General features: G+C 40.3%; 3 protein-coding genes and 1 long non-coding RNA gene across 7 annotated transcripts; 2 read left to right on the top strand and 2 right to left on the bottom strand.

Annotated features, from left to right (window-relative positions):
• Nucleotides 1-16,179: 16,179 nt before the first annotated feature.
• Nucleotides 16,180-74,262, top strand: NECAB1 (N-terminal EF-hand calcium binding protein 1). 2 transcript variants are annotated; one of them, XM_032128996.1, is made up of 13 exons: nucleotides 16,180-16,594; nucleotides 19,873-19,897; nucleotides 28,890-28,998; nucleotides 41,701-41,726; nucleotides 44,046-44,143; nucleotides 56,721-56,803; nucleotides 58,693-58,805; nucleotides 62,141-62,217; nucleotides 66,385-66,438; nucleotides 67,858-67,970; nucleotides 69,776-69,853; nucleotides 70,915-71,006; nucleotides 73,894-74,262. In XM_032128996.1, the coding sequence occupies exons 1-13, from the start codon at nucleotides 16,385-16,387 to the stop codon at nucleotides 73,920-73,922; spliced, it is 1,107 nt and encodes a 368-aa protein (XP_031984887.1). In that variant the 5' UTR covers nucleotides 16,180-16,384; the 3' UTR covers nucleotides 73,923-74,262. The 2 variants fall into 2 exon arrangements, with proteins under 2 accessions (XP_031984887.1, XP_031984878.1); XM_032128987.1 differs by having other exon boundaries at nucleotides 16,181-16,594; nucleotides 56,667-56,803.
• A 4,395-nt stretch (nucleotides 74,263-78,657) lies between these two features.
• C1H8orf88 (chromosome 1 C8orf88 homolog) lies at nucleotides 78,658-88,944 on the bottom strand. 2 transcript variants are annotated; one of them, XM_032129010.1, is made up of 6 exons: nucleotides 88,869-88,944; nucleotides 86,745-86,850; nucleotides 85,858-85,934; nucleotides 84,153-84,237; nucleotides 80,594-80,700; nucleotides 78,658-78,933 (listed from the first exon to the last, which is right to left on the bottom strand). In XM_032129010.1, exons 2-6 carry the CDS (start codon nucleotides 86,830-86,832, stop codon nucleotides 78,895-78,897), a joined length of 396 nt encoding a protein of 131 aa, XP_031984901.1. In that variant the 5' UTR covers nucleotides 86,833-86,850; nucleotides 88,869-88,944; the 3' UTR covers nucleotides 78,658-78,894. The 2 variants fall into 2 exon arrangements, with proteins under 2 accessions (XP_031984901.1, XP_031984912.1); XM_032129021.1 differs by lacking the exon at nucleotides 88,869-88,944 and having other exon boundaries at nucleotides 86,745-88,758.
• Nucleotides 88,945-103,633: 14,689 nt separating this feature from the next.
• Nucleotides 103,634-127,793, bottom strand: PIP4P2 (phosphatidylinositol-4,5-bisphosphate 4-phosphatase 2). Of its 2 annotated transcripts, none has more exons than XM_032129034.1 (7): nucleotides 127,575-127,793; nucleotides 121,550-121,698; nucleotides 120,042-120,148; nucleotides 118,203-118,326; nucleotides 112,358-112,410; nucleotides 106,361-106,451; nucleotides 103,634-105,234 (listed from the first exon to the last, which is right to left on the bottom strand). In XM_032129034.1, exons 1-7 carry the CDS (start codon nucleotides 127,678-127,680, stop codon nucleotides 105,091-105,093), a joined length of 774 nt encoding a protein of 257 aa, XP_031984925.1. In that variant the 5' UTR covers nucleotides 127,681-127,793; the 3' UTR covers nucleotides 103,634-105,090. The 2 variants fall into 2 exon arrangements, with proteins under 2 accessions (XP_031984925.1, XP_031984933.1); XM_032129042.1 differs by lacking the exon at nucleotides 127,575-127,793 and adding an exon at nucleotides 124,842-124,987.
• Nucleotides 127,794-127,948: 155 nt separating this feature from the next.
• LOC116453512 lies at nucleotides 127,949-133,014 on the top strand. Its single transcript, XR_004243842.1, has 3 exons — nucleotides 127,949-128,170; nucleotides 128,417-128,572; nucleotides 130,846-133,014. It is a non-coding gene; the product is annotated as an uncharacterized LOC116453512 (long non-coding RNA).
• Nucleotides 133,015-144,179: the final 11,165 nt, after the last annotated feature.

Genomic DNA, 144,179 nt, shown 5'->3' on the forward strand with positions numbered 1-144,179 from the left:
AAATTCAGCACAGATTTTCCTCTAGTGCATGCCACCTCCCAGGCAGACTCCTGTTTTCCATTTCTGTCTGCTGAGCAGATAGGCAGGATAGCCACAACCAGGATGGACCATCCAATGCTTTGCAAAGTGCAAATCTAGAAGGTTTGTGGGAAGGAAGCTGGCATGGCAATAACATGACTGCAGAGGCAACTGAAGGGAGAGACTCCTGTGGACCAAGACCCTGGGGCTACGAGGATCTTGTCTGTTATAGATAAAAGAGACATCAGCTGGGCTCCTGTGAGTATTTACAAGAATAATAATAGAAGGGGAAAAATACATCTGCTACATATCTTTGTAAACTTTTTTATCTCTACAAAGGTTTCAGACATTAAAACCTCGCTCAGTCAAGAAACTGGAATTGCCTAAGAATAATCATATTGCCAAATCAAAGATCTGAGAAAAGACAAATGGGGAGATTATTAAATCTGCCATATTTGTAATTTTTTATGCATGGTATCCATCACAGGATTTCATCTTATATTCATCAAAATTAAAGCTCCCTCCTTGTAATCGCTTCTGAAAATAAATCACTTTCAACCTGAAAAAATGAAATCAGGAGCTAACTGTTGGGGAAGATGAAACAGGAAAGCCTTATAAATATGATTGCCTGACAAAAGATTTTGGGAATATGAAAACTACAGGTGACATTGAAATGAAAGCCACTTTTGAAATACCAAGTCTTAGTTATTGAACAACTGGAAAACAATGGTATGGCCGACTGAAGGTAATCCCCTCTTGATTGAACAATACCCTCTGCTTGCAGGCAGGTCCAAGGGTCAGAGCAGACCCTACTAGCTCAGCAGAAGGGGTCCAAAGAGTAGTTTTTAGAAGTTAAGATGTAACACTCTATGGTAATATAAGAACTCTTATAGGCTGTATGTAAATGCTATAGGATTTGTATCTTGTATTAGATTGGTTAGTGACAATTAGAATATTCAGTACAGAAGATGATTTATTGTATTGTAACCAGGACTTCACCATTCCATTCTATTCTCATCACTTCTTCTTCACTCTCTTTGCTCTCGCTCTCTCTTTCTCTTACCTGCTTGCTCTCTTGCTCTCTTGGGCCTGCTCAGAGCTGCCAGCTGCAGCTCTGAGCAGTGCCCCTATACCCACGCCCTTTGCAATAAACCGCATGTTCCAAGATCTGACTATAGAGATCTCCGTCCGTCCCGACCGTCCGTCCGAACCACCACAAAGCTCTTACAGCTAACAGCTTTGAGTTATTAAAGATGCTGCAGTTAAACACAGAGTGCTATTCAGCAGACAGGAGTGTTCAACAGACTGTGCCAGCTTCTGCAAACACTGACCATGTCTCTCTCTCTCTCTCTCTGTAAGCACTTTTCCCGCTTTAATTTGTGGTTTGTAGAAATTGATAGCCCATTAGTAGGTATCTTAAGTCATCATCCTGTTAATAGCTTCCACGGTTTAATCAAATATACAGCAAACACTACTAACCCTTGTTAATTCCCAAATTCTTATCCATGAGAAAGGCTTAGTGTGGGCAATGCTCTTTGTGCAGATGGAGTTTGTACATGTTTGCGTTTTATTTCTGCCGCGCTCATTTAACCTGTTCACGCCCTTTGAATTGTAGGAATTGAAATACAAAATGGAGGGAAAGAAAATAAGATGAACCTGATGTGGCTGGTAAACGTCTTTCCATGCACCACAGCTTTCTAAAGACTAAACAAAATTGCTGAATGTCATCAGAGGGAAATAGGAGACTAGCTTTGCACAGCTTTAAATTTCTTGTTTTAATGACTTGTTAGGCAAGATTCAGAATTTCTGATGTGTTCCATGTCAGAAACTCAGCGGCAACTTCAAAGCAAATAAAACAAAAAAGTTATGTTATTCAAACCACCTTCATGCTGTTTCATCATATGACAATTTTTATTTTTATTTAAATATGATAAGTTCAAAATGAGTTAAAATTAATATAAGCATCATGTTTATTCTCCAAAATATAAATAATAGATGTATAAACTCTGTTTTCTAAAAAAGTAACATACATTTTCTGTCCCTTTTACATGTTAAAGTAGAGTATTTGTCAATGTCATCTTAATGTTTTACAACTTTTGTCAAGTCATTATTCACAAACATATTTGATGGTTTACTTGTTTAGTTCTGAGCAAACACTTTTATGTGGGAAGTTGGAAAGATTATTCAAACATTATTATTCTATTCAACTAATTCTGGTTGAGAGCCAGCAGAAGGCACATTTGCTGAAAATATACTGTTCTAGCACTTTAATTCAGAGAGGCTGGAGAAAATTACCTAGAGCTTTGGCTAGATAGTATTAGGCCATAATGTGAAAAATAAAATCTAAAATAAAGGAGGAGTATTTGTCTCATGGCAGCTTTTTGTTCAAAGGGGAGACCAGAGCATGCCTGCAGCCTGGGTCATTTGGCTAAAAGGTGAAAACCTTTTGGATTTTGTATTCTTTTTACAGCAAAATTGCACCAGATGAGAAGTGAAAAATAGCAGATCCATGAAAGTTAAGACAAAAGTCAGCTACTGAAAATAAAAACCTTAGAGCCATGTGCTATTCAGAGACTCCATAGAAGGGCCCACTGCAGGCAGAGCACTTGCCCCTATGGCCGGAGGGCAGCCCGTGGCTGTGCCCAAGCTGCCCAGCTGGGCAGGGGAGAGCCCTAGTTCTAGACCCTCTGCATGAGCTATTCCTGTCCTGACTTCTCCAGAGCAGCAGCATTTCCTAAGGCTGTAGCTTGTGCTGTACCTGATCTGTAGATTAATGGAGTTCAGCAACCTCAGCTGTTAATCTCCCGCTTTTCAGGAACATGATATGTATACTTATTTACACTTGCATTGCCACTCATGAATGCATAAGCAACTGTGAAGGGAACAAAAATAAAAATAAAAAATGAGACTCATGGGAACTCTGATTTCTAATTAGAAACACTGCATATCTCTTATAATTTTGGCTCACAGAAGTTAATAGAAAATGAGATCAAAGGCAGCATATGTTTACCAATGGTAGATCATGCCAGACCAAGCTTCTTTGATGTGCTGAGAGATTTGAATGGGAAATGCAGATCTCATCCATCTGAACTTCAGGAAAACATTTAATGTGCCGTCACTTGGGACCATATCTGCTAGATAAATGGTAAAGGAACTCATAAGAGAAATGGAAAAATGCATGAAGTTTGGAACAAGACAGATGACAAACTGATTCTGTTGAAAAGAAAATTGCTATACTGGAAGGAAATTAGTAGTAGAGATTCTTGTGGGTTTGTGGTGGGTTAGTCATCTTCTGTAACAGCACTTACACTGTTCCTTCCCCTTCAATTCCATAGATTCCTGAGGGATTTTCTGACCAGGTGCTCCAGGGCTGCACAGCAAATGAATGCAATACTGCCTTGGACTCTGAGCTGTGTTACCCAGCCCGTGGGAGGGCTGTGTTACCCAGCCAGTGCTGCAGGGCAGTTCCCTTCCTCCTGAGGAAATCCTCCCCTGGCCTGCAACTGTATGCTCCAGGGAGGGCTTCAGTACCTAGAAAGTGCAGGGAAGGGGGTGACTCCTACTTTCCTTGAGCATGGACACTTTCAGAAGAATTTTCAGGGCTGCACTAACACCACAAAACCTTCCGGACTCAAGTCCAATTGACAGCACTGCCAGGTCATCTTTCAACTCATTAAGAAAATAGGTTACTGTGCTGGGCAGAAACAATCAACACAGAGCTTTCATCCCTACTTTAAAATGTTATTTTTAATTGATATTGGCATGATGTGACAAAGCAGAAGGCTGTGGTATCATTCAGGAGGATCTAGGGAACTTTAGGGCATGGAGTCAAAGCAGTGTAATGATCTTTCATCAAATATGTTGTAAGATCCTTCCCCTTGGACTTGCAATGAGATTTGTGTTACAGACTGAGAGTGCATCATCTGGGGAGATGATAAACCAGGGATTTATTTTCAAAGAAACAAAAGCACCTAGAAAGTATTGTCTGAGCTCCTGGAGCAGGTCCAGCGGAGGATGAAGATGATGAGGGGATGGGAGCACCTCACTTAGGAGGAAAGGCCTGTTCAGCCTTGAGAAGAGACAACTGAGAGGGGACCTCATCAATGTCTATCAGTCTCTGAAGGGAGGCTGTCAAGAGGATGGAGCCAGGCTCTTCTCAGTGGTGCCAAGCAATTGGACAAGAAGCAAAAGGCAGAAACTGATGCACAGGAAATTCCACTGGAGTATGAAGAAGAAATTCTTTACTGTGCAGGTGACCTTTCACCGGAATAGATTGTCCAGGGAGGTTGTGAATCTCCCTAATGGAGATATTCAAGAACCATCTGGACACAATCTGGTGCCATGTGCTTGAGCAGGGAGGTTGGACCAGGTGACCTGTTACAGTGGAGATTCTGTAACATGATGTATCAAACAAGGAGACCCGTGGAAAAGAAATAGATATGGACGGATTCTTGATAGATGTTTCAGAGATGTTTATTTCTCCAGCCACATGGCCGGGGTCTGCCGAGGAACTGCTCAATCACGGGACCCGAGGGTCCTTGCCCACGCAGGGGAACACAAAACAACCAATGGGGAACGAGGCTGACCAGGGGCAGGGAAACCCCGTGTCTCCCCCCAGGGCCCCTCTCCCAGGGCTACATGGCAGGGGGGAAGGGACCCTGACATTTCACCCATTTATTTTTAACAAAAGAGATTTAAAACTTAACATTGAAAACAACTGGATAAACATAACAAGAACAGTTTCAAAACAAAACAAGCCACCCTCCTGAGCCTTTAAATGTCCAAACAGATTCTCTGGAACATCTTAAGGCTGACAGAAGGGAGACAGGACTCTCCGGGCATGCTTTGTGGCGAAACTGATGCAGGAGAGGGTTTAATTTCTTCCCTCCCCCTTTTCATCCCCCCCTCAGCATCGGAGAGGAGTTGTAGGGAAAGGGAATTGTATAGGGAAGCCATGGGGTGAAAAACGGATTAGGAATAAACTGGGGGTAATAGGACACAGTGCAAAAGGGAAAGGTGGGACCAGGAAAGGGAGACTGTAGGGGGGGCCTACAGTGGAGACTTTGTCTAACATGACTACGATTTTTAGCATATATACTGCCTTTTACAGAAACACCACCAGGCCCAGTGACCTCCGCTGCCTGCAACCCTTTTCTACCTTGTACAATTTTGAATTCCACCACCTCTCCATCTCCCAAGCTTGGGATGCATTTTTCAGGGTTATTCTTTTTAATAGCAGTTCTATGAACGAATATGTCTTCCTGGTTGTCACATCTTGTTATAAAACCATAATTTTATTTAACATTATACCATTTTACTATTCCTAAAACCTTAGCTACGGTGATCTTTCCCTTTTTCCGAATGGCTGCTGTTTTCTGTCTCGCTCTGCTTTTGCTTTCTCTTTCGCTTTCGGTCGCTCCCGTGTTGGAATTGTCGGGGCTGCTCGTGGCTGCGTGCTCTTCCCGGGATCGCATTCGGGGCCACGTGGGCCAGGCCGGGCTGCTCAGCTCTCTGCGCTCCACTGCTTCTGCTCTCAGCTGCGCTGCCACTTCTCTCGGCTGGGCGTTCACGGGGCTCTCTCCACCATGCGCTGCGCGGGGCCGGGCGGGCACCGCCGGGTCCCGCCACGCCTCGCTCTGCTGCCGACACTGCAGCTCGTGTGGCTCTGCCCGTGCATGGGAACTGCCTCACTGCTTCTCGCAGAGCACCCGGTGCATGTGGCTGAGGCTGCACAGTCCCTGAGGCAGGCTTCCCTTCGCCAAGACACAGCTGACATTGCTCAACAGTCTCGGTAATTAAATAATATTCACGAAAATATTCTTCCATCGGCATGTATTTTGACTCAGAAATTAACTGTGTCCAAACAGTGTTCCAAAAGTCTTTGGTAAGAATCAAATCCCAAGAAATGTAGAAAAAGTTCTTAAACAACCATGCCAGGAAGTGTTTCAGTTTCTTTTGAGCTTGAATTAAGCTAAAATTTACAAATTGTTGTTCGAGAATCTTTTCAAGTTTAAGATAAATGTCCATATGCGGCTCTGAGAGCCAAGAGTCTTTCCAAGGTTCCTCCATAGTTTAGATATGGAATAGCAAAACAAAAACAAGAAGAGGAATCCAAAGTTTCTAGGGTTTACTCACACATCAGTTGCTTAGGGATCGGGGATCATTCTGCTCACAAGTCCACCATTTGTTACAGTGGGGATTCTGTAACATGATGTATCAAACCAGGAGTCCCATGGAAAAGAAATAGATATGGACTGATTCTTGATAGATGTTTCAGAGATGTTTATTTCTCCAGCTGCATGGCCGGGATCTGCTGAGGAACTGCTCAATCACGGGACCCGAGGGTCCTTGCCCACGCAGGGGAACACAAAACAACCAGTGGGGAACGAGGCTGACCAGGGGCAGGGAAACCCCGTGTGTCCCCTCAGAGCCCCTCTCCCAGGGCTACATGGCAGGGGGGAAGGGACCCCGACAGCGACCCACTGTAGTACCTTCCCACCTGACACATTCTGTGATTCTGCACTAATTTTAGAAAAGAGGACGGATATGTAATGATGTTTTCCTTGTGAGCCCTTTCTGAAAGGTGGCATAAAACCCTTGTTCCTTGCTTTGAAAAAGAGGAGCAAATGAGTATCAGTGCACAGAAGCAGACATGATGAGGGAACTAACTGACACCTTCTTTTAATGAGAGAAACACTAAAAAGTTTAACTTAATTAGCTCAGCAGAATCAAAGCTGAAGGAAGAAACAATTATTCTCTGTAAAGCTATCAAGACAAAACCTCTGGGAAGGAAAAGGACTTTTAGCTGACACAGCAAGACATGAAAATAACCTGGCCATGAATATGTTTGGGCTGGAAAACGGGGGGAAATAACTACCAGGAAGCAGGGTTGTCTCCCAGTAAAGGCAAGAAAAAGCATATGGAATTTTAGGACAGCAGCTACTAAGAATGTGGAAGGACCACCTTGAACACCACCATTCTGCAGCATGAAAAACAAAACGTGTAGTCAAAAGGCATTTCTAGTTTGCAGCTGGACATATAGAAGCCAAAGGGATACAAAACTGCATGGCAGTTAAGCAAAACCACTTCTTCTCTCAATGGGATACACTGCTTTCAAAGCAGTATGTTAATGCTGGGATTAAAAGGGCAGTCCTACATCAGAACAAGCAATTCCTTGGCTCTGGGGTTATAAGTGAACTTGGAATCATACCTATCTGGCCCTTTTTGGATCCATCTGCTCCTGCTCCTAAAAGCAAAGAACAAAAAGAATGGCAAGAAGAGCACCAAGCCCACAATGAGGAACTTCAGCCAACATTCAAATTCACAGGTGAATCTGATTGCAATGGCGGAGGGTTGGTTATAAATTCTCTGTGTTGGAAAAAATGCAGGACCTTAGAGAAAAGCTTACATATAGTTTTGCTATGAATTATTGAAACTCCAGGTAGGAAATGATTGCAATTTGAAGACAAAAAGATCACTGGACATTAACACAATGGCATCCTGACATGCTTTGCTCTCTGTGCCTGCCGAACCAGTAGCCTGCAGACTTGAAGCTTTGCTTTGGGCATGTGTCTGTCTGTGAGACATCCTCTCCTTAACAGAGCAATTGGACCACTGCTTAGGGGGGTGCCACTTGAGCCATCCCCCCTTGGCTGTGGCTGATGACAAGCTGTTGCACTTCTGATTAATTTCCAAAATAGAAAATATTACAAGTTTTGTGCAGACCACAAGATGGCACAGATGTAGTAGCTATATAGGACGGCATAAGGCAGCCCAGCATGAGCAGATTAGAAATAAAAATCAACGTAGAGTATAAAATCAATTTGGCATTGGAGGGGAGTGAAAAATAACTTATTTTGGTGAAAAAACTCTAATTTCTACTTGAAGGACAGTGTTCTCTGAGCCTATAAACAACAACAATGCCGAAATCTTTTATTTACAGTTAACAACTGCTTATATATTTAGAATGAAATAACTGAAAGCAGAAATTACTTTTGAACAAGGTAATCAGTTTTTTCTGAGATCTAACAGAGTCCTGTGATTTTAGATTCTTTTCAGTCAAATGGTACAATCATTATGGAACAGCTTTCTAGTGCATATTTTTTTTAAGCTGGAAAATTCTTTAATTCCAACAAACACTGTCTATCCTACAGACAATTCCATTTGCAACAATTTTCAATCTTTGAAGAGCAAAAGAGTTTGAGAACTATCCCTAATTAGATGTCAGATACCAATGACCTTTTGAAAATAGCCTTTTTATGAACCAACCACAAGGCAATGAATGCACTCCATGATACAAAAAAGTTAGTGATATGGATTTATAGGTTTCAGATTCACTGAAAGCATGTCACAAGGGACTGGATGGTGCAGCTATACTGTCTCCAGGATATTTGCTTTTATTATCCCTTAACTACTGAGGACATTATTTGAGGTAAAGAGAAGCAGTCATATATCAAGAACTATGCAGGGAGAAGGAATTTCATTATATCTCTATTATGTATTTTTTAAACAGAAATTAGAAGATTTATATAATTCACCAGTGAGTTTTGCCATTTGTCTTGCAGCTGTTAAGCATCTAGCAAAACAGACTGATATTCCATGATTAATATTTCTAGGAATGTCTGCAATAAAAATATTTACTTTCTATCTACTTATGTGCTGCCATGTTTGTCAATAATTGTCACAGATGTCAGGGATTTGGGGAGGCCACTTAATGGCAGAATAATCAAAATATAAACATAAAGTCATCTAAATACTGATGTATGTCCACCAGAAATATCTAGATCTAGTCATCTAATCTATATCCAAAAAGAAGGAAAATAATAACTTCATTATTCAGGTCTGTAGAAAATCAAAATTATTCCTGATTAACATTCAAATGAAAAACTGACTTTTCCAAATTTGCTACACTTCATCTAGGAAAACTGTTCTCTGACTTGGACAGTGAGGAGACTCATAGAACTGTATTTTTTTAAATGAGATCTGAAACTTTAATTAACAATTTTTTATTTGAGTTGACAGCCTTCCTTATGTAAGTAACTAGGAAATGCCTGTGACTGTCCTTGCTATGCCTGGGGTAATATTTATAAGGACTATCCTAGTAAGTAAGAATTTAAGTCACTGACATTCACTAATAATCATGGATACAATTTTCAAAGCAGCCTGAGGGATTTGAATACATAATGTTCTTCCTCCTCTAATTCTTTCCATACTTCTCTCATTATCACCCACTGTAGTATAGTACCTGCTTCAGGACTCAATTCTTCAAATGTAGAATGCAGTTTCAGGAAGCCTGTAATCATGGGGGGACTCATTCTTCAGATTAAAATCTTTCCCAGAGAAGGAGTCCACACTTAGAGCTCTGTAGGAAAAAGAAGAAAAGGAAGTGGAAGAGGACAAGGAAATGGAAAAAGGAAAAGAAAAATGAAAAGAAACTGAAAAAGAAATGGGAAAGGGAAAGGGAAAAAAAGGAGAGAAGAAATGGTGATTCATTCCCACGCTCTCATGGTAACTGAAATGAAAAGAGTAAACTTCTTATCTCATACTGTTAGATCCTGTACTCACACCAAGTAGCATTGCTCCAGAGCTCAACAGACTGGCACCAAAGAATACAATCATTCTTTTGCTTTTATTGATATAACTCAGCATGGAAACAGATCAAGAAAATGTATAAACTGTCTGTTTATTTTTTAAATTGAGGGTAATAAAGAGTCTTTAAATTTTCTGAGAGTATACATACCCCATGTAGAAAACTCAATCTTGCAATTCCCATTGATTTTAAAGTGATTTGTACAATCAGTCTCTGAAGGCAAAACCTCTCACAGTAAAATACATAAAATGTCCCTTTGTTTTATTGCATCCTTTGATGATTGTGTTTCGGCTTTTGTAGAGCATACACATCCTAAAATCTTGTTTTCAGTTCCCTGTTTGTGTTGCAGTGAGTGACCATATTCAGAAATCATATGCATATCTGTAGAATTTCGTTTTCCTGTCCCTATCTTTATAGGAAAATGCACTGATGAGCCTTCTCTTCTCCAGGCTGGACAGTCACAGCTCTTTCAGCCTCTCCAGGCCAGCTGGAGGCCAGTCACTAAGTGGTGCAGCACAGGGACTGATACTGGGACCAGTACTGCATAACGTCTTCATTAATGACAAGGATGATGGGACAGGGTGCACTCAGCAAGTTTGCAGATAATTTGTGGATCCAGGGGCTTCTAGGCATACCAGTGCTACTAAGTTCTTTGTCTAGGACCCTACAGAGTATGGCCAGGAATTTAACCTGATTGTCTTCAGGTTGGAGTAGCACTGGGGCATTGAACCAGCCCCCACAGGTCTGGCACCAGGATAACAGCAGCATTAGTGGGATATATCCGTCCAAATCACTTACTGCTAGTCTTAATCTCAAATCCCATCTGTAAGCAGAAGTTCTCTGGGAGTATTTTAGGCAGAATTTCTCCAAAGAAGCACAATGTTCAGAAGCAGGCCAAAACTTTGACATTCGTTCCCAGAAATTATTTTAGTTTCTCGTACAGGGTTGGATAGAAATTTGGATAGAAATTTCTCCAAAGCTATGCTCTGTTTGGATTGAGGCTTTTAGTTCTGTCAATTAGCAGAAATGATTCTTTATTTCAAGTAGGCATCTATTAATTCTTATATTAAATATTGAATTATTAATTGTATTAATTATTGTTAAAATCAATAACAGATAAAATCACATCTGTCCCTCCTTTTTTTACATTCCTTTGCATTATTCTCCTTAGCCTAGGGCTGGACATGATAACAGCTGGAGAGCAGACAGTGCTTGGCACTGAATTCTCTGGCCATATAAAATTGCTACAGACTTTTTTTAAAATAGATGGTGCCCTAATTTGCTCTTTCTGCAAGAATTCAGTTCCCCCCAAAGATCTGCAGAAAGCAAAACAGAGTCTCATCTACAGTTGTAGCAACATGATGAAAACATCAGCCAAAAAGGCCTTGAAGAGCCCTTGACTTTCCTTGAGGTAAGAAGTACCAGGAGATGTTCCACGAGGCTGTGAGCATTGCCCAACTGGGGAGAGGGTTTTGTCTGCAGATTCTGAGCCGTCAACAAGGCTGCAAGAGATGAAATCACTGAATTGGTGTAAACCAGGAGGTCGTTTCAGACAGCAGAATTTCAACAACTGCCAAGGACTTTCAAACTGAAAAGCAAAGAAAAGAGCTGGAATAATCCCATGAGGTACTGTTTCATGGGAGATGTATATCTGAGAATCAGCCTGGGAAAGGTGGAGAGAAAATTCTTCATTTCACTAACCCATTGGAATAACACAATTTTTCTTTCAAAAAAATTCTCAAATCCAGCTACAGAAATGAGTTTGAGATACTCTTCCCAGTTCCATGATCTTTTTATTGGATTCATGTAATTAAATCCCAGATGAGTAGAAAGGACAATGGCCTACACCTAGAAAAATATTTGGCCACCTAAAGCAGAGCCAAGGCGCTGAAGCTTTGCCAAAGTCAAACCCCTGACTCCATGTCACAGGTCTCAGACACTGTCCCAGATTGTACTGTCTATTATATGTGTCTGTGTGCTCATTTCTGGCCCAGGTGTGAGGCACAAGGCCTTTGGCCTTTTTCTTAGTGGCAGTCACAGTAACAAAATATGTTATGTATAGGTTGCCATTGGCAGCAGGGCACATAGTCATGGAAGAAACTGTAGTTATTTACACACTCCAACAAGCCTCAAGCCTTTGAATAAATAAACCAAACTCCTAAAAGTACTCTGCGGCTAATAGCCCCTTCTGAGCCCTTATAGACAGAGCCCTTAATTCCCTTAAGACTGGAATTAACTCTTTGGGGGAGAGTCTTCCCCATCTTCAGCTGTGTGGGAAACTCTTCTCCCAGGTTTGATAAACAGTTGGTGACTAAAGCTTTGCAGTACAAATGATCCCCCCTCTTAGGGGGAACGGAGCAGGGGTATATGGACTGCTCAGGACCATTGCTTGTATCTGAGCCTCACAGGTACTGTGAACTGAAACTCTCTGGGTTTAATCCAAATTAAATATATGTCATGGTTTAGGAATGGTACTTTGCAGTTTAGTGACCCCTCCGAGACTCTCCAAAACTCCACACCTGTTCCCCTTTCCCCTTCCCGATTCAGTGGGATGACATTGAGAATTGGAGGCACAAAAGGCAAAAATCACGGGTTAAGAAGTTGTTACTGGAAAAAGAAATAAGAAAAATGAACGGTAACAGCAACAATACTAATGACAGAGGGTATAAGAAAAGAAGTGATTCACATGGGGAAAAAAACCCCAATAATAGAAAACACCATGTTTTCTCGGAAGGAATCCCGTCTCCCTGGATGAGTGTCCCTTTCTCCTGCCCCCAGCAATGACATGAGGTGGTTTAGAATAACTTCCGTGCCCTAGCCATGTCCCCCTCCCAGCGACTGCAAAAAATTAACCCTGTCCTGGCCAGAACAAGGACATTATGAAATCATTTTAGCTGTAGACAAACAATAGCAGTTTTCTTCTACCTTTTTTCCTGGGAATGTTGCAAATACAAAGACTAAAAGTACAAAATTTTCACTGTGCTTTCGCATTGTTTTGCTTCTGACCCTTATGCTTTGATCTTTTCCTTTATTCTTTTTCTTAGACCTTATAAATAGATATCTGCCTTATCCATCCAGTCTCACAGCAGGCTTTCTCTCAACATGAGCCATAGTCTCTGCTGGATGCCCCTTTACACTCCCTCCTCCCCCTCGGCCAGGGGGTGCAAACCCAGCCTCAATAAAGCACCCTGCTGCCTCCACAAATGGCCAATTGTTTTGAGTCATTAACCACTAACATTTCAGTCTCTCACAACTGCTTTGCACTTATTTTCCTAGTGATTTAGGAAAAATGTCCAACACATGCAGACTGCATTCAGGCTCACCTTGTCAAATTTCCCGCGCTTTCACGTGTCGGAGGAAATCACTTTCAGGGATGGGACTATGCAACTACACGAATTTATTGTTTAAAATAACAAACGCATCAGTCGAGGCGTGAGATTTCACAACACCTCTGAGTAATGGCGACTAGTCACAAGATTTAGGGTTACATCATAATTTATAACTTTCTAATCCAATAGGCACTTAAAACGACACTTTGTTTTAGATTAATGACCTATCACCTGTGGCACTTCCCACTGCAATGCAGCCGTGTCTTGACCAATAACTTCTCATGTCATGTACACACAGATGTCTCTCTTATACCATCTACATTCTTAACTTAAACTATATAAAATCACACTACTATAATTTAAAACCCTCCACCAGAACACCCAGTGTACAATTTTACTTATAATTATAGGAACACAACCTTGTAATCCTTTTGCTTAAGATCTATAAATCTCTGTCAATTAAGCCAGACCTAGTCTCTTCCAGGGTTGTAAATCAAAGCCTCCTTTAATTGCAGGAGTTTCTACTCCTCTGTCTCCCACACACCTGCTGATGTTCATCCCTGCTGTCTACACTGGCTTGCCATTGAACTGCCCTGTGGCTCCAGTATGGCCTGTGTCTTGCTTTCCTTTCCACCACCAAGTGGATATGGGACCAGAGGGAAAGGAGGAGGGCAGGAAAGGCATGGGAGCAGACTCAGGCCTTGTCCCAGGAGGGATCACAATGAGGGTAAAGTGAACTCCCAGAGCTGGGAACCTTGAGGTGATTTTCATCTGATGAACTATACGTAGCCACACACTCTGGTACAGGTGGATGGCCTAATGGTTTTCCAGGAACATCAACATTCCTTTTGGGATTTTTACATCTACCCTTGCTGCCACTGGCACAGTTACCATATGGTTATAGAGGAGGACTCACTTTTTCATCATCAGAGTCCAATTCCTAGAAACACAAAGCTGTAAAGATACTGGGTCGTCACTTGGGTCAGATTAGTCCATGTGTGAGACACAAGTGATGGGAAAATAAAGGTGGCCTCTTGCTTCCTCTGTTACTGCTCATATTACAAGCCATGGCCACAAACATACTAAATCTGAATTTTCTCTGTTTTTACTTTATGACCAAGAAAAGTTATGAGGGAGCTACTACAGGGGCAGCATTTGAGTACCCAAACCAGGGGCTGGTTTGGGGTTGGCCTGCAGAGCTCCAGACCAGATGCTCAAACCATGACAAAACAACAGGTTTTGAAAGCTTCATGGAGGGGACTGTATAATGCTAACTCAGCCCTTTGGATACGTACCAGTCAGCTCCTGCAGTGAAGAAAAAAAAGACCATAAAGCAGATCCATTCCCTTAGCCAAGTGCAAATAGTACTGCTCTTCTGCTGGAAAGGTTATATTGTGGCATAAGCACTACAAAGTGTTTTTCCTGTCAGTTAGAGGCCACACACATAGAGTGTGGAATCATGGAGTGGTTTAGTAACTTGATTAGACAGCTTGCATTTCCTTGGTAAAAAGGAACTTTTGCTGTTTATCTATCTCTGCATTGATGGCTCTTGTAGCACATCACAGTCCATTGCACAGTAAGTGGAAGGTAGCTCTTGCTGCCAGCTTTCATTTGTTTTTCCTAGATCAAAGGGCAAAGTCATTACACACTGGCCTTCCACTTCACTTCACATGAGCCAAGATGCTGGTAAAGTTGCTGATTTCTAAATAAAAGTTTAAAGATTTGACACACGGAAGGAAAAAAGCAGGCTCTTTTAGGTTTTATCCTCAGACACACACAGAACAACTTTTATTTCTTGTGATAGATGGTGAGCAGCACAGGTCTGTGGCTGCAGAGGGGAGCATGTCACTGAGTGCTGACCTTTGCTAACCTCACCTGGGCGGGTCACAAAGCCATCATCCTCCCATTGAGGCAGAACCTGTACTCCCACACCACAGGGCACTCCTCCCCTCACACACAGCTGCATTCCCCTCTCCTCACATCTTCTTGCTCAGAGACAGAGGGAGATCATTGGATGAATATGGGACTAGTAAGATTCAGAGCTCTGGTCCTGCTTGTGGTGTTAAAATTGAGATATTACTTCAGGTAGTATTAAAGTGGTATAAAAATGATCATCAGTAAGTTTCACATATACTCTACTCACAATTCCTCATATAATAAATGTTCTATGAGACATTTTTGATTCTTATGTTTAATTTTTACCCTAAAAATACCAAGATGGCACAATTTTTTTTCTTACAATTTTGAAGGAAGATTTCTCTAGCCAAACAAAATATTCTTAGTGAATGTTAAGGCCAATCAAAAGGGAAAGGTACTGGTTCTTCATCAAAAGTCGTTTTATTCCAAGATAGAAATTAGTCAAAAAAGATCAACATGTAAATGATTCATGTTGTTGTTATAAAAGTTAACAAAAATAAGCCCCTCTATAGTCTAAAGAAACTTTTTCTTATTTCCACTCACCCTCCTGGCTCTTGAGACAATCTTTGAAATTTTTTCTTCTTTTGTCTCTCTGTAAAAAAATATATTCCCATAGTTCCATCATAAAAATCAGATTAAATAAAAGCCGTTCAGCATTATTAAAAAGCAAAAATAGCCTGAGATGATCTTTCCATCTCTTTTTCAAGCCATCTTTATGACTTGACATAAAAATTGCTCACCCTGTGAAATGCCTTGTCTTTGCAATTGGGCAATTCTCTTCCCCCTCTCTCAGGTTTCCCTCTGAAATGTGGAAAGGGAGGTGAGAGAAGCAGGAACTCCCAAGTCACACCACGGCTGAGGCTTTTCATCCATGAAGGTGTTTTAAAACAAAAACTTCACTCTAATATTTGTTAAGAAGCATAGTATCATACACAGTAGTCAATAAATGTAGTATGTAATATATAACACCATTGTATTATATGATGCATAGTTGCAATGCCACCTGCTTGGAGTGTGTGGTGGGAGCACAGAGTAAAAGCCCCCGTTACCCCATGTCCGTGCAATAACTTCTTGGCACGGGTCTGAAATAACATGGAGTGGGTTCCCCCCCAGAACTGCTTTCCCTCTCCCTCACCCCAAAACCCTCTTCCTCTCCTGCCCTCACCCCGCCGAGCCCGGTCCTGCCCCATCCCACAGCTTGCTCCCTTGCAGGAACACCAGTTCTGCCCTCGATTTTTGGCCGGGCCACTTGGAGGGATATGTTATATTCAAGCATCTTACTCTCCAGCCCGATGGCTTTTGCAGAGCGCAGCTGCCGGCGGTCCCCGCACCGCAGCGTGGAAGCGCAGAGCCGCCCCATCAGCCCTTCGCTCTGGGGTCGTGTGGCTTTCTTGAGAAAGACCTCCCCAAACGTGACCGTGCCGAAGGGGAAGGCAGACAAACCGGCGGTGCAAACGTGGCCTGACAGCCTGCGAGACCCAAGTTTCTTTCACGGAGAGAAAGCGAGTGTCGCCACGAGCACGCTTTAGGGATGCAACAGGGTGTGTGTCCCTGCCGCCCCCGCGCAGGGAGCAGCAGCCGCGGCCGCCCCTGCTCCTGCCCTTCCTGGGGCGGGTTCCCGGGGGCAGGCGGGGCGGCTCGGCCCCCGGAGGAGCCCCGGCCCCGGGCAGGCGCTGCGGGCGGTGCTTCAGGCGGGCGGATGGCGGCGGAACGGGGAGCGGGGCTGCGCATCTTCCGCGATGTGAGTACGCGGCACCCCGGCACGGAACGCGTGCTTCCGCACAGGGCACCTGCGAGCGTCCGGGGAGGGGGCACCTGGTTTGTTATGTTTTGCCTTTTTCTCTTGTCTTTTTTTCTCTCCATCCTTCTTTTTTTCCCCTTTTATTTCCTCTTTTCTTCTTCCTTTATTTTTTTTCTTGAGCTGTTATCTCCTCCCTCTGTGGAAGGGGCTGAAGCCCAGTGAGACTGTGGATCTTTCCCCTTTCCCCGTCCTTATCCCTTCCTTTTCCCCTTTCCCTTTTCCTTTCCCCTTCCCCTTTTGCTTCTAATGGCTGCTTGTTTGAGGGAAGCAGGTTAGTGTTTGGGGGTGGCTAGGAGAAGTTCTGGGTGAAAAGTCACCTTTCCAAATAAGTTGCTTCAAATTGTATCGTTTTAATTGGGATGGGGGAGGGGAGGCGCTTTTCACTGCAATTTCTCACCCTATAAAAGTTGTGGGGTTTTTTCACAAGCCGTGCAGGTTCTTCCGATCCCATTAGACCCTGATGAATTTGAGGTGCCCGAGATCAATGTGCAGAGAATCCTGAGCCCCTCGGCCCTTTGAGGGTGAGCCCAGGGATGTGCCTTGATGTGCATCTGGTCATGCAACTCCCCAGAGGTGCTGTGCTGGACTCTCACCAAGGGCTCAGCATCTCGCAGGATGCAGCTGTAAAGTTTTTTTGTCTAAACTCGCACAGCACAGAGCATTTCTTTATTCCAAGGCAAATCCTGGTAAAAGCCAAACTCCCACCCAAAGATTTTCAAAGAATCCCCTGACCTTGGTGAGACCTACAAATCTTGAGACCAGCTCTACTACCAACTCTGATCTGCTTCAGAGCAGCTCCTGTATTGGCGTTATTCCACAATATCAGCTGGAAATGGTATATTCTGTGTTAAAGGACTCTTTATCTAGATGTTTTCTCTAATGTACCCACTTTAACTTCCCCAACCTTGCCCCAAATTATTTCGAGCAACCCTCATCTGCTCATCTCCTGATTGCTCTAGCTTCCATAAGAAATCATTTAAATAAGAATTTTTGTTGAATTCTATTCTATTTCAATTCAAGTGTATACTGAAAATGCAGATTTTTTTTTTTTTTTGTCTCAGAGATACCACTTATAAGAGAAACAGGAGAATTGCAGTCATAGATCACAAAAACAGAAGAGAACTCTAAGTTGCCAGGAAAGAGCTAAAAAACATTAAATGGAGCCAACTCCCCAGTTTAACTCAGCACACTGGGTTAGGAAACTGCACATGGTCAGATTATCTGATAAACTGAAAATTTTTTATTTTACTAGAGTAAAAAAAAAATTCAAAATAAAATTGTTTCATTTTCAGCATTTTCTTAAACCAGCATCAGGTTCATATTTATAGGAACAAACCTGTGAATAGGAGGGAGGGAGGCTGTTTCTGTGTTTCTCCTCTTATATCTGGAGGAAAACCTTAGATTCAAACCATGTCTGCCTGCTTCAAAGCAGGGACTGGACCCTGGGGCCCTGCCTGCAGTGAGTACGTTCATCTCACAGATATTTTAGATATTTGGGGGTTGTAGGTGTGTGATTACCCCTCAGTGAAGTACCCCCACCTATATAAAAACTTCCCTTTAAATTACCAGGCAGCAAGAGGTTTGTTGTAAGGCTGCACAGAAAGGGCAGGCACTGAGGTCCTGATCCCACTGGGGAATAGAATTTTAGAATAATAAAATGGCTTGGGTTGGACAGGACCTTAAAGATCATCTAGTTCAAACACCCTGCCATGGGCAGGGACACCTTCCACCAGAACATGTTGCTCAGAGCTTCCTCCAACCTGGCCTTGAACACTGCCATCCACAGCCTCCCTGGGCCACCTGTACCAGTGCCTCAGCACCCATACAGTAAAGATTTTTTTCCTAACATCTAATCTAAACCTACTCTCTTTCAGTTTGAAGCCATTCCCCATTGTCCTGTCACTACATGCTCTTACAAATAATCTCTCTCCAGAGAGGGAGACCTAATGAGAGTGATATATGATTGCTAAAGCAACCTCCTCCCTGGTCTTTTGTCAGAGTCCCTCTCAAGTGTCTAAAGGATTTTAATATTTCCTGGTTTGGGGGTTGGTGATGGTGTAATGAATTAAAACAAAGTAATACAAACTTTAAATAATAAATAATAAAAATAATAAATACATAAAATAATTTTAAAATCAAAATTTTAAAACTACTTATGCAGAAACTTTTGCCACTCTTGACCCATATTTATGGGACATTTCAATTTGATTGAAACTCCACTGCCACAGCCCTTCAAAAATCCAATCCTTATACTGAAAATTTGGAGTATGATTTATTTAAATAGGGAGGGAAATTGTCATCTTGTTAAGTATATTTCATGCTTCATGTGCTGTAAACTTGGTCCAATGCAAAGTTCTGCTTAGAGACCATCTGTGAAGTCCTGGATGTGGGTCACAACTCTGTTGGTTCCCTGCCAACCCCACCCTACAGAAAACAGTCATGAAGATGCTCCAACAGAGCTTGGCACTTGGATCCATCTTATCTGGTTTCACCCCTAGGAGCAGAGCAGTTGTGGCATGTGCTGGAGAAGCTGTTTAAATGCTACTAACATTTTAATAAACCAGAGAATGTTTCCATTGCTGTCAGATCTCAAAAATATATGTGCCCATTTCGAAACACTTTACTGGATATTCACAGCAGCAATAGAAACTGTATTTGGAAGATTTGCTTTCTTCCCTTTCCTACATTTGTTGCAGCATTGCCTGGATGACTCCCCATTGCTGAAGCAGCCTGTGACACCAAGTCTGATCCCTTCATGCCACCCAGCTCTTCTCCTGACTTACCCTTTGCTTCCTCCACCTACATAAACCACGAGTCTTTCTCACCATCTCAGATGCTCAGCACATCCTCCCAGCCATCACTCTTGCTCTGCTTCTCTAGGCCACTTCTCTCAACCCTGAATCCAGTACCATAGAAGCCATACAGCCTCAGGCTTTGGGCCTGAACATCATCCTTATAATCCATAAAAAAATCTAGAAAATAAAGCTGGTTCTTGTTATGGTCTTGGGTTTTAGTGCACACAGCAAAGGAGGAGCTCAAAAAAGCTCTGAGGGAAGGATGGAGACACATTAAGAACTTTAAAATTTTATGCAGCTTTGTGAAAATGTGATGTAAAGCTCAAACTATAAATGTGCACTATAAAGAGCATTGTTTGTTTTTAACCCATACAAGAAAAAATAAAAATTGATTATGCTCTCTCTGTCTCTCTTTTTATTTAGATATTAAGAAGAGCAGACAAGAATGGTAAGATTGCTCTCATGTCTTGTCCCCTCCCTTTGGAAAAAAGAATGCATCATTGATTCAGAATTTTAAGTCATGCTTTAAACATCCTGACAGAAAAACCAGCCATCCCTCATTTAATGTTTTCTGCAGGTTCAGTGCCATGTATTATGTTGTGCTCTGATCCTCCCTTCTTTAAGTACAGATCTTATGCTTTCAAAATTTGACATGTGTGTTTGATTTGCACTTTGGGTGCCTGTGGGTGTTTTCTTAGTGACACTGACTCAAGAAGGTTTGAAATACTTGTTAGTAGCTCCATCTTACTACTTTTTAAAAACACTTTAGACTACATCCAGAAATCAGACTTGTTTTTGTATTTGTTCAGTGTCAATGGGAATAATTAACCCTTGAATTCAACTCATATATTTATAGCACAGAAGTCATAAGTTTTTTATTAACAAGAGAAGCATTGAACAGGGTCAAACACCCAGATCAGACAGGTTTAACCCTGACAAGTGATTCCCAGTCCAGTAAATCCTCAGAAAATAGATATCGTGTGCATTCAATAAAGAGAAGGCAAATGGATACCATTGAGAAAATCAGCGATAATAGCTTACAAGAGAAGAACTCTTGGACAGCAAGTGGTTACTGCACAGTTTGGGGGTGTAACTGAGCACGTTGAATAACTGTTTACTGTGGCTAAGAGAGAAATCTCACCTCCACAGTCCACTTCTGGTTGCTACTGCTGCCCCAGCTCACGTGCAGCAACTGGCACTTCCCACAAGACCATGGTAGGCTCCTTCTGAGAGCTCAGCAGCCACAGAATCCATCACTGTGAAAGTGTTCTGTTAGTGTTTTCTTTGTTATCTCACTCAGTCAGCTTGCCAGTGGTTTGTATGGGCAGTGATGGTGCAAGCTGAATTCCAAGGTGGCATGGGGAGGAGAAGGACCTCCCCTTCAGTGGTGCATCTCTAGCTTAGTTAGCTGCCAACCACAGCCAAGCTCTGCTGGCATCCCTCTCAGAGCTTCTCATGGTGTTTGGGATAATGTGTGTATCTGCCCTGAAGACTGATGAGGGTCAGGGTGCAGGGTACCAAGCAGGACTCACCATCCCCCTGGAGTCTAAAAGGGACTCTACAGCTCTGTGTCCCTGCCCTGGACTTTGGGCTCAGGCTGTCCCTGGCCTGGTGGATCCACAGCACTTCAGTGGTTAGGAACACTTCCAGTCCTCATTTGGGTTTTCCCACAGCTCATGACTACACTGCTATGAAAATAGGGGGAACAGCTCACACAATCAGTGACAAACTTGCTTGTTCCAGAACAATCCAAAACCATATCTGCCCCAGAGACTTTGGTCACTGGTATTCTTACCTGTATATGGTTTCTTTACAACATATTATTGGCAGAAAAGTGGCTAAGTTCAGTCACTTCAGTTCTATTAATTTAAGTCCATGAACTTGAATTATTTCAGCTCTTAGGCCTTAATTGTGTTTGCTCAACCATCAATTGCCTATGGGACTTCTACTTTGCTAATCTAGCACTGCACATGCTTGTGCCACATTGATAGGGAGATTTGTTTCAAGGCTGTAAAGTTAAGCACATTTTCAGAAAGGTTATTGGATATGTGAACACTTACTGAACATGTTTACACTGTTGTCAACATAGATTATTAGCTTTGGTTAATGACTGGTCTACTTACACTTTCAGTGTCACCTTTCTGTGCTACAGGAAACCAAGTATTGGCTTTCAATAACAAATAGTACACTACTGTCCATGACATAGCCCTGTTAAATTCTCAAATATACTTTTAATAGAACTTTCTCTGCTGTGTTCATTCCTTTTGTGAGATTAAAATACCTTCACAGAAAACGTCATGAAAAACTTTACCAGATTCTTGCTAGACAGCAAGGAAAAATTATATTAAAAAAAATGGATCAAGCAGATAAATAGGAGTATTGTATAAGGTAGCATTTTTACTATGAATTAGTGGACTGTGGGACTTCAGGTAAGCCTCCCACAGCAGCGGAAGACCACTATTCTTGCAAAGGTAATATAAAATGAGAGATCAAAAGAGCCAAGAAAAGCCACTGAACTGCTTGTACTAAAAGATGCTACAATAATTTATGACATCTGTGTTTAATTAAGACAGTTCTTTAGCAAACAGTCATGTGACAGAAGTCATACAAATGGCTTCTTTCTTTGCCAGCCCAGGTATACAATTTGCCAGCCCACATACATCATTCTCTTACTGTCCTGTTTCTGGAAATATCAGCTGTGCAGAGATTCCATGAGAGGATCTGCTTCATAAACTCTAATTCTTATTTCATGGCTGTGCAGCTCTGCTTTTGGTGGAGCAGATCCATACTCCTCCCATAACTGAAAAGGTCATTTGATTTTTTTAAAGGGAGAACAAGGCATAGGGAAGGATTTTTAAGAACTATATGGTTCATAATATTGAAAAAAACGAAAGAAAATCCTGAGGGGAAAAAAGCAATTTCATAAAGGTGAGATGCTGCACATTGGCATTTTTGGAAAGGAGAAGTTTCAGGTCTGTATGCCAAAATGAAATTTTGGTCAGGTTTATTTTATAAAGCTCCATGTTCTCAAAGGAAAGCATGTGGATTTCACACAGAAGTAATTTGGAAAAGCTCCAGCTAAAAAGAAAAATCATTTGTTTAATTTCTGTTGCTATTTAAAACAAAATGAAATTCATTAAATTCCTCTTGAAAAGTAAAATCTTGTGCCCAGCCTGCAAGGGAGGGAGTGAAGAAAAATGGGAAACTGGAACTGCCAAATGAAGTCTTTCCTAACCAAAAAAAATTGTTACTTCCCTCATCTCACAGGCAACAGTGGTTGCCTCACATATGTGCGAATGCAGCACCTGTATGTGCTTGTCTGCATGAGGTGTATCTTTTATCTCCTGATATGCCAGGAGGGACGTGGGGCACCCCATTAGCCTTGCAGTGGCCTGCAGTCAGGTGAAATGACATCAGCTGTTGGTGAATATCACCCAGGGGCCTCTTCTGACCATGCAGCTGTGACATGTGCCCAGTTAGAATTGCCTCCTGCCAGAATCCCCTCCTCTTAGCACAGAAATGGAATTTCAAATACAAACTGCATTGCAGAAACCCAATCACAAAGAGTCTGTCAAAATGGATGGGAAAAAAAAGTAATAATCTGAGAATGCAGCTGTTGATCTTGCAAGAGTAACAGTCTTCCTTCAGCAGGGTGCCTCAACACCGATGGTTCAACACAGACAAAGACAAGGAGCACCACAATATAACTAGAGAACAGTGCCCTGCCTTTGCTGGCATTATGGTAGGGATCATTTCTCTTCCCGTCCCTCTGGGGAAGACCACTGCCTTTGCCTTTTACCAGAGTCTGTCTATCATCTCCAGCTCTGGAAACATGGCATTTGAGACTCCCCTTGGCACTTTTCAGTGTGGAAACATCCATCCAGTCAGACCCGGAGGGAGTGACTCCTAGCCCTGTCCCCCAGGAGGAGGACCTCTCAGCTGTCTCTCTCCTCCACAGAATTCAAACTGGTATTTGATTATGGCCCTGTTCCAAACTTAACAGCTCCTGCCCCCAAGATCTTGGATACCTCTAAGCCCTGAGGAAGGCAACTCTAATATGACAGGTTTAGAAAAGATGGTTTGTATATAGATGCTGTCATTGATTTGCAAATACAAGTCAGCTGTTGTGATAAAGCACTGATTATAACATATGTCTTAAACATTCTTAAAGCTCCTAAGAGAAAGATATTTGAAAACATCATTGGTAATATCTGCTACAGAAGCAGACATTTTCAAAAAAACCTGAAAAGCCTGAACTGTAAGGAACACTGTAAACAGTATGCTGCAGGCAGTCAGGAATGACTGCAAACAAATGAGGGAAAATTTTAAAAACTGACTAAACAAAAGAAGACTAAAGCTCCATAGATTGACAAACCTGACTATCAAACAAGCAGCTGACTTGCAACAGAATCTTATTAATGTCAGAATCACTGCATTTATGTCTGGTTTAATTTTTTTTCTCTGGCATTTCAAACAAGCTCTCAGTGAAATCTTCCCCCCCCCCCCCGCCACCCCCTCCCCATATATCTTTTTTTAAATGTATTTGAACAAGAATCTGTAAAATGAAAAATAGTCAGATGAGACTAATTTTGCATTCTGTCATATGCCTTCATGTACTACCCCTGATGTCCATGATACAGAGCAGGGACACCAGACTTTTAAATGTAGAATTCTGAAACTGTATAAAATACTGTGAAAATACATGCAGTATGTTGATTACAATAATCTGAGGATTTCAGCCCAGCTCTAAAACCGTGCTAACATTGGCCTAACAAAAAACTGTGGGTCATAAATAAAGGATTCTTTAAAATAAGGCAAGTGCAGCAGTAGCGCCCTGTCCCTTTAACTGGTGTCAGTGACCAAAGGGATTGATTCACAGATCATATGCTTTTGAGTGGCCCGACAAGATTTCCACAGAATAACCAAAAAAGCCACTAAACTGCACCTATATGGTCATCAGGAGGAAATCTTGCAATTCCTACTCCAGAGTCAGTTTTGCAGAGATCAGAACAGGTGTTTTCCTATTCATTATTTATTGTCAGTGCCATTGCAGGATAAACACTGACTTTGCAGGCAAGTCTTCTACCATCTGTGTCAGCTCCTGAGTCTGTAGGTGAGCTCTGGAAGGTTGACAGCTGCTTCACTGCAGCAGTCCTCAGACTGTGACTTCTTAGTGGCTCTAGCTTGGATACCAGAGTGCTAGTTCATACCATGCCAGAGGACTAAGGGAATATGCCTCTGAGATGCAGGGAAAGCACCTTGGGAAAGGGACCTCTTGAATCTTCCCTAAAGAGAACCATCAGAGTTGGCCTGCAGGCTCTCAAGATTGCCACGTAGTGATTAAATTTTTTTTCCATGAAAGATTCTGGAGTTGTACCAAAGCAAGGAATGCCAAGTCCCTGATTTCAGCATTTTTTATCTAGGCCAGTATCTCCTAACCTGGGGCTATAACATCCTGACATCTCATGAGGTCTTCATCTAGCCCAGAGACTGCCCCAGAAGCTCCACTCAGTGGCAGCTGCATCAATGCACGGGCTCTCCCCTCCATAGGGACTGGCCAGACAGGTCACAGCATGACAGGGTGACTTGGCTCTTGGGTGGCCTTCTGGAGAAAAACAGCAATGTGCAGGAATCCCTTGGAGAAGCTCTATGCACTGTGATACCCAGGTCTGAGTGGTCCAAAGTGAGCATGTTTGAGCTGTAGATTTACTGAATGTCTTTGCATAACATATTTTCTGAACAGAAGCCAGAGGACAGAAATTCTCTGAACTGTAGCATCCCTGATTTAAGCTCCCAAGTTCCTCAATAAATGGATTAGTAAGGCAAAACCCTTGCAGTGCATCCCATGAACTCTTACCACACTGCTGTTTGCTTCCTGACCATCTGGATCCACTGCAGACACCACCCTGACTCCTGTTTCAGAGCCCAGGCTCTGCCTGGGGTGGGATTCCCCATCCCACCCCCCTGGGTCCTTCAAGCACTGCAGTGCTGGACCCTGTACTCCAGATCCCCAAAAATATTTCTATAGAGATAACATAAACCCTTTCCCTGTTAGCCTTGGAATCACTTGGTTACTCGTGTGAAGCTTTTCCAGCATAACAGATGGAATAATGGCTCAAAATCCTTATTTCTGATTATATCAACATGCAGTACATATCAGAGTCAATAAAAGCTTAGTGCATTTGCCCGCACTCTAAATCTTCACCTATGTCTGTACTTTTTCTAATGCAGCCCCTTACGACTGGGACCTAGAGGATATTATTAGCATGCTTGCTTTGGCACACTGAAATTTGTTATTTTGGCAGATCTTTCTTGATCTGATTCCAGCCTATGTGCCATGTGCCAATAAGTCATGTGGGTTTCATTTTTTTGCATCTGGTTCAGTCCACCTATGTCTGTTGTGATGTGTCTATCCATTTTCTCTGTGTATGTGGCAGTATCTTACAGCACTCAAGTAATCTGATCCAAACCTTTTACAGCAAGGGTGGACTGTCAGTTCCTTCCAAAGGACAAGTCCCACAGCAGGCCTCCAGGAGCTGGTGGGCTGGGAGGAGGACCCACGTTTGCACTGCCTTCCCACTGTCTTTGCTTCAGCCACACAGGCGGCTGTGGCTCAAGTGAGGCACTTGAAGGCTTTAAGATATTCAAAGGCAGATGGTTCTCAAAAAGCCATAAAGGGCTGTCACAACACCCATGAGAGATTTAGAAACTGAGCTCCCATCAAGAGTTGTGAGGGCCTGGATGGGTCTGTGTTTTGGCCCTTGGCTTTCCCATGGCTGTGGGCTTGGCTTTCCAAATAACATCCTTCTAAGGTGAAGCTCAGGATGAGCTTTAGCCAAGTGTGGTTTTCTCCTCTGATTGCCATAAACTCTTGCATGTGGCTCTTCCAAGTGCCCTAGGGCTGCCATATGAGCTCCATCTGCTGTGGCTCCTGCTATGAAAAGACTGCTTTTTAACTGCTAAGAATGGCTCACAATCCTAACAGGATTCCCAAAATAGGGGTCAGTGGAAGTTGTCCTCTAGCATTTGCTGGGATCTCTGTGAGACATTCTTCTTCTCTGCATCACTCTGACTTCCTTCACTGGCTGTAGTCTCACCATTTGCCATTGTCTTTGTGCATGCAGACTCCAAGTACGTCTGTGCCCTTGTCCATTATTCTCTTGATACCTTTTGAAACCACCTTTCAACTCAGAGAGTGTGGGCTACTTTCCTCTGTCTGATGTGCTGTTCTCTACTGAAGTAATCAGCTATCCAAAGCATGTCCTGGAGATTACTAGCACTTCTGCAGCAGTCTGGCTGGGAGATATCACTTGGGCATTTTTTACACAGAAAAACATCTATTCAATAGACAGGTGAATTTTACTGAAATAAATGTGAGAATGCAATTGTAAACTGAAAGAAGACTCCTGTAAACCACTGTGTGAATCTATTTCTAAATTTGCAAGTGCAACGTGGGGAGATTCATTTTATTGTTTATATTTTTGTCTGCCAGCTGGGAGACAAAGGAAAACAGCGCCTGTTTATGAAGCAACCCTTCTTTTGAAAAATGTCAGAGAAAATAGACAAAAGCAAGCAAGTCTTGCAAAACAGCTTCTTAAATAAAATTGCCAAGGCAGATACAGCTGAAGGCTGATTTCTCTGATGGATGCATAGCTTCAGAGAAGTTTGCCTTTCATGACTCATCCTTCCCCTGTCACTTTGCCAGTGGAAGGATCTCTAATAGAGGTTTCTGCTCAGCTACTCTGTAGCACTTAAGCCAGATAGTGTTTATCTGGGCACTCCAAGGGCCTGAAAGTGTGCCCAGGGCAGTGGTGTAGAGGATACATGACACATCCTTTAAAATTCTATTCTTGACACTTGGGAAAAAAAGAACTGGCTAGGCAAATGTGTCTTCAAGCTAACAGCACCGGGAGCACTTGTTCAGTGTTGGGTCTGAGCTTCATCTGAGCACTGAGGAAGCACAAGGGTGGCCACCAGCGGCTGAGCCCTCGCCAGCTGCTGTGGCAAAACAGTTACACTCACACAAAATCAGATAAATGCCTTGGATAATCAGAGGTTTTCTTAGTAAAGGTAACTGTATGAAGTCTGTAAGTACCAAATGGATTCAAAAGTCCTTGTGTCTTGCCAGCAACAAGCTCAGTGATTCGTCACTCAATGTCAATAACATTCAGAATGTTACTGAGAATAAATAGCAATGAACTAAAAGGCAGTGTCTTCTCTTGGATAATAAAAATCTAAAGAAAATAGCTAAAGTACCCAATCTGTTGTTGGATCAGGGATTTTCTGGATTGAGGGAAAGCCAATGATCCTGAAGGACCAAAAAAGACTTGTTTCAGATTTTGTGTCATATTCCAGGCTGTTCTGTGGGTAAACTCATATATTTATCTCAGGAAAGTTGCCAAAAGTCACTAGTTTCTTTAGTATGTGTATAACTTGCATGCAAGTCACCCTTCCCAGCAAATGATAAAGCTGCAGAGGTGGTTTGATTAAGCAATTGATTGTATCTGTAAGAGGCAAAGGAAGCATAGCTGTGAGAACACACACCTCAACACACTCAGTATTTGATATTCCTTCTCTGTAACCACAGCCAAATGGCAAATGTATTTTGACCCTCAGCTAGGTAATCATTGCAGTTTTGTGCCATCTTGGTTTCTGGCTCTTGTAGATCTTGACATTTTATTTTGATTGTAATGATTATCATCTCCAGCTACAATCTGTCTTTTCATATTAAACATTTCAAATTTGTTTTGTTGAAGCAGACATTTAATTTGTACAATTTTGAAACCTCTTCAAGATATCTGAGCCATATATTCAAATCAAAAAATTATGAAATAGTAACAAATAAAAGAAGAAGGAAACTTCTCAGCTCTACTCTTCAAATCTGCCTGCTGTAGTACAGCATGTAGTCACAGGATTTAGATACTGTGTTTATAATAGATTCTTCACCACTTTGAAATTAAGCCATAATACACTGTAGATTAGTCTGATGCTTAGGACATATTAGTCTTATCCTCTACAGTTGTTTAGTGCCCTATGAGGCATTCAGTACGTTACTGACGGAAGAGAAAGGAACATGTGAACTGAAATTAGTGCTACCCAAAAAAGAGTTATGAAGTGTTAGGCTATAAAAATATTCTTTATGCTTCATGCAAAGGCTCAATCAATTTAGATAAATTATACTTAAATGCACTTAAATATACTTAAATATACTTAAATACACTTAAATATACTTAAATACAATTTAATCTTTCAAATTTCTTCTAAATAACAGGAAAATGTGAATATTTGAATTTTGTTTCCTGATTATCACCCTTGCATTTAAAATGTAAAGTTTCTACATTTAAGCTGAAGACCTAGAGGTTTTTAATACTTTCCTCTGCTACTGCATGAAGTAAACAAGAAAAAACATGAATGACATTAAGGCAATTTCACTGTTTCAGATGATGGAAAACTGTCCTTTGATGAATTCAAAGCTTACTTTGCTGACGGAGTTCTGAGTGGAGAAGAACTGCATGACCTTTTTCACACCATTGATACACACAATACTGAGTAAGTGCCCCCTTCTAACAGCTCCAGTGCCTCTCTCTGTATCTGAGAATGGAAAACAGACATCAGGCTGATTTTAGGAAACAAGTTTATGTAGGAAGCTGCTCGAGGGAAGCCAGGCTGTGTCATATGGCTATAAACTGTACAAGTGAAGTGTTTTGAAAGCTCATTGAAATATTTGCATGTTCCAATAAACGTGATTTGGGTACTGAGAACAAGGGGTGGAAATTGGATGCCTTCTGTATTCCCCCACCATGGAAAGAAAAGGAGCTGGGGCCTCCTTCAGGCTTAAAGATGAATTTCTCAATTCTCAATCCCACCGAGTCATACTGAGATGAATACTTGGAGCAGATGTTGAAAAGGAAATAAAATAAATGAAGCAACTATATATAGTAAAGAGCTGAAAAAGCCATCCTCTCTGGTGGCACGGTACTTGTGCTGGGTGCTGTCCCTTGGGATATTCCTGTTATGGTTGGGTTTAACAATGCCACGGGGAAAATAAGCTGACATGATGTTCAGCAAGGAGAAGTGCAGAGTCCTGCTTCTGGGGAGGAGCAACCCCAAACTTTTGTGGAAAATGGAATCAAGTTAAATGTAGTTTCATAGTAGAATTCACAAGATTTTAGAGTTTGTGCCAAAATAATGTCCTGAAGTAAGCAGAAGAAATGGTACTTAATCTATTGGACTTGTGGGGAATGAAAAATATTACAGTCTTCATAAGACGATCACAGGATGGGGTGATGGAGATGAGGAGGTGGTGGAGTCACCACCCTGGAGGTATTTGGGGGATTTGGTAGTTTCGGATTAACAGTTGGACTTGATGGTTTTAGAGGTCTTTTCTAGCCCAAAAAATTGCATGATTCTATGGTTCCATGCACTAATATATCCTGGGGCCCACCCAGCTAGAAAGCAGCTTGGCAGAAAAAGATATTGGGTGAACACCAACTTGAACATGAGCTAACAATGTGCCCCAGTCGCCACAAAGGTCAATGAATGGTATGAATGACCCAGAGTAAAAAACCTCATTTGAGCCAGACTCATTTGAACAGCTTTGGACTTCCTCCTATGTACCACATATCTGCATAAGTGGTTTTATTTTACCATAATTCCATTTGGTCTGCAAGCATCCTGAGAAAGGCAGAAATTCTTGATAATAAGCAAGATTTCTAAGAAAAAAGTCAGATGGTCTACATCTATTTTTCCTTTCTTTTTATTTGTAAAGCTTTTTAATTTGTAAAATATTTTGCTTTTTATTATTAGTATTTGTACACCATTTTCTCTTGAACAGAGACTATATAGATCTGAAAAATATGTAGAAAAGTGAAGATAACATTATGTTTTTCCTCCTGGTAGAAAGGCACACCTGAAGAATTGGTGTAATTGTTGAAGGCTTCTGCTATTAACTGCAAATAGGCAATTAAACTGTCCTAGCAGACATCTGAGAGATCATTCTCACTGTCCAGAAAAAGCCTGGCAAAAACCTGGGCACAAAACGTGCAGAATACATACCAAAGGGTCCAGTTTTCATGTATTTCAAGGAATGGAGCAAGTGGAAAATTAAGACAAGCTACTAAATGACCTTTTTCAACCAGAAGAAAGGGTGTTGATGGATTAGCATTTATTACAGGAGGAGGACCTAGATACAGACAAGAAAATGTACTTGAAACTTGGATTTAAAACAGCAAGAAAAAGCTTTTTGAGTGTTTTTTCATGAAGTCTTTAACTGATAAAATGCTTTAGGGTGACTTCGCAGCTGAAAAGTATTCTACAAGGCTTGATCTTTAGCAGAGACAAATACATTTTAAAGGCTTTCCCTTAGCCCCTCTGTAAGCTTTTGAGGAACCTGTCAGCAAGATGTCACATGCCAAATATCAGATGGATATAGCAAAGAAAGACAGCTTGGACAGTATAATATGATTTCCTTGTTAGCATAGCTTTCAGAAAAAAATCACATGGAGCAGATATAATGAGGCAAAACCTTTACTCACTGGCATTCCCTGAAAAGGGCAGGTTATGTAAAATGTCTCAAATTAATGAGCTAGCTAAGAAAAATAGCAAAATGTTCATTGAACCTTGGGAAGTGTTTTAATGTAAGCATTAGGAGAATCATGTATGTATCAAACAACCCCCGAACCATCTATTCTGAGATTTTTCACTTCCAAATTATCCGAGGGAATTAATGAAAATTATGCAAGTCAGAAGTAGTTTATGGCTGGTTTTTAGGAGGGGAGGGTGAAGAATTCTGCTCACTTTTGTAGCTAGTAGGAGGAGACTTGCACAGGTTGTCTCTCTTATCCAATTAAAATGTAGACACTGTCAAACTCTGGGCAAATCTTTTATCTTCTCTCTGCTTCACTTCAATATTTACAAATTGCAGACTGTAATTCCCTATCCCAGAAATATTTTGTAAGCATTGAGATTATGCAGTGATTTACACCACACGTAAATGCCTAGGACAGATGTCTAGAGAAGCATGTCATGATGCCTTAGTTCATTTCTTGGAGTATCTCAAGATTTCATAACCAGCTTGTCACAAGAGCAGACTTTGGGTTGTTTCCACCTGCATTAAATCTCTGCCAGCATTCAAAACCTCACTGTCTGTGTGCACAAGTCTTTGTACTTTAAAGCCTGAAGATAAAAAAGGAGATGTGGCCTTGGGGTGATAGCCATGGACCACAAACTCAGGAGATTTGAATTCCCTTCTCAGCTATGCTGCAGCAATCTTTCAATAAAATATTAAAAGCATGAAAGACTTACTCTGGTTTAACACTTTTAAGGGAACTAAATTAAACAGGTATTAAACTCTGCTATTACACAGGCCCTAATGTCAGTCATGTTGAAGAGAGATTTACATTATTAACTTTTAAAAGACCAATCCAAGCTAACGCAACGTGCTTGTCACAAAGCAGACAGGCTGTGGAAGGTTGCTAAAATGAGTAATTACCATTTCCAATGTGATAACAGGGAAAATAACAGAGGGTTTCACTTCCCAGTAATTCAGGTTGTGTCTGCCTGACTACGATCTGCACCCTGGTATTTGAAGCAGTCAGGTGTTCTCTTTTTACGAAGTAAAAGAAGAGTCCATTAGTGCATAATCAGCAGGAAAAACAGATGAGTAAGAATCAGTTACTGCCACATAAAGTTTCCAAAACATAGGTTGAAGAGTTTGTTATGGCAGGATGTATTTAAATGCACAACTTGTCTAGACCCTAAAGAACATGTTATTCATTCAGAGCAGATCATTGCTTTTACTGAAAATTTGCATTGCTAAGGGTATTTCCTCAGGACATAATTTGGACATATATTTTGCAGTTCATGAAGGTACTTACATGTATACTATTTTTTCATTCTATTTTAAAAAAATCTACATTTCCTTTTTGTATCATTTGAAATATTTATATTAGATATTAATTTTCTCTGTTTCTGAATTTTGAGTTCTTTTACTCAGAGTTTGGATTACAATGCAGGAGACACCAGGCTTTTCTTTACTGATGTTTGTTATTTCTCATCTTTAGCACAGCTGCACAGGGTGTGCTTTCTAGTTGGCAGGGTGGAAAATGGCCCAAGTTCTAATGTCCAAGGCCATTTAAAGTCCAAATCAAGCAATCATGAAATACCAAGTAATACGTTTTTACTTATAATCCAATAACTAACCTTTCATGATCTGCACTGTGGGTTTTTTTGACCCAATACGAGAACACTCAGATTTGTGAAGAAGAAGGAGAAAAGATGAAGTACAAATCCACACTCAAAATCCTCCATATTGTTACACTTATATATATAATTATATCCCAGAAACCTAAATTCTCTAAACCCAGGGTTCCAACAATTAAATAAATACCACTAAAGACACAGTGTACAAATTGATTGCCTAAATTTTTTAACTTATTTTCCCTTTTCCTTTGGGTACAGCCAGAAACAAATGCATAAGACAACCAAATTAGGTGAAGTAGTGTATCCATGCAAAAAGTAATTTATTTTTCCATCTTTTAGTAGTGCTGTGATGTTTTACCTTTCTCGAAGGTAAGCTTTGATTAGGCCATACAATGAGCATTCCTGACATGTTATTAGTATAAGGTGACTGCTTCAGGGGGGTAGCAGTTAACCATTCTTCTCTAAGTGAAGTTTCCAGTATCATCATTACTTCAGAGTGAAACTGAAAGCCAATTAGGCATTTGACTGCCACTGAGAGTCGCTTCTATTTGTGCTTTCCAGGATCTTGTGAAAAATTTGAGCAATCCTTATTCAAACACATACCATTAAATGGTATAAAGAAGTAGTTGTGGGGGGCCCACACTCAGATGCCCTCACTCTGCCAGTGTAAGGAAAGGCTTTGTGTTGATGGAGCAATAATCAGGTCTGGGCTGTTAGAGCCACATCTCCAGGTTCTTGTTTCCTAGCATACATTTGCTTCTATTGCAAAGCAGTGTGTTGCATTTAAAGACTCTTAAACCCCAACCAAACAAGTGTAAGCAAGAAATCAAGAGCAGTGACTTAAGCTTCAACCTGGAGTTTGTACAGTGATTCTCCTCCCCTTATTCATAATGGTTTAAATGTTTTGCAGATAGCCCCAATGTAAACACACTATAAGCATCTGAGAAACATCTTAAGCTCTTTTTAAGTTATCAGGAGGCCAAGGTAGATGCCCACAGTTTCTTGAGTAGGAGCCAGGCCTCCAGAGTTAGAGTTAGACCAACGTACGTGCATGTCTGTGAGCAGGAGAGGGGCAAGGGGAAGAGCTTATCTTTGTGGGCTGATTTGACATGTGTTTGACATGACATCCATGTTATACTTCTGTACTGTCAGTTTGGACCTGGTCAGTACTTGTTCTAACACTTCAAAAACTCTCAAAGCACTCTATTTGAAATCTGAGTTAACCTTTTTGGAGGTTTGTGAGGGTGAAGGAAAGCTAGTGTGGTTCCTCACCCCTCTCTCCTCCCCCAGTCTCAGCTCCAAGCTATACAGTGCTCAGTGAAGCTCTGCAGGGCTGATGGGCACAATGGGAAGGGTGTTGGAGCAAATGTGAGTGCTGCAAAGGCACCAGAAGTCTTTCTTTGTGCTGACAAGGAGAATCATGGAGGACATGGTCTGCAGGTTGCAGTAATTTTGGAGCTGAAGTAATTTTAGAGCTGAAGACCCACATACTCTGCTGTCTCAGAGCATTCTCTTCATTAACTGATAGCAAAACATCTCGCATGCAAAACAGTGTTGAAGCACAGTTGAGGTAGCTCTGCAGAAATACAGCCGTTTTGTTTACATGTGTTACTGCCTGAATAATTGTAATGAAAGTAGAGAAAGGTATAAGAAGCACAGCTCTTTTTATACATGAAGAGAAATGTGCAGGAAAAGTTTGAAATTAGTGGTTTAACAGGTGATGGCTGTTGCAACTCATTTCTTTGGTAAATTGTCTCCTATTTAATTTTAATGTCAACTCTGATGAGCTCGTGTTTCAGCAGAGCAAGAATCCTTGGCATGGTTAATGGTTTAGTGAATAAGTCTTAGCAAAAGTCATTGCAAATATAATAAACCTCCTTTTTACTCTTATCCTTTACCCTTCCCTCCCCCCAGTCATGACTTCCATAGAAATTGTTTTAGCATAATGGCATCCTCCGGGAAAAGGTGTCAGAAGATAATGAGAATATTTGGCAAAGTTACAACTAGGAGATATACAGAAGGTCTCAAGGGGATTTAGTCTGCAGCACTGCTGGAGAGTCTGCGATAAATGCTTCACTGATTACTGACTCACAGGAGTCTGTGGGGAATCAGACTTGTTTTTCTCACTTTACTCATTGGCAAAATGAAGTCCTCAGTCAGGACCCTTATTACAAGGTAGGAGGGGTGCTAGAACTATTGAGGACCTGGGGCACAAGCAACCTCCCAAAGGTAGGGAGATCCCATTCAACCTTTGTGTGTGGCATAAGTTAAACTGAGCACAAGCCAGAGATGAGCTTGGTGAGGAGCTGAGAGCCTCAGCCACCTGCAGCACTGAGCTTATGCTGGGCATTTGGGAGAGTGTGTCATGCTGCATGTATAGCAGATGTAGGGGTGGGATGTGACACTATGGAGACACATCTACACTTGCAAATGTGTGTGTCAGCAGGGTGTCTAAGGCTCCCTCGTGGCCAGGGAAGTCACTGGCACCTAAGACATGATACTGTTCGCATGGGCTTCAGCTCAGTTGCCCAGGAATTAGGCATTTAAGATGCTCACACTTGAAAATCAGCCCAAGGTGGAAAGGAGAAGTAGTTGGGACATGGGTAGTGGAAGAAATGCTAGAGCATTTGAACCAACACTCGATGCCTGTGTTATATCAAATTCCTTCTCAGTCTCCTAGCTGGTCCATTAAACCCTCTGAGTTCCACTGAATACACTGGGACTCCTTTGCCTGGCATGGGAGGTTGGACACCCGGCGCACACATGGACATCTACATTTAGGACTCACCCCAAAGCAAATAAACCTTCCTCCCACCTGCCCAGGTCTTCATTAGCAGAGCCCTAGTTCCTCCCGTGGGTGAAAAGAGAAGTGGTGAGATCATCTGCCCTAGCAGCAAACTCCAAAAGGTGACAGTTGGATGTTGAGAGTAAGAGGCTGGTTAGCAATCCTTGCAGTTGTGAGAACCCTTGAGCCTGGAGCCCAGTACAGCGCACTGAAACTAAAATGAAAGGCATGTTTATATGGACCACAATGCTTCCTTCAAGGTTCTGCTTGTAAACATAATAATAAGTCCTCAGTAGTTTAAGGGTACTCTAAATGTACTAATTATCTCTGCCTTGGATGGTTTCCTTTTGTTTTAGTTGGAAGGCATATTTCAGCCTCATGCTATTGCTGATCTTTCACAGTTCAATACAAGTACACAGAAAAAACTAATTAACTTCTAAGTACAACAAGAAAAATAAAAAAATATTAAGAACAATATGAGATACAGACAGGATCTTTAGTTAGGTGAACTGCAGGTGAGTAAATTTTTTTTTTAAAAGGAATTTTTGAATGCAAAAATTGCAAGAGTAAAATAATATATTGGGGTTTGACCATTTTAAAAAAACTGGTTCTTTTAGATAAAATGAGAAGTTCAGGCACATGGTGCAGCATTGGCATCAGAAAGGTGTTCTTGCTAATATTTAAACATGCAATTGCAGCTATTGGCTTTAACTCTCAGATTTTTCAAGACCATAGCTATGGAAATCAGCTTGGAAATGAAGCACAGAGACAAAGGCAAGATACTGGTCAGAGTGAGATGATTACACATTTTAGTATTTCACGACTGATCAAAACGAATTCACAAAGAATGATTTACAAAATCCTGATGCTATCAGATCCTCTGGTCAGACAGACAAGCTGAAAATAGAATTTTTCTTGGAAATTTTCCATATGAGTGGTTCTTTTTAATGGGAAATTCAGCTTTTTGCAGAAAAAAATGACAATCCCTCTCAGCAAAAAGATCAAACGGTAATGACTATTTTCATTTACACTTAACTAAATGGAGCTGATTTAAAGTGCTTCATTTCAGTTCTGCCGTAGATAACATCAGCTCCCCTGCGGTAAGCTCGTTGCTTAATGGTAAGTGTAGTTTGGAGGTCTAGTCACTTCCATAAGGTGAGTTTCCCAGAGAACCACAAGAGTTTTAGTACCACTCAAAAACCATCTAGAGAGGTTTTACCATGACATCAGATAGCTCTGAGGGTTCTCAGATGAATCCCATCAGGCCCCACAGATTTGTAGGGATCCAGCTGAAGCAGCAGATCATGCACAATTTCAGGGTCGACCGGGAGTCAAATGTTCTTGCAGCCATGGTCCTCCAGCTCAGGACACTGGGACCTTCTTAGTCCATCATCCATGTTGAAGACAGAGGCAAAGAAAGCCTTAAATACCTCTGCCTTGTCCATGTCCCTGTCTGTGAAGTGCCCATCCTCATCCTGTAACAGGCTGTTTTTATTTCTGTGCTGCCTTTTGCCAATAATACATTTAAAGTACCTTTTAATTTTTCCACACATTTCTGGGCAGCTTCAACTCCAGTTAATCTTTGGCTGCATGAGTTCTCTCCCTACACTGGCAAGCTGCATCTCTCTATTCTTCCCATGTCCCTTGACCTTGCTAACACTAGGCATACATCTTCCTTTTCCAAAAGAAGATGCCTGCTCAGCAAAGCCAACCTTCTCCCTCATTTGCTTGATTTCTGACATTTTGGAATTGCCTGCTCCTGTGCATTTCCAAGGAGTGTAAGAAACCAAAGTAAACATTTTATTTTGTCTAAGAATAAATAATTTAATATCAGGTTTAAAAAAACCCCAACATTTTGTGACAAAACCAGAAATTGAAACATTATTGTCTCCTACGTGGTGAAAACTCTGAAATTTGCTCCCTGTGGCAGAAGAGCCACCATGATGCTGCATCTCATCACCTCATTTGGGTTTATGTCATTCAGACTCTGCGAAAAATCATAGCTCCGCAGCCCTTGTATATTGCTCTACAAATTTTAGCGTACACAACAAGTTTTAATAGAATTATTAAGCCTCTTTTAGAAACACAAAGGCTGTTATAGCTGGGATGATTAAAGTGACTTGTCAGCTATGTAGTCATCGCATCCCTGTGAATCACTGCTGAATGCAAAGGACTAGAGAGTTGTTTTTTCAGATGAGTTCTTAGTCAGGAAAAAAAAACCTTTTAGTCTCTCCTTCAGTCCTGCCACAGGCAGAGCAGTAAGTTATGATTCTGAAGTTATCATTTAGCCTGGAACTAACTAGATAATTATTTAGTGAAGCAAAATATGGGATATTAAAAGATCTGTAACCCCGCTGCCCAAGTCAGAGCCCAGAGAGCCAAGCTGGCTGCTGCCTTTGAGAGCCTAGAGGGTGCACAGTCTAGGTGGATCTGGGATTGAAGAGCAGCAGTGTCCTTGGGGCAGCAGGAAGTTTGCCTCCCCAGGGACAGAAGCTTTGTCCCACTTCTTCCGCCTCTTCCTCCTCTCCCTGTTCTGTGACAAGAGGCCAACGCCTGGGCCTCTTGCAGCACTGCATCCTAGTGGAAGAAGTTTTGCCTCCACTGGTAAGCAACCTTGAACAAACCTAAACAAAAAGGTGTTGTTTGCTGTTGCAAAGGAGCTGTGAGGCAGAAAATCCTTGAAATGGAAGCGTGCACATAGGACTCCTTTGCAAAACAGCCTCTGTACTGTTGGAGCACTTATCTTATTTTGGTGACTTACAGTGAGATGGTACACAGGCTTTCTTGTTGCAAAGAGCTTACAGCTTTTTGGCTGAGATTGTCCATGCATGCCTATTCAGTTACTCTTGCATAGTTTAAGTAACACCTAATTCCTTTTACTCACAAATTATATGCTTCTACTTAACAGTAGGCGATATTAGCTTCAGACTTCCACCCCTAAAACCAATTTTAGCAAAAAGACATGCAAATGGGACTGAAAAGAGAGTTAGATCAAGCTTCTAAAATAAATCCTTCTCATATCTGAGAATGAAGAAAGATCTGAAGAAGAAAATGTTATCCTTGTCCAGCTGTAAGTCACGGCAATGATTTTCCTAAATTCAGTTAGTTCATAAAGTCTTTCTTATAGTATTGGATTCTTCAATAAAGTAACTGCTTTATATTCCAGATTTCATACTCTGTAAGATCTCATTTCCTCTTCTTATGGTCCAGGGAAAATACATAGATCATCTGCTGGTTCCTTTGCCTAGAGGTGCCTTTTGTACTGTGGAACAGTATGTGCCAGTCAGTGGATGGATCCATGGATCCACAGCAGTGGATGAGTGGAATGGCTTTAACCTTCCCTCCTCCCTGGCTGCCCCCAGCCCACGGCTAACTGTAGTGGGCAGAACAAGAGCACAGCTGCTTTGTAATTCTACATTTTGGACCACTTCCAGAGGTACCACAAATAAGCACTTTTGCCACAGTTCATTCAAGTGAATGTGCTTATTTTCCTGTCACTGACCAATGCTTATGATCAACTTTTCAGTGATCAGGACTGCTCAGTGTAATAATCCTTTAAAAATAGCTCATGTTTTTAGGTAGAGAACATTTTAGACAAAGACAGGTAGAAGAACTGCATCTAGCAGTCAGAAAGCAAATTGAGAATTATCACGCTGACATGATGTGAATGCATTTGCCTCACCCTATGCTTTGGTTGCTTATAGTTAGTGGAGGGCTGGTGCCTGGATGTGAGTCATCCAGCAAATATTGTTAATAACATGTTCAGTGTTGCCAGATTATGGGTCTAAGCAGAAGCATCCTTGGCATATGTACCCACTGAAATGGTGAACAGGTGCCTGCTGTAAACCTGAGTACTGAGTTACGGATACAGCCCTCTGGTGTGCACCTCACTCCTGTACCAATAAATTCTTGCCAAACTTCTTTAATTATTTCTGTAGCATCTTGCAGGGAGCTCAGAATTGTTTGTATGCAGCAAAAGAATTCCTAGGTTTATTCACAACTGTGTTTGAAGCCGCATGTCATTATTTCCGGGAGAATGAAATAATCACTGACACAAAATTATAGCTTCCCTGCCTAGAACAGCATCCCCTTCAAACAGGATGCCAAGAACAATGAGACCTCCAAGGGTATTTATAACAGAAGGAAATACTGAGTATGCTACACAGAAATCCATGTTCTTTATGTCTTTATGTTCTTTATGTCTTTTCTGTGTTTTTTCACAGGCTTGCTGCACAAAATGTTTTGGATAATATTTTCTGGTTATTCAGGTGTCCAATTCTAACTGAAAATGAATTCAGCAGCTGAATACTTTTCCATTTTCACTGGTAGTCCATTTTCAGCTGTGTCACTCCTGTCAATAGGACAAACAGCATGCTGAAAACAGGGATGCTGAAAGCCTCTGAGCCCCTCCCTACGTCACTAACATGGTGTTTAGGATGTTGCAAAAGAACAGGGACCAGAAGGGATTGAAATATAAAATTTGAAAAGAGAGCATGAATTTGACTGGTTAACAGTGTGAAAGGCTGTTTTAAGCACAGTTATCAAGCTGTGCATTAAATAATGCAGAAATGTATTTTACATTAAGTCATTAGGGCAGATGATGTGAAGGAGCAGAAAATGTAGGGATGATGAAAAAAGAGTAGGCATTATAACAGCAAACTCCTGTCATTTAACCTCTTCGTATTCTGTCAAGGCTCTTTGACTCAGGCAATTTTCCAGCTTTCAGGGTTTCAGATTGCATTTAAGAGATGAACATCTGGACTGTTCCAAAATTGACTGCTGAACGGCAGAAGTGTTGGTCAGACACACTTGACCATAGATGCCATAGTGATCTGTGGTAAACAGCCTTAAGGAGCTGCAGACACTTTTTCCCACCACACACTTTGTTTACCTAAGAGTTAAGTTTCACAGCTTCAGCACCAGTTCATACAGACTCTGAATTCCTTTATACCTGCCACCAAGGTCATTGGAAAAGTCAGGTGCAAGTCTCATTTGCAGCCATCTAACTTGGCCTGTTTGAATGCAGGTAAGATCACCTTCAATTAATAAATGTTGTGTGAAAATCTCATTTACATTATCAATTAAAAGTGTTCAGAAGTTCTTATAGCCCTGAGTATGCAAGTCTGTGATACTCCAAGATCCTGCAATTTCTATCAGGTTCTCTCCCTTGTGAAATAAAAGCCAGATGTGTGGAAGTTAGCAGTGAAGAAAGTGATTTTAAGATAGTACTGTGTCATCATTTTATTAAAAGGTCAATTAAAAAATCCCTTTAAAAAGATAAGTGAAAAAATACTCAGTGCAATCAGCCGTTCAATATTCACCCCTCAGCAAGATTCAAAGAGGACATTCATGCTTTTAAGTTTCTTTAATAATCTGTTTCTTTTCCTTCTCAGAAGAAAGGCAGTATGCTAACTTTCAGTAATGAGCTGTAGGTCAAATTTTTTCCTCTTTTAACTATTAAGGCCTTACTTATGAGAGAAAATATCACTCCAAAGTTGATCAAGATGAAATCTGCTTCCAGTGAACAGGTTTGACTGAATAGAGTACTTCCCTGCATTTATGAATTTATATAATGTTGACATGGGAATATGACAGTACATCTATACTTTTCACATCACTAATTTTGCCAAAGTTAGTAGTGGCGAAATGGTCTTACATGGCCAGAAAGTCTTAGGAATTATGTGTGCTGACAGGCTATGTCTGGTTCTATCCTCCTTCTGTGTTCTTTCCCATAGAACACTATGGCACAGCAAAGATTGCAGACAGGAGAAAGTTATTGGGTTTCTTCTTCTTTAGCAAGGAAGGTCAAGATCTCTGAGCCTTGCTGTCCAGCATGACAGCCACAGAAGAGGAATACAGGCAGAAAGGTGGAGAAAAAAACCCCAAACCAAACATTTCTGGTGTTTAGATGGATTCCTGCCAGAACTGGGGCCAAATGTGTAAGGCCTGAGGAACAGTGACTGCATCATGATGCACAAAGGCTGAATTTCAAAGTGGGTTTGCAGTGAGTAGGAAGGTGCCAGTGGCAACGTGACCAGGAAGGGAGGCTGCACCTGCAGCCAGCTTTGGAAAGGCTGCAGCCTTCTGCCCCAAGGCAGCATAGCAAGGCCAGCAAGAGCCAGGCACTTGCATCTCCTGCTGCAGCCCAGGCAGGGGGGCTTCATATCCCAGTCAGGCTAATATTTGAGTTGCACTATTTACCAATGCAACAACAACAAAAAAACCATTACTAACCTCACTAACCTTCTATACTCTTATCTTTCCAGCAATCTTGACACAGAAGAGCTCTGTGGTAAGTTCTTTTTTGGGAAAGAACATAATCTATGCCTGCAGCAGCCCTGTACAAATAAACATGCCATGTGATTATTTTTTTCTGTTTAATCTTTGTAGCTCAAACAGAAAATAATTTCCACTCAGAGAACTCCTGGGAAAATGCAGATGGCTCATAATCTTTTCAGACTCTGTCATCCCCTATGTGCAGAATTTATTTCAAAAATATTTTTCCTAGTCAGTATTTCACACTCTCTGAGATTCAAGATCTGTTCTGACATAAAGATAGATAGATAGATAGATAGATGCTTGTATTTTATTTCCCTTTTGTGTGAGATATTTTTTCTAGTTAGTTTCTCCCTTTAACGCTTGTCATATACCCCACTAAAAGAAAATTCATTACTTTCCTCCTACTTGAGCCAGGGAGAACAGCAAGTTTGACAAGTTCTATGATCCTTTGTCACAATAAAACTCCTGCAAGGCCTAGATTTTGTCCCAATTACCTATTTCTGGACCTCATTCCAGGCTGTGAGTCATTTCCCCGACACCCTGTTTGCTCTCCAGCTTATCTTACAGCACCTGATTTAGGAGTGCTTCTTGCACCAGAAAACAATTTACAGAGAAAGGTTTCTGCAGGTTCTCACAAAAATGTCAGAAAAAAAAATCATACTTGTCAGCACCAGCCAGTTTCTGAGGGAAAGATGGTAGACTGATAAGTTTTCCAGTGGTCAACACTGTTGAAGAACTTTAAAAGCTGAAAATACCGTCAAGTTGAATACCTGCTCAATTTCTCACCCACAGGGTGACATGGCCAAGAACCCACTAAAATACACCTCACCCTGTGGCTTATAAATATATGACAAGAGACTCATCTGAAGTGAACTGGGCTGTGACAACTTCTGCTGGTTGAGCATCTGGCCAAAATTGTATAAACCTGGCTGAGGAAGAGAGGTGGTTTTGTTCCACAAGGGATTTACTGCAGTTGATGTTGCACTGGAGGCATACAGGCGTGCTGGGCTGAGGGGGGTGTCCATCTGTTTACTGACTCTGTTTACTGCCTGTTTTGATTGAATACAGGCTGTTTCAAGTGCCTTTTAAATCTTTTAAATGTTGCCACTAGGGTGTTTCTCATCTGTGAATCTGATACTGAGTCTACTCAACGTATGTTTAAGCTTGTGATTATACAGCTCTTTCTGAGTTATATCAGTTCATCTCAGAAATTAAGCTACAAACCATCCAGGGTACTAATTCACAATACGTTTTAATTCTAAATAATTTCATTCAACCTCTCAGCAATATCAGGTCATGTTGCAGTGTTCCTGGTAACTTACATTTTCATGATTCCCCTGAGAAGCTCATGCTGACCTTTTAAAAGCCCCAAAGTGTTGCTATTCATTATTTCAAAAAGCTCCTATGTAATCTTGTTCTTCCTGTCTGCCGTTTAGATGTTGATTTTCGTGCTCTTCCAGGTGATCTGATGTCTAAATGCCTTGTTTAACACAGTGGCTAAGCTTTACCATAATTTTATTTAGTTATTTTTCACACTTTTTCCTTCCTGTGCTTCCCTCTACTGTACTTCACCACATCAACCAAATGGGAACTCGGGTCATGATTTCCCAGGTTTGCTTCCTCCTCTTGCTGTAATCCCTTGGCCTTTACATCAGTTCTTTCTGTTAAAAAGTCCTCTGCTTTGAGAAGCTACACAAGGACATTCTGCAATTTGTTATCTCCACGATTTTCATTAAAATTTCATTTGCATGCATCATATTTGTTGAAAATATCACAGCTCCTGGGACTAGAAGCTTATCTGGCCAACTCATGGTCTCTTCATTTTTCAGAAACAACTGGCCTCAACCAACCCCACCTCACAACAGCCCCCACTTGCTATTATCTCCTCTAAGGGCTTTACCAGAATTATTAATTTTCGTATCAATATAATCAAATTCACCACACACGTATGAAAACTTCATTTCCTGATTATAATTGTAGACTATTAGACTGAAAATTTAGTTTACAAAGAAGATGTAGATATTTTGGAAATAAGTTTGCATCAGCTGTCAAATTGATATTTCACATTTTTTGTGAATTTGGCAGCTCATTTATTGAAAGAAAATGTTTTGAAATACTGATTTTGGTGTTTTAAGTATGCCAGGAATTATTTTGCGGAGAACGAATACAAAATTTAAAAAGAAAATGATCCTTTTCATTGTAACTCCTTTTCATTTTGTATTTAGATACCTAATAATGCCGTAACTTAGTTCAGACTTGATAAAGCTGATATTTGATGAAATATTGATTTTCAGGTCATTTGTAGGTGATGTGGGGTTTTGTCTTCTTTTAGATTATTTTTCAAAGCACCTAGGAGAATATGAAAATGTTCTAGCTGTCTTGGAAGACTTAAACATAACCATACTGAAGGCAATGGACAAAACAAAGAAAGTAAGTAAAAACTGTGAAATCTTCTTTACATTGTATATTTTGTTTGTTTGGAGTATTTCCAGTAGTTTTCTTATCTGAATTTACTAATTCATATTTAAGTTCTTCCAAATATACATGTTTGTAGCAAAATCCAGTAAGAAAAAGCTTGTCAAAATGATTGTATATGAAATCCTTAAAGACCTATCTGCAAACTATTACAGTTTGGATATAGCCAAATTTGTCTTTGTGAATGGTCTGAAGAATGTTCTTTGCATTGTTGTACGAAGAGGGTTCTACGTCCCCTGCCAAGTCTGGGTAAGTATTAGCACCAGCATTTGGAAATAGACCAAATTTGAAAAATTAATGTTGTGGGTTGAGTGAAACCTCCTGACCAAAGAAGAAGATTTCATTTCCCATTGAGGCATTTTAAACAAAAGCAATGGTCACACAGCCTGCCAAGAGGAAGGGTTGGGGCTGTTTTCCACCAGCACAGCTAGGGGACCTTTACCTGGAGGGAAAGATGATCAGTTTCTCCATCACATACCTGACTGGGAATGTGGCCATGCTGCAGGACATGCTAGGCAGCCAATCCACCTGGCTCTCCATTCATTGTGGTCATAGCTGCTCCCGTGGTCAGACCACACCCCAGCTACCTGTCTGACTAAAAGTGTATCAATACATTGGGTGATCCGCTCCTCTTCCTTGGGTGAACAGTTAAATATCCCGTGCAAGGTGGAACAGCTTCAAAAGGTGAGGGAAAGTACAAACCAGGGAAGTGAACCCACATCCTCCAAACCCAGCCACAGATCCACACCAGGCTAGTCATCAAGAACAGAAATTTCAGCCAAAATTATTCTGTGAGATCCCGTGGGGTCAAAAAACCCTGGGTGGTTTTTTCAGTCGATCAATGGAGAGATCAATGTGGAGAAAGCTGTGCTTCTTTAGTGAAGCTGTTATCTTTGGTATTTGTGTGTTTGCAGGAGTAAAGCACTCATACATCTTACATAAACTGCCAAAATAAAAACTCAAAAGTGTAGCTTATTTATTTAGAGCTTGAGCCAGGAAGCTGAATGTCTCTTCATTCATGCTGTGCATCTTCCACTCCTAATGAAGTGAATGGGCACCGACTCACTGTCTTCTTGAGCTGGATATTAAAAAGCAACAGATTGGTTAATTTTAGCTATGCATAATTTTAAAAAATAGCCATGTGTATAAAATACTGCTGGTAAAGGGCAGGTCATCTCATAACAACTGGAAGTAAATAAACCTCATAACAACTGGAAGTAAATAAAAGACAGCATTTAAGAATTACTTCAGAAGTTAATTACAAGGAGGAGTCCCAGCAGACTAATGAGATTATAAAATGTGTATTCTGGCCTGCCACAATTTCTTTGAATTTTGTTTTCTTAACTGAAGATTCAAGCCTAAAGGGTTTTCTGTCTTTCAGGGATACTTTAGCTGACTATTTGTTAGAGATGGCAGAAATAGAGCAAGGCTAACACTGGAAAAACTCTTTTAATTCCATTTGGTAGAAACTGTGTGTGAACACAGTCAAACAAAAAAATGTGTAATCAAATATTCTAAAATAGAGCTTTCTGCCAAGGATATGCTCAACCACTACATCTTTGTATGGAATCTAAATTTTCAATTCAAAATTTGGATTATGTTCAACAGGAATTCAGTTCTCAGGAAATAGATAGGTTATGTGAACTCACTACCTGATAAATCATTGCAGTGTAAATCTTAAAATTTCTATGTTAAATAGTTCAAGTTTACTGAAGTTCTTGTCTAAAATCTGGGCTGCAGCCATCTAAAATCAGAGCTGGAGGTGCAGCAAAAGTTAGTTAGCACATTGAGATAGCATAGATAACTGATGTTCATCACCAGTGACACACAAGATGTGAGGCAGCTCCAAGCTCGAGTTGACTCACGCAGACAGGTGCTCAGAAACGGTTGGTCTGGTTTTAAATGGCCATTGACATGCATCCCAGGCAAGACTTGGGTTTCCTCTCCTAGTGCAGCATAAAACTTTGTCACCATTCTGCCACTGCAGCCACTGAGTCCCTTGAACAGTCACTGAGTAGTAACAGCATTTATTACTCTCTTCTAAGTGATGACCTAGTTGGAAAATTCACATATAGGAAAAGGGTCTGGAATTGAAGACCTACACTGTGAGACCCACCAGGAAATGGTGTATCTGCAGTGGCTGAGTCAGTTTCCAATGACCTGGACCACATTTCCAAGGACTAAATTGTCCTATTAAAAACCAAGAGTAGACTGCTGAGATTGAATCTGAACTCCACCCTGCAAAGCATGGGACTGATTACAGTCCCAGTCCTCAGAGTTGCCATGAGATTTCCATCCCCTCTGACTTTATGGATTGAAGAAAACTTGGCACCTCTATCAGTCTCTGCTAAACCTTTCCAGAGTGTGTGCCGCTTCAGATGGAGAGATCGTTCATTCTTAAATATTTAGTGGGGAAAGGAGCAACTTGGTACTTTATTGATTTATTGACATTAGAATCAGACAAAAAAACACCACTCGGTCCTTCCTATAGAAACTTCCTATCAGTTAAGGCTGCCCATACTCAGTAGTACTTTGCTCAAAAGGCAGCTGCAGAACTGGAGGCCTAGAAAAATTCTTCAGGTCCAGTTTCCAAGGAAACCCTTGAGAAGGAAGATGTGTCGGTCTTCAATGAAAAGCATGGATTGGTATGTCTGAAAAATATAAATCCCTAATCTAATCCCAGGATGCAATCCTTCAGGAATAGGCTACTTCAGCGTGGGTCCACTTCAGGGTCATAAGTCCTGCCAGCAAACCTGCTCCAGCATGGGCTGCTCTCTCCAGGGGGCCACAGGTCTGCCCTGTGCAGACTTCCCACAGGATCACAGCATCCTTTGGGCATCCCCCTGCTCTGGTGTGAGTCTCCTCTAGGGGCTGCAGGTGAATCTCTGCTCCATTGTGGACCTCCATGGACTGCAGGGGCACAGCTGCCTCACCATGCTCTGCACCAGGGGTTTCAGGGGAATTCAGCTCCAGTGCCTGGAGCACCCTTGCCCCTCCTTCTGCACTGACCCTGGTGTCTGCATAGTTCTTTCTCTCACATATTCACACTCCTCTCTTCTCTGGCTGCAATTCACTTCTCTGCAGTAACTTTTTCCCTCTTCTTATATCTGTTATCCCAGAGGCAATACCAGCAGCCCTGATGGGCTCAGCCTTGGTCAGTGGCAGGTCCGACTTGGAACTGGCTGGCATTGTCTCTATCAATCATGGGGGAAGCTTCTGGCAGCTCCTCACAGAAAACATCCCTGTAGTCACTCCCTTCCCCCCTCCCCAAACCTTGCCAAACAAACTGAATACAATATCCCACCAAGAGCGACTGGAACTTGGCTTGGCTACGGACTCCTGGATATCAATCAAGATCAACCAAATTGTCCCCATCACTGCGAATGATTTCCATATGTAGATATTTTTCTCCAACAGATTAGCAGGAGCCTTGCCCCTGCAAGGCAATTTCAGCATGATTTCTCTGTACTTCATTGCCCTCTGTAGTTTGAAAGAGCTGTCAGCACAGCTTTCTTGAATTGAGGTTTTCTCCAGTCTTCCAGTCCTCTGCTATCTGAAAGTAAAACCATCATCATCTGTGGCAGAAAACGTTCCAGTGTGTTAGCAGGTTCAAGAAGCTTTGAGTTCCTTTCACTGGTCTGGGGCCAGATCCCTCCCACCAAAGCAAATTAAACAGCACCTGGGAAGAAAGACAGGAAGCCCTCGGGAGCGTAGGAACTGTTCATGATCCATTGCTTGATGGGAGGGTGCTCAGCTAAAAATGCAGAGAAATGGATTTCTGCAGGAACATCTTTCAGCAGGGAAAAGACTGAGTTGTATTTGCAAGCAGTATATTTCAATACAAACCCCATCTAACCACAAGATGGTAGGGGAGCTACAGTCTTTCTGGTTTTGTACGGCTCCCTGTATTTTATCCTTACAGCAGGAAGGAAAAACATCTGAGGAGTTTTAGAGGGATTTGTGGCATTTGATATTTGATCATTTCTCCCCTTAGGCTGGAGAGTCTGCCTGAGTTGCTTATACTGGAGTGGTGAGGACAGATTGATCTGTGGTGCCCCTTGGTTTTCTTGCACTTGCCAAGTTAATATTTTCTGGATCAAAGTACTATCTGGATAGTTCTGTTTATTGCATTTCTTCTTCATCTTACATACAGGAAGCATTAAAAATTAAACACTCAGCAAAACTTTACAAATGCATTCTTTAGGCCTTTTTTTCTGACATTTTTATAAAGCATATTTAGTTAAATACTTAATCTTTTTTATTACCCACATGAACATAACACGTTCAGCAAGCTGCATTTTTATTACATTCTCTAGCTTGCAGTCACATATAAATACAATTAAGAAATATTTTGCAACCCACAGCTCTGAAAATAAAATCTGTCACTGAGTAATAATGTAGACAGGCAAAAATAGACCATTTGTTTAATGTGCTCAACAGCTCAGTTCTATTGCCTTGTGAATATTGAAAATCAGAAATTTAGAGATTAAAGAACATGTCTTCCCTAAGTTACCAAGCTGTAAGATTGTTGTTGTTTGTCAGCTATTTGGTAAGAACAAGTTTTGCTCTATCATTTTGATTTCTGGTATTGCTATAGTTTGTTGCAAATGCAACCTTCTGCTGGTGGTGAGCTATTCTGTACTCAATAACCTCAATAACCTCTCATTTAATCACCAAAAATCTGATTTCCATATGAAATTAAAATGGCAATATAAAAGTATTCAGGGATTTAAACAGTTATCTAAAGATATTTTAGAAGATCTGGGATAGTCAAGAATGTCCGAGGTGTCTCCACAGGCCTGACAAATAGCACTCAGGACTCTAGGAGAGCCAGGGGCAAGATGGGACCTCCTCCTGGGGCAGCAGCTGGAAACCAGGTGGGTCTCCATAGGGCACCAACTCCAGTTTAGATACTTGAATAGCTCTGAGGTCTCTGAAGGGCTTTTTTCCCAGAGGAACTGTCTCTCTGGGGAAGGGCTAGCTGGTGATGCTTACCTTGATCCGACAGTATCTTTTATCACTCATCACACCCATTTGAAGTTCAGTTTTTCATTGGCTGAAGAGAACCCCCCTCTCTTCCTGACTCCTGCCTTCAATTTCAGTGTTGGTAAAAGTCTAACCATAGCCGGCTGGTGGCCAAGTGACTGTGCCAGGGGGATTTCAGGATGGGACACACTTCCTGCTCCATGATTTCTGTGCCTGTTGGCTTTAGCCTAACCTACTAGTCTGTTGTGGAATTGACAATGGTCTTGACATAGTATCAGCTCTTAACTTACTGGAGCAACGACTGGAATTGAGACTGTTTGCAGTGGCACAATGGCAAAGTGGTGGGGACTGGGAATCATCGAGAGTAACTGTGGTAGAGCTGCTTCCTCAGGAGAGCAGCACTAAGTGCCCTTGCACTTCTTTTCCTTGCAAGTGCAGGGTCTGTTTAGCACTCACACTCACTCAGCCTGTGAGCTGTCTCAAAAGTTCCTTAAGGCCACCACAGCTGTTGTAAATGTGATCCAGTCTCCAGCAACAAAAAGCTTCATATCTGAGCTGCTACTTAGATTATATTGGTTATACTTATTGGATAGTGTATTCTCATTTCAAAAGGAAATAGTGCTATAGATTCTAAGAAAAGAAACCAAACAAACCTGAAACTGGTTTTTACAGTTAACAGTGCTAATAAAAGTGAAACTTTGATCCAGTAAGAGTGTAGCTTGACCTGATATAAAGTTGTATCTGAAGTGCAAATCCAGTGACTACAATGCAGCAACAATCTCCTGGATAGACTTGGGCAGGACTTTTGAACAGCCAATGGAAAACATTTCTTTCTTCCACAGATGAAAGCCAGAAAGTGCTTTGGCTACAGCAGTTAACACACACTTTTTCAAAGTGATGACCTCTGAGTGCACACTACTCCTGTAAATACTGAGGTACAGTTCTTCTTTTGGAGACAAAAGCACTGCAGGCTTCCATGGAAAGAAATGGCAGACAACGCAGGAAAAGAGGGATGGGACACTGCAAATTTTCTCCTTTTCAGACTCCGTAGAAGTCTGATTGTTTGCTTTGGAGGGACTTTCTTCCCTCCTTTGCAGCTCTTTTATGAAAGACACCTAATGATCTATCTGTGACAGCAGGGGACCAGACTCAGTGAACTAGCAAAATGCATTTAAGCAGTAGTTATCAAAACTGGTTTATTTAAGACAGGTTTCCACCCAGGATTTACATACACAAAACAGAAACATTAATTTTAGGATGACAACAAGACAATTTTTCAGTGGAGCTACTAAGTTCTTGAAAAGCCTCCAAGTATTTTGGGGGGAAAAAAACCCTAACTGCTTTTTACATGTTGTTTGCAAAAACATAGAAAGGAAGGTGTGTGGTGTGCAACAGCAAGATGCTGGATTCAGTGACCAACACAGTATGGCTAATTATCTGCTTCTGTGAAATAATTAATCTTTCTGCTTTGCTCAAAAAACCCGAAAGCTAAGCAAAGTCAGTGCAGCCTTATTATTACTGGAAAATTTCTTGAATAGTCTAAAAATAGGAGCCAGTAAAGTAAAAGAGAAGATTATAGGAGCTGAGAGAGTAACACAAGGCTTGAAATTTAGTTACTGATGGTGCATTTATGGTAATTATGTAAATCACTGAACTCTTGAGGGTTGATACCTATTATAAACCAGAATACTTAGATTTTTTTTTTAATTGCGTATTTGAGTAACAGTAACAGTAGCATTTATGTAAATTATATCTCAAAACAAATTAACTGGGAAGAAAGGTAAGGATATGTTGACAATAATGTTCCACAACTAACATTCTGTTTGAGCAAAAATGAAGTTTCAAATTGTTTTTTTGTTTTCACAAAAACTGTGTTAAATTAGCTGGCACCTATTTTTACGTTCGGTCAGAATTTATTAACATTTTTCACAGAATCTAGTCTTGTTCTCTATGAAATCACACTTTTTACAAGTGCACCTTTCACAGAATTAATGCAATGAATAGCTGCTGCACAAGAATAACAAGTATTTCTCAGTTTATCCTGAGTACTAATTTTCATGCACTGGCTTTGAAAATAGTTCATTTGTTCCTTTAGATTTATCGCTAATTTTTTTTTCATGTCAATCAAAAATCACAGAATCATTAAGGTTTAGAATCATTCAAATTGGAAAAAATCCTTAAATTCATCAAGTCCAACCATTAACCTCCTGACACTGCCAAATCCACTACTAAACCATGTCCCCAGGTGCCACATCTACATATCTTTTAAGTACCTCCAAGGATGATGACTCCACCACTTCCCTGAGAAGCCTGTTCCAGTCAGTAACTGAATTGACTGTCTCTCAGCTGAAGAGAGGAATGCTGGTGATAATGCTAAATATATCACCAGTTCCACCAGTTCTGCTACAAGGCAGAGAGGAACCTACAAATAAAAGCTATTTTCATCTGGGGACATTCTTAAATTATGTTTTGGAATTTTTATTTTCATTTAATTTTAAGATTGTGACTATTAGTGCAAGTCAAAACAAACTAAGATAAATTCAAAAAGCTGCAAGCAATTAATTCTGAGCAGTCATGCAAGGACTTTCCAGAGATTCACACTTTTCCTCTTCTAGCTCCTTATCAGAGTAATGAAAACTCTTGGGAACTTCTTTGATCTTTTTTGTGGAAGATTTATACCTATTGGGTCAGGAAGAGACAATGCTTAAATTTTTGCCAGTAGCAGAGAAGATGTGTTTAGTCAGAAATAAAGATAAAACAAAACGAAAACCCCCTTAATTTAGTATTCATACCTCTAAATAGAAATTACTTCCCAGCAGAAAAATAAACATTTAACTAGCCATTCTCCTCTTGATACCTATCAAAACCACCAGCAGCTTTGATGTTTTATATGTATTGTTGCAACCTTCTCCCTGGAGCAATGGCATTACACATTTCCCTGCTACCTGCTAAAATCAAACACATCCAAAACAGTTTATTGTCTCTAAGCTATGTGATGCACCTAATAGCAGTTAAATAGGAGTTATTTTTTATCCATGCACGGATTCTGTGCATACTATTATTGCAATGCCAGTGTATTACTCCTTCAGTGGTCCCAGTACAGGAGAGTGATAGACTGTTCTGACACTATTACAAATGTGTGATGGTATTCTTTCTAATCAGCCATGGCTGCCTATTTTATTTCATTGCTGTTACATCAGCACTGCAGACAGTTAGTAGAAATTGTCACTGTTCCAATTCTCTAGGTAGAATTTAAACACATAATTTATGCTAAATGTAATACTTGGATAAAACTGTAAAACTTGTTCCATATTCGAAGTTGAATCTAATAATTGGTCACATCCTGCCTTTGATCGCTCTTAAGGTGAGGATTTTGTAAAGGTTAAATTTGTGTGGAGTCAGTACACTGAGCATGTCTCCATATGGCTTCTGGTGAAATTATGATTTTATTCTGATGCTGTTTTGATTTCTTCCAAAGTCTAAAGAATTAGATCTTAGGGATTTCATTTTAGTGACGTTATTCTGACTAATTTTATATCCTCAATTTAAAGTTGTAACACAGGGCATTGTCCCACTAATTTGGGATCTGAACATACAGGGCAGGAGACATTCCATGATAAAGGGAAATTTAAATCGATTATTCCTTACTGAGTTCTACTCAGTGATAAATGTTTTTCAGTTGACTTGAAGGTATTTTCTGTAAAAATAAGCATAAATATTTTTATGAAATTATGTTTAATATGACATATAAATAGGAAACAGAAAATTGCTAAGTAATACATCAGTAAGAAGTGTCCCACTCCTTCTGCATCTCAAGGAGCTGCTATTCTGATAAATGCAGCAGCATGGTCAAGCCACCCAGGGAAGAGGGCTGAGGCTGGCACCAGAGACTGAGAGGATCAAGAGTTGCTGAACCTGTGGTAACCTTGTGATGGAGACTGCACTAGGAGATTCCTAAACCCTGCCTCCTCTGCCTTTATTAAAGGAGAACCTCTTCTGCACTTTTTAAGATAGCCTTTAGCCACCTTTAAAGACCACAGTGACCTTTTCCACAGCGAAATCACTAATTATGTGTATTTTCAGTTGTATTAAACGAAATGCAAATCTTTGCTGCTCACAAAGGTCACAGTTGCCTCTTGATGAGGAAGATGTGGAAAATTACCCTCATTTATTCACAATCAGTAAAACTAACAAGCAGAACAATATGTTAACACAGACTTATTTCATCTGGACTGCCCAAACTGTGGTGCAGTGTAATGTGTACGCTAATGAACAGTAACTTACAGCTGATGAAATTCAAGAAATGGGCCATTTTTCTAGTTTATGTACAGACACCATCCATGGGTCCCATTACTGATTGATGGCACGATACACTGACAATACAAATGCTGGGCATGCCAGTCAAGCTGATTCTGTCATAATATAAAGTTAATAAATTGATACAGAAGTGTTTTACCAGTGTGCCTTTAGTAAAATGCAAAATAAGGTACTTTTCGAAGGAAATACCATGGTGAAACAATACCAAAGCATGGCTACTAATTCCTCAGTGCTGAGAGCTGGGCTTGAGGTATAAATTGAATTGTAATGCACAATCTTTTTCCCTCCATGACTTAAATTATAATTATTCAGATCATTTGTATATGCTGAATACCTTCTTCCGTGATCTTTGAAGAACTTTAGAAGGACAGGTAGGATTAGTTATCTTTCACTAGGCAGGAGTTGAAGCTGCTCAACATTGCTGTGAGCTCAGAATTGCTGGACTCAGCAATTTTTTAAAGGAAAGAGTAATAATTCGTAATTATTTGCTCAACTACGTGCATTAAGAGAGTTAAGTAATTGCACCTAGAATAGTTGTAAGCACTAATATTTGGGTAAAATATCCATAAGGAAAGATCTCTGATAACTCTAGACTCCCACAGATTATGTTAGCATCCTGCCTACCTTTCCCATCTTTACAAAAGTAGCTCTGTATATTCTGATAATGTAACTCCAAGACATATCTAAATAACACAAGGATCTTTTCTGTAGGGAAGCCTTTAAATATAGAAGTTATGGGACAGAAATATAAAGAAAAAAAGACTAAATCCCAGTGCAATGCACAAACTTGGAGTAGTTCTAATGAAAAAATCTTACTTTCAGATGCAGGAAAGCTTTTCTAGGTAACTTCTTTTCTGAAGGAGTTGGAAAGCAGCAGCCTCAGACAGCAGCAAGTATTACACAGCTAATGTTTATATGATCCCCCTATCTGTGAGAGCCCACCTGAAGAGTTTTCAAAATGAAACAATGTTGATGTACATTTAAGTTGTAATTCAGCATGCCTGTATCAGATTTACCATGAGTATCAGCAGGAAGCAATATGGAGATATCTGCAATATTTTCTTTCTGGATGCTCAGAATTTTAAAACACAATTCAAAAACTTACAAGAAATGGTCAGTTCTGCAATGATTTGTTTACTTATTTCCAAGAGCAATGTCAAAATCTGAAAAAAAAAAGAAAATATACCATGATTTTTTACTGAAGGGTTTCATTTACCTGTCCATGCTGCACAGATTCATACATGTTGTTCTAACATGCTAGAGAATAAAAATTTTTGGTAGTGAAATGATCTCTGTCAGGTCCACTGAAGTTTTAAATAAATTACACTGGAGACAGTTTAGAAGAAGAATAAAAAATCAGCTTTCCTATTGACAAAAAGATTAAATAATCATAAAAAGGTTGCCATAAACATTATTTATAGACTGGTGTGAGTCCCTCAGGTACGCAGACAATCTCTCATGAGCATCTATTTTTAAATTGTATCAATGAAAAATTATTTGTTGGAAAGTGACTCACAGCTGATTAATCTGAAGATAGAAGAAGTAAATGTAGAAGACACGAAGCTTCTGGCTACATAAGTAACTTCTGATGATTCATGAGTGGTTTAACACCTGAAATTTCTGTAGCAGAAGTCTTCTAACAAGACTCAACAACATATATTGTGAAAAGATTGCGCTTATTTAAGAGCAAAATGCTTTTAAAGCTATTATCTGACAATCTTTCATTTTACATTCAAATTTCGAAACATCTTGTATTTGTGCTCTGATTGCAAACACATACATGGAGAAATTCTAAGAGAAGTCTAGAAATCAGAAAGGCATTTCAGCGGCAATTCACATTGGAAAGAACATGGAAGAGCTTAAAAATGCCAAAACTGCTCACATGGGTTCTCGGATAGTGTAGGAGGCAATGCCATTGAAGTGACAGGTCTTTTTTAAAGCTTGGACATAGGGGACTATCATCCCTCTTCAGGTGTGGAGATTAAAGAAATCTTTCATTGAAGGCACCTTATATTTATGAAACTATTTCAGATGGAATTGTACCCAAACGTTTTCAAGATCAGCTGAGTGAGGAGCCAACAAATTCATTGTTTAAGAGATGTAAATCTGTTTTCTTTCTCTGTTCCTGATGTGACCTCAACACAGTAAGCAGAGGCTCTAGGGGTCTGCTCTATCCTCCCTATTACATTTATTAATGAGAAAACAAGAAAGAAGGTGTTTATATTATTGTAAAGGTCACCCCCTCACAAAGCATTACCTACTGCAGAACCACTGAATCACAGAATCAATAATGGGTGTGGAAGGGACCACGGTGGGTATTTTGCAGATCTGGACTTGCCAGAAACATCAAATTTTACTCCAGCCATGGAAATATGATTTATTTGGCCAGGGAGACAGCAGGCATAAAAATTTATTCCTGAAATTATCTACACAAAAAAAGCATAGATATTTTTGGATACATACAATACATTGGGAATGTCATTATTCAAAGAACCACTACAGATTGCTAAGTATAGGTGCAAACTTTTATAATAACCAAACTTCTAGCTCAAATAACATTTAGATGTATTTCATGAAATTGTGAAATAGACAGAAATATGGTTTCAAAAATAATTAAACAAATTAAAGGAACAAAAATCAGTAAGAGATCAGTAAGACTGTTAAATTCAGAAGGCAACCTCTCTTGCACAAACATCCCTTCAGCCAACTGCTAGTGGGGTTTTTCAGGGAAGTATCCTGAGCATGTGCCCTGCTCAAAGACTATTCCCATAATCACTGTCTGAGACAGGCCAGTGGGCTTGATAAACATTTTTCACAAGAGTGCATCTGAATTAAAACTTTAAATTCAATTCTGCAGCTGTCAATCTTATTTTGGCTTTTCCACACTTCAGAAGTAATGTGGTGCTGCCATCAACTGGACTTAAAGATGTAAAGAAAAGGGTCTTTTTGAGTAGAAACTGTGTTGTGTCAGTGTGTACTTGGGAGTTGTGTCTACACCTGGAAATTCAGAGGTCTTTTTGTCCATAAACAAAGGTTTCTTGTGTGGTTTACATGTGTAAACATGGAGACATCCAACCTGCTTCCTTTCTGAATGAAGTCTGAACCTCCCCTTGCGTGTTTCTAACCTAGTAAGCAAAGCCTGATATTTTCGGGGTTTTTTTCATGTAATTCTTAGGACTATCAGGAAGCTTCCAATTTGGAGCAGTTTGTGACTCGCTTTCTTTTGAAGGAGACGCTGAACCAGTTGCAATCCCTCCAGAGCTCCCTGGAATGTGCCATGGAAACCACAGAGGAGCAGACCCGGCAGGAGAGGTGAGCAAACCCCTCTTCAGATGCAGGGAAGGGAGTGAGGAGTGAGGTCACTGAGAACCTCCAAGACCACTTTACATTTCACCCAGAAATCTGATATAGGGAATAACAGGAGAAATAAGGGTACACTTTTTATTCCATATAGGAACCCACTAATAGGAATTTTCCTGAAATTTAATGCATATGATCCTGTGGTGGGCTGCATGTAGGACAATCATTTTGGTACACACTAGGCTCTGCTGACTTCCTTTTAAATCCCTGGAGAGTTTAATATCAAATGTAGAAACCAGACCACTGCAATATAAAGAGCTCTGAAATTACTATAATGACTGTCTGTTTTGTTTGGTTTTTCCAGCTTTATGGTTTTGTTTTCATTCCTGGTGCACAATGGTCTTCATGTTAAAAGAAGAAATAGCCAGGCTTTTGTTTGTCACAGCTTCTTCCTAGAATATTGGGCCATAGTCTTGGTTAACAGCTAGCTCTATAAACTCTCAGTCACCTGGGTAGCTTTTATCCATCCAAGGGGTTTAGCTGAATTTAGTACAATGATCTCAGTGATGAGGATTTGTAGATTCAAGGATCAAAATATTTTTGAAAAGTAACTTGTCTATATGTATTTTTTTCCTCAGTATGCTATTGTTAAAGATTATAGGGAAAGCAAAATACAAACTGTTGTGTTTCATGGACAAAGAAGATCTTAAGACCTTTCTGTTGGAAATGCCATTTTCTTGTTTTTCTGTTGGAAATGTCATTTTCTTGTTTGTTTTGCTGTTGGGTTTGAGATCTCTGAAGTACAGGAGTAATACCCTGTGGTTTTGTGCCAGCATCTTGACTGTAGGAATCAAGCAGGTTTTGAAAGTCTGAGGGTGCACCGACCACGCACAGTATTTTTGTACCTCTTGACAGTTCCTTTGCAGTCATGCTACGAAACTCCTGTGAATGAAGAATGATTACTTAGGTCAGATCACAACCATATCATGGACACTGATCTTGAGATTTGTCTCCCTAAAAGATTTACGTTTTTGCCAGCTTAAGCCTCTTCTTTTTTAATATTAACTTCTTTAATGACCTAACCAAATGTTCTGGTTTGGTCAAATTTAGAAATATATCCTCTGAGAGAAGGCACAACCACCGCCCACCCCCTTTACCCCCCACCAGGTTTGGGAAAAATAAATTTTCCTCGAAGGAAATTGAAAGAGATAAAAACTATTTATTTAACAAACACACGGGAAAAGAATAATAATGCTAAATAATAAAATCTCTCTCTGTGGAGAAAAAGCCTGGAAAAGTGTTAGAGTCCTCCCTTTGGTCTCCTCAGAGCTGGGGCTTGGCCCAGAGCCCGGCCCTCTGTGCCCAGTGGAAAGTTCTCCTGATGTGCTCTGATATTGAAGCAGTCCAGTAGAAAAGGGAGAAAATCCGAAATTCCCATGAAGGAAAAAATTTCAACTCTCAGTCTATCTCTGGAGAAAAAGAAACTGAAAAACTGCCCAAAATCTGACTGGAAAAAAAACCTGCAAGCTGGGTGCTTCCTCACTCCCCTGCTGCAGCTGGAAAAAAAAGTCGCTATCTCTGTGTGACCTTGAACAAGCTGCAAACTGCCTTGAATAAGTTTTGCTCAGTTTTTCCTTCCTCCTCCCAGACTCAGTTTAAAGGCATAGAAAGGCACCAGAATTAATTTCTGGGCATAGGGCAGCGATATGGGATACACATCATAAGGTCACCCCAAGACACCAAATAAGAGTGAAAATCCAGAAAATAATTCAGTGCTCTCAATAGGTATTTCTTTTTTATTGAATTCAAAAGGGAACATAGAAGCACATTTTTTTGAGAACAGAGAGAGAAGAGCTCTCCTACATATTTTTCCTTAAGAAGTCTCCTGTGTTTCTGTGCAGAAAAGATCCAACAAAACCAGAAGTGTTCTCAATTCAGTGGCCAGGAAAACGCTTAGCTCGAAGGCTTCAGAGGAACAACAGCCTGTCATCAAATAATCCTCATTCTAGCACAGGTATGGTATTTCACATTTTAAAGATATTTAAAATGTGCTTACATTCATGCACAGAAAAAGATGCACATGTCTTACTCACAAAAATTTAATTTTAACATCTAACTAAATCAGATACTTTACTGGCAGAAGACAATTTCAATTTAATACAGAAGATATTAACTCAAAACTGAGGAAACTGAGGAAAATCAATGCATACCCATAGATCTGAAATTATAAAATATAAAAACATAATTGTAGGCCAAACTGTGTATTTTGTATTGCTCCAACACTTTTTAGGCAATCTTTATTGCCTGTAGATTTGAATGAAAAGGTGAAGGCTATAACTTATATACAACCCTGAGTCTCTGCCATGACTCACATCCCAGCTGAGGGGAATAAATAAGAAACAGAAAGAGAAAATACAAAACCTGAAAGAAAAGAATATTTCATTTAAGATAACACAAAAAAAGTCTGAAGCAGAATTGTGCTTTGGAAAATGATAGAAAATTATTTGCTTTGGTAAATGGGATTCTTTGGAAGGAGTGACATTAAGCATGAGGCTGCAGTGAAGACATCTCCATGCTTAGTGCTGTGTCCCAGAATCAAGGCATGAAGATGACTGAAATAACAAAACGTGATGAGTCTAGCTTACTTCTTGACTAGTCACTGCTTGCAGCCACGTGCTGACCTCTTCCTTTTAAACCCTCTCCTGAGGACCTTTCTGTCACTCACATTCATGACTCACTCCCTTTCATTCACCAAATGATGCTGCTCATTGAGAGCAGTGATGCAGGATGATGGTCAGTCTCTTGAGTTGATGTTGTTCCTAACAAGGAAGGTCACAGAGCCTTGTAGCTGCACTCCTAATTCAGAAGGAACCCAAGCAAATGCAAGCTCTACCAAATCCATTCACTGCATTTGTGTAATCTCAAAGACCTAACATTTACTTCCACAGCTCTACTAATAGCTGACAGCTGTCCACTTTCCTGCACAAGATTTGTGTTTGTCTTGGCACTTGGTCTTCCTGCTTACCCCCTGCTGCCCGCATGCATAGTAACACTGTGGTGTGTGTATGCACTCGAGGCTCAGGCCAGCATTTCTTCAGCCTGTGTACTTGTTCAGGTATAACCACACCCTGCCTCCTCTAGAGATCACAGCTGTGGAATGTTCTCAGCATTAGGATTTCTTTGTTTGGTCAAAACACATGCAAGTGCCACAAGAACTCTCAGCTGGAAAATGAGCAGGTTAATGAATGTGCATAACAAGAGCATTTATTGAAAAATCTCCAGTTTCTGATAAACAACCCTTCTCTCTCCTTTGAGCTATCACTTATGTACACATTTACATGGTGGGTGATGTCAGGAACTGCTTTATTAGTGCACGTTTTTTTCCTAGAGTATTGTGCTTTTCATTTGGCAGACAATTTTCAGGAGACTTTAGCAAAGCAAAACTTCCCAGAGACTTTAGAGGGACTCACAGAATCACAGAACATCCTGAGTTGGAAGGCACTCATAAGGATCATCAAAGTCCAGCTCCTGGCCCTGTACAGCACCGTTCCCAAGACTTACACCATGTGCCTGAGAGCATTGTCCAAATGCTTCTTGAAATCCTGGTGCTGTGACCACTTCCCTGGGGAGCCTGTTTCAGTGCCCAACCATCCTCCGGGTGAAGAATTTTTTCCTAATATCCAACTTAATCCTCCCCTGACACAGCTTGATGCCATTCCCTTGGGTCCTGTCACTCGTCACTCTCACTGGAGAGAAGAGACGGATTCCTGTCCCTCCTCTTCCCCTTGATGCCTTAAGAGGCCTCCTAGACACAGAGACTAGACAGGAGTAAGGGAATAAAAGTAGGTATTTATTTGAAAGGCCTTCAAAGGTACCCCCTGGGGGCCAGAGGCTATTGCCAAGATAGATAACAGGTCAGGAGTTCTTCACACTTTTATAGGTTTGGTTCATTTGCATATCAGGGTTAATTCTCCAATTAAAGCTTTAGTTTAATGGTGTAATTCCCCTCAGCTTGCCCCCCTTTAGAGGCTCTTTGGTTTATACTTTTTGGGCCTAGGACGGTTTGGGTGTCCTTGAAGAGCAGGACCAGAGAGGCTTTATTATGTCTACCTAGCATGAGAGAGCAGAAGTTAACAGGCTACGGGAAACTTCAGAATTACACACTAAGAAGTACAGGATTTGAAAAATATAAAAGTTAAAACCTAAGGCATCACCCTCATGAGGAAGTTGCAGACTACAATGAGGTCTCCCCTCAGTTTCCTCTTCTCCAGGCTGAACAAACCAAGTGACCTCAGCCCCTCCTCATACGGCTTCCCCTCAAGGCCCTTCACCATCTTCATAGCCCAGATGCTTGTGCCTTTCTAGTGATGTCTTATCCTTGGTCCTAAAATTAAGAGCCAGACGTGGTTAAGGGATAAAGGGTTTTTACCTTGGGATTTAATAAGAATCCTTATGGTGCAACAATTCGTCAAGATGGAATGCACACACACAGTGGATCGCGTGTACAATTTTATAGACCTTGTGAATTAGCATATTTAACAGAGATGCCCCCCAGTGAGAGGCTTGAATGGAGTGACATCTCACTATGCTAAATTATTCCCCCCCAGATGGGCCTAATTCTAGTTTACAGGATATGTTCTAGAGGGGCCTTAGTTTCTTAAGATAGAGTAAGGCTTTCCGGCCTCCAACTGTGAGGCCTTTAGGATGTTTGGTCTTCTGCTCTAGAAGAATACTGGGACTATGCTAAGATGTCAGACCTAAAGAATTACAAGTATGCATGCTAAGGGTACTGAGAATACATAAAAGGTATATAAAAAGAAAAGGCAAAAAATCATCATGGCATCACTGGAACACGATCTTCTAGCTCCACCCTTGCTATATGACATCAGATCGGGTTGGATGGGGCCTGAGCAATCTGATCTAGTGGAAGGTTCCCTGCCCATGGCAGGGGATTTGAAACTAGATAATCTTTATGGTCCCTTCCAACCCAAACCATTCTAAGATTCTATGATCTGGTCACTACACAGGCAGGAATATACCTGCAGTAGAGATGAAGATTTTTCTTCGGTTATCAGTATGATTTCAAAAGCACTGGCATTAATCTAGAATGTAGTTTTCATTCTGTATGAATTTCTATTGTATTTTAAACAGAAGGAAAATCATTCATAGAGTCAGATCATGCTTTCCTTTAGTTTCACCTAAATGAACATTGAACTAGTTGCAGCACAATCTTTGAGAAGCAAAATAAATTGCATGCTAAACCTTTTTTTAATATAAAATACAGGATTACACTATGGATGAGCAATTTAGTAACATTTTATAAATGTTTATCATTTATCTTTTCCAAAGGTTGGATTGAGGAAGACAGCCAATGGGTGATCCAGATAAACAGTCTCCAGAAGCTAATTGATAGACTGGAAAAGAAGGTGTGTGGGCTTTTTCACCTGTTTCTTCTTTCACTTTCAGTAAAGCAATCCTTAAAACACAAATGTTTTCAATGCCCCAGCTGCAACATTACCTAAGAGAGCTAACACTCATTAAATTACTACATTTTTCTTCCACCTTCCTTTTTCCTATTCATGACATGGCTTTTCCATGCTTCCTTTCCCTCTCCCATCACCACAGATTAAACTTTTCATAAAGATATGAAAAGTTGCATTGTTCTATGACTGGAGGATGTTAATGTATTTAATTATGCTTGTTCAGGGGAACATGCTACAACCTTCCCCTTTTAGCATCTGATATTTTCCTCTTCCTCTCCAAACATTCCCGTGAAAGCTTGACAGAAAGTTTTGTTTCCTCCTTTCCCATCAGAGAATACTCATTTATAAAGATTAAACCACTTTCCTTGTCAGTACAGTTCAACCAAAATCTGATGCAAATCCTGCCTGGGAGCTGGCTGTACCACCTCCCAGAACCCAGAAACCACCCGTGGTTTCCACACCAAAGCAGAGCCCTCCAGGAGTCTGACATATGACCCATCTGATGCAACAATGCCAGGGCTTCCCAGTACTTGTAAAATCCTGAGCCACATCTGTCAGTACAGAAAATATCTATTCCTCTTAATTGTTATTGAGACCTGATTGCTACCCTGGTGTTCAAAAGTTGTCTTATAATCTGTGTGTGATGACTTCATTTTTTTTGGAGAAGAAAGAACAGGAGGGGAAAAAGCAAGGTTATAAATTCCTGGGCTGTTCTCTGCATTAAGTTTCCCTATTGAAGGACAGACAGACAATTTCAGGTAGGCGCTAAGGGAGTGGCTGAATTCAGTGGATTTTGTGACCCAGGGTATTTCTTCCTCCTTGTCTACTAGAGGTGAGGTTTTAGGCTGAAGTGCTCTCAGACTCAGGAGTAGCTCCCATCCCAGTGCAGCTGATGTTGTTCCTCCCCACAGGTCAGTGCTCACCAGCAGCGAGACGGTACCTGTACTCCAAAGACACTGGCATGGGTCTCTTCACCAGCACTCACAGGGACATGAAACAGCCTGTTCCCGTTCTTTCTTTCTAGCTGATTGGGATATTCCCCCATGAATATTATCATCTAGTATTTGTGGCTGGACCCATACCCTTTACCCAGGCACTGGCTCAAACCTTGGCTCATGGCAGAAAATTGTCTTCTGTTACTCCACCACTAGTCCAACTTGAGTTCAGTAGCAAGTTACACATATAGAAAATAGTCAAGTAAGAGATTTAACAAAAAAAAAAAAAACAAAAACAATAAATGGTGGTGACTTGGCACAGCGGTCAGCAAGAGAAGCATACTGACCTTTCCCTGCTGTTGCTCCCTCCCAAATGAAAAAACTGCCTGTTTGGCAGTTTTTACTTTTCCCGTTTGGTCTCAGTTTGGTATTTCTGTTATCTCAGCTTTATTACTGATTAGCTGCGTATGGTCATGTGACCCCAGCACGATTGGCTTTGCTCCAAAAGGAGCCCAGTATTCCCTTAGGTTATCCCTGCAGCCTGACAGTCTCTTGCATCACTTCTCCTTCACCAGCTGTGAAATTCAGCCATTCCTTGTGGCACTGTCCATGACTTCTGTCAGCTTCTTACTCTGTTCCTTGCCATGCTCTGCAGCTCTTCATGCTCTGCTCGGTCCAGCAAGCTCTGGCCAGGGAATACCCATGAGCCTCTATCCAGCTGCTTCCTCCCAGAGGTCATTTCTTCATGGGAAAGGCAATTACACAGCAGTTGCCACATTAATGACATTTTAGTAGCAGCTTGATTTTTTCTAAATAGATATAAATTGGATTTTGAAATGTCAAAGTCTATCACAAATGATTAGTCTGGCTTTACTCCCCACCCTGCTTTGGAAACAGCAGCTCACTGTCCTGCCACAGTTGCCACCTGACATGGACTGATGTCAAAAGAAAACATTTAAAAGAATGTTACTTAAAAAAGAAATATACCTGGCATACAGCAATAATGCAGTGTAAATGTTACAGAAAGCAGCCAAACATTTTGTGGTAAATAAACTAACAACAAGGATGTTATAAAATGATCAAATCTTCTACAGATAAACAACAGAGAACCTCAGCCTGAAAAGTGCCAAAGGGATACAGTGGCAGGGCATATACCTCCCATAATTACCTCCTTGTCAATATAAAACTTGATTAATAAACCATAGCAATTAGATAAGTCCAATTTTTCCAGTAGACAACCTATTTATATCCACCTTTGCCTAACTTTGCAGCTGCTTGATTTTGTATCTCACAGCCACATCTGACTGTGAGAGGCATTAAATACCAGCTGCCTTTCAGCAGCTACGAACAGCCCCTCTTTCTGACTTTGCCCTGAAACAGATTAGAAAGGATTGCATAATCATGCTAAAGGGAAATTTCCAGAATCCACCCCTTCTCAGCTAAGGTGGGGTAGGATTGCAGAGGCATTTTAAAGCCCCAGCTCTGAGCTGCATAAGTTTTTATTTCCAGGCTGCACGGTACTGGGCTGGCAGGACATCTGTTCTGCACACCAGGCTACTTCCATCAGGCTCAAAAGCCAAGCCACCCAGTGCAGGAGCCCTCTTTCCTCAGAGATGGGGACCATGTGCCAGTGCTCACATGCTCCAAGGCCACACAGGCTGGCTGTGAAGACTCACCCCATCTGTGCAGGCATGCTCTGCCTAATGACATAACACTACTGAAGAACTACTAGAGATTATTTTTAACTCCTAGAGGGGGCTAGCAAGTTATGAGTCAGTGTTCCTACTGGAATACTACCTGGTGAAGGGTAGATTTAGCGTTGTCTAAGTCTTCTGCTCTGTTCTGTCAAAGGGGAATTTGACCATGAATCAGTCCTGTAATTTGTCTATTTTCACTCAAATTCTAAATTTACATATACTGGCAAAGAAAAGAATTATTCTCTTGTTACCTGTAGAGAAACTTTGCAGTACAACTTGAGTCATTACTTTCCTCTCTTTTTCCATATGTTTCCCAAGAAAAAAATAGCAGGGAAAGTATAGAACTACAGGAATACACATTTTTCCCTCAGTTTTTTTATCTGAAGTGTCTGCACTGACCATAAAGCTGGCTGCCTTTCCCTTCATACACACCTTTCATGCCTTTCTATCCACATTCTGCAGAAGATGTACAGCTACACAGCAGTTTCTGAATACTTCACTCCTGCCTTGCTCTGCCACCTGCTGCTGGTGGAGGTCCTCTGTTCATTTGAACTCTACCTGCACATCTCTTGCTGGCTTTTCAGTGAGTACAGCATCTGTGCTGGCAGAACAGCTGCTACCTGAGGTTAATCAATCCTTACCCATGCTGGGAGCGGAAGAAAATTTTTCTCTTTGCTACACAAGAGCTGTGTTCAGTGAGAAGCGAAGCACCACTAACAAAGAGTGTGTTTTGCTTCAGCTGCTTGTTGCAAATCAATCTGCTTTTCTTTTCAGGCATATGGGTGTTTTTCAGAATATCATAATGACACTGGGTTAGGAAGTACTGCATGTGCCTGGAGAGTAAAGAATAATTTTTTGCGCTCTGCTGGTTGGTGTTTGAGTGAATCACTGATTCCTGATGTGCACATCCAGTTTGTGTACCAGGTGTACTCACAGACACATCTCTTTGCTGCTGCCCAGCCTGTCCTCACAGCAAGGGCAGCAGTTCAGAAACCTGACTTGGACCATCATGCACATCTCTTTCAGTGCTAGAAAACAGCCCCCTGCAACCATAGAGTCCCTGTAGGGGAATTTCTTCTGTGTAAAGTTTTATGATTGCACAATAGTGGCTGATAGCTCATTTCAAATTACCCTTCTTGCTCTCCACAGTCTGTGTGACAATTTGAGAGGATGTCTGTCTTTTCTCAATTAAATCCAACATACATTTGGGAACAAGCAGATTTGTTAAAATGAAAAATCACCTGCCAAGCACTATAAATAAAACTTTACAAGTCAGCCTGGGCTGGAATTAACCACTGAGGCATGCAAGATCTTGTAAGCAACATTTCTGTTTGACTTAGAACTAATAAAGAAGGGATTTAACTTCTTGAGGTAGAGCAGAATCTAGTTATTGGAATAGTTTGTTAAAAATGTAAGAGCAGAACACAGCTGTAGTATTGACTCCTACAATTTCTATTTTCTTTTTAATTGCCTCACAGGATCTAAAGCTTGAGCCACTTGAAGAGGAAGTTTTGGAAGAAAATGCAAGATCTGTAAGTACTTTTCAAGATAATGATTTTGACATTGGATTTGAAACACTAGGCATTGAGACCGCACCTGGTCTCTTCTGTTAAAAAATAATTTTAAAAATCTTTATCCTCACTTTTTCCAGTAATCACAGTTAGCAGAATACACTGTGCAAAAGGCAACAGAACAAAACTTAGAATATGTGGGCAAAACTTTTATACTAATTTTTTGCATTGCTTTCAAAGGATAGAGCGAGCCAAAACTTTAACACACATAAGGAGAAAAATGTGTCATTAATAAGATTTATCCAATGTTTATGGGGTGGTGGCTTCTCTGCTCCAAATGCTGCATGCATACTTTAAACCCTTGTTTTACAGCCTCCTTCCCTCCAAAAACTGCTGTAGGAAATCTTATGAGGAAAAATGAAAGAGTATCTAGTGCTAACCAGTAATCAACATTACAACCTACAAAACCAAAACTGTGATCAGAAATAAACTTACTGTTAAACAAGTTTATGTCCCAAGATTGATACACTAGCATTCCTAAATTCACAGCTTTGAACCTAAAAAATGCAAATCAAATGCAAGTGAAAAGATTATTTCATAACAGGAGTTGCATTAGATTTTTTTTTAAATGAGATTATGCATTATTGCTACACAGACTGCTTATAATCCATGATATAACAATATTCATAATCAAAGCAGAAACAAGTCAAAAACCTGTATAAGACATTAAGTTGTACTCATTAAGAAGAACATAGTGTTCCTTTAAATATTCCATTAGTGAAGTTGACAAGCTTCAGTAGATGAATCAATAAATTAACTATTTGAAAGAGCTAAATGATAATTATATTAATTCAGGATAAATAGGTCTTCTGTACTACTGACTGTTTCCATAGTCCTGTTTATAAAGACTTTTCATTTCCTGCAGAATTGTGGAGGGAAGACCCCCTCTCTATCCATCACTTAACATGGGCTATCTTAGGCCTCTCACTCACCTGAGGTTCAGGGCTCTAAAAGGTAAAAAACTATGAAAGCACCTCAATTAAAGCAACAATGCATCCAGTGCAGATTGTGGGGATATGCTCTTATCCCAAACCTCACACCTGTTGGCATACATTCATCCAAGGAAACTCACTGACTTTATTACTGAACATCTTAAAGACCAGCCTTTGTTTTGCTCTCTTCTGAAAAGACTCTCATCCCGAGTTTGGACAACTCTTCTTCTCTGAAGTGGACGCTCATGCCTAGACATAAAAACCATGCTTTCTAACAATGCATTTCTAATTCTCCACTCCAGACAGGGACTTCAAACTTCAAGGGAACTTTTGTGCATTTTCTTTGATGATTGTGGTTTGTATTGTTTCATGATAGACTTTTCTGAGTTTAAAGTACAAGGAATTCAGAGGAAGATATGGCAGTAATAGTGTAATGGTTTTGTATCAGCACATAATGATCGTTCAGCATCAAATGTCTGTGATAGAAGAAAAAGTGGAGGAATTCCGTCTTGCCCTGAAGCAGTATGTGGAATCTGCTTCTGCTCAAGGTGGGTGCTTGCAGTAAGTACAATGTTATTGTCCCTGGGCTGAAGGAAGGAATGCAGTCTTTTTTCTTTAATAAGATAATAATAATAATTCTTGGATTATTTATGAAGAGAACCTATAACTCCTTTCTTGGTGGGTTATGTGTGTGTGTAAGAGCTTTTCAAAGACAGCTAGAACTAGAAAGAGATGTCAGAATGTGCAGATTTTAGGTACTATCACAAAATGACAGTACAGGCTATCCCAAAGATGCTAAACAATCTTTTCAGGCTTGTTAGCTCTGCAGGTCATCAAGTCATGACTTCTGGAAGCTCCTAGGCTGAGACTCTTTGTTGGAAAACTCATTTGCCATCCTTCATTTGTGCTCACCTGGCAATGGAGCAACTTATCAACTTGTTTGCCAGTTCTCTGCTTGGAAGCTTTCAGAATCTTCCCTTTAGGCTGTCATTGTAGCATTTTAATTCATAAGAAAGAATTGGAAAAATTAAAAAGCAAATTTGTCAATGAAACTGTGTTTCTACTTTGCTCCTTTTAGAATTAAATAAAACATCAGAGCTGGGTTAAGAATAAATTTTAGCGGCTTACCACTGTACTTAATTTCTGAATTTAACATAGTGGAGAGATCTACTATCATACATCCTACAGACCATTATGAAAAACATATTTTTGTAATGTGTACACCATACTGCATCTTTCTTTATATTCAAGGGCTTCAAAGACTGCCTATCACATCTCTAATTTATGAGTCTTGTTACTATGAGATTATCACATTTAGGATTTTATCAGTAGTGTTCACATAGACCAGAAAAAGTAAGTTAAGCTGGAAGAAGAGTGATCTTTCTGCAGTGGTAAAGGCAGACTGATGAAGAAAATAAAATTTTCTTGTTGGCCAAGAGATGGGAAAAAAACCCCATGAGAAGCCCTCCCAGCCCCCTCCCAGAAATGAACATCCAGCAAAACACTGTAGTGACTGCAGACTTGTCAGGGAAGAGAGATTACATGACTTCAGAATGCAACTCAACAAATGGTGGCACAAAGTTCCTTTCTCGCCCAAGTTTACAGGCGTTTGGTAAGTCTGTAATGCCACCTAACGGATGGGTTTTGCTGTAGCTATAATTGACAGTGACTTGTTTATTCCAACAGCTTTTGATATTTTTGCTATTTTACCATGCACTTTCACATACAGCAGGAGAAAACCAATAAATCATAAAACATTGCTGACCACATTATGAAGCATAAGCTGAGACCAGTTTTCAAGCACATCCTTAGTGAGATCAGCAATCTCACATGTGGGCACACTGACAAATCTGTATATATACTTTCTGTGCCATTTATTGAAACACCAATTTGAGTACCCAAGTGCATAAGTGCCCTACATGCTATAAAGCTTTTATGCTCAGGATAATAAGCAGGATGATTCTGTGTAGAGGATCAAGAGATATTCTGTGGGTCATTTTTCACCCTTGAGAAACTGTTCCTTGAATAACTTATGAAAAGTAACTAGTACCCAAAATATTATTTTAAAGGTGTATCTGCAGCAGATATCAGCCTATCTGGCAATACTAACTAATAAAAATAAATACACAAGGATTTATTTTCTAAAAGCTCACATAATTTGCAGTATATGGTCACTATGATAATATAACTTTGTTAAGTTTATTACTTGGGTTGTTTTTTGGGTTTGGTTTTGTTGTTTTGTTCTGTGGGGGTTTTTTTCAAAAATCACTGCATTTATTCCTAATCATAAGCAGTTAGGAATAAAATGTATATGTCAAATAACTTTATTGCGTTTCATTAAATTAGTTCTACTGTGAAATTTTTAGTGTTTCCATACAGAAGTTTCCAACTAATTTCTGCTTCATTGTTTATGAGTTCTGGGAAAACAGCAATGCCTGGAATAGGTAAGTTTTGGTGGCATTTTCAGGGTTTTGGTGGCGAGTATTTTTTTTTGGGTTGGTTTTTTTTTTTTTTTTTTTTGGTAATACATAAAGTTTTGAAGTTTAGAAATCAATTGTGTAGAAAGACTGAGTACAAATTACTTTAAATACTGCTAACTGATCTTTTGATAAATATATCACAATTAATACTTCAGAACAATACTTCAGTTGCTAAAGACTTGAATATACTGAAACATAAATAAAAATGCCAGAAAGAAAAAGGTGATTCAAAACAGAAAAAGTCTGAAAGTGAGTAGATAAAGATATAGCATCAGACAGATGTTAGTTCATCGCCGACAGAAAACCAGGAAGACAGCAATATTAACAGAGCTTCACAGTAAAGAAGAAAAAAAAGACCCAATTATTGAAACAGGAGATGTGCCACCCCACAGCACACTTCGGCATGCAAGTAGTTATGGGGAACTCTCCCAAAACTTCCCAATCCACATCACAGGAACTCATCTGACAGAGTCCCAGTGTCTCTTTTTGGGCCCAAAATAGAAGTTATAGTGACTAAATATCCTACCAGATGAATTTTAGTCTCTGGCAGGCAGATGACTAAGAAATTGAGACAAAAAGATAATCTACATTTAGTTAAAAAAAACTCAGACAAACCAACCCTATGATCCTAAATCTGTAGACAGAACTCGTTCTTAGGGAGATGGAGAAGTCTCTTGAAGCTTTGTTGCTTTCCTTTCAAACCAAAGCCCAGTTTTACTGGGTTTCCTATCACAAAGACTCAAGAACACTGGTAACACACGTCAGCATCGTACTGGGTCACAACCAAGAGATGAGCATCAGAGTGACAGTGAGCTGCACAGAAAAAAACTGTGTTTAATATAACATGCAAGAACTTCATAGCTTATCTGGTCTCCTCTCCCACAATAACGTAGGTTTTGAAGCACAGAATCTCTGTTACAGCATTAACTGTAATTAATTAACTTAGCAGTAACTTCTAATGCTCGTTTAAAAAATTGAGCTCCTTTAAAAAACCTGTTACATTTTTATTTTTTACAATTATTTAGCCACCTTCAAATGAATTACAGCAAGGCATTCCAAAGAAGTAATGTGGATTTCTTGGAAGCTCCAGAGCTCATCACAACAATGCTAGTCCCTGGTAAATATCAACTTTTCACATTTTTTTGTTTGTTCCTTATGAAAGGTTTTATTATATTAGTGTGTTCCATATGCAAGACCATTGCATAATATCATCCTTAGTCAGATCTGCTTTGGTAAAGTATAGAGGAGAAAGGGACTCAAAAGGTTTTTATTTTAACTACAGAAATATAAAATGCATCAGCAAGGAGAAGACCCACAGTGCTTTATTTTACATACTGTGAAGTTACACTAACATACACTATTTGAGAAAATATCTAGAATAAACAATACTATTTGTGAATGGTAAAATAGACCCTGTTTAAGCTTTTCAAGGAAAAAAAAAATGCTTTCTGATTAAGACTTCAACTTATTCCTACTTACATTGACTGAAGGGAGCCTTAATTACCAATAACTGATATTTACTAACCAACTTGTTGTACATACTTCCTGCTATGTTAAAAAAAGCAAGGTGGTAAAGATTCAGATTATTATTCCTAATACAAACCAATGAGCATGTAACATCTTTCTCCCAGAAAAAAAGAGTTATAAGGCACAGTGCAAGATGAAGCAAAGAAAGCATCAGTCCCATATTTACAGAGAGAGGAGAGCAATTTTGGTGGTTTTTTTTTATTTTAAGGAACACAAATCTATTACAACGAAGCCCTAATTTCCTGTATGTCTGGGTACAGACTATATTTAAAATAATAAAACCCCACTTAGTAGAAAAATAAATGTAGTCCTGTACCCAGGATTTCTCCTTAAAAGAAACTGGCCAAGACATCTTCAGACCTCATGAGCCTGATCTGGACACAAAATTACATGCCAGGGATCCCTGCAGAATCAGAAGATTGCAGTTAATGAACCAAGAATCTCTGTAAATCTTGTATCTTACTGGGATATTGCTGGATTTAAGACAAACTTGACTGTAGCAAACAATGAAGCCTTTCCCCAAAATTCTTTGCGTCCAAGAGACTGCACATGATCCACCAGTGTTCCAGGGTAGTTTTCTCACGGGTAAAGTACAATTAACATAAAATAAAATGTAAATGTAACTTTTAAATGCCTAAATATGGAAGTGTCTGAAATTGGATTCCAGCTACACATTAAAGCATTTACTCTGCCTGCTAAGAAAGATTTCAGTCTGCAGCACTCTATCTGGCAGACAGTTGCCATAGAAACAACATTTCTCACTGTGTACTCCTTGCTGGGGTGGGGGGACCAATGGGAATTAATGCACTCACAGCTCTTCGTACAATTTTATACATTACCTGTAATTTAGAAATCTGTGCACTGATTTGAACTCTGTTTCATGGAAATATGATTTGTATAGATCATCCCACAACTGATCTATATAAATCATCTATGTCTTTGAAAGACAGTAAATGTTCTTGAAGTATAAAATGATGGCTGCAATACACTGCAGTACACTTTAGAAAAGAATTTTAGACACCGTAAAGTGACATCACTGTAAAATCAGAAGAAAAAACCCCCAAACCTGTCTGCAATTAGAACACAAGATAGGCTCTATTTTAAGAGCAAATTTACCTTGGATGAGAAACTTCCAAACTTCCTCTACACATCTGGGTAGCTAAGAACTGAATCAATTGCAAATTGTAATCTGAATCTGATTCGATCAAAGTTTACAACCCAAAAGTCTTTACCAATTAAGTAAAATTAATAAGGATACACTTATGTGGCCAAGAATGATTCAGGAAGACACGTTTTCAAGACTGTTTGGTCCAGTATTATCCTAAAGAGAATTAATTTCCCGTCGTTTAATAAGAACCACAACTTATTACAACCACTCATACACCTGTTAACTCACCCAGTTGCTTCAGCCAATCTACCAGGGTGGCATGAATCACTCAGTTCACCTTCAGTGAATATCTCATTTTTACACAAGATCTGGACTTGAGGACTCCTGAGAACCTTTGAGCGAAGAAAACATAAGCTAAGGGGAAACCATTGAACAATTATAACACTATAACCTATGAGAAATAAATAGTTAAATTTGCATTTTTGGGGGCTGAAATTCATTAATCCACTGATGTTTCAGAGACTACTAGGCTCATAGCCTGAATTCAGGTAAGACTCTTGAGTATTTTCTCATCACGTTTCTTCATGAATAACAATTTTCATTAAAATAGCATTAATGGCAGCATTTATGGATACATACACAAGAAACAAGTTCTGTAATGAATTTCTGTAGTGTGAAACCTATGGAGCCGAGAGCACCCATCTCCCATCTCTGGCATCTCAGATCCAGTCACAATTCCTTTCCTTCCTTCCCATCTCTCTCCATAAATCTTGTGGTTCCTCTCTGCATAAGGCTCCATTTCAAACGGCCAAAGGCGAACAAACACAAATTGGTTTCACCCCAGCACTGTCTATAATCTGGTGATTACAGAACTTTTTATGGGAATGACATTTTACAAGTTCATCAATTCTCTTACTTTCGAGGACAAAATGCTATTAATTCCTAGAGCTGTGTTAAAAAACCACCAGATCAGAATAATGTCACAAGGAAAGCAAGTCATTAAAGGTAACACAACCAGGGAACAGAGTGCTCAGCTTAAAAACTGACACAGCAGCACAGGATTGAGGATTTATGTGGTTTGCACTTGGGTATCTGGGTGCTTAAATCTATGCAACCGCACCTATGACACGTTAATGCTTCTTTTGATGTTATCAAAAGGAGATATAATGCTTGTGATAAAGCCACCTTCCCACCACTTATACTCATCTCTCCCTGTATTCTGAGCACTTTTTCTCACCAGTATTAGCTGCATATATTAAACTAATCTTTCTTTATATATGTTATAGGTATTTTATTTAGGATTTTTACCAGAGGTCAAAGAAGAAATGCCCTTTATGTTAACAAATAAATAAATTCTGCTCTCTTTCAGCATCGTGGTGGGTCCTCAATAACGACTAGAAGCTGTGGTTCCAAGTAATGTTAATGTATTGTCTTTTGTTACACTATCATTCATATTGCAGCGTACAGGTGCATTTATGATGTGATAATGTTCGTTATTATGGATGGGATCTTTTCCACTCGATCCATTTTAAAATCTGGAAAACTGCGTATTCATTACCTTCTCCTCTTGTGACTAGTTCAGTGAAATGAAGCATTCTAAAAACTGAAATAAGACAACATGATAAACTATTTATTTTGTATATACAGTCCAAACTGTCACAGAAAAGTATGTCTTGAATGTATGACTAAATATTTGTGAAAAGTTTTATTATTGCATTAATAAATAATCATTACTTAATGCTGCTGTGGTCTCCTTTTACAAAACTAGTATGAATCTGAACACACATTTTCATACATGTCTGCAGAGAAGCTAAGTCCTTAATGAAAAGAATAAACATAGGGACAACTCTTTGTGCTAATACAGAACTTTGCCCAGGACATTTTCTGCTCGAAACAAGACAAGGCAGTACTATCTTCTCTTAATGGACTCTAGCCTTTACCCTCACAAGAGGAAACATATCTGCCTATCTGTTGTCATTATAGATCCCCAGACTTGACATTTCACAACCTCTATGGCCTGACCACTCAGAAAATACTTTCTTTACATCTCTGGCAGGTTCCTGTAGAGAAACTGCTGTTACAGCATAAATAGCCATAAACCTTGAGCTTGTTTGGAGGTTCTAGCAGGGGAGCAGGGCTACTGTATGCCCTTGACAACACCATCTCTGTGGAGGAGATCACCCTCTTCTACCAGTGTGCAGCTTTGGTAGGGACATGCATGGCGCCTTGAGGGAGGAAGGGGACACCCACCTAGCCAGCCAGGTCAGCTCAATCAATCTGGCCATTATAGGGTGACAGATGTTGTGGCCAGACTGCCCTCATGTCCAGGGGCCTGCGGGTCCTGGTCCATGGCAAGATGAATATGAGTCAGCAGTGCCCTGGCAGGCAGGAGGGCCAACCGTGTCCTGGGGTACATCAGGCACAGCATCACCAGCTGGGCAAGGGAGGGGATTGTCCTGCTCTGCTCTGCACTGGGGCAGCCTCACCTCAAGTGCTGGGGACAGTTTGGGGCACAACAATATAAAAGAGATATAAAGCTATTAGAGAGTGTCCCAAAGGAGGGCCATGAGGATGATGAAGGGCCTACAGGGGAAGCTGTACAAGGAGTGGCTGAGGTGACTTGGTCTGTTCAGCCTGGAGGAGACTGAGGGGAGACCTCATTGCAGTCTGCAACTTCCTCATGAGGGTTAGAGGAGATGCAGACGCTGATCTCTTCTCTCTGGTGACCAGTGACAAGACCCAAGGGAATGGCATCAAGCTGTATGAGGGGAGATTGAGGTTAGGCATTAAGAAAAGGTTCTTCACCTGGAGGGTGGTTGAACACTGGAACAGGGAAATGGTCATAGCACCAGCCTGACAGAGTTCAAGCAGTGTTTGGACAATGGTCTCAGGCACACGGTGTTAGTCTTAGCATATCCTGTGCAGGGCCAGGAGTTGGACATTGATGACCTTTGTGGGTCCCTTCTAACTCAGGATATCCTATGATTCTGTAGACCTGGAAGTAGCAACACTTGCTTCCCCAAAAAGTCATGATGCTCCCCCCGGCATCTGAGGTGTGTACTCCAGCCCAAGAATGGGCAAGCAACCACTGTAACCTCACACCTTCATAGCAGGTTGACAAGCTCTACATGCTACATGACCACTCTCTCCATTCACTTAGCAGTCTAAGGTTACAAACAGTACCCAAAAGTAACTTAAAAGTCATGTTCAATGAAACACCTTCTTGTAGTATTATTTCTAGTATTATGTCTTCTCAAAAAAATTACCATATGTAATTGAAAGGGGGCAGTTTAGACTACAAACAAGCAGAATTCACTGCAGTTAAGGTCCTGTATTCCAGAAATCATGACAAGATCTGAATTCAAGATTAAGAAAGGCATCACATTTATGTTCCTGCATGCAACCAAGGCAATTCGGCTCTTATTTATCAGTAGAGTTCTGAGGCAAGTTAGTTGCCTAAACAAAGGCACCTAGCACATGAGATACTGTAGAGGACACCAACTGGTCTCCAGCTCCCAGCTGAGGATGACATGTGTTACAGGTAGTTTGTCATTTATGCCAGGCCCATGCAGCATGTGGACTGGAATTCCAGATGAGCCCCGGATGAGACAGGTGCCTACCTTTAAGCAACTGAATCAAGCCCTTTGCCAATAAAGTTCATGAGGCCTCACTTCTCCACACAAATGTGGATGTCAGAGAGGGATACATGCCCATCTTAATTTATGTGCCCACGTTAGAGACAAATCTCACGTTTATATCTCTCACAGTAACTCAGCGAAAGTGAATGCTTTTAATACTGAAGTCCACGGCTTTCCTGTATTGACATGATCCAGCTACCAATCTGTCCATTTTTAAAAGGACACTGAAATTACCCTCACAAATGACATCAGTATAAGTTTAAAGGTTTCTTTTCTTTATCAAAGTAAATCTACTTATACTCCTGAACAACTGGCTGCTGTTTTTCCTATGCCAAGATGTCAGTCTAGTGTAAAGCTTGAGGGTTTTTTGTCACTACTGACCTACCAACAAAGGAAATCCAGCGACATGTGACAAGATTCAGGGAAAATCCTTAAGCGAAAAATGACACACTCACTAAGGTTTGTAACACTTCTCCTTTTCACAAAAAAAAAAAAAAAAAATTCTTAAAATAACCTGCTTTAGAACTTCATGTCAATTAGGTGCTGGAAGGGTGAAAAAAGTTGTAGCAGGTCATATGTCCTTATAAGAGTTACTAATCTTTGTATATTTACCAGTTTACTGGTTTATTTATAAACACTTTCATGAATCATACACAAAAAGAAGTTTGAGAAGTTTCACTTAGGAGTTTTGAGAGCTACACACAGAAACTGTCTTGGACACATACTGGGAAAAAAGATCCATATGACCCACTGTAAGAAACTCCCACTGATTAAAACCTAACTAACGAAAAGATTTATTTGCATCATTCAGGAAAAGAAACCTAGAGCCTATCAAATGCAACTTGACAGATGTTTGCATCACTGCAAACATGTCATTTAGCACATTCCCATTTAGCTTTCATTACCATTTGTGACAGAGGGTAAAAATTGCCCGCAGTACCCAAATTATATTATTATAGGTCTAAATACACATTTAGAAGCTAATTATATTCATACAAAATACTTATTATTGATGCCTGTCAACTGACAGATGCTTGCAGGAAATGAACATGTCTTGGTTTGAAAGACAGGTGTCTGCTAAGGAAGGCAGGAGCCCCCCTTGGAATGGCAGATGCAACCCCCTTCCCTCCGAGTTATTATAATTTTGAAATCAAGGGGCTTTTAGGCAAAGACATGGGAAATAGGAATAACAGTTCTTTACTATTATCTATCTATATGTGTATAACCAGTCAAACAAACAGCAATAACTGTGGCAGTAACAGCGAACAATCACAAACCCAGTGCCAGCCTTCTCGGCTGTCGGGCCCTTTCCCCTCGGGTGCAGTTCCGCTCGCAGCCGGCAGGGGCGCTGGCGGCTCCCGGTGAGCAGGGCAGGTGCGATGGTTCCCCCGCGGCTGCAGGGGGCGCTCCGGAGCGAGCTCGGGGAGCACGCGGCACCGGTGCCCTGGGATCCCGGGAAGGGATGGGACAAAGGCTTCACAAACCCCTGGGCAGCCGATCCCAGTGTCCGGCCGGACCCTTGGGAACAGCAGGGACGAGCACAAATTCCCGGTGGCAGATGAGATGTATCCACATGGGGAACCCCCCGGAGGTCTGGGCAGGCAGGTCGAGCAGGGCTACAATGCAGCGAAGGCTCAAAGCAACGGCAGGGGCAGGGCGGCCACAGCCCGGCTCCCAGCGGGGCAGGGAAGATGGGCTGGGGATCCCAGGGTTTCTCTGGCAGAAGGAAAAGCAGCCAAAGAAAGCAGCCTCCCTCTCTGTCCAAATGCCGGAGACCGACTGCTCACACACCCAGGTGAAACAAAGAGCAGCCAGCTCTTTTGTTTTTCTTAAATACCCAGCCATTTGTCCCCCTAGCAACATGTATGGGCAAAATTCCTTTAACAAAAAAAAAAACCCAGAAGAGCTCCTAAAACCCCAACAGAACCACTACTTTCCACTTCCCTATTGGATACCATACTCATTTAAGGGAAAAAGAGAATTAACTGTGCATTGGTACACCCATTTACCTGTATAAGACATATGATTGAAATCTGTCTTGTTCCTCAGTTTTTCCCCATTACTTTCACTTTTCACATTCAAGAACACAAGACAATTATTTACAAAGAACTTTAAGGAATGCAATGCATAGGCAGGTCTCCTGTTTTGATCTGTGATGAGAAAAGATTTCTCGTGTTAGTGGAACTAACAAGAGACTTCATACCTTTAAAGAAGGTATGTGTATCCACAAAACATTAAGGAATATCTTGTGTCAAGATGAAGATTTCAAATTAAGAAGAAACAAGTCAAGTTTTGCCAAAAAAACCCTCAAAAACTAGAGGAGTAGATACCCTAAGACATCTGTTATTTGACACAGCCAGTATTTGTTGTTCCACCTTTACTTCTAAGGAAGGGAGTTGAGAGAAAGCAAGAAGTCCCAGTCAAGTATTGTTTTAGAATTTATGGTCAGGCAAAATATATGGCTACATAACACAAACAGTTCAATGACAAAAATCTGCCACATCAATATATGAAATTTATTTATTTTCACTTCAATCATATTACCATTTCAGGCTTTACAAATGAAAGGTTTGTCTCTTAAAGCATTTAGGCAATTACAGCAAGAAACAGGCATTTTCATAGGTTTCCCAGGGTCATCCTTCCATCTGCAGGCACCCAAGTACTCAAATCTTGAAGACCTACATCAAATGTAGCTCTCTCATTGACGGATTTCTGATCTTCCAAACAACATGTCACTTCTTGCAGATGTCAATGAAAGGTTTATTCTTCACCTGTAAGAGAAACCAAACCTCAAATTACTTCAGTTATAACAGAGCACCTAAAGTTTTCATTTGGGTCTGCTTGCAACTCTTTTCTACTCCATGTACATTTCACAATTTGTTTTGGGATTTTTTTAATGGCAAACAGCGCTATTTTCATTAATCATAGAGACTTAATCTAAAATTTTCCTAGAAGACTGTGTCAACACAGTAACTGTTCAAATGCTGAGCTATGTATTGGTAGCCCTGATCCCCATATCTAAAAAAAAACCCCCAGTATCCTTCGGGACAAATGCAGTCCACAGTCCACCAACTGTAACAACTGCATCTGCCTTGTACAAGTCCCTCTAGGAAGTTTTCTTCATCTGAAAATACAACTTTTACTCATAAATGGGCACATAGTTCAGCAGCGGCTTCAAATATTCAGAACTTGGAAAGTCTTAAGATAGGCATGAACTGTCTGAATACTCAATTCAGCGGCAAACTGTTGAAAACCACCTGCTCCAAAATACAATACTGTAGGATTGTCTGTTTGTCATTAGAAATTTATTCGCAGGCCACCTTCTGCCACTTTTAAGCATCATTCATTTAATTTACACATGCATCTCATCAATCCCTCTGGTTTCTGTGCAGTAAAATGGATGATGAGATGAGTCAACACACTGGAATTTTGGCTGAATTAGCCAAAATTCAGCAGGGATTTCTGCAGGGACCCTCCTTTTTCCTAAACATGTGAAAGCATACAGATTATCAAAATCTGTCCCCCTTACAAACACAGGTGGTGGGAGAGGGGGGTAAATTAGGAAATTAAGGAGCTGAAACTTCCCAATCTGAAAGCAGGTTTTCAAATAAATAACGCTTTCATCTTGAGGACAAATAGAAAGACATAAAATGTCAGAACCAGGGAAAGCTGATTATGGTCATGTATTACTTAATTTTTGTTTTTTCGAAGGGCAGAAATTCTAAAAGCTTAAAAATGCCTCCAAATGTGGCCAACACAGTAATCATGTGGACATACTTTTCCATAAGAGGAATCCTATTTCTAGCAGAACTATATCCCCATGGTCTCAAAAGCAACCTAGTATGTAGCCTAACTTAATAAGATAATGTTTACACAGAAGATTTTCCCACACTTGGGGTTTGGAATGTGATCCAGTAGATGTTTTCTCCTAGCATGTGAAATATTTGAGGATTATTTCATCACAAACATTAAGGTAGTAAACATGGATATCCTTCACATTCATCATTCATTTCTATTAATTTCTCCCCAAAATCAAAGATAATGATAATACAAACTGCATTGAGCTCATTAATGGCTTTGTAGTGGACACTGATGCATGGACAACTAAAACACTGGATTAAGACTTTTACCAAGATGTAAATGTATCAAGATTGTTCTCTTTTATTTTGAAAACATGGAAAGATAACTGATATTTTTCCTGAAAACAAATTAAAACCCCTTTCCCTTTAAGTGGTACTAACCAGGGTAAGATGTCAAATACCAAGTGGAGAAGTTACATACAGAAGTTGTGCTGAACTGCACAATCTGTTCTTTGAAATTTTTACCAAGTTGGCAGGCTAGTTTGAAGGAAAATGTTCCCTCTCAAGTGGCTTATCAAAACCTCCATGGATGATTTTATAACTTCACTTAATACAAAAAAATTGTACGTACTGGTTTTTCAAGTACGATTGGATGATCAGGAAGAAACTCTGGCTTCTTCTGAGAGAGAGAAACATTTGAAAGCTTCAGAAGGAAATCTCTGCTGTATTGGATTCTTTCTGTGAATATACAAAATCACTAAGTTCAACATCTTGTTTAAGGGATTAAGATTGGGAATTCAGAAAAATTATTTGGTTACTTATAGAATAGTAGAAATGCTACATGTGGTATATAAAAATCAGTTTTAAAAACAGGAGTAATTTAAGTCTTATCTTGCATCAGGAAAATCTGAAGTAAATTACAGAGCATTTCACTTTGTTTCAAACCGACACAGTAAATCAAGAGAAAAGAAGAAAAAAAGTGAATCCAACCTTACACCAGACAGACTCCCGTATCTTGTTCTAATTAACAGAAACACCACAAACTAGTCTTGAAACCCACAAGAAAATCTGTTTATAACTCACTCCAAAGTGGCATGTATTTCTAGGGAAGAGATAACAAAAACCATGTGTCTCTTTTCTTGGAGTTAATAAGTTAAATGTCTTTTAACACCTAAAAGTAATTACGAGATCTGCTGCACGTAAATGGCAAACATACTAATAGCAGTGAAATAGTTATGAGGGGTTATGCTGAACCAACAAGAGCCAGGGCTTTTGCTCAGAACATGCAGGCTTCTCATTCAAGTTTACAGCACTATCTCTACTGTGGCATAGCTTTGGATACAGTATCTCTAGCAATGCCTGTATTTTAAAGTATTTAAAATATTGATATTCTCAAACAAGAGCAGAAGCAAGAAGAAAGGAATTAGGCAAAGAAAGAACAAACTTCATCTCTGGTCCTTGATGACAAAGAAGTTTATTCCTTTAGGAATTACGGGCTTCCTGCAAGATTGTTACACTGTCACCTGATGGACAACAGTTTTTGTTTCTCAGACTGTAGGATGTTGACAAGAAAGAAGCTGATGTCAACTATGACACTAATTTTTTCCTGCCTTTGAACACAAACGACTGCAGTAACTGGTGAACCTATGGCAGGGCTTGTGGGTAACTTTGAAAAGAACAGTTTAAAGAATATGAGCATACTTGAAAACTTAACGGCTTGTTTTTTCCTCCCCTTGATTAAAAACCTATGGAGATGATGACTTCTGTAAGGCCTTTGACATGGTCCCCCACAAAAGCCTTCTCTCCAAATTGGAGAGATATGGATTAGATGTTCATTGGATGAGGAACGGGTTGGACAGTTGCATCTGATCTCATGTTGGAACAAGTCCAGAGGAGAGTCCCTAAGTTGATCACAGGGTTGGAACACTACTCCTATGAAGACAGGCTTAGATAGTTGGGGTTGTTCAGCATGGAGAAGAAAAGGCTCTTGGGAGACTTTTGGGTAGCCTTCCAGTACTTAGTGCTGGCCTACAAGAAGGCTAGAGAGGGATTTTTCAGAGGCATGTAGTGATAGGAAAAGGGGGAATGGCCTTAAGCTGAGGGACAGTAGGCTTAGGTTAGATATGAAGAAAAAATTCTTTACTATGAGGATGCTGAGGCACTGGAAAAAGCTACACAGAGAAGCTATGGATGCCCCCTCCCTGGGAGTGTTCATCATCATGCTGAGTGGGGCTTTGAGTAACATGGTCTAGTGGCAGGAGTCCCCATGGCAGGGGGTTAGAACGTGATGACCTTTTAATCCTCTACTACCCAAAACATCCTAAGATCCAAAGAGTAGTGGTCGTGTCTGGATGTAGATAAGTGAGTGATGAGTCGTGTCCCTCAGCATTTCATATTTGGACCAGTACTGTTGAATATCTTTATCAATGACAGACAGTAGGATCAACGGCACCCTCAGCAAATTTACAGATGACACCAACATGAGTGGTGCAGTTGACACACCTGAAGGACAGGATGCCATCCAGAGACACCTGGAAAAGCTCAAGAAGTGGGGCCATGGGAACCCCATGCTGCACTTAAGAACTGCTGAGACAGATAACTGAAAGCACAGTATGACTGAAGAGATATCAAATGGAAATTATTATCTAGAGCTTTAAGTACAGCTGAACATAAAGAGAGTTCTAGAAGAATTTTTACCGTGCAAGGAAAAAAAAGAAGAAAACAAAAGACTTATTTATAAGCAGTAGCTGAATAGAAGGACCTCTAAAGTTGTGTTACGGTGAAGGAAAAGATTACAACAATCAGCAAACCAACAAAAGCCCTTTGAAAACAAATGTGAGAAAAAGTTTGACATTGTGGAGAATTGTGGAGTAGACTCAGGGAGGCATCACAGAGAAATTAACCACTGAAAAAGATCCAAAGTGATGGCTTATACAAGAGATGAGGATCTGATGAGAAGCCATTTAAGGTCTTGTAGAAGAAAACAATCTCTACCCACCACACGCAGAAACAATAAGAAAGTATCAGAAAGCCACCACCAAACACATAGAACTTGACATGTCTGACATCTAACGAGATCCAAAGAACAGAACTCTATTATATTTATCAAGATAAAGAAGAAATGAACCTGAACCTGAAAGGGAATACATAAAAGACTTATTTTCAAGTCAGTAACACATGACAGAACAGAACTACCGCTCAAGAACCTGAGAGATGGCAACCTCAGACTGACAAAAATACAAAAAACTCAATAAAACTTAGTAGAATTCTTTCAATTTTTGAGTACTAAGAGCAACAGAACAAAGCACATCTTCAGAGATTACTTAAGGATTGGAGATTACAGATGGATGCCACAGACAAAAGATGGAAGACACAGACAAAAGAAATTGTCTCAATAACCTGCGTCACTGATGCAGTTTCTGGGACATGTTTAAGAATGAAGAATCAGGTAGGAAGCAGGGCAGAGAAGTACCGTGAGAATTCGTTTGAAACCTGAGATTATCCCTTAATGAAAAAAAAAGGAGTAAAATTTGGACTTGGTTAAACTAGCAATACTCTATGAGTACAGTGGCAATCAGTACAGAGAAAAAAGCATAAGGAGCAAACCTTAAGGACAGTACTGACACAAAAATAAACCAGGATTAATCATAAAAAAAATTAATTCATATCTAACCACCCAAATACTGTTATTTCAGAACCACCATAGAAGAGCAGGACAAGGAAGCCAAAATGCTGAGCTCTTAACCTGATTACATTCAATAGTCTGTATGCCACAACTAAGCCCTGCAGCAGGCTAAGGGACGCAACTCAAATCTGTACTTCTACACACAAAGGCATCTATACAAACCCAGGATTTTGTGTGAAAAAATTTTTATGTTTGGGGTCTTTTTTTTGGGGGGGTTGGTTGGGTTTTTTTGTTTGTTTTGTTGGGTTTCTTTGCGTTTTTTTAAGACAGTTACATCCCTATATGCAAGCAATTCTACCAGTGGAAATTTTCCACCTCAGTCATAGTCAACTTTTACATCTTCTCTAGAGTGTTATGTGAAAACCAGAAAAATTTCATATTGCTCTGCAAACTCAATGCACTGGCTGATAAGAAAAAATAAAATACATCCCACATCGCTTCAAAGTTCAGGTGTCCTCCATCTAGAAAGTACAAACCTGACACAGCTCCCCATGCAATATTTTACCTTTTTTTGCTCCTGATTCATGTTGTTTTGGTTGACAGAGCATCACAGTTTGAGTTAAGATCTTCACTTCTGCCATTTCAGATGACTACAATAGGAAGGAAAGTTATGAAGCTAATCACCTTTAAGTGTATTAAAAAAGGATACATGTTTCTTAGTTAAAAGTAACAGTTGTAGCACAGTTTAATTTGAACCTGTAGAATGTTACTCTTGATTACATACAGTAAAGGAATAGTTCAATAAAACAATACAGGTGAACATATTTGAGAGACATTTTTTACACAGAATTTTACAGTGCTATTGCTAGTTTTTAGAAAGAACACAGTTATCCCCTCCTTTTCCATTATCCCACCTAGAACACAGCCATAAGCTGCTACATTCAGGAATACCAAAAGCAGGAACGACTCTCCTTAAGACCAAAGGATGGACTTGGATTCTCCCACTTAGCGAAAACATCTGCTTCATAAGCATCAAGACCCAGTATCCAGAGTATAATGCCAAGTTTTTTCCAGCTGCCAAAACCTTGAAGAGTGTTTTGGAAAGTCGGAAAGCAGTTTATCCTCATCAGTTTGTCTTAGCTCTGAAAAAGCTCTACAGGTTTAGTTGAGGTATCTTAACATCACTCGGAGTCAGATGGGAAGGGGGCAAGAACTGAAAACTGCTCATCAAGCAGGGGTGGATAGGGCACTACTCAGATGGCATTTGGGGTACCCATGAAACAGTTCATGGTCAAAAGTATTATTAAAAAGTCTTTTCCGTATACTATGTTAAAGAAAAAGTTTTAAAAAATATAAAAAATACAGCTATACCTCAAACAAATGCAATATGCAGCTACATGTAGCTAAATACTGATGAAACTCAGTATTACAACACTGATGACGAGAGGCTTATTTAAAAGGAAGTAGTTTGTTCTTCTGAGTAATTACTGCTCAAGAGACAAGTGTAAGTGTTAATTTCCCTATGATGGATCAAAGATAGGCTCCCAGGAACTTGAGTTGTTTTGTTTTTTTTTTTAAAGTCAAAGGCATCTTGCAGAAGCTTAACACAATAAAGAAGGACTACAGGATTACTAAAACTCTTAAAAAAAAAAAAAAGTAAAAATTTAGGAGCCAGCATTTGTTCTAACAAAACCTCTATCAACGCTCTGAAAAAACATTCAAATCAGAATCAACAGAAAATCAAGCTCAGGCTATGCAACATGAAGCATTCCAATTAGAAGACTTCATTTTCCAGCAAACAGCTACAACCAATTTCAAGTCTGAAGGACATATCCATACCATGTACAAACCCAAGCACTTCTAGCAATAAAGTTTTATGTTTGCTGTCTGAAATGAATTTGTGCATGTGGTAGCAACAAAAGAATCCTGATGTTATTATTTACACATAATAAGCAAAGACAGAATAAATGCATTCTAAGTTTAAAAGAGCTGACTTAAATTCAGTGAAGACTAAAGAAATGCCACATAGACTTTCGTAAGAATCGTAAATTCCTAAGCTGCATTTTTCAGCTATTAGTGCATGCAAATACCAGGGAAAGGCATTCCTGAAACTCCCTGAAACTCATCACTCTTTTCAACAGTTCTGACACTGCTGGTTTAAAACATTCAGAGTCAAGGACACTCCTAGCTGGAAATAGTTTTAATTTGGTTACATAGCAGATCAGCTGACCTCCAATTTATAAATAATTATATATTCACTCAATACTCACCCAGTTAACCTTACTCTGCAAACATACTTCAGTGCTGCTGGGTAATTCAGTCCGAATGTTTAATGCAATGGGTGATGCTGGTGAACATAAAACATTAAGAAAAAATAATTTCAATAGACTCCACAGTATTATTTTGTGATACTTGCCCCAAGAACATTCCTTGGTGCACAGAGATTTTATGGGCATTTATTCACAACTTAAAAGCTCTACATCACCACATGACCCCTTTTCCATTTTTCCATAAATTTTATACAAAGTAAAAACTTATGATGTCACTTAGCTTCAGTCCACATCAGCACAGCTGATGATTCTCTGGTCACCAGAAATTTCTAACTTAACCATAAGAACAACTATAATACTGCAATATCTAGGATTTTAATCAATAGGGATTTAAAATTAAAACCAAAATATTCACACCTGACATAAATACTGAATGATTTTTTTTATAAAAGTTTTTTGGGTTTTTTGTTTTGAACTTGTATGAAAGCTAGATAAGAACAATGCAGTGTAGTGTACTGTACTTGCAATAAAACCTAAATAATCTATTTGTTAAATTATGTATATTTTATGTTTTCAATAGAGTTAACTACCCCAAGAAACCCAAATTTAACAGAGAAGCCTGATCCAGCTTTCTGAAGCCAGATTTCAGATGCCAAGCTAGAAGAGCAGTACCCAAGAGTTCTGCACAAACCTAATATAGTTTAAATTCAGATTTTATCACAGAGATGATGTACTAAATCCAACACACAGCAAGATATTTATCCACTGTAGTATAACAAAGTAACTTCAAAACAAAACAAAACAAAACAAGACATGCATCCTTGTTACTTCCCTAAAAATAACCCAAACTTTGGTAAAGTGAATTGCACCTTAGCCATGCTACTCACCTTGTTTAGAAGACAGTTGATGCACAGGTCGTGCTGGCTGAAGGGATTTACCAATAAACTTTTTTGCTTCTGTAACATTTTGAAACATCGCACTTCAAAAAAGCAGCTGAAATCATTAGCATTCAGTTTCATATATGGATGTTAAGCAGGAACAATCTACCTACTCCCTGTTAGTTGCATTTGACAAGGCAATATTATATCTGGGCAGGAAAAAGCAGAAAGGTCTGATGCATACTTTTTTTTTAGATGATTGAATATGCTGGATAAAATTTGCATGAAGACAGAATCAGACACCTCTCTCATTTTTCCCTTCCAATTGAGCTACCCTAGCTTCTTCTCAAGATTTTTTCCCTGTATGTCTATGTATATATTTGGAGAAAGGAGATGGGGATGTGATGAAAACAAGGGGGTTTCTAACATTTTGGTTCAATGGGTTTTTATTTAATTAACATCAGCATACCCCTTATCAATCTGTTGTCTGCACAGGAGTTCCTTACATATCTACATAAGCTTACAGGACTGTTTTTTAATACCTACTTTAGTTAAATTTAAACATTTTTGTATCTTCCCACTCAGTTTAGCCACTATAGAAGCAACAAAAACTGCTAAGGTCGTGCTGTGCTGGAAAATCTCACGCTTTAAGAAAGCAATCAGTTTGAAAATGTTGATTTGTAATATTTGTATCTTAATGTATCTCCTTCCCATTCCCATCTCTTTTGTAAACTGGGAGATTTTATGATTTGAAGGAATTTCAGCTTCTTTCACAGAAAAAGAATACCAGAAAGAACAACCAACACAATAAAAATTATACTGATTTTTTTTTCTCTAAGAAAGTTTACAAGAAAATAATTGTTATAGCAAAAAAATTCAAGAAATAATCATGACTGTAAGAGTTACAATTACATTGTCCATTTTCGGCATGAAACAGGAAAAGAGAAGCTAGGCTATTAGACCCAGTATCACACCCCACTTTAGTTGGCCTTTGTGTCATAGTAAGAAAACTTACAATCATCTGAGAATTTACTACACTATAATTTTTTGAACACTTGGTCAAGTAACAATTTTCCAACATACGAAGTCTGAGCCCACTCAGGTCTAGAAACCAACTGTTTAATGGTCTGAATTAGAACAACTTAACTAAGCTAGGAAAAAAAATCTGGTTTGATTCTTTGATTTTCCTATCCGCTTATCTTAAAAAAAGGAAGACTTCAAAGCTGTAGTCAAAAGCAGCAATGAAAATTCCTGTAGCTGAATTAAGTAAGACTACAGATGTGGATGACGTATTTCATTTTACCCAGATTAGGAATGCTTGTATAAATCACACATCCTAGATACTGAATATCCACAGAAAGCAATGCAGTAATAATACATATTTGCATCAGAAGAGTGAAAAAAAACGCCAACAAACAGTCAAGTTTTCTTTCATGCCCTGACTAGAAATGATATGCATGCTTTTTAGGCTGGCTAGCTTCCAGAATGCAGCACACCTGTATTTTTTTGTAGTGTTCTGACAATAAAAACAAGTTGCGTGGTGACAGCAAAACAACACATTTTGCCCCTCTTCCCTCGCCCTCCCCCAGGAAGAGGCTAGAAAAGATCTCAACAAGTTGTCTAGCCCAACCTCCTCAATTAATAGAGTATTCTTTCTGATCAGTATCAAGGAAAGTGAAGAAAGATTAGTTTTAATACCTAAGAAATAAACTGCTTCCATGAGAGACTACTGCAGTAGGGGAATTCCCCCTTACAAGGCCACACTTCTTCTTTGGGGTCATTCCCGTGGGAGACCTGCCCAGCAGAACGGAAGCTTTCTGGCTCCAGCTAACAGGCCTAGCAGCAGTTCTGTAGCTTTCGTGTCTTAACAAGCTGGACATTGACAGCAACCATGTTACGAGAGCCCATCTGAAGTGTTTGGAAGGCTTTTTCCTAAATGTGTGAAGGGGATTTGATGCTATTTTCGTGAAAAATCCCCACGAGTAACGGGAAACTGACCGGCCTCTCGCCCGAAATAGCCCCGCACTCGGAACCCCACAGCCCCCAGGAAACAAAACCTCCCTCCGCTGCCCTGCCCCTCGCCCTCTCCACAGCCTCCGTGCCCTCCTTTGGGCCGGGGGATGCCCAGCCCACCTCCAGCCGCCGGCAGCGCCCCGCGATCCCGCTGCCCGTGGGTCCCGGTCCGTCCCTCAGCGCCGGTCGGGCGGGGCGGTCTTCGCGCGGCGGCTCGGCCGCGGCCGCGTGCCGGGCGGGGCCGTTCAACGTCGCGCCGCGGGCCGGGCACGGCCGGGCGGCTCCGCGGGGCTGCCCCGCCGCTTCCCGCCGCTTGCCGCCGCTTCCCGCGGTCCCTTGGGATTCAGGGAAGCGGTGCACGCCTGAGAGGTGCCCTACGAGGCCCTGCCAAGGAGCAGGAGAGGCGAGATGAGGTGCTGCGGCCCAGCTCCCTCTCGGGTTAGACCTGAGAGGGACTGGAAACAGATGAAGATGGTGTCCTCTGTCCCACAAGGGGAGTCATGTTCCGTCAGGGCCTTACAGTGGAAACTGGGAGAAATAAGCGACTTTTGAACACAACTGTGAGGCCTCTACAGCTAACCTCATCCAGAAAGAAAAGGGCAATCCACAGGCCTTGGAAAGCTGTCAGTGAATTGGAAAACTGCCCTTGCCAATCTGCCCCATGGCACCAGGCAGGAGGGACCAGAGAACAGCCTCTGGCTTCTCAGTTACAGAAGTGATGGCATCCTTCATGGTTTGGAAATACAAATTTTTTCTCATTTTTTCTCACAACATGTAATCAACAAAAACAATGGGCATGCCCTGCTAACTCCCAGAGGAGCAGACTAAAGTTCCCTCATGTTAGTTTGCTGGACTTCACCTTACTTAAAAGTATACAACGTTAATTAAAAGTCCTGAAGTTTTTGTTGATTTTTTTTTAACATATATATTTCATATCACCTACTAAGAACTCCAGAGGTTCAGAATAGGAAGGTAACACTAAGTACATAATTACATAAATCTCAAGTACTGAATTATTAATATCCACTGTTAGGATTTATACTCCTGGCTAGATGATAAAGACTGTTTTATTTTTTCCATCATGCAGCTTGGCTCTTCTTTGCTGCAGTCTCTGATTTTTATTAACTTAGGTATTTAGAGAAGAATACTGTCCCAGAAATAGCAGCTATTATATACAGATGTCACCCTCCTACAGTCTTCTCTCCTAACTCATCATGTTCCACTTGGTTTCCTGAACTGTTCACGCATGATGCGCTATCAACCTTCTCTTTGCAGGCACTGATGCAGCACATCTGCATACTCACTAACCCATTTGCTGCTGTTTAAGGTCTGATTTAAAGTAATTTCTCCCACGTGAATTAGTTTATACTCAGACATGTCCTGTTTCTTCTGACCCACCATCTATTCTCACGAGATTGTCATGTGAAACAGTTGCTCTCCTATTCTTACCAACCATTCCCTTAGCTACATCACAACTAATTATCAATTATTAATATGTAAGTGCACATAAATATTAAATGTCTCTGGCTGTTACTCCAGAACTGTTACTGATGGGAAAGTCAATGGGGCAACTAAGATAAGGGTATGGTTTTTCATGGAGCTGTTGTGCTTTTTGAAAGAAGTGTGCCAGGTGCAAACCAGATTCACACAAGATCAACACTACCCTTCTTGACATATTTAAATGGTATCACATACAGATGTAGAAGTACATGTTCTTCCAGTATTCTTACAGATTTAAATATGCTAAGGATGAACTAAACAGTAAAACCCTCACTTGTGTTTTCACAGGTGCTGTAAACTGGGCTGCTGCTTTTGATCTGTAAGGCAAGGAGAAGGGGCAAGAACAGAAATAGGGCAAAAAAAAAGAGAGTGTGCCAGGTATTTTGAAAGCTTGTTGCTTCTGGGCCTGCTGGGAAGATGGGAATATTTGGGCTGGTAATGGCTGTTTTCCGAGGCGCTGACCATCCCAGCAGGAACAGTTCTCACCTCACACGCTGCTGCCCATGAGTTGGCAATGCCAGCAGAGCACGAGGCCGCTGTCCAGTGCCTGGCGTAAGGAGCGCTGGACTGCAGCCATTTCACAGATCCCAGCAACCTGCTCTCCTAAGCAACTTTGCCTGTGCCTACAGAGAATTGTGCTCCTGGCTGGGAAATGAAAACATAAAGCAGAAAAAACAGTTCGCTTATCAATTGTCTCCCAGTTTTCTGGTGCTGGCAATTACACTGCTGGAAATTTCTACTTCATTTGGTGGGTATTGTTTATGTTCTTACATTAAATGGTGATAATGTAGTGTTCTCTCAAATACCTGATATATACAATAATTAATTTGAAGGGCCAATTACAGGTTTAGCCAAGAGAGATTTACTATATGTTGACAAATATAAATATTAAAGGATTTTGTAGCTGTGTGAACAAAATGCTTATATGTAGGAAAAAAAACATCCCAAAACCGACTGGTTTTTCTATTGGGTGAACTAATCAGGGAAATTATTTCTTTTTAACATACTGATTGTGCTCCACAAGGCTGTAGATTGCAGGAAGTGACACAGTCGCACTTGCTCCCTGTACTAGATACGATTCAGGAAAGCAGAAGACATTTAATAAAGACAGTATCAACATTGCACGTGTAAAAATGAGCAATTGCACATCTAAATGAGCGTGTAATTGTAATTGCACGTGCTTTTAGTTTTGTAATGGATGGCACTTAACAGCAAAGTAATGACTTTGTGCTGAAATGAAGGGACTTTTGGGTCAGCCTGAGGGCAGACTTGTAGCTGCAAGTTTAAAAAGCCATTTTCAGTGTAATTTGATATTCAGTTGTGCAGCCAAATGTAAGCTGTCTGTTTGCATATATAATTGTGGTTTATTTAGCAGTACTTTTTTGGGAGACACTTTTTTTTTTCTTAAAGCCACATTCAAAGTAATTTAATCACAAAGCAATTTAAAAAAAAAAGGCATTATTTCCAATGTCGTGTCCCTTATTAAGTCAGTCAACAGAAAAAACACCGTAAATGTACATGTAAATATATTGTGCACACACAGAATGTTATAGTTTTATTTTTGTGATGTGGCTACTTTCAGCTGAACTAGTAACTTGCCCTGGGGGGGCAGCCTAGGGAAAGAACATAAAAGCTCTTTCACCTGCTGACTGTTCCTGAAATTGAGCTACTTAATATATTGAGGTTCATTTTTCAATAGAGTTAAGAATTCAGAATATTAATCATGAGTATTAATCTTGTTCTTTCTGACTACAGAAACTGTTGAATTAGAAGTGGGAAGCTATTGCTGTATTTAGTGCTTACCATCTGTAACCAGAGGAATGTTTATGATCAGCATATAATACTATATAAAATAATACATCAAATATATTTTCTCCACATACAAAAATTCTTTCAAGTCTGTCAACTGTCACACTTCTCAAATTAGGATTTTGTATTTTCCTTTAAAATTAATTTTCTGGTAACATTAATTGTAACAGATTCTCAATATTTTTCTTTAAATTTCTGATTTATTTAAATGTGGAGAAAAAAGTCTCAACAACATGGATCAAAAGCACTGTGTAAGTATGAAAAAATCCCTAAATGACAGATAAAATTATTTTATAAATAAAATGTATATCAAAACTAAACATTCATTATTTTTGGGGAGGTCTGCCTTGTTCATCTCTATCGCTGAGGGATGGCAGTACTGAATTGCAGAGGTTAATTACTGCACCTGAACTGAAGGTGCATTCCGGAGGCACTGAATATTCTCAGTAAGTGCAGACACTGAACATCAGCATTTCAAGTGACCTTAGTTTGCAGGCTCTGAAACAACAGCTGCATATCCTGCTTCTTGACAGGGATCCCAGAAGCCACAGGCAGGAGGATTAAAAGGCAGAAAGGCCCATGAAACCTGTGGGCTCTGCTGTGTAGAGTCCAGAGTAGCTGGGCAGCAGGGTGTGTGCTTACTGCCTGGTCCAGCACTGGCACTGCACATTTCTCAGTGTTGCTCTTTTGTTTTGATACACAAAATGATGTCTCTGTTGAAGAATTAGCCTGTGGGGAGCACAGCTCAGATGCAGAGCTTGAGTTTGCTACATGATTCATTGGATACTGGAAGGAGATGCCATGGGACAGTTGATGCCTAGAGACTGAAAACTGATAGACTGCAGCTAATAGCTTGATGAACTAACTTTGTATCTAAAGGAGGGTATCAGAAAGTATAAAGGTATCTGCTGTTTGCTTTTTTTTTTTTTTTACATTAAAAAAAGCATAAGGTAAAGAAGTTAGGAAAGATTTGTGGTTCTGCTTAGAATCAATCAATAAAAATTCATCTATCATTATTTGTGACAAACTCATAATCTGTACACACACACTTAGTAGTAGATAAACAACAAAACAAAAGACAAAAAAAAACCCCACACATACAGTTCTCTTGTGTGGTTTTAGATATTCACAGGGAAAGAGACTCACACATTTAATAAGTAATAACAGTCCCGTAAGAGTTCATTTTGCTTTGGGAGAACTGAAATTCTGAAATCAAGGCTTAATAGATTTAATGAAAGTTTGCACTTCTTTTTTTCTGGGCCAGAATTTCACCTGTTATTTGTATAGATTCCTTTACTCTGAATTCTTACATCTGATGCATCTATCATAGCTGAATTACAAGACCTTTATATATGCTGGAGTTAGTTTCTGAATCTGAAAAAAAACTTCAAGAGAAATCAGTTCATGCTTCAATGCAATGAAGAATTCTGCCTTCCAGTATTTCAGTCATGAGAGTTGGGTTTAGTTCTTAGGCTGATTGAGATTGTTGTCATAGCTTTTAATACCATGAGTATATATAGAGTTGTATTAGTAAGACACTGCTACCTTTAGACTCAGACTCAATCAGCATGATTCAGCAAATGGCACCAAAACCTGTACTGATAAATAAAGATGCAGTAGAATGTGGACAGAATAGTCAGGACCAAGAGCATTAACAGCCATAAAAAAGAGATCAAAGTTTGGAATGTGTGATAAGAAAACATGTATCAACTGTGCAAAAGAGTAGTGATTATAAAAAATACACACATTAAAACTATGCATTCATGCTTCTTTGGATTGAGATAATTGTTTGTGTCATAGCTGTAACACGGTCATCCAAATTGTTGACAATTTTAGTTTACATGCCAAATAGGAAATATAATTTTAAGCTAATACAGCTGTAGTGTGTTCAGATGTATATATATGCATGAGATTAAGAATGACCTAATTGAAAATCAATCCTTTGTAAATTAATCCATTTTTATGCACCCTGGGAAATAAGATTTGCTTTTCACCTTGAAATATATTGTAAAATTACTAAATGCATATTGCTAACTATTGGAATGGAATAATTATGACCTTATTTAGCTTTTGCTAGATGTGAGGTACGGCTGATTTATAAGGAATCAGAATAAAGTTCCTTACTTCTATTGCTATTTAAATTTTTATTTATTTACATGAGAGAGATTAATATTTCTATAGCTTTTAAGTTAGTACCTGTCTTACATCAATTCACTGTTCTTCTAGGTAGTGAATACCTAGTAGCTTGCAAAGATGAACTAAGAAGATAGCAGTCAGTGTAACTTTAGTGCCTATTTGATCTTTCTGCATTACAAAATACATCATCTCCATTTCAGAAGAGGCAGGGGATAAGCCTTAGTCTTGTCCTAAAACAGAGTTTGGAGCATACACCTACCCCCTGTACAGAGATAATCTGGCTGCTGTGTGTGCTGCCGAAGACAGTGAGAATGTAAGAAAGAACAAAATTCTGTGCTTCACTTCACTGTGTGGAACTGATCTCTTGCCATGTGAGCTAGCATGAGAGAACCAAGATAGTGCATTGAAGGAATCTGAGAAATAGCAGTTCAGAGGAGTGCAGAACAAAGGCAGCAAGTTTTGTCTGTCTGCTTAGCAGCTGCTTTTTCTCTGCCAGAAACAGCAGTTTCATAGACTTAGGGAAGTAACTCCTGCCTGTGCAGAGACTCCTTGTGATAGAAACTAATTGCCAGAAGCAGGAGAGGTGTGGCAAGAGAACACTTGCACTGGGGCGCACTAAGGGAAAATGAATGCATTGTATGCCTTGGCTTGGCATTGCCTACTGCGGATCATCCTGCTAAAAGAAGCCAGAAACTGTACAGTTTATGCTCCAATTCACCCATTGTTGACTTACTCTCAGCTATCTAAGCTTGCCACTTCATTGTGGCAGTGGACCCATCAAATTTTGGCTGGTTTGTATCTCAGGTTGTTCTGCCCAGGAAGGCTTTTTCTCACCCAAATGCTCTTGATCAGTTACTGTGTGTCTCATAAAGGCAGGGAAAAAGCAAAGGTCATCAAACAGCAAATGAAAAGAAGTAACAGCAGCAAGTCAGAAACGAAAGAATTGTTGCTGTCATTAACCAAACATAGGAATAATTAAAAAACCCCAAGCACCCAAACAAAAATACACACAAAAAAGCAAAAATAATACCTAAAAATTCTATTTTGGAACTGAACCCCTATAACTACACCAGGAATAAACATTAATTTGATTTTCTGAATATGCAAAAGTTTTTTTTTCTTGTAAGAATTGAGAAAAGTAATTCACGGCTTGTAAAATGAACAGTTGAAGTGTTTGATGTTTGTGAGAATAAGTACACATCATGGCCCCCTAAATGCCAAAAAACTAAAGGATTTTACCTTCATCTTACTAAAAATAAAAAAGAAACATCAAAAAATCAGATCAAGTTCTCCTTTCCTTGTAGGAAATACTGTTTGTTGGTTTGTCTCTGAGCATAAGGTTGCAGAGACATTTCGCCCCATAAGGCAGGTACAGGTGTTCCTTTGTTTTAATTAATAAATCTTACTTTCTGGGGCTTTACAAATATTACATTAATAATATGTCTTGGTCTGGATTAAATTTATACCAGTACATCATATTTATCTATTTTTTATATCACAGCTTATACTAGAAGTTTTTTTAAAATGTATTTTTATGGAGCTTTAATCTGGATTTAGTGTTTATCATATGAGTGTAGTGAAAGAAATGTGCAAAAAAATTGTCTGTTTATATAAACTGTGTAATAAAAAGACATTTTCCCTCAAAGTTTGTAAATATAAAAAAATATTTTTAAACAAGTATTTAACTTTTCATGCTTTTAACTGCCACTGCCAATCAAACTCAGCATTTATGAAAAAACTGTACTTTTCTGGAGTAATCTTTTAAATAACATATTAATTGCAGTTTAATCAACAAATTTAACCCATTTTGAGATTTATTTAGTTTTTAATCCAAAGGTTTTAATTAAGCACAAGAGCATTGAGGAAGTTGAGATTTTGAGGGAGTCTTCTCAGTCATTCTTCAGACAAGTCTATCACTAGGATACCAGTTTCAACGAGGAATCATCATGTGAGCTGCTGTGACCCTCTCCACCTGTCCCACCTTCTCCACCCAGGAAAGTTAAACAGGGCTGTCAGTATCCCACTGAACACTAGGCATGTGCTGCCCTGGATCAGGAATTTGTTCACTGTTACCTCACCCCTGGAAAGTGACTTCAGGGACTCCACAGTGGTATCCATCACTTTATCAGCAATACCATTTTTAGCAGGAGAAGTAATCTGAACTTGATGTCCTGAATCCAAGCAAGGTTAGCATTGTTGAAACTACATTATATAGTTGTACTAAACAGAAAATGTTCTATCACTCTAGTCAGAGTGTCAGAAAAAGAAATTGTTATATTCATTGAAGCATATATTCCTCATCAATTTAGAAAATATTGTAAACTTAAAGAATGACAGAGATTCCATAAATAATAATGGAATAGGAAACTTAGGGTTCAGTCTGCTCACATAAATATCTCATTAAATCAACTCATGCCAAGGGTTTCCTTCAAGCCAAGATTAGGATCTCCTGTTACTTGAAAATTCCATTCAAGTTTTCCAGCTCAGCCAGCCTGTGTGCTTACAGGTGTGAGACCAAAAGCAGTTAATCCTAGTAAGGAAGTAAATAAAATTTCACAAATAAAAACATAGGAATTGTAAAATTTCTCATTATCTTCTTTCTCTGCCTACTCTCAGAAATCAAATCAGTATTACCAACACTTAATGCTGTATTAAAATACATGAGCTGCCGTGGGCATAACAACATTCTGCATTGTGTGATGGTATTGCTGTCCTGCTCCTGTCACTGTAGTAAGGGCTGGCTGCTGTGACAGCCAGGCTGCCTCTCTCCAGTAGGGAAGGGCAGTGTCCCACCCCAGCAGTGCCTCGCCGCCTGTGTGTGACAAACACTGCTGTCCCCATGTGCAGCCACGCATCACAGTGAGCTCTCCACACTCTTGCCCTTCTCTGTCTTCTTAATGCTAAAGCATGGGAAAAATCAATAGTTTTCAAGCTTTCACTTTGGATTTCAAAAAAATAAATAATTTTTTTTTTCAATTCAATTGCACTAGTTTTTTTAAACTAAATTGAAACAGAAGGGCTGCAGAGTGGTTGTGTTCTGTATTAATGACAGTTTAAAATCACTATGTTTAACAGATTTCATTTTCTGCTTTCTACTTTAAAAGAAAGATGAAGAAGAAAGGTTTATTCTCACTAATTATTACTTTGTTAAACTGGAAAAAAGCATTCTTGTTAAGCTTTCTGCTACAGATTTAATATCAGATCTAGATAGTATCTTATTGATACTATCTAGAAGGCTGATATGATACTATCTAGAAACGGCCATTTCTGCCTTTGTAAAATAAATTATGTTTGTACATCAGGGGTCTTATTATCAATAATAGCTGCTACATTATGTTTTCCAGATTTGGAAAGAAAAACACATATTTAAGGTTGTGTCTTCTTTTCACTGTTAACACAAACAAAAGGTGTTATTTGCTGCAAGCCTCCCAGTCCATGGAATCCATTCCCTCTGATACTGGTGACAGGACATTTTAAACAAAACTGGATGAGGACTAGAAATGAGGATTTGAATGATTTTTCAGGAAACCTACAGCCTCTGTCCAGTTCAGCAATATGCAAATGAGACTACTGTAGTGTTTTTCTAATCAGCATAAAATCTGTGAATTTGGGGCCAATTTGGTTTTCCTGTTAACACTGTATAAGACAGTAGATGCTTACAGTGACAAGTGTCCCATCACCTTTTTGGGGATTGTAAAGAAAGCTGACTGCAAACCAGCTTAGAAAGAGATTAATGCATAACAATTATGAGAAACTTTTGTGTGTGTGCGCATCTGTATGAGAGCTGCATCTCTGAGGAAAAACTAAGCCATTTCGTAGCAGGCTCTGATTTGGTTTTTTGAGGTTTTTTTTTATACTGTGCATGCATTTTTAACCATTCCTCTTAGCTCCTTTAGCTCCCTAGTGTCCAGTTTAGACAATCTAAATTTAGCATTAAATACAGCAGCTTTGTGACATTTACTCATTTATAATTTAAAAACCTACAAAAAGTAAGATCGCCCTTGTAGTTCTTGTTTTAGTCCACATGGGGTGATTTAACCCACATATGGTTTATGTGGGCTCCCCCTTTTCCTGGAACACAGAGGCTCTCTCTGGATGCTGTCAAGCTCATGACATTTCTGCCAGAGTCCCTCAGTCACACAGGACAGTGCTGATGGAGGGAACTTGTGGGGAAGTGTGCTCTTAACCACAAAGAGGAATAATGTCTTAATCACGAAAAGGAATGCTTTGCTCTACAGGTCTTCCAGCTTCCATGATCTGATACAAGGTAGGCTGAAGCAGGCAGCATTGGTGTCAAAGAGGAAGACCAGAAGACCAGCTCATAACCCAGGTTCTCTCCATCATCATCCTACTGCTGCCAAGTCAGGTGGATAATGATCCATAGACAATGGAGTACTGAAAGCATCTTCACAAGGGTGCTGCAATCCTTCATGGACTAGATACTGTGCCAAAAGGCATACCATGCCACACACACACAGACAAACGTAGCAGTCTGCATAAAGGTTGGTTTAAGCAGAATTTAGTGTCATTAATAAATTATTAGGTGTTTCCTAATAGTGTTTTCCTCTGTGTGATTCCATAGTGTGATTTCCTCTGTTTCGATTCCTTGGTTTGATTCTCATGGATTGTGTTTCCTGCTTCAGTTTTGTTATCACTCACTATTCCCCTCTATGCTCCTTCTTCATCCTGACACTCCCTGTTACTTTATTTTCCTCCTTCATGTTGCCCAATTGCCAACAAAATAGCCTGCAATACTGGGGAGGTGGTCCTTTCTTCTTTCAGATATGATAGAAGGAGGAATTACAGGAAAGTCATGTGTATTTCCTGTACCTCCAGAATAAAGGCACCAATTTAACCAGTTCAGAGGAAACAGATATACAGTACAAAACAGATATTCTGAAGTTTTTAGCTGACTACTTCTAACAAATGTCTACTGAGAGCACACATTTTTCCTAAGTCTTGTAACTCAGCCATATTTCAGATCACTTTGCAGGGGAGTTAAAAACAGCAGCTTGATCCTACCAAACTGCTCCAAAGCAGAGTGCAGGGATAGCTGAAATTGTATAGAGCTATATGGTTTTATATAAGCATAAACAGTTTTTCTCTGTTCTCATTCCTGGCAAAACAGTACTATTTGAACTGGAACTGCACAGAAAATACACATGAGACTTTTGGGATGGAAAATTTTGATCTAAAAGATTAATATCTAGCATTATAAGCATCAAAGAGACAACTAAAGCTCAGAGAATGGAAATATTAGGCAAGTTAAACATTTTTTAAAGCATGCTTTCTAGTTCATTGACCTGTCCATCAAAATAACAATAGTGTGCATTTATGTTGAAAGGAATGCAAAGTATTGTTTTCTTACTCCTAAATAAGAAAGGTGCACAAACTACAAACAGCACTAGACTTTTTTAGCCCTTTTCCACACTGATTAGAGACAAGTATTTTTGATGGGGGAGAAAAACCCAAAACCCAGCGAATGCCAGTTTGTCAGACTCAGATTTCTGAAGGAAGACTCCTTGGGTGACTACATTTTCACTGAAGAAGAACTGAAGCCAGAGAACTCTTGTGAAAATTTTTTGTGTCTGCTGGTTCATCTGGCTGGTGGCTGTTTGGGGTTCCTTGCCATACAACCTGCTCAGGGCATAGGCTCCAAGCTTGTAGAGCTTCTTGGGAGATGTGTTACACCTTTTAAATTACTGGTGAACAGAAATTTTGTATTAAAGATTCATATCTTGAAGACACTCTATGTTTTATCTCTCTGATATAGTTAGAAATTATGTTCAGTATGTTGTAAAAGCATTCCTTAAATAGGCAAGGATTTGGTATACTTCATAAGTTTAACTTGAGAAACTGGCAGATACAACACACAGTGGTATCAGTTACAGATATAAAATTTAAAAATATGCAAAGAAAAATATGAGAATCACATTACAAAATTAAAGAAGACCCAATATACTTCAATAACGCTACACAGACAAGCCATATTAAAATAAAATTCTCTACCTATTTCCTATCTAGGCAACTTTGCTAATTTTTTAACAAATTGAAAGCAAGACAAGAAAGATATTATACATGCGTAAGAGACTTCATTAATGGACAATGAAGATTTAAAAGATTGCTTTGGAAATACTAAAAATTGACTCTGATCCTTCTATGAGGGTAAAGTGCTGTATGTTATTCAGCCTGTCAGCAAATCCTTACACAATTTAACTCAAATCAGTCCTGAAATTCCGTCAGCCAAATCATTTTCCCGAGGAAATATTGCAAAAAAAATAAGCAGCATGCCCTCAGAGGTGTTTTCTAACCTCAGTCTCTTATTCCCTTCCAATTGTTTGGGGTGGTTTTAGACATTAAGTAATGCACATAAATCTAAGTAAGCTGGAACTATAACCATGTCATTACAAGTTCATATAAATTCATGCCAAAGAGCTACTTGCTCATTATTTACTTTGAAATTGTTGTTTCTCCATTACATGATATGCTGTAATTGGATAAAATGCTAATATGCAACTGTCCATATGACCCTATGCATCTCATCAAGCTTTATTGTTTAGCCAAGTGTTCCTTGACCCACTCATTTTACTAAGTCATTGCAATGACATACATCTTGTCATCTAGATTAATTTCCAGTCCATAGTCCTATCTGTTACTTTTGTTCACAAGATTTAGCTGAACACACTTCTTTCAAATGAACTCTTAAGAAGAACCATAAAACCCAGGTTTTAAACAGGTTATACAGGTCCAGATCCAAAGTCTGTTACAGTCACATCCTTTTTTTTTTTTTTTTTTTCCCCCAAAACCAGACAACATTAATGCCTATAACTGAATATAAAAGCAGAGAAAGTGGTACAAGGATACCTTCCTGGTAGACTCCCCCAGATTCTAGTGAAGTGTAACATGATGAGCTGCTAGCTAATCAGGCTAACAAGTAGCTTTATTGTTCTAAAATAGAAGCCCTTTTGTGGTTAAAGTTGTAGTAAACTGAGCCTAGATATTCTTTTCTTGTTGGCTTAAATATCCATAACAAAAATCTTGCAAATAACTTAAATCGGATTAAGTTCCTCTCTCCCCTCTCCTTCATGACCTCCATCCAGCCTTTTGCTCCTTCACATTCATGCAATCTGCTGCAGGTCACCAGTACCCATAAAATCACGGAAAGAAATCTGAATTAAGGAGGCACTTTCAAAATTATTTTCAAGCAGGGTATTGTCCTGCAGTGATGTGTGTACAGTGCAGTTGCTCACACTCCTTCAGTATAACTCTGCTGCTGAGTCCTGGGATAGGCACAGTTGGAAGGCTGAGGAAGGGGGACAATTTAATCTGGCTACTGAGACATACATGGTTTGTAACGCCCCTGTAAAGCAACTAATTTTTAGTATGAAGGGGGATTTAATATAGTAAGAGCCCAGCTTTCAAATACTACACATTATACTAAATATTACAGATAGAATTTTCTATTCCAAGTAATTTAGTGATACTCATTTCTCCAACACTGATCTATTTTTCCACAACAGATTTTTTGAAAGGTAAAGCTCAGTCCCTGGTACTGTTAATCCAAATGACACATAAGGAATTAAGTAGGAAAACAGGATGAATCAAATTAATGCAGTCACCCAACTTGCTTTCAGTTTTTAATAGCTGGAATTATAATAGATAAACAGCATACTAACTTGACAAACATTAAGTATTTCCAAAAAGCTGGTATGCATGGCTTGCCACATCTTCCCAGTTTGATAATCAGTATATTTGAATAATTTTACTGATGTGTTTCTCAAGCTTGCTTAGAAGGACATTTCAAAGATATTTTTGGAGTGCATACTTCATTCAGTATGGAATTTTTGCTGTTGGAAAAGGCAGTGGGATAGATCTAACATGGCAAATAGTCTTGCTGCTTTTCACCTATTTATTATTCAAGTCCTTAAAGTTAGTTACAAAGATTTTCTAGCACTTCATCTGAAGCTGCTGCTCCAGCATTCCCTCTGTTTATAAAAGCATACACTGAAAGACAACATCCATTTCTCAGCAATAACTACTAATGACTCTACATCTGCTCCAGCATCTTCTCCAAGCACTTCATGCTGAATTTCTTATCAGGCTGATTTGAAAGATCTAGCTTCTTTCAACATGCTGCTTGTGACTAAGATCTTCTGATAACCTAATATTCAGAAACACTACCCTCTTGGCCCCATAAGACAACATATCAACAAATAAAATCAGTAAATTACTTCTTCATCAGTAGGTTTACACTTATAAAATTAAACACAGGTTAAGGTCTGAAGTGTTTCCTAGTCAAGGACACACAGTTTGCATAAAAGCTCTTTGGTGGAATGGAGTGGAAGGAGAGCAGGGAAGGGGGGAACTAAAACCTCAAAGTGCAAAGGTCCTTAATCGTGAATTTGAATAACTCCTTCCCATACCGAACACAAAAATAATACCTTAAGGAAAAAGGGCCATGAAAGTCACCAAAAACAATGGGTGATTATAAAACCTGAAAGTTGTTCTAGTGGTCCATATGCACAGGACAGGATTTTTTTTTTTAAATTTAAAGTTCAGAGAAGTTTATTGGATTGATATGGAGTTCAGAAGAGAGTATCTCGACTGTCTGCAAACAAGCCTGCTTCATAAATGGCCCCATCCATTTGAGTCTCTTGTAAAGACCCATCAGATTCTACCATTCAATTTCTTAGCTGGGGAAAAGATCACAATTCTATGTACCCAGCAATGGTTGAAATGTAGTAACATTTTACAGAAATAACTACCGTGTTTTACTTTGCAAAAGGAAGTAGTAGCAAACATTGTGCTAGTACTCTGTTCCAGAAGAAATAAGTTACTTTGTCCATGTATCATCCTTTCTGCTGGACACGATTGAGATGAAAAAGGAGAAACACAAGACAGGAAATAAAGTACAGTTTAATGCAGGGGAGAAAAGTACTAATTCCTTTGATTCATTAAAATAACATTATACCCAGACCCCTCCCACTGACACCCTCACTGAAGTTACAAAAGCAGTGGATGATTTTCTGTACAGCCCCAGCCTACTTCATTTCACAATGTGGAGCGCAGGCAATACTTTGAAACACAAAGTAGCAGAAAGAGTATTCATAGGTTCAAATGAATAGTGATTACAGCAAATTCCAACAGTAAAGGAATGTAAAAAGCACTAGGAAAAGAAGGGAGTATATTAATCCATCAATAAGCCATTGACTAAAGAATATATAATCCCAACAGTGATTTCATCCCTTATTTACTTCCTCATTCTTCCTAAAACATCAAGCTAATAGCAACTTATTATTGCCCTCTTATATTCCTGAGGCTGCCATTTGGTAGAAATGCAGAGCTCACCTTTGGTGTACAATACCTTTGTGGTTGCTGTATCATACTAGGAAATTCATCCACTTATGCTTTTTTTTTTTACATATAAATAACAAAATATATTTAAGTGTGAATAATAATCTTTATTTCTTTATTAGTTTATTTGTAAAAGGTACATTGTAATCCTGAGCTACTGCTTTTATACATTTAGCATCATACAAAGACAGATCATTTACAGTTTGATCATTTACATTTATTGTGCTCCAAAATCCTTACCCAAATATCATTTTGACTTAGCAGGAACATAGATAATTTAAATTACATGTATCCCTGAAACATCCATATTAATTTACCCATCTGACCCCAATATCTAAATTACTACAGTTGTCTAAATCACTCAGGACATTCCTTCTGAATTTAGCAAAAACTTGCTTAAAATTATAAAGATGGGCAGTGCAAGAACTGGTCCCTCAATCCTTTGTGAATACATCATTAGAAAAAACTTTCTGTTTCCGTATTCTCTTGGCAAGTCAGTGCTAAATTGACAAGATGTACTTTGATGGAATGGTCCAAGTAATAGTTTACTCATTTCCTTATTACAGCAGTTAATGAGAATTTACAGTGTCTCCCTTTGCAGTGACCAGTGTCATAACTCTCCCAAGCAGGGAAAATCTGATGCCATCAGAGGAAAGTAAGAGGCAACCCATCACCATCTTATTGTCATCTACATGACACTGAAGTATTACAAACCAAGTCATATGAAATGCTTCCCTTAGACCCTGTAAAGGAACTTGTAAGAATAACCAGAGTTAAGTTCCATAATCCGAGCATGGCTTTTAGGATTTGCCAGTTTAAAAAAAAAAAAAAACCAAAACAACAAAAAAACAGAACAAACCAAAACCTCAGTCCCAGGATCCTTGAGGAGAAAGCATTTATCCTAACTGAAATCCAATCCTGGATAAATGGAAATTTAACTAGGCTATCAAAATAGCATCTCTCTACCTGAAAATCTCCAAGCATACAGTGTTTACAAATGTCTCTCTAGCAACAGTGTCAGTCTTTTAAACACGCACGACTTTCATTTCCTGAATAAGGTCACTATGATCTTAGGCAAAAGATGCAGTAAAGCAGTTCAAGCAAAATGCTTATTGCTTAGGTTTTAAAGCAAGCCACTTGAATATAGTTTTAGTTAAAATGTTAAGTACAAATGTGAAGCTACTGTAGAAACACTTATAAACACTCTTGCTTTTGAATTCTTACGATCATCTAGAAAAATGGCAGACAGATTTTAACATGACAAAGGAAATGTAAAACTTAATACTGTCTGTTGAAATAAAATTCAACGCCTATAAAGACAGAGTTATGAACATGTAAACACAGCTTTAGTATTCAGAGCTAGGGAATCTAGCAGCAAAACAAACTATTTGCATATTATGTAGTGCAATGAACATTTGTTCTTAGAGACCCCCAGTCTTTAAACTACTTTGAACAGAATGGAATCCTTACAGGAAAGGTTTAAAAGTGTCCAAGATGTAATATCCAGAACTACTAGATGTTCATCTATAATCTAACAATTTCTCTATGCAAAACTGTGCTCTGGATAGCTGACTTTAATGGCTCCCCAGTAGCAGGCTCGAATGAGGCAGATTAAACCTAAGAGATAAGCAACAGCCCAAGAAACATATGTTGCGTGAAATCGCCTGGCGAAATCTTGTGTACCGACCTAAAAAGAGAAAAGAGTAGTGTCAAACGTACAGCACTATCTGTTTTTCAGGGAAGAACAAGTTATATTAAGGAGAAGCATTTCAGCACCTTTTCAACTCTGATAAGGGTAAATTGGGTATTTTATTGGCTTAATTTTACATAACCACAGGATAATTGAGCTTGAAAGGGAGATCAGGAGACCTTCTAGTGCCAACTCCCCAGTCAAAGCAGGGTCAACTCTAGGGTGGATTTTAACCCAGTTAGACCCCAAGTAACTCCAAGGATGGAGGCTACACAAGCCTCTGGACAAACCTCATGGAGAAATGTTTTCAAATAATTTTCAAATTCAGTAAGGTCATTAAAAAAAGGAAAATAAATCTGTCTCTCACTGTTTTTATTTCTGGCTGTTTTTTTTCTATTAGAGAACCTGGAAAATCCTTCATAACTCATTTAGGCTCACACATAAACAATTACTCAAGTTAAAATGCAAGTTAGAGGCATAATGAGAATTACACCTATGAATTCACTGGACGTATTTCCTTGCATGAACTTTTCTGGGATTCCCAGGTAGAAAGTTGGCTCTAGTAACCCATATGAGATACTGGTAAGCCAGATAGCTTTCCACATAACAGAGTAACTACAAGGTGAGCCTTTTAATTTGTAAATAGCTTATTAACTGGTTTTACTCCTTACAGCTTGTACAAATTACAAAGACACACATATTTTAGCACTTGGAATCCCATTCACTGCAGTGGAACTTATATTTCTGGCTATACAGCAACATGTATTTCTGGAAACCTGGAAGTTTTGAGAGCTCTAGCAAGAGCAAGATGTTCCAGTATTTCTACAGTGAAGTGAACCATTTTTCATAAAACTGCAGTTTTTAGAGATGAAGAGTCAAATTTAACATCAGAAAGAAGAGATTCTCGAAGTGTCAGAATACCTTTTTTTTACAAAAAAAATTACATTTTTCTGGCTAACTCAGATGATTAAGTCCACAGTTTTAATAGATATGACAAAAACCACATCAATTTAGGAAGTTTTACGCAAATGCTGGGGAAAGAATAGCTGGTCAACTAAGAGAGCTCCTTTGAACATGGACACCCCTGCACACAGTTGCAAGTTTATCATGGGACATCACTCACAGTTAATCCAACACCAATGAAGATGCATATCATTCCAATTGTGATATATGCACAGCAGCGCCTCCGTGGCAGCGCACTTCCAACAGAAGAACTGTTAGAAAATAAATGGTATTGTAAATTAAAAGCAAACAAAAAATTCCAAACCAAACAGATAACAAACACCACAAAAACCACCCCTACCATCAACAGTAACTATTTTAAAGGGGAACTATCAGTGATTATCTAGTACCTAAAAATCTAGGTGCTTACAAGAAAGAGAATGGTGCCACACCCACAGTTTGAGTGCCTACCTTCTGTACCCACAGTGCGCCCCAGTAATTGTCTTGGATAGCCTTTGGATGGCAAAGCTCAAGTTTGCTTTTCAGCTTCCATGTTGGTTGAAAAACAAGCTTTTGACTTTTAGTACATCAGCATATGGCTTCAATACTTCACCGCATCTAAGAAACTGAAAATAACTTCTACCACCCCTACATGTCATTAATAACAACCTTCACTATCCATTTCCTGGATATTCAGTACTGTTCAGTGGCTAAACTGCTCTGAAGATAAATACAAATCATTTTAGTCACAGACATGTAATTTTTTTCCATGTTCAACATCTCCAAATACTGAAATTCTTCATGCCGTTAAGTCAGTATTAGCAACTTGAAGAACATGACAAGTTCTTCTTACTTTCCAATTTTTTTCTGAGTTCTACTACAATTTACATGAGCTGCACAAATCACTTCTGACAACCAAGGTAAATAAATCCCCTGGAAGTTCTGTCACTCATCATCTAGGCTATGAACTCCAGGACAGACAGCTCTGTCTCTACCTGCTGCATCAAGCTATTACAATGCTTCACTCAAACAGAATATAAAATGCAAATAAAACATTACATTATTTACTACAGGTTAGGAAAATTATTCCAGAAGCTCAGCATTGTTTAGCAAATACATCTTCAGTCACACATTTGCAATCACATACAGCTTACTAATGAAGGAAATAGGAACATGATTTAAGTCCACTGAAACACAGTTAAAAGGACTAGAGAGGCAGAAGTGCTTTTATAAAACATGTATTACCTATCTTAGAGGTGCTTTGAAGCATGCTATCATTAGTTAAGTACTTCAGACCTTTCTGGGAGATCAACGCACCTTTGGAAATAGTGTAATGCTTTCACTCTGTGTTTAAGGATGCAAGAGAAAGTTGTTTTCACCTCAAGATAGTTCAACATATTCAAGATAAATGCATAATAGAAGAAAGTATGGCTAAATTATTGAAGTAGTACATGTGTCATATGACTGACCAAATTTCTGGCTCCAGTTAATTAACCACATAGCAAGGCCTCATACGCTTAGCATGTGACTAAAATTTTTTAAGCATTTGTCTTAGAAAGCCTTCAAATAGATTTCTTTAAGCAGCTTTACTTCAACATTATTTCTTTACAAGGAATTTCTAAAATGTTCCAAGAAAAAAAAAAAAAAAAAAAACAACAAACAAACACCACCACAGTCCTCAAGCTAACACACAGAGCTTCATCTTTCAAGGCAAGAGTTGAATAAAGTAACTACTCACAAGCCATTTTCAGAGGAGCTGGAAAAGTCCCCAAAACAGTACTGCTCATTAGCTTCCATGGGGAAATGACTTCCTTAGCAAAACCTCACAATACACAGTGAAATGGGACACTGGAGGGTGCTTGGGGTATGATTAGGGTAAGAGAATTCCCACTTGGGCAAATAATGGTATCTTACCCTCTCACACCTCCACACACTCCCTCAAAAGCCACTCTACAGCCATTCCAGAAAAGGGATATGTTGTTCAATTCCAAGTTACATGAGTTAAAAATAATAAAACCAAATAGTAGTTTTACAAAAGGGGAAAAGGGAAGAGACTGAGCTTGCCAGAGTGACCTTAGGTTACTCCTCTGCAGGATTTCATGGCTATGTACTCAAAGTTAATTCTATTACAGAGCTGGATACCCATAAGATAAGCTGGTAAAAGTGTTGTGTTCAATACACCTAAAACATACATGATATTTACTGTGCTGTGTATTGCACGCAGAGACAAAGCTCATTCTGGGAAAGAGACTTTCAGTTTCAGATCTGACTTACAGTTTTGTTTTTGTAATCATAACATTGCAGGTGCTATGTGTATTTTCCATCCATATTTCTCTCAAGCTGTGTCTCCTCCTATCCAGTAAAAAAGGCTGGGGGAGAAACCATCCACTCAAATACCACAAAATGGAAATGTTAAGAATGTCTCAATTTAGCTGCCTTTCTCTTTCCACAGAAAGCAATGATTAAATAAAGATATTAAAGTTTATACAGTCACATAACAGACCTAGGAGTTCCAATAAATCATAATTCATTTTTCCATCACCTCCCAACAGTGATACTAGCCACCAGCCCACTCTAGATAGTGAAGCTTCCCTCTACCCACCCCAAATTACAAATAAAAACCCCAAACTAACTTAGAATAAAGAAAGCTGAAACTCTACCCCAAAAACCTACCAACTGTGACAACTTTGACAAGCACATCTGGCAATATTAAAAATGGGATCAAAAGAACTTTTTCATATCACAGAAGCAACCAATTAGTTCCATTGTGGGAATACGAGGGAACTCTCTACAGAGCTATCTAGAAAGCAGCAGTTCCTTCTTCCTGAGCTGCTGCTGAGGAAGCAAAGGCACCTGCCAGACCTTTGGGCAGCAGCAGCAGCAGCAGATATAAAAGATACCACATCCAATAAAGCATCGGATAGTAATTAGAAGAGGGGAAAATCGCCACACGGGACAAAGGCTACAAAAGAAGTAGCACAGGAAGGAATGCTGGGTCTCTTGTGCTCCAAATAATAGGAATTATGACCAGGATTTCAGACGTGCTTTTAAGAAGGTTTTTAAGAGGAAAATTAAAATGCTAATATTTTGAAGCTGAATAGCACTGTTGAAATTAGCCTCCAAAGTATTGATGGGGTTCCAACATCTCTCTCTTTCCTAGAAGTCCTTTATGGGGCAAAGGTGTTATAAATTCATTCAGGTTCATAGTTTTAGAAGACCTTAAAAAGTAAAAGAGATAGGTTCTAAAAGAAAAAAATATGTATTTTTGACATTCTGAAATAATAACTTGTACCATTCAATTCTCTTTCTAGTAACTGAATTCATGATCCTGAATTTTCTAGATGATTTAACATACATCTTGAGAAAGAGAACAGCAAACAAAAAACCACTTCCTGCTTCTTCTCCACCATTAAATGAGAAAAATACTGGAAGCTTTCTCTAAATCTCTCACTCTTGGAAAACAAGCTGAAAAACATCTGGTATTTCAAAATACAGAAAAACACTAAATCAGCAAAAAGAAACAGTTTCTCCCCCATTCCCAGGTGTCACTATAAAATAAAACTGTATCATGACAATTTCCTCATTAGCTACATTTGGTTTCCCAATGCAGTGGGTAACATGCAAGGAAGGGCCTGTGTCAGGCAGAGCCACTACGCATCAGTTAGGCGTCTGCAAACAATTTACCTATACAGACAGGACAGGTTTATAGGCCACTTCCAAAGAGATTTGGTCATTTACCAAATAAGGACTTAATTCTCTACATCTCTACATCTACAATTAATTTCCTACATTTCCCAAGTTATTTTGCAAGACAAAACAAGCGTGTCACAAAACAAAGTTGTATCGCAATGGTAGCACATAGATGGGATTAAAAACAAACAAGATCCTATTTCCCCCTACATTCAGATATGAGAGGTTTAAGTACCATGAGGCATGATGGCTTTATTTCTCCCTGAACACTGTTTCATTATTAACCTTTTCATGTAATAACTTCTGATCTCTCCTGCAGTTTTAGAAGGCATTTTTAATATAAAGATCTAGTACCCATCAACCAAATGGAAGGTCGTAAACAATTTGCAGAGATTCACTGCACTTTTAAAAACATTTGAAACAAAATTATGAAAAATACTTGAGAATCTACAAGTCTCCGCCGATGTCTCCTTGAAAAGCTTGCTGTTGCAGTGATTCAAGGTACCCTTTGCCTTAATCTACACTATCCTTTTTTCAGTGACAATCATCAACTGAACCAACAGAAGGAATGAACAGTTCTACATTTGGCTACTCAGCTACTCATGAAAGAAGTTTTGCATTAATAAGATGAAACCCTACATTCCCTTCTAACTACTTGGCTATGATGACCTCTGACAAAGTCCTGATAGAAAGCAGGTCACCACAGTTATTTATTCCATCATCATGACTCAAAGTTCTGTCTCACCTGTGCTGTGCCCTAAATCCATGTATTAGAAATGTCTATGCTGCTGGAAGTGCAGAACTCCCAGCCATCACATATCAAGTGTGGGAAAGCACCAAGCAACTCATTCAAAGCTAAATTACAATATTCCACAGTTTGCATCCTCAGCCCAAGGACAGACTTGCCCACTTGTTAAAATTTGTTTTGCCTTCTGCAATACAGCTGCCATGCAAGCTGTAATTATCACAAATTGCACTGCAGAGAGGCTCCCGCTTTCCTACATACAGATAGCATGCTTTGCACTCTATGGAAGAAAATACCATGAAAACCTTTAAGTTCGGCTGGAATTTAAATCAGAAGCAACATTAATCAACAGAAGACAGACCAAAAGATCACATGCTGTGACTTTTAACTGTTGCTTGGAGCATGGTTTATTTTGCTGCTGCTATTGTTGGGGTTGATTTCTTTTGTTTGGTTTTTACTGTTTGTTTTGGTGTTTAAGGTTAAACAACAAATAATACTGACCTAAGGAGAGTCAAGAGAAAAGCCAAGGTCAGCTAACAAGGCTGACATAAAATGTAAAACACAGTTGCAATTAGCTTTAAACCAAACAGCAAAACTCCAACCCCTCCCCAAGGACTGAACGGACTTAATGTGCCAGTACAAACACCCCTGCAAAGCAGCATCTCCTCAAGACTGAGTTTATTTACCCTAAGGAAATTAGCACATATCCACAACTCCACACCGGGTTGGTTACACCGCTGAGGTTAAACACAGCACTAGACTGACTTCTCTATCAAATACTCCAACAAAAAGACTTCAACCAGTGTTGAAGGCCAGGCCATGCCCACACCTACAGTACATTTATCCTAAGCCTTCTGCTTCCTAAGGGACCTACTAGTTTTCCTACAACATGCAACGCAGCTGAGGTTCTCCGTTCCCAGTGGAAAACACATTTGCACCTTTAACTGGAAGTCACACTTGACTGTCAAAGGAAGACAAATATTTAAATAAATCAGCAGGACATGAAAGTCTCTGAAGTAGTATTTATGTCTTATTTCACATCCTGTGGCTGAGATTCCATACAAATTTAAAGTATGTTAGTAGTGCAACAATTCAAATTAAGAATTCCTGAGCTCAGATAAGAGAGGTCAAACAAATACGCAAAAGGAGAAAAAAAACCAACCAAAACCAAAAAGACTCTTATAGATCTTGTATTCTAATTTTTCTTGTTCTTGTTGAAGTAATAACAAATGAATAGACCAGTTATTCCACAGTAATTCATAAACATTAAACAAGCTAATGCATTAAGATGCTTAATACAAGTTAGTTGTTGAGTTTATAGTATCAGTAAACCCTCTTTCAAATTAAGACAAGATTACTTCCTTTCCTCCTTTTACAATAAAACAATTCAAGTTCTACCTTTAAAGATGACATCTGATTACTGGTGTATGAAGAGGTAAAATTTCAAGGACATAAAATGTTAATTTTAGCAACCCATTCTTGTCTATAGTTAGCTACTTATATTTGCCGCTGTCAATTCAATCAGAGCATTTTCATAAATGCAGGTTGGATTTGTCAGAGTTATTGATTTCTACACAAAGAATGGAGAATTCACGTGCACACAAGATCTGCTTTAGCCTTGAACTTCAGATAAACATGAAAAAACAATCAGCACAGTCAATGCATTTTACTCCAAAGACCTTTACAGAAGAAACACTGGCTGCTTCACAGTAATTTGTATAACCTTGCCTTCAGAGAACTTACATTTTTTTGCAGTGTGGGCATTTTGCTAGTGTGTTAAACCTCAGTTCCATCCACTGTAAAAAGAAAAAAAGAAAAAGGTTGAAAAAACTGACCTGAGAAAACGGTTGTGCACTTAATGTCAAATGTCACTATGAAAATATTTTGCTTCTCAGACTTTCTTTGACTTGTTTCTTGTTTTATTCTAGAAATAGGATGCCCTTTCATCAGTGGAAACATCAGATTGGTATTCCCATGTGAACATTTCCCATGACTTGCCTTAGTATTATAGAATTTTCTTGATGTAATGTGGTTGCATCCACAGGCATAGTATGGGCAACATTATAATATTAATAGGTTTTCTTATCTTACTTAAAGACTACGAATATACCCTGAATCAAAATAAGTGTGTTTTCTTTGGCACAATTACAGATAGAAGTATTTTCCAATCTTTTCCCAACCCTTGCATCATTTATGAAAACTAAGTTATGGGTGCACAGAAAGATTAGTTAAAGAACATTTTAGAATGCAGGTATCACGTATTATATCAAGGAAATAGCACTATTGGCTACTTTACACAACTGCTCAAAAGGTGATATGTAAAATTGTCCATGGTCACCACCTTCCATGCTCAGACTAAAACCTATGTGGGAAATAGCCTTAGTGAAAGCAATGCCTGGAACTAACTCAACCAGGGGATACACAGTGATATACTCACTTAAAAACAACAGGTTCTGTTAAATTTCATTCTGTGATAACCTTAGTATTAAACAAGCATTTTAAACACGCTTGTCTTGATCAAATGAGTAAGGTTATTTTTCTTCTCCTTGTAAGCAGTTATTTTGTAACTGCAGCTCTCTTCTGTTGCCTTTCTCAACTGGAGGTTAGTTGGAAGTTTTTTTGGTGAACTACAGTTTTTGTCTCCTCTCCCTTCTGGATTTATGCAGAAGTCACACTGCAAGTTAATAGCAGGGGAAGAAGCCACAGTGCAGATCACCAATGCCTCCATTAGGACCTGTCTTATCTCCATGAGAAATCTGAAAGCTGGCCTGCTGAAGTGAACAGTGTTATAACTGCTACAACCACAAATCAAAATCAGAGCCCATCCTTGCATGGAAGGAAAGCAGCACCAACCTACAGCAAGCACCACTTAAAAGCTGAGAAGAAAGTTATGATTTTATGAGTAAAGAAACATGTGTCTTCTCATGCCTTGTCAGTATGAAGAGATTTTGCTGTGAGCAAGGTTTCAAACCGTGGTATTCATAGAGCATTTTCCTACCTCTTGAACATCTCCCTCAGTTTTATTTACTTGGGGATAAATGTCCACTAAAAAGAAATCCATCTTTTTTTTCCTTGTTCTGAAATATCCATTTACACATTTACAGAACAGCTATGTAACTGGTATTATTTGCTTACAAAACTTGACCAAACTGATTTAGCAGAGTTTTATTTTATTCCTTAATAAAACTTCTGTAATACTCCCCATCCAAGCAAAGCATTTTAAGAGCATTAATTCTACTTCCACATTCCTGGCAGAGGAGCAAGTTAAGTATTTTTCTGCATCCCTTTCAAAAACCTACTCAATTTCCCTTAGTTCTACACAGTGAAAGTGGGATAAGATGCAGTTGTCAGTACTGGGGATGGAGAGAGGCCTCACCAGAGCAGTTATTTCAGCTTTTTAAACTGCAGTTCCAGAAATAAAAGGGAGTCTAATTCCAGGATCTATATTTTATCTATTTGTAATTCAACTTCACTTCCATACACCAGTTTCACTTCTATATCACAGTGTAGGCAACTGCATTTCTTTAGTTACTCATTAACAATCTTTCCAGGGTTTTAAAATTTCTAATAATTAGACTAAATTATTAATGGCTACTCAAAGGTATTTGGGCTGTAAATACTGATGGAAAAAAGAGGCAGCAATAGTCTGTTTTCATTGAGAGTTACATGGAAATAACAGAAGCAGTAACTGTTATGATGCCTTTTACACAGATCAGATGTGTAGAAAAAGAGCAAAATTGTGACAAGACATTCAAACTACACTAATTCAAATCATATTAGCATGGTGAGGAAAGGTTATGTGCATGTACACTCTAAATCATGCTTAAGCTGGCATTTTTTACCCATATTCCAAAGTGCTTTAAAGTACCCAATATTGACTCATGTTGTTAAGAAGTTACAGTTACATGAAATTTAGCTCTCTGCTGAGAATACAATGATTTTTTAAATTGAAGCAATAATACAGCCCAAATTCCTGGTTAGATATACTGAAACACAGGTGAACAGATGAGGAATCCAGAGCTCTTCAGTGTTTCAACTGTGGACAAAAGTAGACATCCATCAAAGGAATTACTAGAAGAACAGTCAAATATTTTCCTTCTGAGACTAAAATAGTTCTCAGTGCATTCAACACAAGACAGTGAAAAAAAAAACCAACCAAAAAAAAGACATATGCACATAAATACATACACAGTCCCACATACAGCTGCTTCTGCAAAACAAGCTTCCCCTCCACTCCCCTCTGGTCTTTTGGGAAAGCAAAATACTTCTGCAAACTAAAACATGTCTCAGTTTTCTGAAAAAAATGGGTTTTCTATTCAATTATTTCATAAGAAGTAATTTTTGTATTTGATTAGTTAAAAAAAAAAAAAAAATTGACAAAGCACAAGTGACAAGGCACAGTGCTCAGCCTACAGCCTGTGGCTTTCATAGCTTGCTCCTAGCTTCTAGTCCTTGAGGTCCCTCTGAAAACAGGAGAGTAGCAAAAAGATGGCAGAGAGGGGGAGGACACAGGGACAGCCCTCCCTTGTCCCCCATTTCCAAAGGCAACTCAGCCTCTGACAGCCACAGACCACTGCAGGCAGAGGCCCCTCAGGGAGGGACAGCAGGGAATGACCTGCTGCTGGCAGAAACAGTAACTTCACAGCCCAAGTCCAAAAGCTCTCAAAACAGCCCAAACCAGATCAAACTCATATTTAGCAACACAGTTAAACCCTCCTCCTGCCCTCCTTTTCTATTCTACCCCTTTTTCCACTTGTCAAGTCCAAATCTGCCAGAAACAGTAGAAACCTTAACGCAGAAAGAACTTCTACCAGGTTACCAAGGGAAAAAAAAAAAATCTGATTAACAAGATGTGAAGTACTGATAGTTTGGCTACAATTTTACATCAGTACTAAGCCATTCTTCCAGCTAAGACAGAGAAACTTTAAGGCACTCCATAGCAAGGAGCATGCTTTTCATAATTTGTGAAAAACATCCCCCCACATGCAGAGGCAAGCAAAGCACAGCCCCCACAGTTATGTTTTCAAATGGAAAAAAAAAAACCAAACCAAAACAAACCCAACTTGGAAAGGTGGTGAACAAGCTGATACTCTTAAAAGAACACAGAACATGACAATTTGACTTTTCCATCCCAGGGATTCTAGCTTTGCTTATTTTTTTTATTTTTTTAACTGCCAAGTAAAGTAAAAGGGATAGCCTACTGAGCTGCTGAGAGATGCATCCAGCACTACGTATTTTCTTCACACAAGGAGTTATTGAAAGGCAGAAATACTTACTCAGAAACTGAGTTTCCAGGCTGGCTAAAATGCTTTTTTGTTGCTTCTCTGCTCATTCTCAAATCCAAGCAATTTCCTGATTTTTCTTAACTAAAAATTTTATTTTCAGAATCTCAGACCTAATTACAGAAAAAGTGGAAGCAAAAGATTGGTGGGAAAGCTGTGTAACATGAGGAAAAAAGAGTTTGTTTCTTGATAACTCAGCATAAAAAAAATAGCAAGCTTCCAATTTCTAATGGTTCAGAGAGTTTCTTATGAAGGGACAAATTGGTCTTATCCTGGCAGATAGGACTACGAAGTTCTAAACGTTGCAGTTCCCTAAAGCAACCAGAAGATATGAAGTCACATGCACAAATCCCAAACTAGAAAACTTAGCCTTTTAAGGCATAATCTAGTAGTTATGGGCAAAATCAGCCTTTATGGATTTGGTTTTACTCCCTTATGTTCACCTGAAGTAGTTCATAGCTTAAACTACAAAGTTAATTTGGACTGTACTTATACAAATAAATAGAGGATAAAGACAAGTAAAACTCCCATGCTTGTGAAAGTCCTTAAAGATCAGCCAAAAAAAAGGCAAACAGAAAACCCGCTTCAGCTATCATCAGTTTCAGACTACTGTTCTTCAGCAAGGGTTTTAAGAAATAATATATTTTTTAATATATAAGCAGAATTAGTAGATAGAATGTTTCTTGAGAATCTCTCTAACTGCTTTCCTGTTAGCACACTACTTGTAAATTCATCATCATAGTTTCTCTTCGGAAAAAATAAAGAAGAAAGAAGCATAAGGGCCATCTCCTGCTCCCTGCACTCATCACCTACTACAACAGTTAAGACATCACAGCACACCTGTCCTGGATTCAGCTGGGAGTACTAATTTTTTTCTTGATATCTGGTACAGTGCTCTGTTTTGGATTCAGTAACAATGTTGGTAACAAGCTAAGGTTTTAGTTGTTGCTACGTAGTGTTTACCCTGAGTCAAGGACTTTTCAGTTTCCCATGCTCTGCCAGCAAAGAGCTGCACAAGAAGCTGAGAGAGAGCACTGCCAAGACAGCTCAGCTGAGCTGGCCAAAGGGATATTCTATACCATACCAGAGAACATTATGTTTGGTACACAAACTGGGGGGAGTTGGCTGGGAGATGCTGATTGCCGGCTGGGCCAGCAGGTACTGAGCAACTGTATTGAGCACCACTTGTTTCTCATGGGTTTTATTCCTCTCTCTCTGTTTTCATTACTATTATTATTGTTATTATCACCATTAGCAGTATTTTTCTTTTTGTTTCAGTCACTAAATTGTTTTTATCTCAATGCAGAAGTTGTACCTTTTTTCCAGTTCTCCCCACCGCCAGGGCAGGGGGACTGGGTGGTGTTTGCAGTGAGCAAGCAGCTGCGTGGTACTGAGGTGCTGGCTGGGGTTAAGCCATGAAAGCACCTCACTGATCCATAAACCTGAAGACTTGAAGGCACAAGCCTATTTCATTACAGAGCCTATCACAAGCGAATCCTTCTCTCTCTGCTGGTACAAGCCAACATGGAGTGGCATCCCCTAAGCTTCCTTTTTCCTTGCACAACATGCACTTGAGTATTCTCTGATCTTTATGAGTCTTATAATCCTTTGTTTCAGGAATGTGCCACCTCTCTTGTGACTGTTACCTTTAACTGTACCCCTTACCTAGCCATTTCCTACAACTCACAAACCTGACAGATTCAAGCACAGCTGGATGATGAAGCCAAAGCTAGCTTACTTATGTACTGCAATCAAAATTCAAGTGTGGCAGCACCTTGCCCATTTAGAAGGCTACAGTGAGTTCAACAGCAGAAGAGTATTCGTGCATCCTTCCACTTCAAAAATGGGATAAACTGTCACTCTCGCATTTAAACCAAAATCCCCAGTTCTCCAACAACCTACAGATATGCCAATGGCAAGTTCCATAACCAACAGCTTTCAGGGGCTCATACAGCAATGACAGAACTGCTCTCTTGGCCCCTGCAGAACACAGCCACCACTACAAGCTGCAACAGAACCTGGAAGCCCAGCTTCCTTTTCCAGCACTGTCCACTCTCACATCACTAACCAGTAAGACAGACTTTGGGCTTTATCTATCCATGCACAGAAAGACTGTTAAAGGTTTTCTTGAAACACATATAAAGATAACGAAATGCAGCCATACATCCATAACAATGAGTACAGAAGAAGTTTTGGTTCCTCAGTAATGCCAGACAGTGAGGCAATATACTCTTAAAACTGCTTACAACAAACAGCTTGAGGGATAGCACGGTGAGGCAAGAAGGAGAATCTGATGCTTTACTTACAAGGAATGTATTTCCACAGTGCCCACACACCACTCTAGTTCCATCTGGTTGAACTGGCAAGGCAGGTTGAGCTGGCTGCTCTTCTGGAATCAGCATTACTGGACCAAGAGTAATGATGCGTCTACTGTGTTGAGAACATTAGATACACATGTAATTAAGCTACCAAAAGAGAAGGACGATGCGTTTAAGCAATTAGCTCAGTCACTACCAAATATTCTTACACTTTTAAACTATAATCTACTTGTTGAACAGATGATGCACCCAGTTTTGGTCTCTCTCCAAAGTGTTTTCAGTTTTAAAAATATTCTCTTTCCCTCTAAGATCAGCCATACAAGCCTAAACCCTATAGAGATCAAAGACTTGCAAGCATGTGACAGACAAATGAAAACTTAATACCCAGGCTGAGCAAGCCCGAGAACTGAAATGTACACACCCATGTGAAACATGTAGAAAGAGTAAGGATCTTCCATAACCTAGTTCTCCTTCCCACACTACTAACAACCACATCAATATAAGAGGCATATCCACATTTTGCACAGTAAAGATTCCTTTCAAATTGAGTAAACTAAAAAAGAAAACCACCCTAGGTTGACTAAACGCAATCAATTTACTTTAAAAGTTTCTAAGTATTTGCTTTTATGTTCAATGGGTTTCCAATTTAATGATACAATTTGTGAGTCCAAAATGACAGTACCCAAATTAACCAACTAGAAACAGAATGAGGATGAGACTTCTTAGAACAAAAAAAGTGAAGGGGAAAATTAAAGCAACATTTAACTTTTAATCTCTCTCCACCTACAACCAAAATTTTATTCTGAATGGCTTTCCTTCGATCCAGAGTCTTCCATTTAGGGCATGCTCCCAACTCTCTCCTTCAAAGTACACCAATTTTGTTCAGTTTCTAGCAAGACAAATACATAGACTATCTTAGGGAAACAGCTTGGATGTATGCTTTTGAGATTATTTTAATAAAATTAAGGAGCTTCTGATTTAGTTTAGTTACCAGCCATGTAATACTATAACTGAACTATCCCATGAACATTTTTGCACTCTGAGAAAATGTTTTGAATGTTTTGAAGTCCTCCCCAACAGAGCATTAGTGAAAAAGAGTAATTGCCACAAGTCTCAAACTATGTTGCAAAACCAGAGCAGCCAACAGACTGGTGATTTGGGCACTTGGTGGGGTAGAGCTCCCACTCACACATCCGCAGGCTCAGCCTTCCTCTCCACTTCTCTTAGAGCTGCACCACTTACAATCAAACTCCTCCTACCTCTGGAGTCTTTAACACCTTAAGCCCAATGGTAAGAACAACCACTATGGCAATCACAATTGCTTCTTTTATAAGCAGTGTGTACATTAAAGTTGAGAGGAGAATGAAAACTCAGCATAACTAAGAAGGAGAACAGGACTGAAGCCAACCTACTGCTCCGTTTCCCATTTTGCTCTGAATCCCTACTCTGAACTTAGCAAAGTGAGTATCCTGTGTGTTTACAATAACTAAATCTCCAAGAAATTATGAATGTTAAGTCACAGAAACAAGAAGTGGATTTTCTTCTGTTGTTCTTTACATTAGTTTTGACTTACAAAGTAGCTAAAATGGGACACACACATCTGAGACTAAAAGAAGAAACTTTTTCCTCTTTAAAGTTAATCTTAAAAAAAAATATTCAAAATGGACATTGGCAATACCTGTGTCTGTAGCAGTTCAGTAATGCTCTGTAAGAGTCCATGTAAAGAGACCAAGGCTTGAACTTCTTTTAGTTTTAAATACTCAACACAAAGACAACAGTTGCTTTAAAGAAAACTATCTCAAGGCACTGAGAGTATTTTATTCTTACCAGTTTGGTCTTGGACAGCCTATTTTCCGAGATGTATCCTTACAGATAAGGAGACAGTTACATTGACATCTAACATACTTCTTCCCTGAAGGAGGGTTTTTGATTGGCTAAACAAAAGAAAAAACAAAGAACCACAACCACCAGAGAACACACATCAGAAGTCATAGCAATTCACTTTTTTCCACATAACAGGATGACAAAGCAGAACAACTTCAGTGAAAAGTTCTTGCTAACAGAGAAATACACTTCCTCTTACAGAGGAAACTTCAGAGTCAACAGAAAAAACTTCTAGTTTTGTTTCTTAAGAAGTGAAAATTTCCTTATTAAAACAATCAAATTCTGCAAACTCACAGAAAAAAACATCTGTATTTTAGCAATGACAATTCAAGGCTTCAGTTCAGTTATTTTTTTAAATGTGAGCTTAAATAGTGATATATTAAAAAAAAAATTAAAAAAAAACCCCAAACCACAACCACCCAAAACCAGTCAAAACACCAAACAACCTTTCTTGCCTGGTACAATGGCTTTATTCAACAGTGAAAGGATCACAGTCTGTTTCTTGGTCACTAAGAGAATATGTAGGCATCACTGAACTGCAATCTTGTTTTAAACTGTACTGAAATTATCCTTCTCCAATCTGGGAGTCAAGTTTCAATGTCCCTTTCATACAGCAAATCAAAAGGTGCACAATGCTTTGTTTGGCTTGAAACATTATATATGGGACAGGAAAGTGACTATCACTGGCAGGTTCTCTACTCTCACTTTTAAGTGGAAAAAAAATTTCCTGCAGTTTCAAGGTTTCTTGTTTTCTGGACATAATTTACAGTTCTTTTCATATAATAAATATATAATAAATCCATATAATAAATCTAATCCAGTGTTTTTCATACAAATGCTTGCAGTAGCTGTGGAGCACTGCAGTATCACATCCCAAAACTAAAACTGACAGGAGGAGAAAAAAAAAATTAGAAGCAGGAGGCCAAAGAGTGAAGACTTCCGTTAAGAGGAAAACAAACAAATAGGTCTGTGTTCACTGGAAAAGAACCTAGGACTCAAACATTTCAAAGTTGTTTTATTGTGGTCTGTTACAAGCTAACCAAGTGACTGAATAGTAGTTCAGGAGAAAGGCATTCATCCAGGCAGAGGTGCAGGTTAGTTACTTTGCTTCTCCCACTCTCAGAATAACTCAATTCTGCATTTCTCTTCATCCCATCAAAACCAATTTCATCCTTCTTTACAGAAGAGTAATTACTGAAATGACATCTTTGCTTTTGGTCCTCCTTGGAAGGAGACATCCTGCACAGCCAGCTCGACTGCGTGAACATTTATTCTAACTGCTTATGACCATCCTTGTGCCAATATGCCTCGAGCTTGCATGCCAGCCACACTGGCAGTCAGCTGGGCTGACTGTCCTTTTCCCTAGGGATAGCAGGAAGGGACCCGCCCTGTCCAGCTGAGGACATGCATTCTACCCCCACAAAAAGAAAAATGCTAAAAATCCGTTTTACCGTAGCTTCATTGCAGACCGTGCACTTAACCACATGTTGGTGCAGCTTGCCATCCAAATTGATCAGTGACTGGCACACACGGCAGTTTATCACAGGAACACCGCTGGCATCTGGGCTTGCAATGGCAGTGTACGGAGGAGGAAGCTCTGCTGCAAGAGACAAGGAAATCTCAGCTGAAAAACCAGAGGATCCTAAAACACTTCCAGCAAATATCATCTCTAGCAGTCACAGCCTCAAAAAAGGAAAAAACCCACACACCCCAAAATTCAGTGTTTATACTAAACACAGAACAAACCTAAGTTTGCTTGCCCCTTCTCCACAACTTCTGTGTAGCCAAGCATCACCCACAGCTGTAGGTAAAGCAAACCAGCAACATAAACACACAGTAAATCACCCCAGAAATGTGGATCCAACAACACTTATCTGTGTAGCTTTATTTTCACATCAACTTTTTGCAGTCTTTAGAGAATACACAGAGAAAAAACACTAAAAACCCCCAAACCTACTACAGATTAGTAGCAACCAGAGACTGGCTTTTGAAGAAAAAGACCCCAGAAAATAAAACAAGACACAGGTAGGCAGAGTCATAAACAGTGTTCACAAATATCTAAAAAGACTGAAATACAAACAAGTGTTTATTGTATCTTAGCAAATACTACAGGTAAAAACACAGAAAAGTTCTGTTAAGAAAACAGGTGTCGGATAGGAAGCGGCATGAAATGCTTCCTTTTTGAGTACAACAACAGCAAATTTATGCTGCCTTGAGAAAAAAACCCAAAGTCTCCAAGTTTCTGCTTTTAAGGGTTTCAGATACCAGGAGCCAAAGTACCAATGCACAAGAAGGTATTTAGCTACTTTGGAGAGGCTAACACAAGGAAGGCTTTAGTGGCCTCAGGCCTCCATGGAAGAGCAGATTTCAGGCTCCAGCTTTGTCAGTCTTGAGCCCACAAAAAAACAGGGAGCAAACACTGAAGGTCCTCTGAGGCTTAAGAAGCCATGGAATGAAAATCAACACAGTGATCTCTCACAAGCTTATCACCACAATTCTTTGGCATATAATAGCACTGACTTTTATTTCATCAAGAAGTTCAGGGCTTTTCAGGTAAGCAAATAAAGAACAGGCATATTCAGTAGTTCATATTTACCCTTTTAAATACTAGTAGTTTGAAATGCTCTGCAGCCTTGGGCTTCAATACGTTTTTTAAAAATTACATCCAAGCAGCTAACAAACTCTTCAGAGAAGCAGTGAGAGATCAGCCTACTCCCCGTTTACCAACAGCATTGAGCAGAGCAGTATCTGCTGGAGGGTGGTGAGGGAAATCACAGGCTGTTATCAAAGCTGACAAGCCCGAGTATTAAATTTAAGCCTGTAAGAAAGCACTCACCCACTCCTTCACTCTGTCTTGAAGTGAATGTCATAAGCTGGAGGGATACAAGAAACCCTGTCTGCCCTTCAGATCCAAAAGTCATCACACACCTTTGAAGCAGCATTGCTGTCCATCATGCTCTATCTCTCTTTGCTACTTGGTCTACATATGACCCAGACCTGTGCTTGATTTTTAACTCACAGAGGGAGCAGGAAAAAGATGAATACCTTGAGAGTCTCAGAATCACATCCAATATACTTGAATTATTTCAGATCAGAAACAAAATTAACTTATATGCAGCAATGCAGTTCTGAATTCATGACACAAACTGATGCTCCATTTCTTGAGTAAGTCAACTTCACACGTCAGCTCTGATACACTGGTTACAGTTTCAAAGCAAATTATCAGGTAGCAGTACTGTTATTTCTTCTGAGGAAATACATTCTGAAAAAATGCAGCATCCAGAAAAAAAAAAAATTAAGTAACAGTATTTTGCAGTACTGTGATACCCTATTTTAAGTAAGGCTGCCACATGCAGGACATGGGACATTACAAGACATTAAAAAACAAATGCACACAAGACAAAATCCCAACCCACACATTTTGGTAGAAACAAGCTCAAGCCTACTAGAGCACTCCAGAAACCAGGTTAGAGACTTGGATGATGGGGACAGCAGTGTCTTAACCACAATGGCAAAGTCAAGGCTGCTGCAAGGGGGTTTTGGCAGTCAGCAGGCTGCTTAACTGCTCCTGCAGTGAGCAGCTGACGCTTTCTGGCTAGGGGAACAGGCAGCCAGAAAACAAAAGGCATGTTCAAAAGGCTAAATACCAAACTCTCTGTCAAGACACCTCGACAGTTCGCTCCCAGCTTGAAGGTTGCTTTTCTGAAAAGCAACAATTGTTTTACAAAAGTTCTTGACTTCGTCCTCTCCATATAAAGTGTGACTTCCTCAATTCTGTGAGCTGGGAACAGGGTAGCTGTACTAAGGCAAACAGTATCTTTAAGGGTACCAGAAAGTGAAGAAACACACAGCCGCCAGCATTTCAGCTTTCCACGATCCTGGAACACTTCAAAAATTGACAACCATACCTTCTAGACATTTATAATTTTCTATACCCTATTTCCGAGTGATAACTCCTAGGAGTTTGAAAGCTGGTTAACTGAGGTGCGTGAGCCCCTACACACAGTGCCAGCCACTTCTCCAGCCTCATACTGGAGCTGCTTGGCTTCCAGGTAAGCAGCCTCGCTGTTCCTGTCCTGCTGGCTCAGCAAATATCAGATAGCAAGCGAATAATGGCTGCTTTTCAGAGCCGTGCTGCAGCAAATAACATTTGCTATGGAGCAGAAAAGCATGAGGTATCTTGGCACTGCAACCTTCATGCTTAAAGAAAACATGCATTTTGAAGAGCTCCAAAAAACAAACCAGCAAAAGCCACCAAAATTAAATGTAAAGAAGAGTATATTGGGGGAGGGTGAGGGGTGGGAGATGACGAAAAGGAAAATAAAGACATTGTGTCAGAGTTAGCTGGTCATTACCCCTTAATAAAAAGGTTTCAAAGCACATTAGCATACCTTTTTTTTAGTGTGACTTTTTTTTTTTTTTGGACAGCTTGAATTTCAGGCTAACTATAATATCTAAAACCAGTTCATAAAGGTCTGTCATGTTGGACATGACTGGGTGGTAGGCAAGCTTCACATACACACCAGGAGAGATTTAATGAGATACTGAATTCCCTTCTGCTGACACACCAGTGTACAGCTGTATTATCAATTTTTCTTAAAAAAACAACAACAAAAAAATCCAAACCAAAAAAAACTCCCACAAAAACAACAATGGGAAAAAACCCAACAAAACAACAACAAAAAAACCAAACCAAAAAAACCTAACAGCAATTAGTTCAGCAAGATTAGCAAAGTGCCCTACCATGCAGTACATCTGACTTCCTCCTCACCCCCACAGGATAGCGATGCAATGGCAGATATCCCATTTGCAACCTGAGAAATTCCTTGTGGTGCTTGTGCACTTTCCTCCCTTGGTAGTTGAAGGGTGGAAACCACAGAGAACCACTTGCAGCCTGCCTGGGTCAAACAGAAATGAGTTTGTTTTATTTGATTAAAAAAAAAATTCTTTATCATTACCTGGGAGGGGGTGGGTAAGGGAAAACGTTAAATGATTGATGTCAGAGATAAGTTGTTAAGAACTAAGAATGCCCGGATAAAGCAAAAAAAAATCTAAAAGAAACAAACAAAAAAAGCACTGACTAATCACCTTACTACAGGGAACAGAACTGATAGTCCCACCCTTTGTGTTCTGAAAAGTTTGTTACATACTGTGGCCTGCATCCACACTGAAAACGTTTTTTCTTGTTTGCTTCCATCATCAAGAACAAACACTGAGCCATTACCAGGATTCAACCATCCACCAGTTAACACAGGAAAGGATCAGCTGGGTCTCAGCTGCAGCTCAAGGGAAGAGAAGGCTACCTTCAAACTATGGTCTCTCTACCCTAAAGTTCAGGGTGACATATTGGGCACAGTAGATAATTACAGGGATAAACCTATTAATGTACATTCAGGTGGTAGTTTTGACACAAAGAGCTTCCTCCTTCCTCTGCCACTCCACACTATCCAGGTGATGTTAATCAAGGAAGCTCTGCAGAAGGAGTTTGCTTTGGAAACAAACCAAATTTTTCCACAAGAATGCTTCTTCCCTCAAAGTCTAGCCTTGTGCTAGGGAGAGAGATAAAGACTGCCAGTTAGCTAAAAAGGATGTTTAGCTTCCACAGATCTTTTCACTAAGGAAAGCTGACGGAGCAAGGGAAGTACAGCTACTGGGCCTATGTCACAGCTCTGGAAAATTCTGATCAGAGTAGTTCTGAAGTGCTACCTAGTATGTTTGCTCATGGACCCATCAAACAAGAGATATTCAACATTTAAGAAAGCTCTGTGTTGGTTCCTCCTCACTTTTGAGAGCAAGCCATTTATCTCAAGCACCACACCCCATCGTAAGTGCCCAACCAGTTATCACAAGTAACAGATGCCCATTGAAGACACAGGAGGACAATGAGCTACCAACTGAAACGGGCATTTAGAGTCCAGCTTGTTTCCAGGTCATGAGTTTTATCCTGGGTTCAAACAAGAGTCACTAATCTAATGCATTTTCATTATTTTTAAATTTATAAAGGCTTAAAAAAAAGTACAAGAAAGAAAAAGATTGAAATGTATGCAAAAGTAATGGTTACAGTATAAGGATCACTAAGAATAAAAACATCAAACACCAGAATGTAAGCTAAGGTGGGTATATGGATTTATTTTTTTTTCACTTAGGGGATGATGCCAATACTATACAAATTGATTGCAAATAAGCCCCAAATAAAAACTAAAGCCTCCAACCTCTGCTATTTTTTAGGCCAATATTCCTTTGTCCAGTTCAAATCAAAGTAAACAATCAACACAAACTACAGGCCTAACCGAAATACATTTTCACATCAAGACAAAAAGGACTAGCTTTCCACGAGTTCAAATATTATTCAGAACAGACAGATGCTCACTCATTCGAGTTACATGCATGTCATGAATCTATACAGTTAATAGAAATTATTAAGAAAGGACCAACACACTGGAGCTATTGAGATAAGAACTGTAATCTGACATTTTAAAGGGTACTGCTGGCAAAGCTACTCTAATCTTATTTAGTCTTCATTCCTTCAGCTTTCTCCACACCTCAGTTTCTCCTCTAAAACGGTTAACTGAAAAAAAACCAAGGGAAAAAAAAACCCTACTAATGTACTTTGATAACATCCTAATTTATATTTTCTGAGTAATTTTTTTTCACCTACTTATTAAATCAGTGAGTATTGATCAACAAGATGATTTTTCCTAAATCTATGCAAGAAAGATAATACCATATAATTATGCCAAGACTACAGATTTGTAACCGCAGTATCGGACTTGCTTTAAAAATAAAGCCAAAACCAGCTATGGCCTTGAAACGCGTTTGCAAGGACATCGTGGTGGTTTTGGACTTCAGCTACCACATTGCACTGAGTCCCTTCGTTATTTCAATGCGACTGCCAGGACAGGCGCTGACCACACCTGGGCACCTCTGGGCAGTGACGCTGCGATGGCCACCGGCGATGGCGACCTGCGCGCTGGGCTCCGCTGAGCTCCTGCGCTGTGCCCCTCCCGCAGCTGCCTGTGCCCATCTGAGCGGCTCTCCGCTCCGGATCTTCCACTTAATCCTGCTCCTAATTAATGGGGAAACCCAAGTCCAACAATTACCATGCAAGCTGCGGCATGCGAGCGAGTTATAATAAGCAGACCGGTTCGGGCTTGTTCTGCCCCTGCAAACAATTATTTTAATTTCTTCTATTTTTCCTCCTGAGCCGCTCAGGCCGGAGCGCGGCGGGGAGCACGGCCTGCACCCGGCACGGAGCGGCGTTACCTGTTGTTCCCCACCGGCGCCGGGCGGGGCGGGGGCTCCCCCGCCGGCGGCCTCCGGCCCGGCCCCGCCGCCCCCGGCCGAGGCGGGGGGAGCCGCGCATCGCCGCCCCCGGGCGGAGGCGCCGCGTCCCCCGCCAGCCACAGCCACAGCGCCAGGGCCACCCCCCCGCCCCGCCGGCCCGGCACGGCGCCGGGGGGCCGGCAGCCGCCTTACCTCGGGGGCTGCTGTCCGGCAGGTAGGGCGGCGCGGTCGGGGTGACACTGCCGGAGCCGGGCGCGGAGAGCAGCGGGGAGCGCTCGTCCACCCCCTCGGCGGCCATGGCTGCGGCGCGGAGGGCCCTGCCCGCTGCCGGGCGCGGGGCTGGGAGGCGGCCGGGCCGGCGGCGCCGGGGAAGGGGAAGGAGCGCAGAGGAAGGGGCTGGGAATGAATGAGAGCGGGGCGGGAAGGAGGGACGGCGGGGCGGGCACTGGGCCGGCCGGCCCCCCGGCACGGGGTAATGAGCGGGGCAGGCCGGGGGCGGTGTCTGGAAGAGAAACGTACCAACCTCCTTCTGTAAATAAATTTTTCCAAAATAAAAAAAAGTGCATTTGTTGAGTTGTGTGGGGTTTTTTTCTGGTTTTATTTGTTTGCTTGTTTTGGTAAGGTTTTTTTAAGCTCTGTGTTTGGATATTGACATCAGTACCGGGGAAGTGCTATAGTCGATTTAGTTGGAACCAGGCCCCTTTTCAAGAACTCTGGGGATGCAGACGGACTGAGGCGGCACTCACCGAGGTATGATAGCGGTGGGAACCTTCAAGGGCGCTCTAAAGGTGAGGAGATAAATCTACTCGTTATCAAATCTGCTGCTCAACGGGGAAGTCTGTCCCTGGTGCCACCGAGCTCTCTCAGGACGGAAGGACTAAATTTCCTTTTGCTAGACAGCCCACTCAGGCACCATCTGGAAGCCTCTGGCAAAGAGCGAAAATAGCCTTCCCTAAGTAATTTATCAGACCATATTGAGATAAAACTGATGTTTGTCCCCCCTGTCTCGTGTCCTTCTGCTGTCCGTCGGTCAGACTGCCAGGCTGCAGTAATAGCAGAAGCGCTTCGTACACAAGCGGACACGACTGCCCGGCGGCACCAGCACCCATACAATGCGATTAACCAGAACCAAGCCACTCCCTGAAACGACTTGCATGGAAGGCAGATGTTGTTGTAAGAACTGGGTAAAGGTGAGATCATGGCCTGAGAGTTCACACGCTGGTCATATCCCTTCTGTAATAATATAATTTATAAAATAAAACAGGATTTCTTGCATCGTTCTGAAAATATTCTGCAGGACCTTTTTTCATATTTGAATCTAGGAAATCAAACTGTTCTACAGAAACAGATTATTGTATTTGAGAGCCTATGAGAAACAATCAAAATATTAAATTAAATGAAGGCTGATGTGGTTTATTCTTTTGAAGATTTCAAAAATTATTAATAACTGTAATATGGAATTAATCAACTACTCATTTGGTGCAAAATTGTGTTTTTGAACATTATTATCCTGCAGAAATAAACTCTGAATATGAGTGAGCTCTGATATAAGGGATAGCGTGCTACAAGGCAGTTGGTAGTGTTATGCCAGCTGTCTTCATCATGCAAGAAATGCAGTAATACTATACCAAACTTCTATTGGAAAATGGGGTAACTAACCTGCAAGATGTCTTTTTAGTATAAATTATATTGAGCTTTCAGTGTTCAGTCAGCTTCAAAATACTTAACAGGTTTTTATTTTTGTGAGGATTTCTAAGGCTCAAGGTGTTTTGTGCCCCAAACTACTTCTTGATAAGGTACTGTGAGGCCAACCTCGGTAGGTCAAAAGTAGCTTGTAAATACTACCAGTAAGGTTGTATCTTCAGCACATGATTTTGCTATCACATGCCCAGTTTTTAACAAGTACAGAGATATAGGCTTTCTTTTGGAGTCCTATTGTAGGAACTGGCAGCTGCAACCAGATTTCTTTACTATTTTTCTTGTCTGGGAAAAGACAGAAAAGATTTCATACATTGGTAAAGCTGCCAGCTAGGCAGCACTGAGCTCCACCAATGCCTGGTCCATCCTGCTGCAACTACAGCAACTCATCTGTGTGGGACCTCCTTCTCCACTGAACTGCTCTTCTGTGCCTCTGAAGAAGACTTGTAAACCTCAGTTTCACTCCCAGGGACCTGCAGGGAAAGCTATGTCACAACTCAGTCTGTCTGCTCAAGCCTGCACATACAGCTGAGAATTATTGTTATTAAGCATCCCAGCATGCTGACCTATTCTTGGAAATATGACTGTCATCTAAATAAGTACCTATTTGGGATAAAAAAATAAGCATTTCTCTAGCTCCTTGACTTGACTTTTCAGAGTTCTTTAAACCCTAGTCACTTGAGCTGCTATAGTCTAAATAGCAGCAATTAGGGAATAGTTCAGTCATCTGCCTCTGTTTTTCAGTACTTCACACCCATGTGTTTAAAGGTAGCCGAAGGTCTACACGACTTTCCAACCCAAACATTGCAGCCTGACGTGTAGATCCGCTAGCATTGTCTGCAGTGTCCATGGGAAGCTGGATGGTACCTAAATGTGTACCAAGAAACCAGGGGATGCACTCAGCTGGTGACAAGCCTTCCTTGGATGTTACCCGAGCTCTAAAGGAAAAAGTCAAACATCAGATAATGCCAGGCTGCAGACAGTTTAGGCAGTAAGAACTTACTGCTTTCTTCCTGCTCCTCTTCCTCTAGACACTACTGCCTTATAAGAGATGTTTAATTCAACTGCTGTGCAGTTTGGTGGGTAGGATGCTCTGCTCTGAGCAGCCCTGCTTGTGCCTGAGCTACCCAGAAGACACGTCACGACTTGAGTTCAGTGTTGTAGCACAAGTTCAGGTGCTTTTCTGTGTATGTTGCCCCTGGGCTCCTTCAATTGGCAAGTCACAGCACACCCTGTGCACGCCTCAGCCTTCGCTGTGGTACTTGGTTGTGCTGCCAAGGCATCTCAGGGGTTCCCAGCACTGAAGGCTGAATGATACAGACTATGAATCCAAGCACATGCCTCCATGGGAAATGCCTCCTACTGAAAACATGCTACTATGCAGCTTTGAAAGTGACACAGGCAAATGAACTGTACCTCTGAGAACAACCTTACAGAAGGTTCTCAAGGTGTCTTCACCGGTGTCACAGAACGGAATCACACATTCTCCTCTCTGTCCTGCCTCAGTCTTGTTGTTTTGTATAAACTTCTGTATAATGAATAATAAATGTGGGCTGAGCAAGGCCCTCATAACACTGGTTATTGACAAGGCTTACATTTAGCAGAGAGATAAAATGAACAGGGTACAACATATTTTCTTCCTCTATTTTTATTAATGTTCCATGCTTAGAGTGACCTTTTGAAGATCTTGGTAATGCTCTTGTTTAATTTTTCTTCATTCTAAAATTATCACTCTCATTGGTTTGTTTTTTTTTATTTTCCCTAGATAAAAGAATCTTAACTTTTGCATGAGACCAACCAGTGAAAATGTTGAAGATCATTGTCAAGTGCAAAAGTATTTGTGTATCAATATTATAAACAACTACAACTCTTTGTTAATCTTACCTGTTTAATAAGTAGTAAGTGTAAAAAAAAAAAATCTCAGGGAGTCTGTTTGTATTGTGCAGATTTTTTCAAGTACCATTGTAATTGTCTGTGTGACATTTGAGAACAAATAACCTCCAATAAGAATTTTTTATCTGTCTATTATTTTTAGTTTCACAATAATGCTTAGAGTCTGCAAGCCTAAACCTACTGTGGTATGACAGGGAAATACACTGATCACTTAAAAGACAAAAAAGATACAAATAAAAATTCAGCCATCATATGGGTTATGCAAATTCTCATAGCTTCTCACTCACAGTGTAAGAATTGGAATATGGTCAAGGAACTGTTTGCTAAACCGATTTTCTTCCTCATGGCAAGTATATTGAATAAAAATAGAAGGAAAAGAGCTTATTCTTACATTTTCCCAGATTCATTACACTAGAAGAGGCAAAGTAAGCTAATACAAGACCTCGCTTATGTTTTAAAACTGTTATATAGAGAGGTGCAGATGAGCAGTATATACAATGCACACACACAAATTCTTTCAAGATTTTCACTTGCAAAGCTATCCTGTGCTGCAAGATCAAGTCTATGACAAGATAAAATTTCATACTGTAGACAGTCTGAGAAATGTAATTACATTACTGGGTATAGCATGAGATGCAGGATATAATAATCCTGTACCAGTTATGAAAATAAGTAACTATAGATTGGAATATGTGGTTTCAGGTAATGCAACACAAACTAATATAAGAATATAATACAGCGTCCAGAACAGTATTTGAGAGCATATTTTGAAAGATAGGCAAGGCTTTTGAAAACACTTCTCAGTTCTGTCCTTTGTACCATGCCACAACCTAGCACAGACTTCCAGCTCCAGGTAGGCTTGGGACTTGGCGTTGATATGCACAACCATGTGATAAGCTCTGGAACAGTTAGTATGGTGAAATGTTTAACTTTCTTTTCTTTTTTTTCTTTTAACAAATGTGTCTGTAATTTATTCACATGCAAAAGTATACAAGCACCATGAAAATGGGAACACAGCATACAATTCCATACACATTTTTAATTGGGAAAGGGATTTTTTCTCTGCAGAAATTAGCCAGTAGATCTACAGAGCACAGGAATTAAATGTGAACCTGTTATCTGCAGAAGAATTTTACCTTTAGCTCCATCAACACTGCTCATCCCATTACAGTTGTGTGATAAGTCACCCTCCCACTGGCAAAACACAGACAAGGAACATTATGTTATTCAGTGATGACTTAGGAGGCTGACAGCACCTAATGCTGCAGAAAGTGGTTGTTCCTCCAACCCACTCCTTCCCACCTGCAGGGCTACAGAGGCAGGAGAACAGCACACCAGAGCTGCAGGAAGGGTCATGCTCGCTGCACTGACAGTCTCTCCTGTCAACACCCTCTGTTCCCAAAAGCAACGGGTAGCATTTGGCCAGTGACTAGACAAGTCTATTTTCAGTAACTTTTTATGCCATATATTCTATTCCTGTCACTACAGAACACTCATGCAAATGTATGTAGGGCTGCTGCTGTTACAAAGCTGCAATTTCCTGGGCTGCATTAATTTTACTACAGTAGATTATGACAGACAGAAATTATAATGGTAAAGAAGTCTTCATTTACAGAAAGGGAGACGTCTTCTGTTATTTGTAACTGGAATTGCCATTCTTGTAAAGTGTATTCATGTTATCTTTTCTTGATTGCACATCTGTCACTTATTTTACAGTATTGGTGCTATTTCCAGTTAACCTTAATTTTAGAATAATGGAGGAATTTTCAGTCTCAATTAAGAAGCAGTTCACACTGGAAAATATAATCCTTATTGGCAGGAAAATGGTTTATGGGTTTTAAATTCCTTCACAGTCCAGCTCCATCTCTCTGTGTTACCATAACCGTTAAGCACTTTCTTGGTCATCTTGAAGACACCAGCTGCTTTCAAAAACCTTTATTTAATATATTAATCTCCTCTTAATCACATTACATATACTCAAGATTCCTTCCTTTGTTATTTGTCAGAGGTTGCTACCCCATAAGTATTATATTATTATTAAATATCTATATCACATCTAAATATCTAGATCCCTTTCTTCTGTAAAATCGTTTAATTTGTTTACTAATGTCAGTCAAATGGTATTTGAAGAAACTTTTAATTCCTTTTTTCTACTTTCTTTTCTAGTATTGAATGGATTAATATTACAGAGATAATTAGGTAGTTTTAAATTTGTTAGACACTTCTAAATGTTGGCATCATATACAATTTTAATTTGATCTCTGATTTTTAGTTCTGAGGGGCAGTTTGAGGGGAACAAGGAAAATATTGTCCTACACTTTCATTTGAGCACTTTTTTCGGTTTCAAGTGCAGTTAATTTTTAGCCAGAAACACCTCTGAGTCTTTGGTCATGAAACCAAACAATATCAGTGTCATTCCATACCTGGGTAAGATACTCTGAAGAAAAGCAGGTAAAGATCTAAAGTAACTTTTGATTTGAGGAAGAACAGAGCTGCTGTACCCTCCTGGCACCCGGTGGACACTAAGTATAAAGAGGGAAGCTTCAATTTGAAGTCAAGGTTACAGCAGCTTTTGATCATGAGCTATCCCGTGACACATATCACAAGAACTGCAGCATCTTGGTCAAACTCCAGTTTGGATAATTAAGCATCTGACTTGAATTCCCTTTGCCATTTCAGTCTCAATGAGCAGCCTTCTTCAATTTCAACCAGAACTTATTTCATGCAACATGTTCATTAAAGTGTAGCTCCATTTCAGGAATGGATGAAGTGATTAACATACAGTTCATGATTTTTCCAGGACAATAAGAAAGAGTAACAAGGCCTGTCACTCTAGTTATTTTATGGGAGTACCAATCTCTATTTCAGATAAGCAGCATCCTTGATGATAATGCTTAGTAGATTTATGACAACACTGTAAATGATCCTGCAAAGACTGTTCCACACAGATATGGATGGTGTGGATTGAAGTGGCACAGTGCTCCTTTTTAAACTTAGCTGCATTTGTTAACATAGTACAATAGAGTGTTCGGAGGAGGGACACAAAGATGGTGAGGAGGCAAGAGGGGAAGCTGTATGAGGAGAAGCTGAGGTCACTTGGTCTGTTCAGCCTGGAGAAGAGGAGGCTGCGGGAAGACCTCGTTGCAGTCTGCAACTTCCTCATGAGGAGAAGAGGAGAGGCAGCCACTGATCTCTTCTCTCTGGTGACCAGTGACAGGACCCAAAGGAACAGCATCAACATGTGTCATGGAAGATTTAGGTTATTATTACCGCAGGCCTGGGCCCTAGGGTATATCACTGTGTCCCACAGCCGTAGGGAGGAGGAGGAGAGAAGATCCAGCAGGCAGGAATTGTGCAGCAAGATTGATTTATTTAATTATTTTACAAACTCTTTTATACTTTTTTCTTCGTAGTCTAATTGGACAAAGGATCAGCCACCCCTTGGGGTGATTGGCTAAAATCCTAAAACATTCATTGTCAAAATATTTTTCTACTATACCATAAACAAGACTTTTCAAGGTTGCAGGTGGTTTGGTTGTTTACAGAACTGCTACCTCTTCTGTGAGAGAGAAAAGTCTCTCACGGACTTGGAAAATAGCAAGAAAATCCTTGCTAGCAGCATTTTTGTATCTACAGGTTATATATTAGGAAACAATTCTTCACCCAGAGGGTGGTTGGGCACTGGAACAGGCTCCCCATGGAAGTGGTCACAGCACCAAGCCTGACAGAGTTCAAGAAGCATTTAGACAATGCTCTTAGGCATATGGTGTGACTCTTGGTGCTGTCCTATGCAGGTCCAGGAGCTGGATTTCAGTGATCCCTGTGGGTCCCTTCTAACTCAGCATATCCTGTGATTCTATGATTCTATTAAATGTAATCAAGAGCAGCCATACTGAACCAATGATCCTTTGAATCACCAGCACTTTGGAAGTAAACATTTGAAATCAGACTGGGGGAGTGTTCCGGTTTGGCCAAATTTAGAAATGTATATATACTCTGAGAGAAGGCACAACCACCCCTCCCCCCACCAGGTTCGGAAAAAAAAAATAAATTTTCCTCGAAGGAAAGTGAAGAAGATAAAACTATTTATTTAACAAGCACACGGGAAAGGAAAATAATGTTAAATGGTAAAATCTTTCGCTGTAGAGGAAAAACCTGGGAAAGTGTTCGAGTCCTCCCTTTGGTCTCCTCGGAGCTGGGGCTTGGCCCAGGGCCAGGCCCTCTGTGCCCGGTGGAAAGTCCTCCCGATGTGCTCTGATGTTACAGCAATCAGGCAGTCCAGTAGAAAAGGGAGAAAATCCGAAATTCCAGAGAAGGAAAAGTTCAGCTCTCAGCCTCTCTCCAGAGAACAAGGAACTGGAACAAAACTGGCCAAAAGCTGACTGGAAAAAAAACTGCCAGCCGGGTGCTTCCTCGCTCCCCCCCTGCCCCAGCTGGAAAAAAAAACCTGCTATCTTTATGTGACCTTGAACAAGTTTCAAACTGCTTTGAGAAAGTTTTGCTCAGTTTTTTCTTCCCCCTCTCAGGCTCAGTTCAGAGGCATAGAAAGGCCAATAATTAATTTCTGGGCATAGGCAGCGATATGGGATACACATCATAAGGTCACCCCAAGACATTCCACCCCTTATCCCATATTGTTGGCTCAATGCCCAAACTAAGATATTCTAATTCTCCACACACATTAATACATATGTAAATATATATATATAGCTATGTACAAACAGTGACAGTGACAATCAGCAAGCAGGGGTATACTGGCATTTCACACTACAGGTGGTTTTCACATAACAATCAGATCTCCCTGTGGTACACAACGTGTTGTTCCATCTTTCTGCATTACCCACCATGTGCAACCAGGTCCCTGAGCAAAGACAACCCCACGGATGGGTTTGTCTGTACTCGGGGCAGAATTTATCCACACAGTCTTTCCTAACAGACCTCTGACATGCACTACTGGGACCTTATCTCCATCTGTTGTATGCAGGGATTCAGATTGGGCTGGACCAGCTCTATTGGTAGAACCTCGGGTGTTAACTAACCAGGTGGCCTTTGCTAGATTCTGTTCCCAATTTTTGAAAGTTCCCCCACCCAGTGCCTTCAAAGTGGTTTTCAACAATCCATTGCACCGTTCCACTTTGCCTGCAGCTGGTGCATGGTAAGGGATGTGGTACACCCACTCTATGCCATGTTCTCTAGCCCAGGTATTAATAAGGCTATTCTTAAAATGAGTCCCATTGTCAGACTCGATTCTCTCAGGGGTGCCATGCCTCCAAAGGACTTGCTTTTCAAGGCCCAGGATGGTGTTCCGGGCAGTAGCGTGAGGCACAGGGTAGGTCTCCAGCCATCCAGTGGTGGCTTCTACCATTGTGAGCACATAGCGCTTGCCTTGGCGGGTTTGAGGCAGTGTGATGTAATCAATCTGCCAGGCCTCTCCATACTTGTATTTGGACCATCGCCCACCATACCACAGAGGCTTCACCCGCTTGGCCTGCTTGATCGCAGCGCATGTCTCACAGTCATGGATAACCTGGGAGATACTGTCCATGGTTAGATCCACCCCTCGGTCTCGTGCCCACTTATAGGTGGCATCTCTGCCCTGATGACCTGAGGCATCATGGGCCCATCGAGCTAGGAACAACTCTCCCTTGTGTTTCCAGTCCAAGTCTACCTGTGACACTTCTATCTTTGCAGCCTGATCTACCTGCTTGTTGTTTTGGTGTTCTTCATTAGCCCTACTCTTGGGGACGTGAGCATCTACATGGCGGACTCTCACAACCAGCTTTCTTACTCGGGCAGCGATGTTTTTCCACTCTGCAGCAGCCCAGATTGGTTTTCCCCTACGCTGCCAATTAGCTTTTTCCCACTTTTCTAACCATCCCCACAGAGCATTGGCTACCATCCATGAATCAGTGTAGAGGTAGAGCTTTGGCCACTTCTCCCTTTCAGCAATGTCCAGGGCTAGTTGAACAGCTTTGAGTTCAGCGAGTTGGCTTGATCCACCTTCTCCTTCAGTAGCTTCTGCAACCCGTCGTGTGGGGCTCCATACGGCTGCTTTCCACTTTCGTTTCATCCCTACGATGCGACAAGAACCATCGGTGAAAAGAGCGTAGCGTGTGTCTTCTGATGGCAGTTGGTTGTACGGTGGAGCTTCTTCAGCGCGTGTCACTTGTTCTTCATCAGCAAGACCAAAGTTTTCACCTTCAGGCCAGTTGGTAATTATTTCCAAAATTCCAGGGCGATTCAGTTTTCCGATTCGGGCGCGCTGTGTGATGAGAGCAATCCATTTGCTCCATGTGGCATTGGTGGCATGGTGGGTAGAGGGAACCTCTGCTTTGAACATCCACCCCAGCACCGGTAGTCGTGGTGCCAGGAGGAGTTGTGCCTCAGTACCAATTACCTCTGAGACGGCTTGGATTCCTTCATAGGCTGCCAAGATCTCCTTTTCTGTTGGGGTGTAGTTGGCCTCAGACCCTCTGTAGCTTCGGCTCCAGAATCCCAGTGGTCGACCTCGAGTCTCACCAGGCACCTTCTGCCAGAGGCTCCAGGACAGGCCATGGCTTCCGGCTGCAGAATAGAGCACGTTCTTCACTTCTGGTCCTGTCCTGACTGGGCCAAGGGCTACCGCATGAGCGATTTCCTGCTTGATTTGGGCAAAAGCTTGTTGCTGTTCAGGGCCCCAATGGAAATCGTTCTTCTTGCGGGTAACCAGGTAAAGAGGACTCACAATCTGGCTGTACTCGGGAATGTGCATCCTCCAGAAACCTATGGCACCTAGGAAAGCTTGTGTTTCCTTCTTGTTGGTTGGTGGAGACATTACTGTGATCTTATTGATGACCTCAGTGGGAATCTGACGCCGTCCATCTTGCCATTTCACTCCCAGGAACTGGATCTCTCGGGCAGGTCCCTTGACTTTGCTCTTCTTAATGGCGAAACCAGCTTCCAGGAGAATCCGGATAACTTTCTCTCCTTTCTCAAACACTTCTGTTGCAGTGTTCCCCCACACAATGATGTCATCAATGTACTGCAAATGTTCTGGAGCCTCACCCTTTTCTAGTGCAGTCTGGATCAGTCCATGACAGATGGTGGGACTGTGCTTCCACCCCTGGGGCAGTCGGTTCCAGGTGTACTGCACGCCCCTCCAGGTGAAGGCAAACTGAGGCCTGCACTCTGCTGCCAGAGGAATGGAGAAAAATGCATTGGCAATGTCAATAGTGGCGTACCACTTCGCTGCTTTGGACTCCAGCTCATACTGGAGCTCCAACATGTCCGGCACAGCAGCGCTCAGCGGTGGAGTCACTTCATTCAGGGCACGATAGTCCACAGTCAATCTCCATTCTCCTTCCGATTTGCGCACAGGCCAGATGGGGCTGTTGAAGGGTGAGTGGGTCTTGCTGACCACCCCTTGGGTCTCCAGCTCACGGATCATCTTGTGGATGGGAATCACAGCATCTCGAGTTGTCCGGTACTGTCGGCGATGCACTGTCGAGGTAGCAATTGGTACTCTTTGTTCTTCCACCTTCAGAAGGCCGACTGCAGACGGGTTCTCTGATAGCCCAGGCAAAGCGTTCAATTGCTTAATGCCCTCTGCCTCCACAGCAGCTATTCCAAAAGCCCACCTGAGTCCCTTTGGGTCTCTAAAATACCCGTTCCGGAGAAAGTCTATGCCCAAAATGCACGGGGCCTCTGGGCCAGTCACAATGAGATGTCTCTTCCACTCATTTCCAGTCAGGCTCACCTCAGCTTCCACCAAGGTCAAATTTTGTGATCCACCTGTTACACCAGAGATAGAAACAGATTCTACCCCCACATGCTGCGATGGAATTATTGTACACTGCGCACCAGTGTCAACCAAGGCATCATATTTTTGTGGTTCTGATGTACCAGGCCAACGAATCCACACAGTCCAAAAAACACGGTTTTCCCTGACCTCTACCTGGCTAGAGGCAGGGCCCCTCTATGCCTGGTTATCCTTCTTTCCCTGGGCCTGTATCTTAGAGGTTCCTTCATGGGAATTGGACATGCCGTCGTCTTTTCCATCATTTCCGGCAATTTGGCTACAGGCAACTGGAGCTATTTCCTTTTTGGTAGATCCTCCTTTCTGAGACTTGCGCTCCTTCAATTCACTCACTCGTGCTGCCAGAGCAGAAGTGGGTTGTCCACCCCACTTCCTCATGTTTTCCCCACTGTCACACAGGAAATTCCACAGCTCACTTCGTGGGATGTACCTTCTCTCTGGGGAACGTCCGCGGAGAAGGCACTCTTTAATCTCCTGGAGATTCTTTTCTATCTTATCTTCCATTTTCTGCATACGTGTTTCCACAGCTGCAATTCTTGCATGTGTTGGGCCATGCACAGAGTCTGCATATGCTCGGAGCTTCACTGCCATATCTTTCACAGTCTCATTTGCACCGTAGTCTGGTTTCATTATTGCTAAAGCAGAAGCGTATTCTGGTGGCCCAAGCTGTATGAGTTTTCGCCACATGTATGGAATAACTCTGGCCCGGTCTGGACTCCTCAATCCTGGGTCATGTGTGAAGACAACCTCCACCACCCCTAGTTCTCTCAGGCGTTGGATCCCTTGTTCTATGGTCTTCCACGGGGTTTGCTGCATGTAGAGATCATCTCCACACATATATCTTTCCATCACGCCTGTCAAAACTCGTCTCCAGAGACTGGTAGAGTTAGCCTCCCTTTTCATCTCTTGGTCGATCACTGGATCTTGTGACAGGGATCCCAAATGCCTCGCTTCAGCACCGTCCAGCATCACATCATCACCTGCCGCATCCCAAATACGGACCATCCAACTTATTATGGATTCATCGGACCGTCGGGTGTAATCCTTTCTTAGGCTGTGAAGGTCCTTTATGGACATGGACTCAGTAATGGTTTCTGTGCCTGAGTCCGCTGGTGGTTTTGAGGTTCCTTCCCCTGCATCTTTTGAGGTTCCTTCCCCTGCATCATCATCATCTTTCACTGGGCGATCAGTTTTGGTTGTGTGCTTTTTCCTCGTGACAGGAGCCACTGTCAGTGGCTTAGACTCTCCATCTGTTTTGGGCTGGCTCTCTGGTTTATCTGCAGCCTGAGTGACTGGGGTGTCTGCAGGCTTTGCTGATTGATCTTCCTGCCTCTCTACCTTTACTTGCTGCTGCAGTGTGCGATAGGCATATGCCAAAGCCCAACATATTGCAAGGAGCTTGTTCTCATTAGAATTGTCATTGTATCTCTCTTTCAGATATTTTCCCACCTCAGCTGGTTTCTGAATTTGTTCAGATGGGAAATCCCAAACTATCGGGTCAGAGAATTTCTTTAGGGTTTGGCCGATGTCCTCCCATTCCCCACACCACTCAGGATTTTCCACCTCTGGGTCAGGTGTCTCAGCAGTCACCCTGGAAATCTGAGCTCTTATTCTAGAGAAGCTGTGAATCATATAGAGGAAGATTACCAGATTAAATACCAGGAGGGTGGTCTCTTTAACATCCAGGGGATACTGAACATTCTCAAAAGATAACCTATCAAATTTAAAGGGAAGGGAAACCCCATCTCCTCCTCCTCTAACAATCTGGGTGCAATTACTAATAAATTCCCAAAACAGGCTACTGAAGCTAGGACTGGGGTTAGGACGGAGAAACCACTTATCATACACACGTCGAACAGCTGCCTGTACCTCTATCAACTTCTTATAAATCATTATCACTGAGCACAGCAAAATAGAAATCCTGATTCGTCTCCCTTCTCTGTAAAATTTACATATCAAGGACAAGATTGGAGCAAGTTGTGGATAGGCAAACAACCCTAGGGACCAAAAAAGCACCAGTACCTCAATGAAGCCTAAGGACCAGAAAGACATGAGTACATCGAGCCAGAGAGACATTATGAACTCAACCAGCATGGTGACTACTTTACTCCAACACAGAATAAGTAAATTCAACCCAAAATGTAATTAGCACAAGTTTTTCACTTTCCTTCGAGCCCCACGTTGGGCGCCACTAAATTTGTTCCGGTTTGGCCAACTTTAGAAATGTATATATACTCTGAGAGAAGGCACAACCACCCCTCCCCCCACCAGGTTCGGGAAAAAAAAATAAATTTTCCTCGAAGGAAAGTGAAGAAGATAAAACTATTTATTTAACAAGCACACGGGAAAGGAAAATAATGTTAAATGGTAAAATCTTTCGCTGTAGAGGAAAAACCTGGGAAAGTGTTCGAGTCCTCCCTTTGGTCTCCTCGGAGCTGGGGCTTGGCCCAGGGCCAGGCCCTCTGTGCCCGGTGGAAAGTCCTCCCGATGTGCTCTGATGTTACAGCAATCAGGCAGTCCAGTAGAAAAGGGAGAAAATCCGAAATTCCAGAGAAGGAAAAGTTCAGCTCTCAGCCTCTCTCCAGAGAACAAGGAACTGGAACAAAACTGGCCAAAAGCTGACTGGAAAAAAAACTGCCAGCCGGGTGCTTCCTCGCTCCCCCCCTGCCCCAGCTGGAAAAAAAACCTGCTATCTTTATGTGACCTTGAACAAGTTTCAAACTGCTTTGAGAAAGTTTTGCTCAGTTTTTTCTTCCCCCTCTCAGGCTCAGTTCAGAGGCATAGAAAGGCCAATAATTAATTTCTGGGCATAGGCAGCGATATGGGATACACATCATAAGGTCACCCCAAGACAGGGAGTGAAAATCCTGGTGATGGCCTGTCTCCAAGGTAAGGTTTTCTGCTGGGAGCTGCCAAGAAAGATGTTGCTGCAGAAAGAATGTGCAGTGTTTATGGTCCTCTGCAGAAAGGACAACAAACATGACACAAGGAGTAAATGACAAAGATGACAATCACAATCAAACATCCAATTTTCAGGAGGTCTTTGACCCATTTAGCAAGTTGCCAATCACCAAACAGAGCATTGAACCAATCGGACTCACTCTCTTCTCTTAACTTTGAAACAGTTATTTGTAGTTCTTTGATATTAGCAAACACCGATTTAGAGTGGTCAGAAAGATTCACACAGCACATGCTATCAAATTCTTCAGAACCATGTCCATGTGCCAACAGAAAAAAGTCAATGGCTGCTCAATTTTGCAGGGTGGTGTGTGTAATAGAATCGACATCAGTTAACAATCCTGACAAAGCAAACAAAGTGGTATTAGTCTGTTTAGCAAGCTAGCAACATAGCTTGTTTAACAATCCTAATGCTTTTCCAGCAGCTATTCCTGGGACAAAACCACATTTTTCTAAATTCCGGAAATCAAGAGTGTCATGGCAGTCTCTTGCAAAAGAATGCAAGGACCGTTTGTCACGAGTTGCATGCGTGTGCTTTACAAGCATAGTTAAATTTGGGGCAAGCATAGTCAGGTGGCCAATAGTACATGGTCCACCAACAGCGCGTGAGGGCATTGCAGGCCACGCATGATCTCCACAAATTAAGAACACTCCTTGAGGTAGTTTACATGGAGTGTGGTCTGAAGCAGCTTGGTAGTATGTAACATCATTTTGATTTAAAATCGCACGAAGCTGAAGCATTTCGAAATACAGGATTTGTGGGTGACACATCTTGAGTACTTGGACAACATGGGTTCTCCCAGCACCAAGCTCATGTGTAATTAAAAAAGACATACGCTGGCACCCTTACTGACCCCATAATATCTATTTGTTGTGGCTCAAGGGCGACAGGGAATGCATCATCCCATGCGTCAATGTCCTGAAGACACTTTTTCATGGTACTACAACAAGCAGTTTTGGGAGCACGGCTACTGGCCTCCTGAACTATCACAGAAGGTTCAACCAGTACTCCAACCAAATGTGGAGTTGCAATTGCGGTGTTGCAAGAGACATACACAAAGACAATAGGTTCAGGGCGTTGGCAAGGATTACCCACACGTTATCCTTTGGCATTGAAGGTAACATGGTAAGTCCTTGCTCTATCTCAGCCTGAAGCAGGATCATCCAACAAATGGTCCACACCATCATAATCTTTTGAAGGTTGCCCGTTGGTTTCATGACGCCTTTGATGTCACAGATCAGGGCAAACACACCTTGCAGGTCTCCAGTGCGCACCAGTATCTGTGGAAACACAAGGATACCTGCACCTCCAAGTGATAAGGTCCCATGGGCCTTCCCACTTGTTAGTAATTAAATCTCGTAGGGGTAGGCGCATTTTGCTGGTAGACTGCAACGAGAAAAAATGATTCAAAAGACAGGATTATTAGAATTTGGTGGCACTGTAAGATAGTTGATTGTGTATAAAGCTTTTGCCAATCGGCTCTGTGAGGTTTCTCCACTCATTCCTCCTTTCTGTTTTTCCAAAATACATTTCAAAAGACCATGAGCACGCTCGATAATAGTTTGACCAGTGGGAGAATGGGGAATACCAAATTTATGTGTCACACCCCACATTTGTAAAAACTGTTGTGTCTTCTCAGAGACATAGGCAGGGCCAGTGTCAGTTTTCACAGAGGAAGGTATGCCCAAAACAGTAAAAGCCAGCCGCCAATGTGCGACAGCATCACGACTCTTTTCTCCTGAATGTGCAGATGCCCACGTGGCTGAGGTGAAATTATCAACAGAAGCATGCACATACTTGAGGTGACTAAACTCAGCAATATAAGTGATGTCTGTCTGCCAAATTTGCAAGGCCTGTAGGCCTCGGGGGTTGACGCCTGCTGATAAAGATGCGGCGAACCCCTGACAGTCAGGACAGGAATTAACAATGTCACAAGCCTGAGTAGGCATTTGCAGAAACTGCTTTTGCAGAGTACGTGCACTCTGATGGAAAAAGTTGTGTGATTCTTTGGCTTGTGCTATTTTATCAGGTTGAGGTGCCATCAATGCAGGGTTAGCTAACTTATCAGCTCAGGCATTACCCTCCACTATAAATCCTGGCAAAGTGGTGTGACTTCTTATGTGTAAAATGTAATAGGGATGGATTCGGTTCTGAATCACACACAAGGTTTTCAGTAACAAAAAAAGAGCAGCATTATTAACTTCCTTTAAAAATGAGCAATCAAGGTGCTATGTAATGTCTGCAACATAAGCAGAATCAGTAACAAGGGTCAATGGTACATGAGAAAAATGCTGGATGCCATGGTCACGGCTCTTAATCCAACAAGCTGGACAGAGCCTGACTCGTGGCCTTCCAGCATCTGCCACCCAGACTTGTCCTTCCAGGTGACAATGGCCTTTCCCATTTTGCCTGATCCATCAGTAAATACAGTAAGTCCTTGCAATGGCACACG

This window comes from Corvus moneduloides, chromosome 1 (genome assembly GCF_009650955.1).
Source record: "Corvus moneduloides isolate bCorMon1 chromosome 1, bCorMon1.pri, whole genome shotgun sequence".
In the NCBI taxonomy this organism is placed as follows: Eukaryota; Metazoa; Chordata; class Aves; order Passeriformes; family Corvidae; genus Corvus; species Corvus moneduloides.

What these genes read in the sequence shown, in the direction of transcription:
- NECAB1 (XM_032128987.1), top strand. Translation starts at nt 16,385, where the DNA reads ATGCAACAGGGTGTGTGTCCCTGCCGCCCCCGCGCAGGGAGCAGCAGC. An exon ending in GGCTGCGCATCTTCCGCGAT is followed by an intron (nt 16,595 to 19,872) that starts GTGAGTACGCGG and finishes CTTTTTATTTAG; the next exon opens with ATATTAAGAAGAGCAGACAA. An exon ending in GCTCAAGGTGGGTGCTTGCA is followed by an intron (nt 67,971 to 69,775) that starts GTAAGTACAATG and finishes TGAAATTTTTAG; the next exon opens with TGTTTCCATACAGAAGTTTC.
- PIP4P2 (XM_032129034.1), bottom strand. Translation starts at nt 127,680, where the DNA reads ATGGCCGCCGAGGGGGTGGACGAGCGCTCCCCGCTGCTCTCCGCGCCC. An exon ending in CGGTCTGCAATGAAGCTACG is followed by an intron (nt 120,149 to 121,549) that starts GTAAAACGGATT and finishes TCTTTTGTTTAG; the next exon opens with CCAATCAAAAACCCTCCTTC. An exon ending in GGCTGTCCAAGACCAAACTG is followed by an intron (nt 118,327 to 120,041) that starts GTAAGAATAAAA and finishes TTCTCAACACAG; the next exon opens with TAGACGCATCATTACTCTTG.
- C1H8orf88 (XM_032129010.1), bottom strand. Translation starts at nt 86,832, where the DNA reads ATGTTTCAAAATGTTACAGAAGCAAAAAAGTTTATTGGTAAATCCCTT. An exon ending in TCAACTGTCTTCTAAACAAG is followed by an intron (nt 85,935 to 86,744) that starts GTGAGTAGCATG and finishes TATGTTCACCAG; the next exon opens with CATCACCCATTGCATTAAAC. An exon ending in TGAATCAGGAGCAAAAAAAG is followed by an intron (nt 80,701 to 84,152) that starts GTAAAATATTGC and finishes GTATATTCACAG; the next exon opens with AAAGAATCCAATACAGCAGA.